Here is a 144,179-nt window from a genome sequence, read left to right on the forward strand (position 1 = left end):
CAGAATAATTTTATTATGCCTGATCATACGATGATAGTTAATAAGTAGGTAGTAAAGCTGCGCTTGCTCTACATTTACTGTTTTTTTTTTTACATATATTACGATTATGTATAAGTACATATTTGTAAGCTTTAATATAGGTACCATTTTTATGATCATTAAGATAATAAATTGACATTTAGAAATCCTTTTTCTTTTTAATAATAAAAGTAATTCCAGACATGATTCAAAATTAAAATTGTAATGGGACTTAAGTACCTAATCACTTAGGTATAACTTAGTTACCTAGATATAATTAAAAATGTGTAGGTACATTCTATGTGGGTAACATAGGTAATGTATGTGCGGGTTTTAGGGAAGGGGACCGAAAAAAAATAAAAGATAGGTACCAACCTATATTTGCGCAAACTATCGGGATCACTCTCAGTCCGTTTTCACATTATCCGATCCGATATCGGATATAGGAAGGATTAAAAAAAAATCCAAGATGGCGCCTGTAATGGCGGTATCGTTCCGACATCCGATATCGAATCAGATAATGTGAAAACGCACTCAAACTTAGGTCGTTTTCACATTATCCGATCCGATATCGGATGTCGGAAAAAATTCAAATATTTCAATAGAAAACATCCAAGATGGCGCCTGTAATGTATGGGATACCGGTCCTACATCCGATATCGGATCGGATAATGTGAAAACGCACTTACATTAAGTGAGAGCAGTGAGAGTGAGAAAAGACCCCAAACTTACAGAGCCTTAAGAACGCTGACCTAATGGTAACGCCTAGGGATATTGCGAAAAGGCAGCTGGGGCCATATCCAGTTACTAGACGGAGAATGTACGAATACAGATATGTTTCACCTAGTTAGGAATATTACATTTATTTCTACAAATATTTAATCTTGAAGCTAAAGTTAAAATTTACGTGACTCAGCAATTCCCGAAAAGTTTGTACATTTGGATCACATCTCCGATTTGGATAAAAATTGGTAGGCTGATAGAGTCCATGATGATGTATATTCATAATTACTAGTATGTACAGTTGCATACATAACTTTATCTACATCCATATAACAAGTTTTTTACACTATGTACAGATGTAGCCTAAGGCACTGGTCCCACCGCGAGCTAGTAAACTATGAGCTATCGGCTATAAAAACTAACAAAAGATAATCCTTCCGTGTAGATAAAAACCGCCTTCAAAAATAAGCGCGTTACAAAACACGGAGAAACTAAAAAGCAAAAAATAATAAACCTTTGAATTCAGATTTCTTATCGTATTGCAATAATCTAAACATCCAAATTATAAACAAATCAATTATTTTTGTAGTCGGTACCAGACCTGTTCGTCGCCTTGCTATTGCCTGTTTGCCCCACCCAACCATACACAAGCTGGTACCCGGGGCTGAGGAGAAACTGCTACCGGGCGCGTCTCCACCAGCGGATAGGAGAATGCTCGCTGCTCTTCGGAGTAGAGGGTAGGGGCGAAATAAAATAGCTCCCGCGGACAAAACTCCCCAAGTTAAGGTGTTTACCGTGCCGAGAACTGCATGGCGCCGGGGTACGGCGTCGCTAACGGTTCCCCTGGGGCACCAGGTCCCACCCCAGGTGTATTTAGTGGCCTTACTCTAGCAACCGGGGCTCTGCTGGAGTGGACATCCTTTCCCTAGGTACTCGTGGGAACAGAATGGTAGATACAAAAACAAAAACACAACAAAACGATGCAGAAAAGGAGGTGAACAGTGGACAGCCTGTCCAACAAGCAGCATTAGACTCGACTGCTGAAACGAAGAGGTCGCAAGCGCTGAAACACTTGGAAACGCTCATCAATGAACTTCAAGAGTTTGTCCAGCCAAAGATAAACGTACACAAGGCTATTAAGACCAAAGTGGCCAGTATTGGCAGTGTTTTCAGAAAGCTTAAGGCACTGGAAGAAGCGCGCCCTATTAATGTGGCGGTAAACGTTGTGGCAACACCCACAACAATACATAGACGAACACTCACGGAGACCACAACCACAGTGGACACTGAAATAGAAGCTGACTGTGAATCAGTAAGTGGAGATAACCGGGAAATCCGCAGAGCAAAGCGTAGACAACGAACGTCACCAGAAACAGGGACCAATGAAAAAAAGAAAATGAAGGAGACACGGCCAACTCCACCCGCTAACGAAGTAATAAAGCCCGCCGAAAATAAAGAAGCAGACTGGCAGACAATAAAATCTAAGAAAGCCAAGAAACTGCACCACAAGAAGCAACCGAGATCAGTGACTAGGCCAAATGCACTTATCGTTCGTCCAAAGGAAAAAGAAAAATACTCTGAAATACTTAGTCGAGTTAAGAAAGATGTTCCTGATGAACAAGTCCGGGCCTCAGTCGATAAAATCCGCAGGACCGCCACCGGCGACTTACTAATAATTCTTACAAAAGAAAATGCAGACAAAGGTCATAGCCTGCAAAAGACCATTAGTAGTATCCTGGGAGATGATGCGCAAGTGATTGGCAAGGGGCCGCAGGAAGATATCGAAATCCGCGACCTTGACGAGATGACGACTAAAGAGGAAATCATCGCAGCCCTGCAGAACGCATCTGAAGACGAAGGAGAAATCATGCTGACTGCCATAAAGTCACTGCGTAAAGCCTACGGTGGTACTCAGACCGCATTAGTTACATTGGCTGCACCTATTGCGGAGAAAATACTGAAAAGGCAAAGCAAAATCAGGATTGGCTGGGTTAACTGCCGGATAAGAAGACTGGAAAGATTAACGAAGTGTTTCAGGTGTTGGCACTACGGCCATCTTGCCACCAAATGCAAAAGCGAAGTGGATCGATCCAATTGCTGCATGAAGTGCGGAAAAACTGGCCACAAAGCTGTTGCCTGCAAGAATGACGCTCGATGCTCTCTCTGCGTCGAAAAAGGCGACCCAAAAAATTTGGATCACATCGCCGGAAGTAGCAGATGCCCTGTCCTAAAGGCAGCACTCCAGAAGGTAAAGAAAAAACCAGTATGAAAATATTGCAGATAAACCTCAATCACTGTGAAGCGGCACACGATTTGCTCCTTCAAACCGTGCGTGACCTAAAGCCAGATCTTGCATTGATCTCAGAGCCATATAGACACCTTGCTAGTAAACCTTGGGAAACGGACAGCACCACTAAGGCTGCCATTTGGTCATGTGGCAAGCACCCGTTCCAGGACGCTGTCAATGGTACTGAAGCTGGTTTTGTGGCTGCGAAACTGGGCGGAATAAACTTCTATAGCTGCTATGCCCCACCCAGCCTCTCACTGGACCAATTTGTGGAATTCTTAGATCGACTCACCAAAGACGCGGAACAGCACTCGCGACTGGCAATAGCAGGAGACTTCAACTCTTGGGCAACTGACTGGGGCAGTAGAGAAACGAATGCGCGAGGAATAGCGCTACTGGAAGCTATGTCAACATTGGATATGGTCTTACTGAATACGGGCGATAAACCTACATTTATTAAGGGAGAAGCCACTTCCATCGTAGATCTCACTTTTGTTAGCAGCAATCTAGTCAGAAATAGCTCATGGGAGGTAATGGATATTTACACTGCTAGTGATCACTGTGCGATCGTATGGGAAGTATCAACTGGTGGGAGACCAAAAAAGAGCACAAAAAAAACAAATACAGTTGGATGGAAAGCGAATGCCTTTGATCGTGAGACGTTTAAGATAGCACTGGACATCAACCCTATCAGTGTTGGTAAAGCTGAAAAGAAAGCGGAAGATGTAATGAGGAAAGTCACACGAGCCTGTGATGCCTGTATGCCCCGAAAGCGTGGACTCAATCAGCTACCACCGGTTCACTGGTGGAATGACCAGATTGCTGCTCTTCGTGTAGAGTGCTTCAGCAAGAGAAGGGCATCACAGCGAGGTCGAAACAAACCAAACTCTGAGGATCTTGTGACGGAGTATAAGAATGCACGCCGAAGGCTGAACAAAGCCATTAAGGTCAGTAAGAGACAATGCTGGAGAGAACTGATCGATGAAGTAGAGGATGACCCGTGGGGCAGGCCGTACAAAGTGGTTATGACACACCTGAAAACTCAGCCAACGCCATCGCCCACGTGTCCCAAGCTCCTTGGAAAGATCGTAACAGCCTTGTTTCCTCAGCAAAGGGAACTCCAATACAAGCCAGAAGAGTGCAATATTGAAGAAATTCCACCTATCACAGGACAACATTTAATGGAAGCATGTTCCAGAATGGGAAACACAAAAGCCCCGGGACTAGATGGAATCCCAAACATTGCCTTAAAAGAAGCCATCAAATTAGACCTGTCACCATTCTTGGAGGTCTACGACGAGTGTCTCAAGGAAGGAGTTTTCCCTATGAAGTGGAAACAACAGAGACTAGTGCTTTTGCCTAAGGGGAAAAAACCTCCTGACGAACCATCATCTTACCGTCCGCTTTGCATGCTTGATACCGCAGGAAAAATACTGGAACGGATTATTCACTGTAGGATTGAAAGGGTTGTCGAACCGCTGCTCTCACATAACCAATATGGCTTTCGAAAAAACCGCTCTACTTTGGATGCTATTAACTACGTCGTCAACACTGCTAAGGATGCCATTGCAGGAAGTAGATGGAAAGGAGGGACCAAGAAGTACTGCTTGGTGGCAACCCTTGATATCAAGAACGCCTTTAATTCCGCTAAATGGGATTGTATCTTGAGAGCCCTCAGCGACATGAACGTACCGAGATACCTGCTAAAAATAGTGGCAAGCTACTTCTCTGGTAGGATCCTGAAATATGACACCGAGGCCGGTCCAAAAGAGTACAGGATCACCGGAGGGGTACCTCAAGGTTCCGTTCTAGGTCCGCTACTGTGGAATGTTATGTATGACGGACTACTCAGGCTGGAAATGCCGAAGGACGTCAAGCTGGTGGCGTACGCCGACGATGTTGCCGTGGTAATCGTAGCGAAACACCTAGAAGAGATTAACTTGGCATTTGATATTACCTTCGAGAGGATCAGCCAATGGATGGACACGGTTGGCTTAAAATTAGCTGAACACAAGACTGAGGCAGTGCTCATTACTAGTAGGAAACAGTTGGAAACGATCACACTGCAAGTCGGGGCACATGAAATAACATCTAAGCCCTATATTCGCTACCTAGGTGTAATGATTGACGCTCGGCTTAGCTTCAAACAACAGGCGCAACACTTGAGCGATAAAGCGGCGATAGTCAGAACAGCCTTGGCACGGCTAATGCCCAACATAGGAGGACCAAAGCAGAAGAAGAGGAAACTACTATCATCTGTAGTGACCTCTGTACTCACCTATGGCATCCCGATATGGGCTGATGCATTAAAAACACAGGAAGCACGGAGGAAGGTGATGCCAGTATATCGATTGAGTGCCTTGAGAGTGGCATGCGCTTTCCGCACGGTGTCCCAAGACGCAGTGTGCGTTATAGCCGGTATGCTGCCTATAAGCTTACTTGCTGAAGAGAGAAGGCCCTCTACCGGAGAAAACGTTCTACCGAATTAAGCCAAGCTGAACTCACGGATGAAGAAAGGAAAATCAGCCTACAACGATGGCAAAAAGAGTGGAATTCCTCGGAAAATGGCCGATGGACTTACCGTCTTATTCCACGAATAGACACCTGGGTGAACCGTGAGCATGGAGAAGTTAATTACTACCTGACGCAGATGATATCAGGTCATGGGTGCTTCCGGGAGTATCTGTATCGTTTTAAGCACGACACGTCTCCGGAGTGCCCATCCTGCGCCGGCGTAAACGAAGATGCGGAACATGTATTTTTTGTGTGCCCTCGTTTTGAGTCCTCCCGCAGTACTTGGGAAGATGCGTTAAATCAGAAGCTTCGTCCAGAGACCTTGGTGAGCATCATGCTGTCATCGGAGACCGCCTGGGAAGAGACAAGCTCTTTTGCGACTGAAGTCCTCAAGAAACTCCGCTGCTTAGAAAGAGATCGAGCAGCTAGTAGAACAGGCACTTAAGAATAAACTCGAAGGAAGAGTATCATTACTAGATCCTCCCCCCGCGAAGTAATACCTAACGGCAGTGCCGCGGGGGAAACAGAGGCCGAAGACAGAGGAGGTTTTTTAGTCGGTATTGAACATCTGAGTCCGACATACCGGGCGCAAGCCTGATGATACGCAAATGTATTTTTCTACCTGTATAAAAAAAAAAAACAAAAAAAAAACACACACACACACACACACACACACACACACACACACACACACACACACACACACACACACACACACACACACACACACACACACACACACACACACACACACACACACACACACACACACACACACACAAACACACACACACACACACACACACACACACACACACACACACACACACACACACACATTTGCTAGCTTTGTAAATAGGAAAATCTTATAATCCACCTTATAGGCAATCTCATTTCCTTGCAACATAACAAATGAAAAAGGTTTCCTTTCATCTTTTATATTAAAATTATTATACTCTTTATTTATTTTCTTTCTTAGGCTAGGCTGTTTATAATATGAATATAAAAGTAAAATACAAAAACACATACAAAACAATATAAAACACATATAAACACATTATAAAAAACCTAACCTAGGGTGCCGCCAGCAGCGGGGCAGGGCCCAAGCTGCCGGTGGTTAGGGCTGCAGAGAGAGGAACCGTCGAACTATCCGTGCTGTGTCCAAGATCACCGCCTTCTGCATCTGGCCCTTGATCCAGCCACCTAGCGAGAGTCTCTTAAGATGTTGGTCGAGACTCTTCGCTATGAGACCGTTCGCTGAAACGACTATCGGAACAATGATCGTTGATTCAACATCCCACATGGCGGTTATCTCGTGAGCCAAGTCTAGGTACTTACTGGACTTGTCCTTCTCGGCTTTCACGAGATTCTCATCATGGGGGATGGTGATGTCAACGAGCACTGCCCGGCGTTGCAGTCGATCTATTATCACAATGTCAGGTTTATTGGCTACAATAGTCCTGTCAGTGATAATAGATCGATCCCAATAGAGCGTGGCACGACCATTTTCGAGAACTGGCGCAGGTAAGTACTTGTAGTACGGTACTTCGCGGTCCACAAGGCCGTATTGAAGAGCAAGTTGCTGGTGAATAATCCTGGCTACGAGATTATGTCTGTGCAAGTACTCGCCGTTAGCAAGATGAGAACAACCGGAAATAATATGCCTGAGTGACTCTCCGGGACGGCGGCATGCCCGACAAATGTCGACCGTACCGTCCTTCAGGATATATTTCCGGTAGTTGTTCGTCATCATAACTTCGTCCGCAATTGCACAGGCAAAACCCTCGGTTTCTCCGAAGAGGTCCCCGAATCGTAACCAGTTCACCGATGCGAGCAGATCTACATCGGGTCCCGTGAGGGCCTTGTAGAACCGCCCGTGTAGCTGCTTGCTCTCCCACACCGCCTTGCGGTCCGCAGCACTTAGTACCACAGGTTTGCGCCAGTTCTGTTTCGCCAAGGAGAGCGGCGTGAGGTTTCCGTCCACTGCCACCACATCACGATGCATCCCGCACTCGTTGTTAAGGAAGTAATTCCTGAGATTGTACACCTCACGGTTGTGGAGATCTTTGGCGTTTAGGAAGCCTCGACCTCCGCACTTCCGTGGGATGTACAATCTCATAACAGACGAGCGCGGGTGTAACATACGGTGTGTGGTAAGCAGTGAGCGGACCCTCCGATCCAGGGCGTCCAGCTCAGTCTGGGTCCACCGTAGTATGCCAAAGGAGTATATGAGTAGAGGCATTACCCAGGCGTTAAAGGCGCGCACTTTGTTGCCTCCTGACAAAAGACTGTTAAGGACTTTTGTCAGCCGACTGAAAAAGCGCTCCTTCACCGACCGTCTAATGCCAACATCTTCAATACCCAACGACTGTGACATACCAAGGTACTTATAGGTTTCTGATTCAGAGATAGATCTGAACGACATCGTCTCAGAAAGTTGTAAATTTTCTGAATTTACAACCTCCCCCCGCTGCACATGCATGACCGCACACTTATCGACACCAAACTCCATTCTGATGGCGGTACTGAAAACTTCTGTGGTTTTCAATAGCACCATCAGGTCTTGGGTGTTCGGTGCAAATAGTTTGAGATCGTCCATGTACAGAAGGTGAGAGATGACTTCACCCTCTCTCCGAAGCCGGCAACCTAGCCCAGAATCCTTCAGCAGCGTGCTGAGGGGATTCAGAGCTAGGCAGAACCATAATGGACTCAAACTGTCACCCTGGAATATTCCTCGCTCAATCCTTATGAAGTCCTGCGGGCCAGGGGGCCATCCCTGCCTCCTGGTTGACGAAGGACTGTGGTCCACTGCCTCATACATGCAGCCAGGAAGGATATTAAAGCTGCATCAAGTTTATACAGCTCCAATACCCTTCTCAGCCATGAATGAGGCACCGAATCATAGGCCTTCTTATAGTCAATCCAAGCGGCCGAAATGGCCCCCTTGTTCCGCCGAACTTGTTGGCAGATGGTCATGTCTATGAGGAGGAGCTCTTTAGTACCACGGGACCCAACCCTACATCCATTTTGAGCGGGAGCCAGAATGTTGTTAGCGACAATATGCGCGTTAATTTTTGCTCTCAAAATGGATGTAAGGAGCTTGTAAAGTGTAGGCAAGCACGTGATGGGTCTGTAGTTTTTTGCTTCCGTGGTACTACCGGACTTATAGAGCAGGAAAGTAACACCAGTTGTTAGGGAAGGTGGGAGAGAACCAAGATCGAGGGCTTGTTGAAATTGCGTTGCCAAATGCGAGTGCGAGCATCGAAACCATTTTAGCCAGAAGTTGTGCAATCCGTCCGGTCCAGGACTTTTCCAGTTCTGGGCCGTACGGGTAGCACAACTTACGTCGTCGGGGCTGATGGTGATAGCCCCCATAGGCTCGATGCTCTCGCACTCGCGTTCGACAACGGTCATCCACTCACCCTCCGTGTGTTCGACGGGCACCGACCAGATGCTACGCCAGAAATCAGACATGGCAGTAGCATCCGGCAGCCGCACGTCAGACACACGAGGGTCGGTTTCCTCCCACCTTCGGTATACTTTCCTTTGGTCACTTTGAAAAAGACGATTCTGCTGGAATCGGTTCACACGCTTTCTGTAGCGGCGAATACGGCTTGCCCATGCATAGACTTTCTGCTTCAGGAAGTCGATGCGCTCTGTGACATTGGCCAAATAGTCGCGGGGCCTGATGTCCGTCCCCGCGAACGCCTGGTTCACAAAGCGCATTACTCGGGGGCGATTATTACCCCCTCTGAAGCAGATCAGCTTTGCAATGAGAGTCCTAAACGAGTTGATACGACGCTCGATCCGTACTTGCCATGCAGGGACACCTTCGGCGGTCCTAGTTGCACGGTCAGCGTCCGGAAACTTGACTCGAGCAACACGGCACGCCGCGATGGCCCCGCAGTACATGATCGAGTGTGTATCATCTAGATCTTTACTAGTCCGCATATATGGATCTAGTAAAGCATTTAAGGCTCCTATTAGCGCTAGATTGCGTCTATTCATGGGCAGACGTGGTAATCGTGGCCTAGGATTGCTTGTGGAGCGATACTGCGTAATCGCCTCTTCCAAAGACCTCCTCAGTTGCTCATTGGCAGGCTCACTCTCGCTCTGACTCGCGAAGTCCCCGCCGTCGTTACCGGAATCAACCCGCGGCGCCTCCGGTGCCAGGTCGGGTTCGGGCACCGGGTCCGGCGACATGGCGGGCAAATCCCGCCCCGAGGCAGGGTCCGCGCGAGTAGCGAGAGCCTCCTGGCGGAGCCGATCAAGTGTGGCGTCATCCAACCGCTTTGACCGCTGAATGACGCGCACCTGATCCGATAGCCGCTGCTCCGATACGGTGGTGGATGGCTCGAGTGCCTGAAACAGAGGCAGCATTCTCGAACGGTACGCGGATAGCCGGGTTCCCCCCTCTGTGGCCCCGTAATAGGCGCGCATGACATTCTCGTTTATTTCTCGAGTCCATGTCATGCGACGCACTACACCACCGGCAGCGGGAGCCGTGGGCGGGGCAGGATGTCCCGCAGGCCCCAAGCGTGCCGGCAGCGGTGGCCGCCCTCGTCGCGCAGGTGGTGGCGGCGGCGGCGGCGGCGGCCCGCTCTCGTCGCTGGACCCGTCGGTGTCGGGCGCCGTGGCGAACTCGTCGCCCGACGACGATGCGGACGGGGAGCTGGACGAGGCGGGCGGGGATGGTGGGCGTGCGTTTCTTTGTGCCGCTTTGGTGCGTGACCTCGTTAACATTTTCACAAATTTCACAATGCACTTATCGCCGTTTGACAGTTCATGCTGATATCCGTGTATTTAGATAGTATAGTAATTCGTTGGATGTTCTTCATTGTACATGATTTTAATGTAGCGTAAGAAATACACATAAACTGAACCACAAAAACCAAGAACGGCGATAAAAATACTATAAAAATAAATAAAATTGTGAAAATTTATCCAAAGACACGTCCGTCAGTGTCAGCGGTTTTTTTTTTTTTTTTTTTTTTTTTTTTTTTTTTTTTAAATTATTGTTAGCTTGGAGATGGATTCCAATATTACTAATTAATTACTAATATCTGGGCGACCGAGCTTCGCTCGGTTCTATTTTAATATATCACGTCTTTAGATAAAAAAAAAACTCTTATAAATACAAAAACAAAAAAAAGACAAAAAACAAAAACTTAATTTCTGACCGGGATTCGAAACCCTGACACCTACGATCTATCTGCGTACATTAGACCGACCTCGTGCGACTGAGCTAAGCGGAATCGATGCGCGCGCGGCGAAATTAAGGATCATATTTTACGTTTACAAATGCGAAAGAAAAACTCATGAAAACTCGAAAATTCGCGTTTTCCGGGATCTAAGGCTACGCTAGATCGATTTTTCACCCCCGAAAACCCCCACAAAACAAATTTCAGCGAAATCGTTAGAGCAGTTTCCGAGATCGTCGGTATATATAAATAAATATATAAATAAATAAATAAATAAATAAATAAATATACAAGAATTGCTCGTTTAATAGTATAAGATTTGGAGTCATGTGGACATCACGATACCAGTGTATGGTATGAATAATGACAAAAAACCTTCGAGGTGTTTTTTCTCCAATTATGGACGGCAGTTCTCCAATAATGGATCCCCCATTATGGACAGTGAAATAAGTTTAAAATTTTACTTTTAAAGCCAACTGATACTCAATGAGTCAATATTATATACCATAAATGCAATTAGTTTGAGTTATTTTAACATAGGATTGTTTCTTGTAAATTTTGGTTTTGTAAATTGTTCCTTGTCCATCATAGGAGGTAGGCAGTTTTTCGGTTCCAGTAATGGACACTCGCAAAATAACGCCATTTCTTTATATCTTTGGAGCAACAAACTAGTATGTTTTATACCTTATCTCATGCCTAATGCAGTAAGTAAAACGCATTCAAGTTTACACCGAGTATTATTTTTTTATTATTTTTTACATGAACTCTACTCTCTTAGCAACATTACTAAGAATTCGTCTTGATATTTTTTTCAGTAAACTGATGAATTTTATCTTGTCGCGAAATCCTTCAGAAATAACCGAATTAATTGAAACTTCAAAATGAAACAGCTCTACAACTCTAGTTTATGGTACATAGCCGTCAGTTTATAGAAACTAATTTTAGATACTTATTTTTAAGGATTTGTGTTTTTTTGTCCATAATGGCATCACCGTCCATTATGGGGTATTTCACCTTAAATGCATGTAGGTATGTTTCTTAAAAATAAACAGTTTTTTTTAATAATGGAAACATTGTAAAACATGGAAGAAATTGACCAGTTACATTTGCCCCCCACTCGAGATTTGCCCCGCTGTACCTTACTTATCCCTATTTTTTTCATGCTTAATAAGTGAGACAGTATAAAATTAAATACTCAAAATCGAGCGCTCGAAATTGGAAAATCAGCCCCTGATTGATCCAATCACTTGCTCCATACAGTTAGTAAGTATGGCAATTCATTTTAGGATAATTAAAGTTATACGAAATAATAGTATGCAAATTTCAATTATGCAGATTCATTGTTATGCGAAATAAGAATTATGCATTTTTAATATTATGCTTATTCAATGTTATGAACAATAATGTTATGCCAAATCTGTTATGCGAATTCAAATTATGCGAATTAATGATAGGCGAAATAGAGGGCACCCGGTCTATTTGTATGGCCAACCTAGGCTCCAGGATCTGCGCATGGTGTGTCAAAGCGGACCCCAGGCTCCCATGAGCCGTGGCAAGGCTAGGTATGTGCCTAGGTATCTACTACTTACGATGACTGCAAAATTTATAGTGCATAACGATAACATAACAATAGGAAGAGTTTCCTTAAACAATAGCCAATTTTATTTATGTAATGTTTAACTGACTACATTATATCACGCTGATCACGCACTAGATACATACATGAACGGTAGATACATACAATTTTTTTTTTGTAAATAGTAAGCATAAAGGAGGTACTAAATAGTACGAAGTAGGTCTTAAAACGTGGTAGGTATGCTTTCTATTCAAATCTATTTATGTACACCGCCATTCTGATTTTCACCCCATAGTGTATCACCCACATACTTATATTTTGTATTGATTAATAGGTTTTTTCTGGCATGTCAAAAAACCTTGATAAAAATATAGTAGATAAATTAAAAAATATAGGTCAAACTGCCAAAGCTGTTTTTCGAAAGACAGCAGTCAAGCCAATGCAACTTGACTAATTTTACTTTGAAAAAAAAAAATGTTCTAATAAGTATATCCATTCTCTCCTTTCCTTAAAGATACGGACGAGCCAATAAGCCCTTTGACTTTGTGTGCAACACGGAGCGTAAATGACTACTTTGCATACCATGAATATTCTAGCTTGCTCGTTATTTTGAACTTTATTGCTTGGTAGAGCTACTGGTAAGGTACGTCATTGTCGCCAATGCTTTTATCGACTTCGTCGGTTTAATTGTGACGTTTTAGGTAAAAAGGTACCGCATTGCAAATTACCATAAAGACGGAATTTTCTTGTGTATTTTTACACGAATGACTTGTTGAGCATTGACACGAAGAGTCAGACTACATTTCTGCGGCGGCGTTTCGGTGGCGTTTCGCGTCGTCGTAGAAAGGCCATTTGGTTCACTATTATCTTGGAGAAACTTTTTAACCGACTTCAAAAAAGGAGGAGGTTCTCAATTCGACTGAATGTTTTTTTTTTTTATTATTTTTTTTTTTATTTTTTTTTTGTATGTATGTTACTCGATATCTCCGAGAATCGTGGACCGATTTTCAAAATTTTTTTTTTGATCGAACCGGTATAACCCCGAGATGGTCCCATTGGCACCAAGTCAGGGTCTGATGATGGGATCCTGGAGAAATCGAGGGAACTCTTCAAATGTTATAGGCACATGTAATGTTTTTAGTCTATTTTTCAAAGGTACACCAGTATTTACGTCTGATGGTAATAATTTTATGTGGCTGAGCTGATGATGGAAGGTCAACTCCTCAATGGTTAGGAGTTAAAGGATAATTCTTTCACTACTGTACATGTATTCGGACTGATACATATAATATCACTAGGAACCACTAAAAATCAACTGAGCTGATGATGGAAGGTCAACTCCTCAATGGTTAGGAGTTAAAGGATAATTCTTTCACTACTGTACATGTATTCGGACTGATACATATAATATCACTAGGAACCACTAAAAATCAACAAATAAATAAACTTTTTAACAAAAAATAAAACCGCCTTCAAAAATAAGCGCGTTACAAAACACGGAGAAACTAAAAAGCCAAAAATAATAAACCTTTCAATTCAGATTTCTTATCGTATTGCAATAAGCTAAACATCCAAATTATAAACAAATCAATTATTTTTGGAGTCGGTACCAGCCTGTGTATGGTTGGGTGGGGCAAACAGGCAATAGCAAGGCGACAAACAGGTCTGGTACCGACTACAAAAATAATGATTTGTTTATAATTTGGATGTTTAGCTTATTGCAATACGATAAGAAATCTGAATTGAAAGGTTTATTATTTTTGGCTTTTTAGTTTCTCCGTGTTTTGTAACGCGCTTATTTTTGAAGGCGGTTTTATTTTTTGTTAAAAAGTTTATTTATTTCGCATAATATTTGATTTGCATAATTGTTCTTGGCAGCGTTTGGCAGAAATACCTTACGCAGAATATGCTTTGGCATAAATCATTTCGCAGATTTTTATAGTACCGAATCGTACCTACGCCGGCACAAGTGATAATAATAGAAAAAAGATAGTGAACTTGAAAATAATTAAATCGGTGTCGAAATAAGCTTGCAAAGGGAAGTAAATGTAGAGATAAATAATTTAAGATTGTCTATATTTTATAACATTTATTTATAAAAGAAATTCTTACCAAAGTGCGTTGTTAGCTTGGTTCTTAATTTAATTACTGCGCTTACTGTGTGAAAACTGACTTGTGATTCTCTTGTTCGACACCAATGAAATGTACAGAGCTCAGTGGAAAGCTAGGTCGCTTAAAAGGGTTCAAAGTAAATCTTTACACAAGTTATCTTAATTTATGCATAAAGTTTATACCAATAAATACCTAGGTACCAGTTCTCGAAAATATTTGCTTGCTCTAAATTACTGACTCTATGAATTTAATCTAGCTAAATTGCAGCTGGCGCAGATGCCCTGACCATTAGAAGGATAAATTGGACCGACCTCTAAGATGGTGAACTTTCGGGAAAGCTGTGGAAGGTGGCTCGGGACCTCTCGGGGAATGTTGGCAGCTCTGCGGAGACTTTTCAACCCGGAACGCGTGCCACGTGGACACCGAGACAAATGCGGCAGAGGCAGGACGTCTTCCAACGAACGGGACTCAGAACTTGCGCCGGTCACAAGGATTTCAAAGAATGATTTCCAGAGTTGCATAAGATTTGATGTTCAACTAAATTATAATCTTATTTATAATCTTATACAACGTGTTTCCGGTAACACTCAAAACCTCAGACACCCCAACTGATTTTTATTTTTTTTCCCCTCACTAGCTCGGAAACACGTGTTTTGTCCTTTAATACCAGCGGGTAAAAACGCATTTTATCCACTAGTGGGTAAAGTCATTTGACCTTGAATAAAGTCAAATTAACTGCTTTAAAATTGATAAAAGTAGGTGAATCTAGTAATAAAGATGATTTACCACCTGTGAAACTACTGGAAGCAATGATAAACGCATTTTTTGCGATGTAGTTTCCTCGCTATAGTAAGGGGAAAAGTTTTGTGTTACACTCGGGTGCAAATGTATTTTACTTCTCGTGTGTTAAAAAACTCGCAAGTTCAGGATTCTATTCTCGAACCACTCGCTTCGCTCGTGGTTCAACTATAGAATCCTTTCACTTGCTCGTTTTTCAATTCCACACTCGGCGTTAAAATACAACTTTGCCCCCTTGTATAACAAATAACTATTAAACTCATCTAGAGTATTCATCTTTTAATCTGATGGTTACTTTTTTTAAATTGATTTTTTTATTTTTAGCTCTACACTCAATAAAATAATTGCTAACTTCCACTAAAAACCATAAAACTATTTATTTGTGAACGTTACTGCAACGACATAAGGTTTACCAATAGACAGCTAAGATGTCACTGTAAAACACTTTAAATCTTTGTCACATTAAACTTCAAATTGGACAGGTAATCGCAGTAAGCAAATTTAAACCCAATATTCAAAATGACAAGGTTGTAATTAGGTACGAGTTCAATTTGTTATGACTTATGATAAACATTAAGATTAAACTGACAAACAACGTCAAACTCGTAGCTGAAAAAATAATCGTCCAAGTAACCAGCCAGTATTAATACCCCTAAATACTGAAAGAGGTAAACAACCTCTAGCAATGCGATATACACAATGTTGTCTTACGAGTACAATAGAATAGGCACGTAAAAAATAACTAATAATACAATTTTAAATGAAAATATTACCCCCATCAAGATATAGCTCAATCGATTCTACTCTCGATTCTGAACAAACTGTTTTCAGGTTTTTAGTGTTAAGTGAAACACGGTGTATATAATCGTATATATAATATCCCGGCTCCTGAAAGCGACATAAAAATACATTAGTCTAATGCTCTCAAGACCAGCATGACAAAATAGAAGACAATCTGATGAATTAGCTCACCGCTTAAGGTCAAAGATATTTCCTAGCGGAGCACTCCCAATCCCACAGCAGAAGACAGATCATCCCTGTGAATAACCAAGCACATGGTTAGGAACAAACCCATAACGTTTCACGCCATTATGGAGTTGATCTGAACAATTCAAATACTCACTCAATTTGAGGATTATTGCAGGCCTTCTGCTTCCACCGTTTTGACCACCATGCGGTATGGTCTTGTGGAGAAAGTGCGTGTGCACCCAAAAGGGTCAAAAAAGGAAATGCACCAAGATCATTAACCTATTTGCATATGACATAGGGTGACAAACCCAGGAAGACATAATATATCGAATTAATTTATTATATTTATTTGAGACTCCATCAGAGTCATGAAAGATTTACTATGATATACATAGCAAGATTGTCACTCCAGACAGGCCTTTTATGTAGAGTATTAATATTACAGTATTTTGTTATGTATTTAAGATAATTTTCTGCATTATTTCTATATAATTATATTAATTTAATTTATCAAAATGTACTGGAGTAACAATTAAAAATCTCATACAACGCGTTATTTTTAGCTATCTGGCAACCCGTGCACAGATTATGCAGAAAAGTGCATACATGTGTGGATGCAAGTATTTTTCACCAAGACAGGATTGCAACTTTTGAAAGAAAATAAAATTAATGAAATTTCGATTTTTGAATTATAAAAAAAATATTAATTACGACCAAGAAAATGTACTACGTTACAACGTTGGCATAATGTTGATGAGCATAATAGTCTTCTAATCGAATAGTACTTTCGCAGATAATATTTGTGCATAATATTTAGGCGGCGTAAAGTTGCAATTTGGATTTTGATAGCGTGTCAGATGTATTGGGGATGCAAGATACCTAACACAAGCTCCGCGCTTCGCTCGTCGTCGTACCTAACGGGGGCTCTGAGACAGTATTTCCTTTTTGATAGCGTGTCATAATTCTGAGTAAAAAAAAGATGGCGCCTAGCGATAGCTATCGGTTAGCGATCTTATATCCGATATGGGATCGGATAATGTTAAAACGCATTCACACGTGGGAGGAACTTGCATCGAACCGCAATGAATGGAGAAGAATCGTCTCGAAGGTAGAGAAACCCACGACAACGCCTGGATTCAAGACTTAGCCGTAAAGCGTGCAAAAAGACACAATCGCGATACTGTCTCCTCGGCGGTTGGGTTTCAATTTAAATGTAAGAAATACGGACGTGCATGTCTCCCGGATAGGTCTATTAGAGTCACGAGAGAAGTTGTCTCTCGCATTCAGACGCTGTTTAAATCATCTGTCAAGATGTACGAGGCCTTATCATGATGAAATTCTGCAGTAAAAATGTCATTTAAATCATTGTTTAACCATGAAAACTCTTGATGACTTTTGTAAGGATTTTCCTCACTGTAAGAGTTTTCCTTACTGTGTGCTGATTGAGTCAGTAAAGCTATAGGCGTAATCTGGTAGGTACCTACTTAATTAGATCTGGATTACATTGCTATAATTATCTTAGATTAAAACGACATTAAAACCAATATTTCCGCACTAGTTAAAAATAATTAGAGGTATATAATTTAAATGGACTTCAATTTAATTTTGCCTAATTTTAAAACAGATACCTTACATGTTCGGTTTATAAACAATTATTACAAAATCTTGATCACATTCACTTAAACTTGAAACGATTTAACTTTGCCGTTTTCCCACCAACTTTTCCAATCAAAATACAACCTTTACTCCCCATTTTAAGATTGAATTTTCAACCAGTTGTATCACTCAGCCAGCCATTCCGCTTTCAGTAGACAGACAGTTGAAAATCGGCAGTCGCGCTTCGGAGCTAGTGGACGGTGAACGCGCGACTGAACCACGCTCGCTTTGTTTACAAATATGTTCACGTGAATGAAATACCAGATAATGGTTTAGAGTTGGTTACTTGTTGTGGATGTTTTCTTATTGGTCGTGTTTCGGAGTAGGTACCTACATGGTTCTTTGAAGTGTGAAAGTGTTTGTGTAAAAGTGTTGTGTTCTGAAATATTTCAGGAAATAATTTATGGGCGTGTTTTAAAATTTTGAATGGGTAAGTTCTAAGAAAATTAAACAAAAATGCATGCCTACTAAAAAAAGTTAGATAACAGTATGATAAGATAAACTTTCAAAAATACTCAATTTAAGCCGAAGCATGACTTAATTAAACAATTTTTTTACGAATTTTTGTTTTGTTTTTGTTTGTTTGTACATCATAATCTTAGTAATATAATTGGGCATGTATGTAAAAATGATTACTTATAATTTTTTTTATAAAATTTAGTTGATTTGCGGATACTTACGTACGTGTACCTACCTGTAATTAAAAATGTATATAAAGTTAGAAATAACACTCCCACGCTCTGTGTTATTAAAATCTACGCTAAAAAGGAAGCTATTTTAAATAAAAACGTGACTATTATCGATCCATATTGTATCTAGATTTAAAATTGTATGTATCATAAAGCATGACCATATAAAAATATTTCAGAAAGCTCGCGAATAATGCGATTTGCAATTTTGACATAACCAATAATGACAATATCATGCAATCACAACATTACATATAAAATATGGTGACCTATTTATGTGACTGGATTATGTATAGTTGCATACATAACTTTGTCTAAGTACATATATCCAAATAATGTTTTTTACAATATGTACACCATACCTTTATAGTAAAGTCTACAATCCAGTAAGAGGTATCTAATATCAACTAGAAATGAAAATGAAAATGAAAATGAAATATTTATTTTTCAAGTAGGCATATTACAATGCGCATATGAACGTCAAATAAAGCTACGCCGGCTCTAACCCTAACGCCTCAGCCTCGAGAAGATTTCAGTCCCCCCTCAGTTGGGAGGGGGGTATCCACTATGGGACCGGCAAGAAACTCGGCGGGCAACTTCTTTTCAAAACATTACATCTTATAACTAACATGCATTAAATAACAAGATACAATTTTAACATGCAAAAGTATTCATCAAAGAATATGAACAGACTAGGTACTCTATGGAAATTAATTTCAATAAATTATATTATTGCTTAATAATACGTCGTTCTTCTTCAGAGAAAACATATCAAATTGTCACAGAAGAAAAAGATAATATGAATCTCAATATCATTTAATATGTAATTTACCTACACAACATAAAATATAAAATATTTGATGTGCTTTCTTATCTGAACTGTGTCCTCTATACATAATACAATTATTTTAATTGCTATTCGTTTTTTGTAGTTTCTGGTTCGGGCCATGCATGTTTGTCTGTCAAATAGTCCTCGACTCTGTAATAAGCCTTTATCATCAATGATTTTTTTAAGTAGTTCTTAAGAGCTGGGAGGGGTAATCTCAAAGCAGTGTCAGGTAACTTATTATAAAAATGAATGCATTGCCCAACAAATGACTTATGTACTTTACGGATACGAAACTTCTTTATGGCAATTTTATTTTTGTTTCTAGTGTTATAATTATGGATATCAGAATTCTTAGTGAAACAGTCTAAATTCAGTGAAAAAGGTACGAACCATACTTAATATTGTAAACGGGACTCAATCGCGTATAACTAAGGTTTTAAATAACCTCAGACGTTTCAAGGACAGCCTCAAATCGCTCCCAACTAGTACGATCTCCGAAGTGTACTAGTTCGTTCTTTTAGGACATTTAGGACAGTAGTACACCGAGAGAGCGAAAGACAAATTGTGCATATGACGTACAGTAACGCTCGCTCGTACTAGCCGAGAGCTGATCGGCCGTTTTCGCGCGCTCTCGGTCGGTTTCGGTCGGATCGCACGGATCGCTTTGCTGTCATTGTCACTCCTCGGCTCTTCGCTCCTTTCGCTCCCATTCTGTTGCGCGTGTGTGAGTGTACTAAATGTACTAGAGAGCAGAATCATTTGGGAGTAGTTCGGTCTAGTCCTACACAAGCCTAGTAATGAGACGAAAAATAACATGATTCCAAAAATTTTGTTTACACAAAACTCATACAGTATAGCATCCGGTAATAAAATGTTATCACTTAGGCACTGGTCCCACCGCGAGCTAGTAAACTATGAGCTATCGGCTATAAAAACGAACAAAAGATAATCACTCCCGTGCAAATAAAAGAGACACGGCGATGTTTATAGTTACTCGCCCAGCGGTGAGCTATAAACATCGCCGTGTCTCTTTTATTTGCACGGCAGTGTTTATCTTTTGTTCGTTTTTATAGCCGATAGCTCATAGCTTACTAGCTCGCGGTGGGACCAGTGCCTTTATCAATAGAAAAGCTTGCTTTTCTTACCAGCCGCTTAATCGTGCTAAAAGTGGTGGCAAAAAATGTACTTTAGTGTTCCACTTTTACTCCCAAGTCATCATAATGATGACACAAGTTTACAATAGATCATTACGATACAAGTGCGGAAATGAAGATATTCGAAACGAGATCAGTTAAATTATAACCTAACCACAAAATTAAAATTTTGAAAAAACCCCCGACCGCGACATAGTAGACCGATTTTCATGAAACATGGCTAAGAACACTCCCGACTAACTTAGTGTCGCAGTCGGGGGTTTTTTCAAAATTTTAATATTGTGGTTAGGTTATTAGGTTATTACGCGCGTGTATTGAACGACGTTTTTCAGTACATAATATAACTAGCCACACGTACGGATTTGCCCGGCGGGCACATCCGTCCGTGTGTGGCGAGAAATAGACACGGATCTGCCTGCCGGGTACCCGTCCGCTGCCCGTGCTCAGAACCAAAGGATCGGGCGCGCGTGTGTGTATGTTGTATCGGATGTGCCCGCCGGATCGTACCTCAGTTGCGCTTACAAACTGATGCACGTCGCCGAAGTCGCGGATCAGATCCAAGGCTTGCCTAGCGGACAAATCCCTAGCTTATGGCTCTTGAAAGTTTCGTTATGAAAAGTACCTAATGAACCACTGCGCGTAGTGCGAGACTGCGAGAAAAAAGCATCATATATTATTTACTGAAAAAAATTATTCTATAACTCGTGGTTACCTTTATTGTTATTATTTAGTTCATATTTTAAAAACATATTCTTAAACTTTGACTTTAATTAATTAAACAGCTAGCTAGCTCACACTAACATATTCTGCTCTAAAGTTATATTAATAACATGAGTTTGTAACTATAATTACGTAAGTTTAATTACAAGTATCAAGATGTACCTTGTAATGGTTATTTAAGGGTCCGTAGAAATCGTAGCTAGTTTCACCTTTCATACAAACTTTAGTTCTTATTTTGAAACTACGTATTTGATTAAATAACGTTATAAAACGTTGCACATACAAATACATAAGGTACTCGTGTCGTGGGTTCGAATCCCGGTAAGGGCATTTATTTGTTTGATGAGGACATTTGTTCCTGAGCCATGGATGTTTTCTATGTATCTAAGTATTTGTATATTATGTATATCGTTGTCTGAGTACATATCTGCAACACACGCCATCTTGAGCTTACCGTGGGTTTCAGTCAATCTGTGTAAGAATGTCCTATAATATTTATTTATTTATTTTATTTACAGAGAAGGAAGGAAGGAAGGTAAATATTATTCGTAAAACTGACACTTAAAATGAATTCTGACGTAATCGATGGAATCAGGCGTTACTTTGCGGAAATTCATGTTAGTTAAAATCTAGAACATTCTTTTGCTAATACGCGAATAAGTCTAACGTGCTAGTCAAAAATAAAAAACTTGACACGTATCACTCTTCTACACTCAACTACAGTGGGCCAGTTGCAGGATTTTGCGCTGTCGTCTCTTGAAGATGCCTCGTAGACTCCCTTCGGTCATGTATAAATTTTTCGCCACTCCCTTTTCCGTACCTGTATCGTACTTTTTCAGTACAAATGGGGTTCTTTATACGCACTAGTGCGAGAAGTGGTTCATTAATTTCTTATCAGGTCGAAACTTTGGAGGGCCATCTGTACTGAAAAACGTCGTACGATGATAGTTCGTGCGAAAAGGAAATTCGAAATTAATTACTTCCTTTTTTTCCGCACCTGTATCGTAATGTACTTTTGCATGAACATGAAACTGCGGACTCTTAAGTCTTAACAACCTGGGATTTATATAATTGGCCACCTTGAAGTCGCTGTGAAGATAATTATCCTACTTACGATGGGGTATTGTATTTGTTAGGCAAAGAGGTTGCCTACAAGACATAAAAAATAAGATCGCTTCAATTGACAGTCTTTACTTGACTGCTGGATATCTAAAGAAAAACCACACCAAAGAACACAGTATAATAAAGAGGATACCGTACCGTACAAAATACTCCCGCTCCCCGCTGAAAGTGCCGCCCACCCGCTCTCGGCTACCTCACAGTTACCGCCTGTCGAAAATGTGAACAGTCGACCTGTCATATTTCACTCATACAAGCATGGTACGCGTTCGCCTACACGAGCTTAGAATGTGTGCTAGGAACGCGCCTCTTTGACATATTTGATCGCCAGTGTCCGAGGTGTGCCAAGACCTTAACTATACCGGGTGTCCTTAAAACGCCTAAAACCAAAAAAAGATGATATGGGGAGATAGGGCATATCGTTAGCTATCACTAGAGAGAACGAGACCTTAATGAAAATGGTTTTTCAGATATTGGCCATTTAATAAAACTCGTGGTTAATAAAACGTAACGAAAAAAATTAAAAACGTGTATAAATTGTCGAGCGTCCGTATCAGGGCTATTTGTTTCAAAGTTAGTTATATCTTTCTCTTCCTTTTACGTCTTTCCTACTATCCTGAATGCAAACCAGATCCTACACTCCCACCCTATCTACTGGGTACTCTGGTGTCTTGGACAGGCTGCGGGGGCCTACGGCGGGGCGGCAGGGGTTGCTGCGCAATGAGCCGGTTTGCAAACGTACTTATTCTGATTCAGCGTTCGAGTCTTAGCCGGTGAGATGTGACGCAGACATATCCAACGACTCGCTGCCTCTTAGGCTGCACCATCAGATTCAAGAGCTTACAGTGCTACTTTGTATCAACTTCTACTGTCCCTTGTAATTCTAGTTTCCCCTTTTTAGTCCTTGCAGCAGGAAATGCTAGCTTGAATCTGAATCTATTGCTTTTCCATATTGGCGCGAAAGAGCCAATTGCGTATAGTTTGCCATAGGCATGCTGATTTAGGCCTGTTTCTTTTTACACAGATTGACTAAGGCCCACAGTAAGCTCAAGAAGGCTTGCGTTGTGGGTACTCAGACAACGATATATATAATATATAAATACTTATATACATAGAAGACATCCATGACTCAGGAACGAATAACTGTGCTCAATGCTCATCACACAAATAAATGCCCTTACCGGGATTCGAACCCGGGACCGCGGCTGATTAAATAGGCGGCGTGCAAACTCGCATGCGATTTTAGTTACATTGCGGTCTGTTGAGGTTACATACAATTTTTCACAGCCATCAAATACCGCAATGTAATAAAACTCGTAGGCGAGTTCTCGTACGGGCCCTTAATCGGCGCACTTTTGCCCTGCCTGAGTCTGTGTTATCGCATGAGTACAATCCCTCTGGGTCTTGGGGTCCGGGTGGGTCTCTTTAAAGCAAAAGTAAATAGGTATCTCATAGGTAAGCGTGCTCCACAGTAGCACACCTCGGACACTGGCGATCAAATATATGATAGAGCCTATAATGTTCTTCAATAAAACAATTGATGAGGTCTTCAATGATGTGTTTATTAATTGGAAAACTAACTTATTTTAATTATAATTAATACATTTCGTGAGGAGTGACATGTTATCTGTATGACGGTCTAGATCCAAGAGGCGGGGTAAGATGTCATGATTGACAGCTAGAGATTCTTAAGGGCGCGTTACACACCACGTCTTAAGGCGGATACACACTCTGCTACACCTTCCCCTTTTAAATTGAAATTTCTTTATCTTACAATGAAACAGAATGATTACTTATAATTCGTTATACAAAATTGCTGTTATACTTTCTAAATGAATAAAGTTAGCTCTATCTTATTAATACTACAGTTAAACATCTCTACACAAATCAGTCTTCAAACAATTAAACAGAATTACTTTATTTCTATATATTTGTACTTTCACTATTTTCAGTCTCTATGGTAATATTTATAAATTGTTTCACAACATTGTAATATACTTTCTAAAATTAATAACGTTAACTATATTTTCTTAATACTACTAGTACATATGAATCACTTTTCTCCCCTTTTACATTAAAAATAAAAATAACCATGAATGTTGCGCCTTCAGCCAACAGTACAGACTCCGGTGGAACACAAAGCTGCGCTACGCGACACGAGGTCGAATATGAAATGATGTTCGTGTGTATTCCACATTGTTCATATCTAAAATATTGTAAGACCTAAAGCCGTTACATTTACAAATCTTCCCTTTTAACCATATATTAGTATTAGGCTCTTTTTTAAACCACACATCTTTTCCCATATAAAAACTCTTTTAAATTTACTCGTACTATTGTAATACTTAATGTTTCTATTAAGTGACTTTTGGAATTGATAGTCTACATTACTATTCAGCGTTGGCTCTAAATATTTATGATTAACAATAGCTTTAGTTTTAATATTCCTATTCATCATCAGCTGACTCGGGGAGAAACTTGTTCCCGAGACGGGTGATGCCCTGTACTGTAACAACGCTAACCTAAAGTCAGACTTATCTTCGTGACATTTTAATAACATTCTCTTGGCAATCTGTACCCCCATCTCTGCGAACCCGTTTGACTGAGCGTATCTAGGGCTAGAATATGTGAATGTGAAGCCCCACTCTCGAGCAAATTGCAGGCATTCTCTGGAGTCAAATGGCACATGGTCTGACACTACTTCGCTAGGGATGCCCCAATTACAAAAAACATCTGTCAGGCTATTGATTATACATTTGGCACTTTTATTCGATAATAATTTAATATCTAACCATTTAGAATAGTAATCATAAATTATTAAATAACTTTTACTCTTGAATTCCATTATATCAGTAGCTATTTTTTTTAAAGGGTAATTTAGGTACTTCATGAGGCAATAAGGGCTCTTTCACATTATTTTTTTGATATGTCTGACATATAAAGCATCTTCTTACAAATGTATCCAAGTGTTCATCAATTTTTGGCCAATAGTACATATTCCTGGCAATTTGTTTCATTTTAGTTGTGCCGAGGTGCCCTTCATGTAATATTTTCATAAATTTTAAACGCAATGTGTTAGGTATTATTATTCTATGATTTAAAAACACTATGCCTTCGTCTACTGTTATTTCAGATCTTAATTTAAAGTAATATTGCAAATTATCTGACACATGCTTTTTGTCGGGCCATCCATTCTTAGTATATTCAATTAATTTGGATAATTCAATATCATTATTCGTTTCAGTAATTAATTCTTGTTTTTGCTCCGTAGTACACTGCAAGTGACTCGCGAGCCCTACGCAGTGAACCATTTCATTAATATATGGATCGTCTGAGTTATCACACTTAATATATGCACGAGATAATAAATCTGCTATGTACATGTATTTACCTTTCAAATATTTATATTCTATGTTGTATCTTAGTAATCTTAACTTCATTCGTTGGAGCCTAGGGGACGGTACTTCATGAATATGTTTTTTAAGCAAGGACTCTAGTGGTTTATGGTCATTTAATATTGTACATTTTTGTCCATATATGTAGTAGTGATATTTTTGAGTGGACCAGCACACACTAAGCAATTCTTTTTCGATTTGAGAAAAATTTTGTTCAGACGGAGTTAAGCTCCTTGATGCATAAGCCACTGGCTTTCCCTCTTGCATAAGGCAACATCCCAAACCATCCTTAGACGCATCACACTGTATTACTATAGGTATTTTATGATTAAAATTTTGTAAAGTAGGAGCTTCTGTTAATTTATTTTTAATATTTTTGAAAACATCTTCATGAATGTCCGTCCATAACCAGGTCACATCTTTTTTTAACAATAACTGGAGCGGTGATGCAATACTAGCCAAATTCGAAATAAACTTTCTTAGATAATTAACCATTCCGAGGAATATTTGCAACTCTTTTTTATTGGAGGGGCTCTTCATATTAGTAATGGCAAGAATCCTTTCCGGATCAATTTTCATGCCTTCCTCGGAAAAAATGTGTCCAAAGTATCTTACTTCTTTTAATTTGTACTGAAATTTCTTTTTATTGAAACGAACATTGTGTTCCTTGGCCCTTTCAAACACTTTGTTCAGTATTGCATCATGCTCTTCCTCTGTGACACCACATATTAATAAATCGTCACAGTACACAATTACACCTGGGATGTCACCAAAGGCAGTTTCACTGTACCTTTGAAAGACCTCCGGGGCTACCGAGATGCCAAAAGGACACCTTAGAAATTTATAACAACCAAATGGGCTGTTAAAAGTGCACAAATCGCTGGAATTTTCAGATAATTTAATATTATAGAACCCATCTGATAAGTCTAAAACTGAAAAGTATTTTTTGTTACACAATTTTGAAACTATTTCATCTAATGTTGGTATCAAGCGATGTTCTCTTATTAAAACTTTATTTAGATCTTTGGGGTCGAGACAAATCCTAAGCGAGCCATCTTTCTTTTCAACAATAACAAGGTTGCTTACGAAACTCCTAGGGTGTGCGACTTCAGCTATTACTTTGTGTTCCACCAGCGTCTTCAGTTTCTCAGCAAGGCGGCCCATCAATGCCTGCGGCACTCGTCGCGGGGGCCGAACTACTGGCTGGACTCCTGGCTGAATTCGCAACTCCAATGGCTCCTTAAACTCCCCGACACCCTGGAATAATTCACCATTCAAATTAACAATATTATCTTTGTTTGAGCACACGGCTCCATTCGTCACAGTATTAATTTCTTGTATTTTTAATAATCCTACTGTTACCAGGGACTTGAAACCCAAGATAGGACGGAAATTTTCTTTAATAATTACAAATTCAACATCAAAACTTTTTTCATCATTTTTAGAATATGTCTTTAAAGTAATGGTGCCCAGTGGGAAGATTTTGCCACCATTGTAGACCTCAATAACTGACCTTGTCTCAGACAACCTGTTTTGAATATCATCATTGACAATTAATTTGAGATCCCTTAATGACAGGACATTAATGCCTGCACCTGTATCACATTTAAATGATACCCTTTTATTTTCAACTCTTAATTTCTCCGTCCACTCATTCTTGGAAAAATCAATGGAATATACTAGTCATAATTCATGTATTTTATTATTAGTATTTGTGTCATTTGTGTTCATTTCATGAACTTGTTTGTTAGGCCTACACTGAAATGGTTAAATTTCTTACATTTTGAGCACATTTTTCCGAAAGCTGGGCAATTCCTAGGTCCATGCTCAGTCTTACATTTTCTACATAGGTAAAAATTTTTGCTGTACTGATTAGTATTATTGAAAGTCCTATTATTGTTAGTATCAGAATACTTATCTTTGTTATCCGAAGACCGGTGCACTGTGTACTTCGCCTGTACTGCATGCACCTCCGGGTTCTTCAGTGTCTTCATGTGTTCTCTGGAGAGTTCAGCAGAGCGGCATATGTCTACCGCCTTTTCCATGGTCAGTTCTTTTACTTCGAGCAGCTTCTGCTGAGTCCGTTGGTCCCTGATTCCGATGACTATTCTGTCTCGCAGCATCCTGTCCTTTTCTTTGTAGTTACAATTTTCAGCAATTTTCCTGATGGCTGTGTAAAATGCATCAAACGTTTCTCCGTCTTCTTGGTCCCGTTTGTTGAAATTGTAGCTATTAATAACTTCGTTTTGTTTTGGCTTAAAATGTTCGTCAAATAATAGTATTATTTCTTCTAGCTTCGTTTTCTCTTCTGTTTGCAATACATTAAAATACAGTTCTTGCGCTTGTTGCCCGATGCAATTGAGGAGTATAGCCGCTTTTCTCGTTTCTGTCAGTCTTTCGAAGCCCGCAGCGAGTAGAAATATGCGGAAAGATTGTTTAAACCTTAACCAATGTGTTGCTGTCTACCTCGGCTGCGTCCATTTTCGTAGTTTTCTTTTCGTTATCTTCGTCGTCTGACATTTTTAGTTTCGTACCTTAATATTTTCGTATTCGTACAGGCCGGTGTCCGCCATGTGACTTCGATCTTAATCGAATTTAATCTTCGTAATTGTTCTTCTCCGACTGCGCCATGTAATGTTCTTCAATAAAACAATTGATGAGGTCTTCAATGATGTGTTTATTAATTGGAAAACTAACTTATTTTAATTATAATTAATACATTTCGTGAGGAGTGACATGTTATCTGTATGACGGTCTAGATCCAAGAGGCGGGGTAAGATGTCATGATTGACAGCTAGAGATTCTTAAGGGCGCGTTACACACCACGTCTTAAGGCGGATACACACTCTGCTACAGAGCCGCGTTCCTAGCACACAGTCTAAGCTCGTGTAGGTGAACGCGTACTATGCTTGTATCAGTAAAATATGACAAGTCGACTGTTCGCGTTTCTGACAGGTGGTAACTGTGAGGTAACCGAGAGGGGGTGGGCGTCACTTTCAGCGGGGAGCGGGAGTGGCCATACTGTACGATAGTACTCTTTAATATACTATGACCGTAGACCGCCATCATCACTTACCATCAGGTGTGATCATGGTCAAACGTCTACCTATTCAAACTAAAAAAAAAATTGGCCTGAATGTGGTTGTTGTTTACAAATCCTCAGCGCTGTGCAAACATCGTAGGTATGTGGTTTCCCAAAAGGATCCTTATGATTGTAGTGCGGTAAGGAAACTAACTCAAGGATGTTTTGGATGGATAGTAAATTGAGGATAGTTTAAAAAAATCTTAATTTATTGTGTAGGTCACAGAGTAATAAAATAGTGGTTCGGAGTTGGTAGAGTCAGACCAAGTTAACTCTACATAGAAGTTTCTTTACACCACACGATGGTAAACATACTTGCATGTTTAAATTACATACTTTTTATCATTGTATGAAATACAAAATAAGTGGTTCAACATAAATGGTGGAGGGTAGAATAATTTTCTGCCAACAAACTGCTGTGCAGTTTGGCAGATAAGTACAAACTTTATTGTAAGTTTTCTTTTCTTATAACCAGAGATCGGAAAAATTTGCGTCATTGCTCGCAATAATGTGGACATGTCTTCAAAATTAATCAAATAATTAATCATTCTGAGGCTAAAGCCTTTGTTAGGGAACTTGGTCGCCGACTTAGGGATAGGGGCTGCGATCCGCGTTCCGGGTCGTATCTGGTGCAGAGGATTTCATTGGCTATACAGCGTGGAAATGCTGCTAGTGTGATGGGAACCTTTGGGCCCGGTACGACTCGGGCGGGTCCTAGTCAGTTTGCGCGTATGTTGTTGTTGCAATAACCCACATATGGGTAAATGACGAAGCCTGTTGCGGATAGCTTTATTGTTTGTGTGTAAGGACGACGCCTGTTGCTGATTTATGGCTGTAACCTCATGACGAAGCCTGCGTTGCGGATAATTGGTTGTAAAATATTTAGTGTTATTAATTCTATTTTTTTTTTATTAACCTGAAGTGATTAGTCAAGTTTTAATGGTCTTATACATGAGCAATGGATTAATCATTTAATTAATTTCTTACTTGACATATAATTTGATTCCTAGTCAATACTTAAATACAAAAGTTTGTTGTAAATTGGAATTATATTAGTGTAAGAATGTATAGAGATTTCTAGGGCAATCATTCACTTGCGTTATTGTTAAGGTTCACCAGTGCCTTCCAAGGGCATCAACAGACATTTGAGAGTACTTGTACTCGCCTGAGACAAAACAGTACCCACTCGACTTACAAGTACTCAGTAAGTGGAACATTCTTTAGCCTTACCACGAGTTTCACATTGACAAACATTATCGTTTAGATTATACGTAAAATGGTAACAGACCGACAGCAACAGACATACAAACATTCTTAATGAAATAATATTGTAAACAGTACTTAATTGTGTATAACTACTAAGTTTTCAACTATCCTCCGACGGTCTCGGAGCAGATTGGCTAAAGTTCAATATCTTACAGCTGTAGGTACGAGTTTTTAGGGTTCCGTAGTCAACTAGTTAGGGTTCCGTAGTCAACTAGGAACCCTTATAGTTTCGCCATGTCTGTCTGTCCGTCCGTCCGTCCGTCCGTCCGTCCGCGGATAATCTCAGTAACCGTTAGCACTAGAAAGCTGAAATTTGGTACAAATATGTATATCAATCACGCCAACAAAGTGCAAAAATAAAAAATGGAAAAAAATGTTTTATTGGGGTACCCCCCCTACATGTAAAGTGGGGGCTGATATTTTTTTTCATTCCAACCCCAACGTGTGATATATTGTTGGATAGGTATTTAAAAATGAATAAGGGTTTACTAAGATCGTTTTTTGATAATATTAATATTCTCGGAAATAATCACTCCTAAAAGAAAATAAAGTGCGTCCCCCCCCCCTCTAACTTTTGAACCATAAGTTTAAAAAATATGAAAAAAATCACAAAAGTAGAACTTTATAAAGACTTTCTAGGAAAATTGTTTTGAACTTGATAGGTTCAGTACTTTTTGAGAAAAATACGGAAAACTACGGAACCCTACACTGAGCGTGGCCCGACACGCTCTTGGCCGGTTTTTGTAACTACCCGCACTTCGTCCTGACTACACATTTACAATATTAGGTATCTGTAAAAATCGTGAAAGTTTAAATCAGTGTTACATACTTATTATGTAGATTCTCTCCTATTTATATTAATATCTTATTTTGTATGGATTTAGGAATTTATAGAGATATCTAGAGTCAGCCAAGCTGTTGGCAACAATTTTGACAGCCTCAAATTTTGATGAAATTATGACGTTTACTGAAGAGGCGTGGCTGACAAATGAGGAGTGTCTTTTCAAAAGGATTTATTTCTATAAGTCAACAAGGTTTATTTCTCTAGGAAGACATAGATAAAAATAACCTCTGTTGACTTATAGAAATAAGTCCTTTTGAAAAGACACTCCTCAAATGATAACAAAATCGTTGCCATTTAATTTTGACATGGCTAGGGCACCCTATACTTTCTTGCGTAATTGTTTAGTGTAAGAATTTATAGAGAATTCTAGGGCAATCATTCACTTGCGTTATTGTTAAGTTTCACCAGTGCCTTCCAAGGACATCAACAGACATTTGAGAGTACTTGTTCTCGTTTGATACAAAACAACTTGCTTACTCGATTTGCAAAAGTTAGAAGTAAGTACCACTCAGTGGTACTTACTGGTACTGTACCAGTGTCGTAAGTGGAACATTGTCATGGAAGAGGTTACATGATTTTATAAATTGTTTTGTATTTAAGTGAAAAAATAAAATCGTAGTAGTTTAAGTAAGTAGGGGAAAGGGGTATGAGTTCTTAACTAACCCTATTATGAGTTGTAATTACTTTTCGTGCTTTTTTTGTAGCGACACCGAAATCGGGCATCTGTCATTGATGAACGAAGTTAAATTGAATTCTTAACTGTTTATTTCATTTATTTCTATTTTTGCAGCAAAATATTATTTCGTTTAATTCTAAATGCACGTAAAAATCGTGATGCTTTAAACAATAAAGCATGTTATCGCAAAGATAACAAAATATTCATATTGTTTTATCCAGTACGTGTTTATTTACTGTCCAAATGAAATCATTGTTTTCTCATAGTACCTACTAAGTAAATGACAAAATTGAAACCTGTCTATTTACATTTATTTGGTTACTTCTAACTGGATTATTCAAATGAGTAAATATTTTTAGTAAAACTGTGGGCGAATAGAGTTTTTGACCGCCAATTTTGAGTTTTTTCTTCGTTACACACAATATCTCTGGAGGTAAGTACTAAGAAATCGAACTTCTAATGAACAAAGCTTCAGTTTCTTGGGTTTAACAGTTGGGGCCTTAAATGTTCAAGCATAGTTATTAGTTACCTAAGTACATCATAAAGTGAAAAGTATAAAATCCATTATTTATGGTTGAAAATTTACAACGAAATTAGGCCGAATAGGTCTATCCTCTTGGGCTCTGCTGCCCTCGTACGAGTACCTACATAAGATTTGAACTTTTACAAGAATAAATGCACAAAAATTTGCCAGGGATCCACGAGGCTATATATCTCTCTTTTCTCCATTTGATAATATTTCTACGATAGTGTAATATCGGCCCTAAAATCTGAGGACAGATTTGAGTAGATCAAGAAGTTGATTCACCCAGGTAACAGAAGGGAATCGAATAAAATGTATAGGTACCATAACATTTTTTATTGCAAATTATGCATAATATCAATTAGGTACCTAACTCATAATGGCTTGCTTGTGAAGAACAAGACACAAGTTTCTGGTAAGAGTGAAATAGTAATCAATAACCATCTCTACACATTGAAAATTTAAAACCACATTCTCAACCACTTTAAGTATTCACTAAAGTAGCTACGAAGTTCCACTTGAGAAATTCGCATACGATGCATCTTTAATATGGGACTGAGTGCCGAAGCCCGTTGAGAATAGACTGAGAGGTCTGTTCGAAAGTGCACCTAACGTCAAAATCACACATTACTCCTGTGTTCCCAAAGAGAGTAGGCTGGGAACATGAAACTAAAGCTTAACAATTAAAGCTTTGAAAGTAAAAGAAAATTTGTTATTGCAGTGACAGGTTGCTAGCTCATCGCCTATATCCACTTTTATCCCTATATGGGCATTATCAGAATTTGGGTCCCAAAATTAGCGTAAGGCGTTAACAAAAATTAAGTCGCTGTCAGTTTTGTGACGACAATGAAGCATGAAATTTCAATAAAAATATTGTTTTTGTAACATTGTCTTCGGTTACCGCGATAGTTACTCATGAAATAAAACTATGGAAACGGACTAAATCGCGTATAATGAATTTACAATTCATCCCGACGTAAATATTGTTTTTGTGTTAATTACATAAACTTTAAGCGATGATCTACATTCAGAAATGAAAAAAGTTAATTTTCAGACAAATTTTGCCGTCACAAAACTGACAGCGAGTTAATTTTTGTTAACAACTTAAGCTCATTTTGGGTCCCAAATTCTGAAAATACCCATATCCCACAATCGACTTCTACAGACACCGACAGGCAGAATATAGGTACCTATAGGAAATGACTTGCAACCACAGGGTATCGAATTCAATTTATAAACTGCAATACTAAGGTAGCCCTCTCTTAACAGTGTTTTTCCTTGTTTGTCGAACGAATTGTTCTTCCGTGCCCACATCCCATCAAATATCAGTTAATAATGTACGTAATATTGGAACACAAACAAATCGGGGAGGACAGTCAAAGGAATAATACATTAAGCGGAAAAATAAATATTACATATATAATATATGTAGTATCTATTCAAAGTCATAATCAATAAAATGTTTACACATTGTTGACTGTGTCGTTGAATTTTTCTATCTGAAATAAAATTTTCGTGAAAAAGTTGCTCTGTAGGGCTAGCACATAATTGTCGCGAGAGTATGTCGCCGCGAGATAGATGACACGTCTTTGTCTGATTGTATTAATGACATAAGGACGGGTAGTCTATCTCGCCGCGACGTACTCTCGCGACAATCATGTGCTAAATAGCCTACAGTAGGTACATACATTGGATCGAGTATAATATGCATACCTAGCATATACCGGGTGTGCCTAAATCGACGCCAAAATTGAAAGAGGTGATGACATCTCATTGGCTATCACGTTAAGTGAATTAGACCATAGTGAAGATGTCATGGTTCTTGAGTTAGTTATTATGGGACTAATGATGAAATCGCGAAAAACAATTTGGTAGTTTCATACATTTCGGTTGCCGTGATGTCGCTCATATCTATCTATGGAATAGCCATTTTTTGTCGCGTAATCTACATTTGTCCCATACAAATAGCGGCTCACTCCGCGATTCTATCGCCGCGCTACAATTACATGCTGGGGACGCGAGTTCGCAGCCCATTCAGTGGTGATGACTTTTGCGCGGCGCAATAGAATTCAATGTCGGCTGCTCGCGTGCGTCCGTTTGTTAATGTGGGTAAGAATTTAAAATGGCGGCATTTTGTGAATATCAAACGAGCGAGCCTTCTGTACTTGTACCTGCTATTATATATTCTGTGCCCAAACTAAAATTAGTTAATCATCACCTCAAAAGTCCCCGTGCAAAGTATGACTGGCCCTTTTTATTTCGCCAAGCATTGTTATTGGTCAATGGCCACATTGCATTCAGATTTATATCAGGTGTAGTCCCCAAGGTGATCTTCATTGGCCTAACGAGAGTACAAAAGATCACCCGGGCTAACAAGTGACCTTAAAGATGCAGTTGCTAGAGTTATTGCAACTATTTTGGTGCAGATGACGTAAATTGGGAGCCCGAATCGGGACCTTTAAATAGCTTGCTGAGAATTTCCTACCATATACCTATTTAGATCTTACGAGTATGTTACTGTCATAGAGCTTGTTGAACATGGTTCGCAAGCATTCTATAAGATAGTCTATCGTTGTCCCGTACAGACGCGAATTTTCTGCAAAATGGCTAGCGTAAAGCGAATATTTTTCTGAGGCAATGTGCAGAATTAACACAGAAAGATGATCGCCTGTAAACGCAAAAAAATCGCAAAACACAAAATATACCTACCAAATGCGTTTATACAGCACAGCCCAAGGAACTCCTGTATATTGGTTCAATTTTATTCTAGCATGGGTACCGGGCTAGCAATCTTTTGATTTCTTTCAATCCCTTAATTCTGACTCTAAAACTTGAGCAGTTTCATGCGATCTGCCTATCCCTTTTGGAAATTCAGGAGTCCATGTACCTATAACGGTTTGAATACATGCATTTTGTAAAAAATATGTAGGCACTGTTCATGGTCAGATTTTATCGGATTGTCTATTCCATTTCAATTTAAACAGGTGTAATTAAATTATGACGAGGTGTTGTGACTTTGAATGAACGTCTGCATAATAAATGGCCCTGTCAAACTGCTGATTAAATACTTAATATTTTATTTTTATTATTGTACGGAACGGAGTTTTTGACGCTTCGTTTTTTCATTGACAGGATCACGTGATCATCTGTCAGAAATAGGTGATCACGTGATGCTTTCCATAGAAATGAGGCGCAAAACTCAGAAATTTAATATGCGCCTCACGCTCCGGCCCGAAACAGGCCTAGTCTAAAACGATCACCTAGTTTAAGTTAAGACCTCGTCCTCTAATTTTAATCCTATATTGAAATTCATCCAGAGCGCAGTCGGATCAGCGGTAAGAGCGTGCGACTTTCAATTCGGAGGTTGCGGATTCGAACCCCCCCTCGTACCAATGAGTTTTTCGGAACTTATGTGCGAAATGTCATTTGATATTTGCCAGTCGCTTTTCGGTGAAGGAAAACATCGTGAGGAAACCGGACTAATTCCAGTAAGGCCTAGCTACCTTTCGGGTTGGAAGGTCAGATGGCAGTCGCTTTCGTAAAACTAGTGTCTATGCCAATTCATGGGATTAGTTGTCAAAGTGGTTCCCAGGCTCCCATGAGCCGCGGCGAATGCCGGGATAACGCAAGGACGATGATGATTCGTCAAAAAGCCAGGCGGCAACTGGGTGTAATAAAAACGCCTCGATTTTTTCTAATTAATTACGACGATAGGGTTATATCGTCGTAATTTGGAAGATAGGTACGTAGAAAGATAGTGTTTCATTGCAGTAACGCAAATTGTTATTAAAAATATTAAGTAGCTTTTAACTAGGTTCCCAAAATGATAATAAAAGAGTGGCATTCAGATGTTCGTCTAAGTATGTATAGGTATGTAACTGAACGCGACTTTAGTAACATTTTATGTCCCCATGTCCATTTCTTTCCATTAGGTATTGTAGTACCAAGTATTTTATTTAAGCACCACTTCTACGTTATAATATAATATTACACTGCAACCCGAAGAGTCCATTAGAAGACCCTCAAAGGTAATTAAGGTATATTAATTAGGTTAATTACTTTTCAGGTATAATGACAGCCCATCAAAAACTTTATTTTGAAATATGAGCCAAGTTCAAACTATTTCACCGTAAAAACGAACGACTCAAATTTTAATTATTTTGTTTGCCAAGTATTTTCTTTACAATTCGTAATATTGAAGATTTTTACTAGATCTAAGGGGGTCTTGTTTATGTGGATGAGATGTTTTTCCAACCGATCACTCTCGATACCTCTATTTTACTTATCTTTTTTCACTTATAATTGTATGGAATTAATAAAGCATTTTATTTAATTATAATATACTTTACTGATGTCATTACGACTATTACGAATAGTGCGCACTGTAAATCTAATAAATACTCTACGTCCTCATTCACAGTTACACTTAACGAACTTACCTCACAGCGGAGTGACAGTCAAATTGAATTTCGCTTCATCACTAATTTCATAGCCATCGCAAACCGTGGCCTCCACGAGCTTGGCATCGACTTGTCATGGACATTCTCAGTTTGTGCTTAACTTTGTATGCATTTCCTTTGTCCTGGCATATTAGTGCGAGCGAAATGAACAAAAGGTAAGTTACGCAGCCGTTATTATTTATGTCAATTGTCATCGTCAAGCTCGAGTTAAGTTCTAAGCTTAGATTAAAGTTCAGTGTGAACTTAAAATTTAGTAAGTGTCTATACGCCCTGAAGTACTTAATGAACTTACCTTACTGTTTTGTAATTGGTTGCTCAACTAATTAATGTTGTAACTACCAGTAAATGTACAAAATATTTCTTTACGTCGTTTTAAACACCTAAAAGTATCGTGTATATGTATTGTATCCGTATGTTTTATGTGTGCTACTAGATTATAGTTCAGTGTGAACTTAAAATCTAATAAGTCCCTCAGCGTCGAACAAGGACGTTCGAAGTTAGACTAATGAACTTACCTCACACCGGAGAGAGTCAAACTCGATTTATCCCCATCACTAATTTCATATCCATTGCAGACAGAGCTTCTGAGATCTTATTACTAGCTTTTGCCCGCGGCTTCGCTCGCGTTAGAAAGAGACAAAAAGTAGCCTATGATACTCTCCATCCCTTCAAATATCTCTACTTAAAAAATCACGTCAATTGGTAGCTCCGTTTTGCCTTGAAAGACGGACAAACAAACAGACACACACACTTTCCCATTTATGATATTAGTATGGATAGACTGATCGGCGATTGACCCTAGTTACACTTGATGGAAAGTAAAGACAGTCTAGTGGGGACGTTTATCGACAAAAAGAGGCCAAACCTTTTTTTTCTTGACCAAAGCATGAAACTTGGCACAGTTGTTCCTTATATCAAAATAAGCCGATTAAGATCGGGAGCCTTCGGGAGCCTCCCCCCTGGGGCTCGGGAGGGGGGGTCAAAGTACCGCTTCATCCGGCTTGCTTTGAAAAATTCTAACATAGCCCGTTTAGTTCATAGGTCATGTTTGGTATCGTTTTCGAGTAAATCAATAACGTAGAATTCATTTTTGGTACTAAAATTATAATTTAATGGTAAATAAAATAAAATAAAATTAAAAGTTTGAAATTTTCATCTATGATTTACAAATTAAAGTCATCATAAATGTCAAACTGTTTGCTTTTTCTACAAATGAAAAATATGATATGAAAGCCTATTTAATATAGATTATTAATAATATAACTTTTACCCACCTTTACTAACGTTAAGTTTCATAAAAAAAACTTTAAGCCGCGCGGCGTCGGGACGCCGCGAGCGTAATTTTAAAATACCTTTATTTTAAAAAACTCTATTAGAACCCGTTTAGCTATTAGGTCATGTTTAGTATCGTTTTCGAGTAAATTAATAACGTAGAATTTAGTTTTGGTACTAAAATGACCATTTAATGTTAAATGTAATTAAAAAAAAATTTAATTTTCTGTGAGTTGCAAATTCAAGTCACGATAAATGTCAAACGGTTTGCTTTTTCTATAAATATAAAAATATGATATTAAAGCCTATTCACAAAGGATAGTACGCGTTCACCTACGCGAGCTTAGACTGTGTGCGGGGAACGCGCCTCTTTCATATATTTGATCGCCAGTGTCAGAGGTGTGTGCATAAATAGAAAAAGATTCATTATTATTGACTCTGGTGTCGACAACGGCAACACTCGGGTCGGACCACACGATCTAAAGACCGACTGTACCTGTTATTTATTCATTGTAGTGAATCCTGAAAGAAATTTATATAATAGTATTTTATACAATCGTGATATAATACAAAACTTTTCAGTCGAGTACCATGTGTAGTACGGTACGAGAGTGAAAAGCTTAATTATATCACTATTGTATACAATACTTTTTCTACGAGTCATCATCTTCATCATCAATGGATGGAAATATGTATCACCATTCTTGCAAGTTAAAATTAATGTCAATAGAGTCGTTCACCGTTGTATCAACATCGAATTACCTAGCAACCAATTGTTTGTAATAACCGTCTCTGATTGGCCGATAACGCGACAGATAAAAAAAATGTGTTTCAGATGCAGGAAAATTTGCTAGGTATCGCAAATTAGTATAGAAATTGTATGAAGTTCTATTTTTGAAATTATTATAGTTAACTAAAGTCAATTATAATGAGCTTATTATAATTGAGTCGGAACTGCCATAGAGTATCCAACACTGAAAAGTTAGCACTTATAGTTTAGTCTGTGGTGTCCTAATTGACAGATTACTCATACTCATACTATACATTCCCTTCACAGAAACATAGCTGGGTACATATGGAACTGCATAAAGAAGGCTCTACCCTCTTTATGCAGTTGCATCGGTTTTTGCAACCTGATTTACATTTACATCTTGTAACTTCTAAGCATATACTGGCCACTTCAGTGTTGTCTGACCAGTGTGGTACCCATTCGTCTCCTTCTTCCTTCCATCCCCAAGAAGACGGACTTGGCAAATTTTGGTGTGGCACCAACGCCTGACTCCAAACAAGAACGCCCTGAGTCCCATTTCTCAAACTGAAAGTTACAAGTTACAAGCGGAAGTCTCTTTCCAACTTGTCATATTAGACATTGACAACCAGTTGAAAATTGTAACTTGTAGCTTCGAGAAATGGGCCCCTGGTACACTGTGCGCAGTATATGCTGATCCAAGGCAGCCTCTGAAGGAGGTATGTTCTCCAATTGTCGATCTTTTCTGGTACCTAAAGAGGTAGGTACTTCGACCACTCATTCACCGTTGCGCAACGACTTGGTCTGAAACAATATGTGCATTATCATTTTAGAGTCTACAACTATCAAATTACAACTTTTTGGTGGAACACGTAACCTTCAGTTTTACCCACTTACGATACGTACCATAGAAAATTATTACAAACTTTAGTAGAATCTGATTTGCCTCTGAATTTGCTCCATCTTGTAATAGTTTGACACCTTGAGTGGCCTGGCTAAGCTTCAAAGCCAAAAGAAAACGTTTCTAGATTAGACATAGTATGGGATAGGTACGATAAACGCAGCTTGAAACGATCAACAAGGGAGAAACATGGCCACCCAAGGCTTCAAACTATTACGAGATGGAGCAATATCATAAGATAGGCTAATCAGATTCTACTAAAGTTTGTAATTATTTTGTATGATAGGTAAATGTGTAATAGTGAAGGTGATCCACCAAAATGTTGTAATTTGATAGTTGCAGAATCTGTTTAAATAAAATGACAATGCACATATTGTTTCAGATCAAGGGTCCTTACGCAACAGTGAATGAGTGCCGGAAGAACCTCTTTACTAAAAAAGATCGACACTTGGAGAACATACCTCCTTCCGAGGCTGCCTTACTTCATAATATACTGCCATTTGTCTAAGACTGGGGCTAAAGACATGCCAACCACACCCTTGCTGCCGACGCATTAGGACACCACGGACTCCACTGCCAGTCTATTGCTGGCCGAATTTTGTGACACACTGCACTTAACGATTTAATCCGCAAGGCTCTCGGCACAGCGAACATACCGACAACCCTCGAACCTGTCGGCTTGTCAGCAGCAGACGGAAAGCCGCCTGATGGTTGCTCGCTTTTGCCTTGGTTTCTGGGACGACCCTTGGCGTGGGGCGTGACCTGTGTGGATACCTTGGCTCCGTCCAACGTCTAACGCTCGGCCCAGAAACCAGGGACTGCTGCTGCAAAACGCCCAGTTTAAACGCGCAAATATGCATTTTTAAAAATTAACTACATATTTGCGGCAATTGCATTTGAAATATTTGGACCATGGTCATCAGACACCAAGCATTTCGTGAAGGAGGTTTCCACCAAACTTGTCTGGGTGTTTGGTGACATACGCATAGGCTTTTACATCATATTTTTTATTTAAAGAAAAAGCAAACGGTTGACATTTTTGCTGACTTGAATTTGCAAATTATAGATGAATTTTTGTTTTAATTTATTTCCCATTAAATTATAATTTTAGTACCAAAAATAAATTCTTTGTTATTAATTTACTCGAAAACTATATCAAACATGACCTAATAGCTAAACCGGGTCTAATAGAGTTTTTAAAATAGAGGTATTTTAAATTTACGCTCGCGGCGTCCCGACGCCGCGCGTCTTAAAGTAATTTTTTTGTGGAACTTAACGTTTGTGAAAGTGGATAAAAGTTATATTTTTTATAATCTATATTAAATAGGCTTTCATATTATATTTTTTATTTATAGAAAAAGCAAACAGTTTGTCATTTATGATGACTTGAATTTGTAAATCATGGATGAAAATTTCAAATTTTTTAATTTTTTTTAATTTTACTTACCATTAAATTATAATTTTAGTACCAAAAATGAATTCTACGTTATTGATTTACTCGAAAACGATATCAAACATGACCTAATAGCTAAACGGGGTCTAATAGAGTTTCTAAAATAAAGGCATTTTAAAATTACGCACGCGGCGTACCGACGCCGCGCGTCTTAAAGTAATTTTTTTGTGGAACTTAACGTTAGTAAAGGTGGATAAAAATTATATTTTTTATAATCTATATTAAATAGGCTATCATGTCATATTTTTTATTTATAGAAAAAGCAAACAGTTTGTCATTTATGATGACTTCAATTTGTAAATCATGGATGAAAATTTCAAATTTTTTAATTTATTTTATTTTATTTACCATTAAATGATAATTTTAGTACTGAAAACGAATTCTACGTTATTGATTTACTCGAAAACGATACCAAACATGACCTATTAACTAAACGGGGTAAGTTAGAATTTTTCAAACCAAGCCGGGTGAAGCGGTACTTTGACCCCCCCCCGGGCCCCAGGGGAGGCTCCCGAAGGCTCCCGATCTTAATCGGCTTATTTTGATATAAGGAACAACTGTGCCAAGTTTCATGCTTTGGTCAAAAAATTTAAGGTTTTTCAATAAACTCCCCAACTAGTCGTAGTCCGTTTTCACATTATCCGATCCTATATCGGATCGGATGTCGGAAGGATTTCAATAGAAAAAAACAAGATGGCGCCTGTAATGTGTGTGATTCAAAAAATCCTTACGAGCTCTCTTTGCTAGCAGAATGAAAAACTCTTAGTTTCACATGTTTCGTATATATATATTTGGTATGTATAGTTATATGTATGTATATGTATTTGTAAATTATATGTGTACTTATGTTTAGTTTATTTAGTATTCTTTCTTTTATTTCCTTTGTTTTGATTCTACTGTTGAAATTGTAGCACCGCTCACAGTCTCTCTGCTTAGCCTTGAGGTTGACTGGTAGAGAATGCCTTAAAGCATTAAGTCCGCCTTTTGTACTGCAAGATTTTCTTTTGTGCAATAAAGATTAAATAAATAAATAAATAAGAAAAATTGTTTAGAGAGCATGAAACAAATTACAACTATAAACAATATTATATACAATTTAATTATAATATTTTGAAGTAAATATTAGAACACGTTACACCACAGCTTAATTATGGGTCGTAACTGAAATATCTGTAAATATTTTTTCCTCCGTGTTTTTTAAACCCCGACGCAAAAACGACGGGGTGTAATAAGTTTGACGTGTCTGTCTGTGTGTGTCTGTCTGTCTGTCTATCTGTCTGTCTGTCTGTTTGTCTGTCTGTCTGTCTGTGTGTGTCTGTCTGTGGCATCGTAGCTCCTGAACGGATAAACCGATTTGGATTTAGTTTTTTTTGTCTGAAAGCTGAGTTAGTCGGGAGTGTTCTTAGCCATGTTTTATGAAAATCGGTCTACTATGTCGTGGTCGGGGTTTTTTTCAAAATTTTAATTTTGTGGTTAGGTTATTTAATACTACGTCGGGGGCAAACAAGCATACGGTCCGCCGGTCACCGTCACCTATAGACGCCTGCAACTCAAAGAGTGTCACGTTCGTGTTGCCAACTAATAAATATTATTTTCCCCTCACTAGCTCGGAAACACGTGTTTTATCCTTTAATACCAGCGGGTAAAAACGCATTTTATCCACTAGTGGGTAAAGTAATTTGACCTTGAATAAAGTCAAATTAATTGATTTAATATTGATAAAAAACCGGCCAAGAGCGTGTCGGGCCACGCTCAGTGTAGGGTTCCGTAGTTTTTCGTATTTTTCTCAAAAACTACTGAACCTATCAAGTTCAAAACAATTTTCCTAGAAAGTCTTTATAAAGTTCTACTTTTGTGATTTTTTTCATATTTTTTAAACATATGGTTCAAAAGTTAGAGGGGGGGGACGCACTTTTTTTTCCTTTAGGAGCGATTATTTCCGAAAATATTAATATTATCAAAAAACGATTTTAGTAAACCCTTATTAATTTTTAAATACCTATCCAACAATATATCACACGTTGGGGTTGGAATGAAAAAAAATATCAGCCCCCACTTTACATGTAGGGGGGGTACCCTAATAAAACATTTTTTTCCATTTTTTATTTTTGCACTTTGTTGGCGTGATTGATATACATATTGGTACCAAATTTCAGATTTCTAGTGCTTACGGTTACTGAGATTATCCGCGGACGGACGGACGGACGGACGGACGGACGGGCGGACGGACAGACAGACATGGCGAAACTATAAGGGTTCCTAGTTGACTACGGAACCCTAAAAGTAGGTGAATCTAGTAATAAAGATGATTTACCACCTGTGGAACTACTGGAATCAGTGATAAACGCATTTTTTGCGTTTTAGTTTCCTCGCTATAGTGAGGGGAAAAGTTTTGACACACTCGGGTGCAAATGTATTTTACTTCTCGTGTGTTAAAAAACTCGCAAGTTCAGGATTCTATTCTCGAACCACTCGCTTCACTCGTGGTTCAAATACAACTTTGCCCCCTTGTATAACAAATAACTATTTATTTGTACTTATTACGAACAAGAAATATGCTAGCAATAGTAGCAATAAGTAGTGATAAAAACCAGACATGCAACATGACAGCATCTGTTCCTTATACATTGAATTAGGTTCTAATGAAAGGAGGCGCTATCAGCATTGCGATACAGCGAGGAAATGTCGCCAGTGTCCGTGGTACAATGCCTGAAGGGCCCATTTTAGACATTAGCTAGCTTTTAAGTTTAGTCTTAGTTTCTTATACATATATTTATGTAAATGTAATTAAAGAGTAAAAATGAAAGGAGTAGATGTATTTACAGGATGAACAGTTCCCAAAAACTTTGTACATAGCCACGTCAGCAAATTTTAATTGATCCTATTTTGTTATCAACATTTAGTAATATAAGTCGACTTTCATAAAATACTTATATACAGGATAATTGTTATAATTAAGAAAATATAGATACTAGAGAAGCTTAATGACGAAATACAACTTACAAAAAATTTCAATTAATCAAAAAATATAATATTTATACATGTCAAAAAAAACCTTAACTAAAAATAATTACAAACAGTAATTAGTCAATACCGCTCCGCACCGCCTCCGGTGCAAAAGTGCCCATAACGCTTGTGGCATTACCCCGTTGGATCAAATAAATCTTGGTAACAAAATAGGAATAAAAACAAATGATTTAACTTTTGCCTTAATTTTTGTACAAACTTTTTGAGAACTGATGTTATACCTATACAATAGTACCTATAAGTAGATAATAACATTTTCATACCGCACTCGCAATGAAAAATGTAAGTACTTATCACTAAGTATATTGGTATGTAAAAGAAAACTTTCTTTTTTGCATTACTTTTATGCTTTAGGTATAATTTGTTCGGAAAAAAGAAGATTCATGGAATATATTTTTCCCCTCACTAGCTCGGAAACACGTGTTTTGTCCTTTAATACCAGCGGGTAAAAACGCATTTTATCCACTAGTGGGTAAAGTAATTTGACCTTGAATAAAGTCAAATTAACTGCTTTAAAATTGATAAAAGTAGGTGAATGTAGTAATAAAGATGATTTACCACCTGTGGAACTATTGGAAGCAGTGATAAACGCATTTTTTGCGTTGTAGTTTCCTCGCTATAGTGAGGGGAAAAGTTTTGTGTTACACTCGGGTGCAAATGTATTTTACTTCTCGTGTGTTAAAAAACTCGCAAGTTCAGGATTCTATTCTCGAACCACTCGCTTCGCTCGTGGTTCAACTATAGAATCCTTTCACTTGCTCGTTTTTCAATTCCACACTCGGCGTTAAAATACAACTTTGCCCCCTTGTATAACAAATAACTATTGTACATTCTGTGATTCATTTTTTTCCACACATACCCGACATAAGTTATTATTATATGATTGGTACAATTTTGAAGGTAATTTGTATACCATTCATTTTATAGGCTAAATTATTATTTGCATTTTTTTAGGATTAAAAAGTGACGCTAAAGTAAAATAACCAAAGAGCAATCTTATTACTTTTGAATGGTTTTATATAATAACATTTTGCCATATAAAGCCTCTTATCATAAATAAATAAACATAGACGCGTGTAAAGTTTATGAACCGCGAATGCTAATCTATTGACACGTGGTGAGATAATGGCATGTAAATATATATTACTTGAATACCTATATAATACCTAGCACATACAGATACTTGGGCATTTTTCTTATTATGTGGTAGATTTCACTTTTTTTTATTTCTGGATTTTTTTTGTACTTTTTCTACTCAGAATCATGAGGTCTTTCGATTCTACTCGGAGACAAAAAATGTCCCAAAATTTCCGTAAATTTTTTGCCTTCCTCTGAGTTACGATCAAACAAGTTGTATAAGAAATTGTAACCCAGTGGAAAAAAAAATATGAGACATTTTTTTTCTCCTGCGGAATCGAAATATCTCATAATTCTGAGTAGAAAAAGTACAAAAATTCCCACATTTGGAAGAAATAGTAAAACAGACAAGAACCTTTTAATGATAAATATGCAAAAAAAGTAAAATTAATGAGACTTAGGAGGTAGATATCTATACATACTATACACGCCTGTTATCCCTAAACGAGGTATGTAGAGCACAATGCTACTGCTCAAGTTTCGGTCCCACTTAACGGGTGAAAAGAAATCGAAATTGTGATATCGCAGTGGCAGGTTGCGGGCCCATCGCCCAATATCATCACTATTGAACCCACCCACAGAAGACTTCTACGATACCCATCGAAGGAAAATGTCGGAAAATTGAGCATGCTTTATAAAATAAACCAAAGAAAGTATTAGGTAGCCACATAAACCGCACTTAGAACATAATTTAAATGTTTGAATAAAAAGTCAGATGAATGTTGTGGTGCGTTGGGGATTCATTCTATTTTCGATCCTACTACTATAAACATCTCCTAAATTAGTGTCAGTACCCGTTCTCCGTTCTAGTAATAAACCATCTTCATAACATAACCAAGTCATCGTTTCCTTGTATCAGGTTATGGGCCCAACCACAGAACTTAATTTAGATAGAAGAAACAAATTCATATATTTGTATAGGGTCCGAGCGTGTCAAATTTTGTACTGAAGTTGATTCTTGCCTGTAATTTTAAATATGTCTCAGGCTCTTGATTGTTCATAATTTTTGTGTTGTTGCAATTGAATATCACGTAACGAGGCATTTTTTATGTTTTGGTTGACTTCAACTTACAAAAATTGACGCCCGAAAGCTGCAAGCTGCGATTAAAGACGGACAACTCAGTGGATTTCACTGAGTTAATTTGACACGCTACGTAGATACGTTTGCTTGATCTATGGTATATATGACATCTGTGGGCCCAACACACTTCCGCTGTGGTGGAACCCGCCCTGAAATAAGGAACTTTATTTAAATTATCTGTATTATTTAGATTTAAGTAACTGGACCTACTACTGAATACTACTAATACATCTACTGACTGCCTATGAAATGAGTCTGCATTTTCGAGTTAGCAGCTTTAATACCAAAATCGAAATTTTGTTTCCTGGGTCTCTTCAAGTTATAAATATAAGTCTCGACCTTTAATACTCGTAGTGGCAGAACGCGATAACGTATTTTCGATTCTCGCGGTTAGAAATAGGATGGCAGCAAACCCCCAGAGAACAGAGGAAATGTAACTTGAATCTGAACCGAAGAACAATTTAACTCGCCAGATCTCGACATTCTCACGTGGCTCAAGATCAATATAGAATTGTAACGAAAATCTGATGAACGATTTATCAATCAATCAATCAATCAATTATTTATTCGTGATAACTACAAAATACACAAGTAAGAAAACAGAAACAGCAAATAAAAGAAATTAAACATATAAGTTACCACGAAATGGTCCCGACTCAGCATAAAATGCTAACCCAAGGGTCAGCGCTGGTCTTCCGTTTTTTAGACTTTACATAGTATTCATAATATATCCTGATTTATGATATGTGTTATGATTTTAATCTCATTCTAACATCGGTAATGATACAAAATTGCACGTTCAAACTAGTGTACAAAGTGTCACTATTAGTTGTCATTATTTTCGGTATATCGACACACGTTCGTTTTTCGTCACGTTCCTAAATTTGTCTGATTCTGCTTTCGTCAGCCATTCTTTATTCGTCACGAGTCGTCAGTCTTTCTAATTTCGTTGTTCATCTTTATTTTAATCCGTCTCGTTCTCTACTCGTCTTTATATGGCTGACAAAAGCAGAATCGGACAAAATTTAGGAACGTGACGAAAAACGAACGTGTCGACCCAAGAGTATACCATATTTTTATAGAAATCTAGCTCACACAATCTCACCAAAAAGTGTATTTATAATACACGCAATTATAATGAAAGCAATTTCAATTTGGAATGAGATGTATTAACATTTCAAATCCGAGTTAGATAGCCTTTATGTATTATTGGGTTTCTATTAGACTGAACTAATTCCACTGTCAATTTTATTATTATTATTGTATTTTATTTATTAACGCACAAATAAACAGTTTACATTAGAACAGTGTCCCACAAAACAGTTTTCACGGTTTGACTGTGGGATCGATTTGAATCAATATCGTCCATAATTCAGAATTCATTGAAAATTAAGTATTTGTTTACAAACAGTACCTATATATGTAAATATTTAACCTATAAATAATTAAGTTTTCCGCGCACAGTCCAAAGAACGCGACATAATCCTCATTTAGTTTATTCAGTAATGTCATCAGCCAGCGTATTATGCTTCCAATTTTATCACTTATCCACGTGGACAAGACATCTGTCACTCTCACACTGACATACTTGCCAAAGCGTGACAGATGTCTAATCCACGTGGATAAGTGATAAAATTGGAAGCATGATACGCCGGCAGCTCACCGACGGTCCATGACATAACACTCGCTAAGCGAAAGTGTTGCAGATATGCGTAGCATGCCAAGCTGCCAACTAGTGCTTATTAATTCTGGTCAACGCCCCATTGTCGGTCAGATCGCGTGTGAAATACGTAATCACTAGTTGACAGTGCGTTTGTTTTTGCAACGAAACGTGCTTGCTGAGATAATTACAGTGCCGTGTCTGAACGCGGCCAATTCAAACGGGTACCAGGTATCTGGGTAACAATAGGCTACTTGCCTTCTAGTCAAATCAGCTTCTTTCTAAGAACTGTCAAAACGAATTTGAACGACTTGCTAATATGGATTTTATATGAAATCGAATTGAGTGACGTCACGGTCAACTCGGTTACTTTATATATTTTTACCTGACTTATTAAATAGAAATTGGATTTCAAAATAACTTCTATTCATGTTTTTCTTATAATTACCTGATGTTTTATTTCGTGCACGGTATAAAATATTTTATTTTAACTACAGTCAAGTTCCCAATTTTATTGTAACATCTACAGGTACCTATTGAGATCAAACCAATATAATATTATAAAAATATTGTAACCATATCAGTTACCTGTCTCTTTTATACCCCTTTGTTTAGGGTGCTAACGCTCCGTCTTGCGTGAGCGACGGGCGACGCGACGCGACGCGACGCGATGCGACGCGATGCGACGGCGATGGCTCAAGGTCATCGCGTATCCATCGCGCGAAACTTCGGCACTAGCAATTTGGTGATTAGAATCACAAGATTCGCCGTCTTTCACAATGTGCAAATGGTCTAGCGGGTTTGACTTCTAAGTGGAAACGTTTGCGCCATGAGTGTCGTGAGTTCGAATCTCGGCTCACGCAATCTTTTTGCATTTTTATTTACTTTTTTTCTTTTATGTTCTACTAGCTTTTGCCCGCGGCTTCTCTTGAAAGACGGACAAACAAACAGACACACACACACTTTCCAGTTTAATCAGTATGGATTTTTTGATTTTGTTTACCTGCTTATTTCTTTCTCTAAGATTCTACTTTCTTATTTTTTTAAGACTTTCTACTTTCTTATTTCCGGGTTTTATACTAACAAGGAAAGTTTTAAGTAGCACACAATAATACTGCATTTTGTTTTTATTAACTTAATGTTTATTTTAATCCATACTAATATTATAAACGGGAAAGTGTGTGTGTGTCTATTTATTTGTCCGCCCTTCACGGCAAAACTGAGCGACGAATTAACGTATACTATTTACTTATAACGAATGCTATTTACTTAATGTTGAAATGAAAAAATGTCATACAGTGTAATCCAGTGTTTTTTAATGCTGCCATCTAGTGTCGACTGGCATAACCACTACACTAAGAGCCCTTATTCCTTAGAGCGTTCATCAATTTCGTGAAATAGCCATTGATAGATGGCGTTGGCGCTAGGTACGCGAGCCACCGGTAACGCAACACACAGGCAAGAATGATCTTGATAGTTTTGAATTTAATTGCTAGTAACAATTCTTTTGGTTTCATTTGTTAACTTTTTTGTAAAGTTTACAAGAGATAAGAATATATTATTATTATATGGTACCTACTAATTGTAAGTAACTTAAAATAAACAGTTTCAAAGAGCTGAGCTGTGTGCAAAAAAATACATGTGTTATTGGCCCGGCTAATGAGATCAAACATGGTCGAGTTACGATAAATAGAATAGCAGTTCTGTTATTCATTTCCTGACTCGATCATGTGACCTTGGACATCATCGAGATCGACGCTGCTCATCAGCCCAAATGTAATAAGCCCAAACATAGTGGAGTTATTATGAGTAAAATAGCAGTTTTGTTGACCATATCCTGACTCCACCATGAAAACCAGAACCTCATCCTGGGGGCCGGTTTTTGAATCTCACATATGGGATTTGTCACTAAAATACCGGTTGAAAACAGTGAATTGCTTAGTATTTTCAGTGACAATTTTCTGAATTCGAACGCCTGAGACTCAAAAATCGGTCCCCTGGTCCCGAAATATAAAAATAATTCAAACTCTCATCAGATTTCAAGTAAAATTTCTTGGATAAAATTGCATGTGTAAAAATCAGGCGGACCGTATGCCTGTTTGCCACCAACAGGATCAAGATTTGTTTAGTCGCAGTACCTATACAGCACTTCTCAGAACTATCTAGCTGCTTACGCTTACGAGAGCACGGTGCGCTGGACTATCGAACGTAGGTCCACTGTCTATGAGCGCTGGGCGCAGACTGAACTGGGTGGCTAGCCGAATGGCACAATCGCTCACGAAACGAAGCGCTAGTAGATATCTATCTCTATCGCGCTTGCGTATTGGCGCGACAGAGCCAGCGGCGTATCGCTTTCGTTTGGCGTCGGAGAAATGCCATTCGGCTACGGGGCCTGAGCAGTGAGCGGGCCCGTGTCAGCAGTGTATTTGATTCGAATTTTATGTGCTTTAAAATAGTACATTACGATACAAGTGCGTAAAAAAAACGAGTGGCGATAAATTAAAACTGTTTTAAATCGACACGAGTTACTTCCTTTTCGCACGTGTATCGTACGATGTTTTTCAGTACAGATGAGCCTCCGAAGTTTCGACCTGGCATATAATGAACCACTTATTATATAAATGCAGGAATCGCAGGAATTACAATGAACGCCCCTTAAAGAGTAGTCTAATTATATTTTTTTTGTATGGGTACCTTTCCTTGTTAGTATAAAAGCCGGAGTTATTAAAAATAAAATTAAAATAAGAATGAAGATTCTTACAGAAAGAAAAAAGTAAACAATCAAATAATAGAAAATAAAAGAAACAAAAATAAAACTGCAAAAGCACGCCTCAGCCGAGGTTCGAACTCACACCGCTGGCGCGGCGTCCAGACGTCGAAACCGCTAGGCTACGAGCCCGTTGTAATAACTAGTTAATTTTGTGATCCTTTTTTTTATACTACGTCGGTGGCAAACAAGTATACGGCCCGCCTGATGTAAAGCGGTCACCGTAACCTATGGACGCCTGCAACTCAAACAGTGTCACATGCGCGTTGCCACCCCATTAGAAACTTGTACATTCCCTTTTGCTGTATTAAGTACACAGCAAAAGGAGTGTACAAGTTCCAAGGAGGGTTCGGGTTGCCGACGACTCAAAGGACAATAAACGGAACATGTTAGTTCCGTAAGTCCTCCCGTCATCAGCACACCGCACCCTCGTTGAGCTCTGGCAACCTTACTCACCGACAGGAACACAACACTATGAGTAGGGTCTAGTGCTATTTGGCTGCGGTCTTCTGTAAGGCGGAGGTACTACCCCAGTTGGGCTCTGCTCTAGATTCGAACGAGACGATATCCGCTGTGCTGTGCCCTACCACACAAAGCGGAATATCATTCGCTATGCCCTACCTCCTCCTATTCACCAAAGTCAAGTGCTAGTACATATATCGTAAGGTCATCGCACTAGTGTTTCATATTTTTAGTTCACACTTAAATTTTAATATTTTACGCAGACAATCTCGTATCACCGTGCACATAATCAAAGGCTGTCAATACAAGTTACAAAAGTTGTAATTTCCTTACTTTTTAGGCACATTACTCCTTTGGTCAACTTATGTTAATTTGAATATTTTGAATTTTTATTATAAGAAAATATAAAGAATGAAATGTGAGACTAGTAATCAATCGTTATTTCTCTAGTCCGACCTCTCTACGTATTGAATTTGCTTCTAAAAATCAAATAGCTTGATCGCGCGCCCGTCGCCATCGCATCGCGTCGCATCGCCGTCGCGGGCCGTCGTGGGCCGTCGCTTACGCAAGACACTCCCATATGAACACAGCGGTTTGATCGCATCGCGTCGCATCGCGTCGCTTAACATTCGCATGTTCATCGCTAGTTCGTCGCGTCGCATCGCCGTCGCGTTCCGTCGCCCACCTAAGACAAGTCCATAGAGATAGAAGGTTTGATTTCGTCGCATCGCATCGCATCGCGTCGCCGTCGCGGGTTCGTCGCTCACGCAAGACGCGGCGTATCTCATATGCGTCGCATCGCCGTCGCGCGACCATCGCGCGACCGTCGCCCACGCAGGTTACGGCGTTAGAAAGATGGTTAGCAGGCCTCAACTGCCGACCTATTAGCACAAAAGACAATCGTTGACGCTAGATGCCGATCGGCACGCAATCTGGCTCTGTCGCGCCAATATGGAAGAACGACAGAGATAGCTACGATTAACGATTTATTATCGTAAGCATTTGTGCATTTCACTACATACATACTTACCAAAACTGTGGAATTCAGATCTCTCTGACCCTTTAGCACAAACTTGCCTTGTGGCGCGCGAGTCCATACATCAAGCGCGACTTCAAGTATGGACTCGCACGCGACAAGGGAAATTGTGCTAGAGGGGCTGGTTCGATATTGATTGTAATTCAGAGAAAAAAGTGGAGATGACGTTTGTAAATAGAAAATGGTGTCGTCGAAAACTTTCGCCTTAAAAAATTATATAAGTAAGTAAGTAAGTAATCATTTATTGTCAGATTGTGCAAATCAGTTTACAGATGTTACAATATTAATAAACAATTATAGCTTGTGTCACAATCAACACATAATACATAATTCGTTTGGCTTTATTTTGAATTTTGATAGCAACAGCAGTAAGGCTGCAACTGTAGGAAGACCGGGGCTAGTTAACTATAGGGGTAGGTTGACTAACTATTAAAAATTTAGTCAAAAATAAAACTTGAGCGAACCAGTGAGGTACGAAAGTCCGTCACCTCCCCCCGCTCAGCCACCGGTGAGCCTCTCGTACCTCAATCGTCTCACTGGTTGGCTCAAGTTTGACTTTTGGCTCAATTTTTAATAGTTAGTCAACCTACCCCTATAGCTAACTAGCCCCGGTCTCCCCTAACGTTACTGCCATGTAAAAGCAACCTTTACACTGTGTAATGTTACTATGAAAGAAGCCGCAGGCGCAGATAAAATTACCAATAGCTGCACGGGTAGCGTGGTCGCGCGATAGACGATAAAATATCAGGCCGTCCCTATCGCACTATCAGTAAGTGCGATAGGGACGGCCAGATGTTTTATCATTTATCGCGCGACCATAATTGCCTGCCTGGCCTTATTACAAATTGTTGTCATACCACGAGTGACGAGATGTCAGTCGAGGTTTACGTTAACAATTCGATTGCATTCCGTCTCGTCAGCGCTCATGTATAGTTACCAATTCTGACCGTACCACGGGCACAGTACGGTTCCTGAGGGCCTAACCAAAATAAAATACTACGTTTTTAAATGTACGAACATAATGACGGGATTATTTGTATGATTTACGTGTTTAGCGTCAACAGGGTGCGTACTGCGTAGCCGAATGGCGCAAACACTCACGAATCGAAACGCTCGTAGATATGTAGGTATCTATCTCTATCGCTCGTGCGTATTGGCGCGACACAGTCAGACTACCTTTCGCGGCGTTTTCGTTTCGCGTCGCAGAAATGCTATTCGACTACGGCACCTGATTTTATATTTCCCGAGTTTGACCTTAAATAGATTTTCATACGACAACTTAGATTCAAATAAGGGACATAAATAGCCATAGACTGCCGAAAATAGATAACGCTTTGAACTTTGTCGTTTATAGTTAATTAGGAGTCTTAAAATAAACTGTGAATGGAAAACCGGTCAGTAGGTCATTTGGTCACGAAGAGTATCTCATACAGTAAGAAATGAAAAACGTCTTTTATGTAGGGTTTTAAAGATATATGCACGACCATTTAAATGACGAATTTAGTAGTACGGGAGTAGGAAAAGGTTGTACTGGTATAACTTACTTGTATTCAAATGGCGTACACTGAGAGAAATTTGCATTGTGAATTTAACAAGTTCGACTTATTGCGATTTATCCGTTTGAATCAGCCAAACGTATGTTTAAAACAATATGTGTCAGGTTGTTTTTGTAAAATCGACTTGTTGATTCAAATATATTGCCGATTCAAATGACAAGTAGCTTGTTGTTTGAACCAAAGAGCACGTAGGCGCTATTTTAACCAAAAAACTTGTTGAACGAACATAGCTGGGCATTAACTCGTTAATCCCTTAATCGTTAATTAACGAAGTTAACATTTCGATTAACGGATTAACTTTTAAGTTAACTTGAAAAAATGTTAACGGACTCGTTAACTTCCGTTAAATTTCTCCGAGTCCGTTAATCGTTAATCTAGTAGGGCACAGGCGCCATCTGCGTTGCGAAAAACACGTTCTGAACGCTACTATAAAAGCCCGAAGTACGGCAAATCCTATGATTTGCCGGTAAATCCTAGGTTTTACCGATGTCGATTGCTAAAAGTCCGAAATATTACCTAAAAAAGTATTCTAATGAACACAAGTCAAATTATAATCTATTGAAAATATTTCAACTTGTGCTGTCTTAAAGTAGTCACACTACTATGTATATAAATTAAAACCGAAATAAATTACACATATGAAAGAAAAAGTGACCAAGTCCTCTGGTGCCTGAGGCACCAGAGGACTTGGTCACTTTTTCTTTCATATGTGTAATTTATTCCGGTTTTAAAAAAGTATTCTTCACGTGGATTTGCTTTTACTAACTTTGATTCGGTGAATCCTAAGCTTTACCATGGCGACTGTTGTAGTGATAGGGCAGCAAATTCGAGCCTTATTTACGACCACATTCGCTTCCCTAGCCTCTACCGCCCAAAGTGCCACAACAGTCACCGCCAGCATCTCTCCTGACACAGCTCTTGGCAGTAGCTCAGGCGCGATCACTGGCTTCTAGGGCTTGCATTCCGGAATTCCGGAATCTCGAAATTCCGGAATTTCGGACAATTTTTCCGATATTACAGTTCCGGAATTGAAACATAATCTCGAAAATTCCGGAATTGAAAAAAGATATATTTTTGGACGAAAACGTGTAATATCAGCCTGGTTATTTTACAAAACTACCACCGCGTCTATAAAAGATATGTAAATTCATTAAGTTAGACACTGCTCGGATTCAGGTAGTGCCTATTTTATGACCAAAGGATTGCATCCAGGGCTAGTTAGAGCGAGATAGTGTAGTTTTAACCCGCTAATATTATACCATTGTCACTTTCTGGTTTTGCTCTCAATTGTTTTAGCTAATAGGTAAGTGAAATATATAATCAGTTCAAAGTAAATATTTGTTGTAGAAAGTTGTGTCTTGTGATAATTTAAAATTACTAGTCGGGAGTTGAGTGTTATGCTCGAATACTGAAGGACAATTAAATATAAATAAATAACATTAGGTACAATATTATTTTATCAGCGTTATTTATGCTCAATTTATTAGATCGAACCTAAAATTTCCGTAATAATCTAAGTTAATCGGTATTAAAGCGGCATAAACTCAAAATTTTACTTCTTTTCTCATAGCAGTCATAGCACTGAATATTTTAGGCATAAAGTCTTAAGTTCAGACGCAAATCGTAGTATTTGGTATTACATTCATTCACTAGCATAACGTTGTAGTTACTTTATACACTTTTCACAAAGACGTGTGCATATTTTACTAAACTCTATCTAAGTCTATTACCATTTACCACAAAATCAAAAGATTTGAGAAGCGAATGTATGGAAAATGATGAATATGAAAAGAATGATTTATTTTTTTACAAAAAATTAAGGTGTACATGTAGTTGTAGGTACCTAAGAATAAATCATAAAATCTGTCTTTTTGGGCTAACTTAGATATCTTTTGTCCCTACTCAAGTCGAAGGTAATTCAAAATTTCTTTTATTACAGTTATGTGAACAAGAAGTTATATGCCATTCTTATAAATTATTACTTTTATATTATTCCGATGGTCAATGGATAAAAAAATAACTTTAACGTTGACCACTATCAGAAAACTGGCACTAAAACCTCGTTTGTATCGTTAACTGTAGTTCGAAATACCTTGCAAGACCGATGACACAAAATGGGCTTTCCTGTAAAATTACTAAAATGAAAATTTCAGTGTTATATGCCTTTCAGGTACGGAGTTATTGTCTTAAACGTCAATTTATAATAAATTTCAATTTAAAATTGTACTATTTCATCAAAAACCCACCAGAAAACCAAACCAAAAAAAATTGTTCAATTCCGGAACTAGTTCCGGAATTCCGGAATTGAAGTCCAATCTCGAAAACCAGTTCCGGAATTAAAAATCGTCCGATATTGCAAGCCCTACTGCCTTCCACGTGCAACCTAGAGTTCAATAGGCTAGCTGTACTTCGGCCTTTTACAGAAATATAATACGTTATAGTGGATACTGATGCAACTAAATATTTAAAGAAAAGTTATTTTTTTTTCACGTGTTAACGGATTATCGATTAACTTTAACTTACGTTAAATTTGTCGAAATGTATCGCTTTAACGATTAACGAAGTTAACTTTTTTAGTAACGGATTAGCGATTAACGAAGTTAACTATTTGATTAACGGTGCCCAGCTATGTGAACGAACATGAAAACTGGTTGTAATTTCTCTCAGTGTAGAATGAAAACAAGTAAAGTGGAAATTAACCCAGGGGAAATTAACAAACGTACAAACAGGGATAATCAAGGAGCACTATGTTACCAACTGTGATAAAATACTAGATTACATATTTGGGCGAATAAATTAAGAATGTCTCAGATCACTTACACTAGTCGTCTGACGCAAATGGATGAAAATACTCGGACTAAACCAAAAGGACCATTGGCAATACTTATTTGTTTATTTCTTTTTTTTAATAAATAAGTACTTAAATTCTTTTTGAACTTGTGGACCATAAAGTTGAGGTAGGGCCATTTTTTCAAAGCTGTCCACCCCACTTTTTTAGGGTTCCGTATAAAATACATGTGATCTAAGGATTTCTTATTTGCTGGCTAAAGTGTGTAAGTATAGGTACTATTTTTCTATTCGACGGAGCCGGTAGGCGGTAACTTCGTTTAGCGCAGAGGCTTTACACTGACGATTTTCGGAGTTTCGAACTTATGCATATTACAAAAAGTGTAAAACTAAAAAACGAAGAAATAAATTAATTTTTATTAAGCAGAAACGTCTGCTAACGATTCTAAACATTTTTTATATTAAAGGAAAAAATGGAAAAATTTACGCTTCCGGCGGGACTTGAACCCGCACCATTTTTGCAATCCGTGCAATGCTCTTACCAATTGAGCTACGGAAGCCACGCCGGACTTCGCAAATCTTTCCATGCCTATCCTTTTGTACACACGTCTTGGGGTGACGTCTAGCGCCATCTACCGACAGACTATTACATCTTGTAACGGCACTGGAGTCTCAAGTTATATTGAGAATTCACCAGTAACAATGTGCTAACCCATACTAAATTAATTTTTATTAAGCAGAAACGTCTGCTAACGATTCTAAACATTTTTTATATTAAAGGAAAAAATGGAAAAATTTACGCTTCCGGCGGGACTTGAACCCGCACCATTTTTGCAATCCGTGCAATGCTCTTACCAATTGAGCTACGGAAGCCACGCCGGACTTCGCAAATCTTTCCATGCCTTCCTTTTGTACACACGTCTTGGGGTGACGTCTAGCGCCATCTACCGACAGACTATTACATCTTGTAACGGCACTGGAGTCTCAAGTTATATTGAGAATTCACCAGTAACAATGTGCTAACCCATACTAAATTAATTTTTATTAAGCAGAAACGTCTGATAACGATTCTAAACATTTTTTATATTAAAGGAAAAAATTGAAAAATTTACGCTTTTAGCTCAATTGGTAAGAGCATTGCACGGATTGCAAAAATGGTGCGGGTTCAAGTCCCGCCGGAAGCGTAAATTTTTCCATTTTTTCCTTTAATATAAAAAATGTTTAGAATCGTTAGCAGACGTTTCTGCTTAATAAAAATTAATTTAGTATGGGTTAGCACATTGTTACTGGTGAATTCTCAATATAACTTGAGACTCCAGTGCCGTTACAAGATGTAATAGTCTGTCGGTAGATGGCGCTAGACGTCACCCCAAGACGTGTGTACAAAAGGATAGGCATGGAAAGATTTGCGAAGTCCGGCGTGGCTTCCGTAGCTCAATTGGTAAGAGCATTGCACGGATTGCAAAAATGGTGCGGGTTCAAGTCCCGCCGGAAGCGTAAATTTTTCCATTTTTTCCTTTAATATAAAAATGTTTAGAATCGTTAGCAGACGTTTCTGCTTAATAAAAATTAATTTAGTATGGGTTAGCACATTGTTACTGGTGAATTCTCAATATAACTTGAGACTCCAGTGCCGTTACAAGATGTAATAGTCTGTCGGTAGATGGCGCTAGACGTCACCCCAAGACGTGTGTACAAAAGGATAGGCATGGAAAGATTTGCGAAGTCCGGCGTGGCTTCCGTAGCTCAATTGGTAAGAGCATTGCACGGATTGCAAAAATGGTGCGGGTTCAAGTCCCGCCGGAAGCGTAAATTTTTCCATTTTTTCCTTTAATATAAAAAATGTTTAGAATCGTTAGCAGACGTTTCTGCTTAATAAAAATTAATTTAGTATGGGTTAGCACATTGTTACTGGTGAATTCTCAATATAACTTGAGATTCCAGTGCCGTTACAAGATGTAATAGTCTGTCGGTAGATGGCGCTAGACGTCACCCCAAGACGTGTGTACAAAAGGATAGGCATGGAAAGATTTGCGAAGTCCGGCGTGGCTTCCGTAGCTCAATTGGTAAGAGCATTGCACGGATTGCAAAAATGGTGCGGGTTCAAGTCCCGCCGGAAGCGTAAATTTTTCCATTTTTTCCTTTAATATAAAAAATGTTTAGAATCGTTAGCAGACGTTTCTGCTTAATAAAAATTAATTTAGTATGGGTTAGCACATTGTTACTGGTGAATTCTCAATATAACTTGAGACTCCAGTGCCGTTACAAGATGTAATAGTCTGTCGGTAGATGGCGCTAGACGTCACCCCAAGACGTGTGTACAAAAGGATAGGCATGGAAAGATTTGCGAAGTCCGGCGTGGCTTCCGTAGCAGCTCAATTGGTAAGAGCATTGCACGGATTGCAAAAATGGTGCGGGTTCAAGTCCCGCCGGAAGCGTAAATTTTTCCATTTTTTCCTTTAATATAAAAAATCATTTATCTAATTATTACTATAGATTACATGACGAAGACTTAATTATCTGATAATGCAATCTTAATCTTAGTTTATCCAATATTTAGTGTGGCGGGGCATCGGCCACGGCGGGTGTATTTTTATATATTTGGCTTGGTGAGTTATATAAGTTAATATTTGCTTAATATTTTGAAGACAAAGAAGGAAAAAAAGATGAGACTTTCTTGAATGGGGTATAACCTACCAGACAACTAGGTATACAACTTTAGTAGGGTATAAAATAAATAAATAAGTAATTGAAAAAAACCCCCGACCGCGACGTAGTATACCGATTTTCATGAAACATGGCTAAGAACACTCCCGACTAACTCCGCTTTCAGACAAAAGAAACTAAATCTAAATCGGTTCATCCGTTCGGGAGCTACGATGCCACAGACAGACACACACACAGACAGACAAACAGACAGACAGAGAGACAGACACGTCAAAATTATAACACCCCATCGTTTTTGCGCCGGGGGTTAATAATTGGTGATTACTTAGATTCCGGTTTTTTGCGGTATTTCATCCTGTATACCCTACAAAAGTAGTCCCTGAAATAATAAAGATTGGCCATAAAAACAAACCAGACAAAAAGGTGTCATCTTTTTTCACTTTACCTACAGTACAGTCGAGTTAAAAAATGTTTTTCGGTTCGAAATTATTCTATTTTAAACCTCGAAGAACATTACTCAGTATAATTCTAAATATTGGCTTCTAAAAACGTTTTTTACTCGACTGTACTTATACACTACTAAACTTATAGTATAGAGATTTGAATGCAATTTAAACGAATCTAACTATGTTTTTTTTGTTGTTTTACCACGTCTGTTAAAATTTATACAGTTTAGTTTGTTAAAGTTGTGATGGTGATGGCATGTGCAATTTTTTATGGTTTTATTATTTTGACATTTGAATTGACTTTTAAATTGTATTTTTATTATTTCTTTTATGACATTTTTATCATAGTTCACACTGACTTCGGCTTTTATTTCATTTGTTAATTTTATTGTGCTTTGTGAGATGTGAGTGTGCTCATTGAGAGACACTATTCATTTTATTATTTTTAATTTATAATGTAATTTTTGAAGATCATGATGAGAAATAAAACTATGGAAACGGATTAAATCGCGTATAATGAATTTAAAATACATCCCGACGTTTCGAACTCATAAATAAAATAAAATTAAATTCATTATACGCGATTTAATCCGTTTCCATAGTTTTATTTCATGAGTAACTATCGCGGTAACCGAAGACAATATTATCATGATGAGAAGATAAACATAAGTTTGACATGTAACAAATTTATAGCAGCAACTTTTATCATGAAATAAGGAAATATAATATAATCTAATCTATAGATGATACAAAGTGGTTTAACCGCTTTATTTGGAATTTATCCCAAAATATGATTTCTCATGCATTTGGGTCATAGAACATGGATATGGCTCAGCAGGTTGGACTCTGTAACATATGACTAAATATTTATCTACACATCCCATAAAGAATACTTATAGGTATTAATTATAGATATTTGATCTTAATTGTGTTGTAACTCCTTCCCCTTCGCATTGTTTCCCCAGTTCTTAAGTATACCTACTTCGTTATTAACCGCCGCCGCGCAGATTGGTCCCATTTTCATCAGAACCTAGTTCAGGTGACGGGATCCTGGAGAAATCGAGGGAACTCCTCAAATGTGAAAGGCATACATATGGTGATTTTTGTGTTTTTATAAGGACAGCATACAGTTACGTACGGAACTGTGACATTTGGTGCAGTGGAACTGCTGATGAAGATCAGAATGGAACTTCTCAAATCTGAACGGCACACTTATAGTGACTTTGGTATTTTTATAAGAACAGCATGCATTTACGTACGGAACAGTTAAATTTGGTGCAGTGGAACTGCTGATGAAGATCAGAACGGAACTCCTTAAATCTGAACGGCACGCTTATAAATGACTTTGGTATTTTTATAAGAACAGCTTGTGTTTACATTCAGAACAGTGACATTTGGTGCAGTCATGCAGTAGAACTTCTGATGATAATCAGAACAGAACTCCTTAAATCTGAACGGCACACTTATAGTGACTTTGGTATTTTTATAAGAACAGCATGAATTTACGTACGGAACAGTTACATTTGGTGCAGTGGAACTGCTGATGAAGATCAGAACGGAACTCCTTAAATCTGAACGGCACGCTTATAAATGACTTTGGTATTTTTATAAGAACAGCTTGTGTTTACGTTCAGAACAGTGACATTTGGTGCAGTCATGCAGTGGAACTTCTGATGATAATCAGAACAGAACTCCTTAAATCTGAACGGCACACTTATAGTGACTTTCGTATTTTTATAAGAACAGCATGCATTTAAGTTCAAAACAGTGACATTTTTTTGTTCTCTTTGTTATGCTTACATATTGAGTTTTCAAGTCAAATATTGCCACGGTCGATTTATTATAATCGGATTATGGATTCATGAGGAATTGAGGAAACTCCTCAATCCTTAACGGGTATACGTATATTCACTTATGTTTCCATCAAATAATCAAAGATTTACATTAAACACAGTTTTAAAAAATACCTACACAGTTCTACATAAATTAATTCAACATTCGCAAGTACCTTTCACCAGAACCACAGAATATTTAATAGTACAACCAGAACCACAAAAGCGGCGGTTTTTTTTTAAATAATTTTTGTAAATGGTTTGTTATTATTGTAGAAAAAATACGTCTTGTTACTTTGAATTTCGTTAATAATTTCATTTACTAAGTACTTAAATGATCACTCAGAATTGGTAAATACTATTATTTTATCAAATAATTGTATCAAAAATCTGTTGAGATAAATTTATATCTGCAAACTCAAAGGAAATTGCGAATCACTCTGACGTCTCCTCTTTGAAGAGACTTTTGATAGCTTTTAATATTAAAACTAAATCAACATGTGTAAAATGGATTTCAAACAAACATACAATCACGCCCATAATGTATCCCAAAAAGGGGTAGGCAGAACACATGAAACTACTAAAGCTTCAGTGCCACTCTTGGCAAATAAGGGGTTGAAAGAAAACGAAACTGTGACATTGCAGTGACAGGTTGCCAGCCTCTCGCCTACGCCACAATTTAACCCATATCCCATAGTCGCCTTCTACGACACCCACGGGAAGAAAGGGGGTGGTGAAATTCTTAACCCGTCACCACACAGGCTATAGATATGATATGGGTTATGGATTTCAAAGTCATCTAAAAATACCAATATTTTATTTAAAACTAGCTTTTGCCCGCGGCTTCGCTCGCGTTAGAAAGAGACAAAAAGTAGCCTATGTCACTCTCCATCCCTTTAACTATCTCCACTTCAAAAATCACAAGTCGTCGCTCCGTTTTGCAGTGAAAGACGGACAAACAAACGGACACACATACTTTCCCATTTATAATATTTGTATGGATTATTTCTTCTAATCTAAAAAAAAATGGAGTTGGAAAGACTGCGCCCTCCGCTCTCAAAATTAAGTAAGTACCTAAGTACCTAATTTTGTGATAAAAAAACTAATTAGTACGACAGTTAGATTATCAAAGAATTTTAGACACGTAGGTAGTTTTTAGTTTTTCTCGTAAGCGAAAAATGACGAAGGTAGGTACAGTGCGTTGAAGTTTCGCGTGACGTCACGCCTAGGTACAATTTTTACTTAGAAGTGACATCACAAGCCCCCACTCCGGCTTTGGTGCTCTATATCTTTGTATTTTTTCATTAATTAGAAAAAGCGAAAAATATGTGTTCAGTATTTTTTGACGATCTAACTGACGGACTAAACAGAATGCCATTTTATCATTTAGCCTTATTAAACAAAAATATCTGATTCAGCCTAGGTAAGATAACTAAAAAAGTATATTCGTTAAAAATCATAATTGTTACCTAGATTATTAATGGAATAAAATACTTATTGTAAGTATAAGGATTTCCTTATTCATACAAAGTATCAATATTATTGAACTTCGGCAATCTTACATTACAATACGATACACATGTACGTAAGTTACGTAAATATACGGAGAAAAACTAGTAATTCATTAAATTTTTTATATTAAAAAGTGAACTTTATTACTTCAAAAATGAGGTCTTTTATAAGGTAAAATGTTTAAAAACGTGGCATTCAAACATGGATACAATATTCGCCTTTCCCGGCCACCCTACATAATTGATTAAGTAAATCTTGAAAAGGGTTAGCTTCTGTTACCTTTTTGCCTATTTTTTTGCTGATGATGAATTGCCAATATTGACGTTCAAGAAGTTTGTTCCTAAAGTACAAGGTGTAATTTAGGAACAAATTGAATTGTTTTAGGATAATATTTAACTGTGTATTTTTATGTAATTACTCTATTACTTACTCATTTATACTACTATGTCCCACTGCTGGGCAAAGACCTCTCCCCTCATTTTACATTCTTCTTTGTGTAGTGCTATTTATGGCCAACCAATCAAAAATGAGTCCAGGTTGTCCCGCCATCGCCGATGTCGTCTGCCGGATCGCCGGTTTGACTCGTGGGACTCCCACTTCGTGGTTATTTTGGCCCACAAGTCGTCCGGCATTCGGCAGACATGACCGGCCCAGTCCCATCCTTGTTATATTAAACTTGAATAACTTAGCTGTCCGTGTCACGATTGAGGGTCTTAGGGGGAGAGCCCAAAAACTCGAATCGGGGATCTGGCAGACCCTGTCAGTGATGGCGGAACCGACTGGACTGCTTTTTTAAGGAGTGACCAGACGCTTAGAATAGAGATCAGTGGACACATTGGGGGGAGGCCCTTGCCCAGCAGTGGGTTACAGCAGGCTCCAAATAATAACTTAGATTATGTAAGGGACCCTCTGCCAACAAACTGTCCTGCAGTTTGGCAGAAGATTTAATGTTGTTAAAAAAGGGTTTATTTTGAGAATAAACGATTTTTTTTTCTATAATAATAACTTAGGAATAAAATCTGAAATAATACTTGCATTCCGTAACAAAATAATTGTAGGTAAGTACTATAAATTCATAATACTCGCAATTACATTCACCAATCAATATGTATAGGCATTGTAGGCCCTGAGGAAAGTATAAGTGCGTTTTCACATTATCCGATCCGATATCGGATGTAGGACTGATATTCCATACATTACAGGCGCCATCTTGGATTTTTTTCCATTAAAACTTCCGACATCCGATATCGGATGTAGGAAGGATGTAAAATGTAAGATTTATGCGCTTCCAGGTCTTCATGTATTTAATAGATCATTAAATGATTACTAAAAAAACGATATAAAACGCAAAAATTGCGGATTTAATGCCGATGGCACTCTCCTACAACAGTTTTTGTCCGAGGCACCATGGAACTGCCGATATCAGCAGGACGCTTCCGACATTTTTTGGCATGCCGGACCCCCCGCCAGCTGCGGCCGATAATATTTGTTTGTGTGCGTATATAATGTATGTATACGTTTGTAGTAGTGTGCGTGACAAAAATGGCGTCTATTAAACAGCTGCTAATGATCGAAATTCAAATTAATTGACAATTTCCATTGAAAAAAAAAGGTTGTAATGCATCGGTCCGAATTGCGGATACTAGTTTTTTCATCTTTTTGTAGATATAGTTGAATGTAAAATTATTTATTTTGCCTGACACCCTGAGTATTTTTTATGCTCGTTATTTTAATTTTACAATATAATATTTAGGATATAGTGCTTATATTTAATTATTAAATATAAAACATTTTTTAAATATTTTTTGACACAAAATCATAATTCATTGATTTGGAACAATGCGTTTATCGGATGTAGGATGTCGGTCCGACATCCGATATCGGATCGGATAATGTGAAAACGGCCTAAGGCAAAAGGGAGTGTACTAATGGGTTGGCAACGCGAATGTGATACTCCTTGAGTTGCAGGCATCTATAGGTTACGGTGACCGCTTTCCATCAAGCGGCCCGTAGGCTTGTTTAGCACCGACGTAATATAAAAATAAAACTAAGAAATTTAGCCATGCAAAAAGATCTCGACTGTAATCCCATTGGGGTTAACAGGAAAGGCGGAAGCTACCGTTGAAATGACAGCGCTGTTTCCGGTCTCCGTTCATTCTTACTGAAACTGAAAGGAATAAGACGTATTTTTCATTTTAAAAATGAATCTTTTTTTTATTAATGAGGAAAGGAACTGACTATGCGAGTAATGTAAAAAAACAAACGGCTTTAGGTATTTTCATTTCAGGCATGAGTGAGTACTGCTTGCTAATTTTGCGATTAACTACTGTAGTACGAAAATCAAGTTAATTATGAGTCAAACATAACTTATATGGTTTAGCGCTTGATTTTAAGGGGACAGGGGAAGATTTATTCTTTGTACGAACCTCTTCATTTTCCTCCCTCGATATTCACTTTATAGAAATATTTTATTCACTATTAATAATTACTTTATTCACTATTCTATTATACATGTGATATTTCCAAGCTTTATATTTTCCACGGTGTAATAAGTAATTACAGACAGTCTGGAGCGTACTGGCAACGTAAGAATTTTCTTATGAAAATTTCCAGTAGGTACTTTACGGAATTTATCAATTGATTTTGTTAAAAAATTGTATGAAAAAAGGATGCAAAATGATTTTTCGACTATTTTTTTTGAATTTAAACGTAGAAACGTAGCTATGATTTATATTTAAAGATTTATATACCAAATGGTTTAAAAATGTTTTCCATAAAGGCAATATTAAGGGAAAAATGAGAATAGATAAATATACATAATTATAAATATAATCCTTTATCCTCTTAAAGCTACACGTTTTAGCGTAATTAACGATATCTCACGTAATTAGGCAAATGTGTGTAATTTTAGCATTTATCTCATTTGATGCATTACCAATTGCAATGGCTTCGTAAATGGGTAAACGAACATGACACATTGACTCTGACTCTGATATATTCGCGTGTTGCTTTATTTACATCACAGGTAGCGCTTTAAGACGCTACAGGAGCGAAAATGCTAAAATGCAAAGGAGCCGCCCTTTCAATTTGGGAATTTTAGTTAAATATACTAGTGTTATTAACTAGATTTATCGCAAAAAACCGGCTAAGAGCGTGTCGGGCCACGCTCAGTGTATGGTTCCGTAGTTTCCCGTAGTTTTCTCAAAAACTACTCAACCTATCAAGTTCAAAACAATTTTCCTAGAAAGTCTTTATAAAGTTCTACTTTTGTGATTTTTTATATATTTTTTAAACATATGGTTTAGTTATGGTTTAGTTAGAGAGGGGGGACACACTTTTTTTTCCTTTATTTCGAAGCGAATATTTCCGAAAATATTAGTTGTATCAAAAATGATTTTAGTAAATCCCTATTCATTTTTAAATAGGTAATACCTATCCAACAATATATCGCACATTGGAGATGGAATGAAAAAAAAACAGTCCCCACTTTACATGTAGGGGGGGTACCCTAACAAAATATTTTTTTCCACTTTTTATTTTTGCACTTTATCGGCGTGATTGATATTCATATTGGTACCAAATTTCAGCTTTCTAGTGCTAACGGTCACTGAGATTATCCGCGGACGGTCGGACGGACGGACAGACATGGCGAAACTATAAGGGTTCCTAGTTGACTACGGAACCCTAAAAATTGTCCATTCAGAACGACTCAGTTAAAAGATATTGCGAAAAGAATCTTTAAAATCGAGGTTCCGCTCTCGACTGTTTCCTCCTTCAAAACTTAATCTGCAATCGTAACGAAATTTGAGAATCTGAATAAAAATTAAATAATCTGTGTCGGGCCGTTTAAGAACTTGCGACATGAGAATTCAGTTACAAATCGCCTGGCATATGATATTCGCTCTCCTTCTTTCCTTCATATCTGTGGTCAAACCAAAAAAACACAAAATTTTGTGTCCCAGAGTACTAAAACGATTATATTTATAATGTAAATTATTTTATGATACCGATTGATTCTTCTGATACCCGGTTGATACGAAAAGATAAAAGAGAATAATTATTCCACGATAAAGATAAAATATTATACCTACATATTTATGATAACGTTTGCGATTTAATATAGGTCCTGTACGCCACTTACTGAAGTAAGATACACCATTTTTGTTTCAGTGGTAAGCTGTAGTTGCAAAAAAAGACTTTCCCAAGAAAAATCATTTTTGGCACAATCTTTTATCGCCGACTACACTTTTCTTTCAACAATCATCTCCTGCTCTCCGAAGATTTTCTAAAAACCCCTGATTCGAGGGTAATACGACATTTCACTTTAGAGTTCCTATAGCCACGTTTCTGCTCCATCAATAATATTATTATTGTATAAAATAAGGAAATATCTTAAAATTCCATGTTATATCCATGACACTTCCGGCTGTTATTCTCTCTGAAGCATTTTTCTAATCTTTCTTCTTTAAGGCCGATTCTCATAATATTTGTATTAAAATGCAAGAATAGAGTAATTTCGATTTTTGTGTAGGCTACCGATACAGGCACCACAGAATAATAAAGAATACTATCATGCAATCAAACTTTTGGTTCATTCCATTCGTAATAGCTTAATAGTTAGTAAAGTGATCTGTAGATCTCTAACTTCACGTGATCTGTAGATATAGACAAAAGTCTCTCTCGCACTTCATTATTTGCGGGAGTAAGAAATAACTCAACATGTGATCAGTATCAAATCATTAAATCATAATTGGCCTCCGCCTCGCAGAAATATAGGGCAGATTTTGCGGCAAATATTATTTTCCTTAAGCACTCGATTGGGTTTCTTATTTCTCTGGGGACGGATTTTTGCAATAAAAGCTTAAGATTACGCTGAAGAGGAATCGCTTGCGTTGAACCAAACACGGAAATTGAAAAGAAATACCTAACCACAAATCGGTGAACAATGTTGTTGGTCTCACACCTTACTATTGTTAACATTGTAAATCTCTATTATAACCTTGTGTGTTACTGTTTGTTGTTCCAAATAAATAAAAAAAAAAAAACCCTAGTAGTGGCGGTTGTTGAAAATTTCTGCTAGGCAAAACGGAGCAAAAATAAACCTACCTTTACATTATTAGGTACTTTACTATTAAGGGGCTGACAACACCCAATTGCGTAAAATTGATGTTACTTGCGCAGTTTTTTAAGACAAACGAGTTCGTCATTAAACGGTTCTGTGTCGTTCAATTATGATTAATTGATTACTTAGTTGTCTTTAATTAATATTACAACAGCAAAAATATACATATCTAAAACACTAACGAAACATTTTGCACAAATAATGCATCTTTCTGTAATGTATAATGACTGTATTTATAATCAAGTTTAGATTATTAAGGAATTGAATGGCTTAAATAAAAAATAAATAAAAAAAATCCGCACTTTTCGTCCTTAGCCGCCCGCCCTCTTTTAGTGACATCGCGCTCTCACTTACTCCCATACGATTAGACAGTGTATGCTAGCGTCAAGGCCATTGGGTGCTGTCAGCGTCTTAATCAATTTTAGGCAAGCCTGTGTGAATTGGCTTGTATGGATCAGCCGCTGCTGTAACATAGTGGACCGATTTTCATGAAACATGACTAAAAACTATGCCGAATAATTCATCTTTCAAACAAAAAAAAAACTAAATCTAAATCGGTTCAACCGTTCGGGACTACGACGCCACAAACAGACACACACACAGACAGACAGACAAACAGACAAAGAGATAGACAGACATGTCAAACTTATAACACCCCTTAAATACTTATTAGGAAAGTGTATTATTAATACCTTGACTAATAATACCTAATAGATAGATATTTTCTTTTTAAATTCCGTGGTATTATTATACACGGTGCTCATGAAGGAACAGAATTATTTTAACCACGCATTTCTGATGCCAAAATAAATAAGAAAATGTTATACATCCACAGATGAGGAAATTTTGAGAAAAAAAATGTTCGGATTCTTTTTACTATTTTTTAATGTATGTTTACATAAAAAAGTAAACGACTAAACGTTACTTTTAAACTGGCACTTAAAACAAGTTATAACGTTTTTTTTTCTAAAAACCTCAATTTGAAAAGTTTCACTTTTTGACATATCTATGAATGAGGATATGAGGATAATGCGATTATTCTCCACAATGGCATCAACGCCGTTAAAATTGCCTTTTGTACTGAGTAGGTGAAATCCAGAAAAGTATATACATGACATTTTAGTCTGAAAATGGGATCAGGAATACGCTGCTAAGAGCGCTATGACAAAAAAGGCGATATATTGTAAAATGCACAATATTCATCGATAAAATTGTACACTTTACCCGTATTAAAAGACAGTAAAAGTACTTGTTTCAGTTAGAACATCTTATTAACTTAAAATTAAACAAAAAACATATCTGGAAGAAAAAGCTTATTCAATTAGTAATGATTTTTTGAAATGTATTCCGTTTCCTCATGAACTCATCTATTGTAGAATTCATGTTGTATCCGGCGTGTTATGTACGTGACGTTTTACAAACGAGCAGCTGTCAAACTTGCAGAAATGTCACGTGTCAGGTGCCAGAACCACGAGTTCACCTGTAAACTATTCATGGTTATCGGGCTGCAGTAGTCGAGCAGAGACAGTTATGTGCAACAAACTGCCAGTCTTAATACTTAGGGAAGAGTTGTAACTCCATGCATCAGTAAATGCAAGTTATTTGTAGTGACATCTTGCGTCATTTACGCATCAATCACGCGTCAACTAGCGTAAATTATCTCTGGTCTATTTCAAGAACTGCCTTCTTTAAAAGTCACCAGTCCTTATTCTTAGCTGTCTCTGTTCCGACCTAGATCCATCGGAACCTCAAAACTAGCATGAACTGTTATAATATTTAAAGCTACATCACACCAATGATGCAGTTCCAAGTGCTTACCAAACACATGCAGCTAAATGGAGCCTAAAGCGAGGATAAAACATCGGGCCGTCCCTAAGGGCCCAGCCACGACATTGGTCTAAGCGCGACAGCGGTGAGCGGCGGCCATACATTGAAGCGAGACACAGCGATGGGACTTTTCATTCGCACGTATGGCTGCCGCTCACCGCTGTCGCGCTTAGACCAATGTCGTGGCTGGGCCGTAAGGGACAGCCTGATGTTTTATCATTTATCGCGCGACCATGTTTGCCAGTCTGGACATTTGTATGGGATTTAATTGTTTGACATGCATGCCGCACGCCCCGCTTCGCTGAACGCTCAATAATTATGAGCGTGCACTGAGGCCTTACGGCTCAGCCACGACATTGATATAAACGCGACAGCGGTGAGCGGCAGCCATACATTGGAGTGAGACATAGCGATGGGAGTTTTCATTTGCACGTATGGCTGCCGCTCACCGCTGTCGCGCTTAGACCAATGTCGTGGCTGAGCCGTTACACCTAGACTCGCCCGCTATGAAAAGAGTCAGAATCGCTCGCTATGAGAACACTCACTTCTCAACGTCGTGGCGTTGAATGGCTAATAGAAAATACATGAAACAGTTGAGCTGTCATTGCGGTTTTGAGGCTTTTACTCAATGTTCCGGTTATAATCACTTAGAATAATTTTGTAATGTGAGAAACATACTCATACTTATATATTTATTCATAATAATTCATATTATAATATTATATTTAAAATGTATGTGACATATTATGTCACATACATTTTAAATATAATAATTTTCAAAGTTCATGCGTAACATCTAAAATATCGATTGGCATCAGAAAGACACCATGTGAAAAAAAAATTATACAAATTATATGGGAAAAGTTTTTTGCGATTTGTGACTTTTCTAGCCGGATAGTTTTTTTTGCTCCCATACAAGCTTTTGATCCTGCATAGGAATGGGATCGATTGGCGTCAAAAAAACTTCTCGCACCCTGTATGTTTTTTTCTAAAATATGTAAATGCCATTTTTGATCAATTTGAAATCTAGGGAAGGTCTCCTTAGACCATTTTCGCGTAGGAGCACGGAATCTCATAGCTGCCCACAGATGTCATATATACCATAGATCAAGCAAACGTATCTACTTAGCGTGTCAAATGAACTCAGTGAAATCCACTGAGTTGTCCGTCTTTACTCGCAGCTTGCAGCTTTCGGGCGTCAATTTTTGTAAGTTGATGTCAACCAAAACATAAAAAATGCCTCGTTACGTGATATTCAATTGCAACAACACAAAAATTATGAACAATCAAGAGCCTGAGACATATTTAAAATTACAGGCAAGAATCAACTTCAGTACAAAATTTGACACGCTCGGCCCCTATACAAATATATGAATTTGTTTCTTCTATCTAAATTAAGTTCTGTGTAGCTGCCCTTACTGACCCGCTATCAAAATACAACCTGTATTACACTTCGAAGGTTTCAAATTTCATCGTATCAGACATGTTTGCGGCGTTCGAAGATATATAATTTTTGAAGGTAAATGCAAAACGGTACCTATTATGTACAGTCATCTTCAAAAATATGGTACAAAATGAGTGCCGTAACTGCAAAATATTGTGTCAAATTAATTTTGCAACCTTGGGATAAATGATTGCCGGTATTACTTAGTCTGACTATACCTGCAGTCTGACCAAAATAGTAGAAATTAAAAAGTGGCAACATTGTGGTGTCATCCCTTTCAAATCAATATGTGTGAGAAAACGGGACGTTATAAAGATATAGGTGTTAAAGATTATTTAAATACTTTGGTGTTTACAGATTTATATACATGTATATTATGTTTAGAAATTAGTTTGCAGCTTCTAAATCTGACAGTCAAAATGATCTCTTTTCTAAAAACGTATAGAAATCTATAAATAACAGTGCTGAATTCGGTTTTAAAAATTGTAGATCGGAGTACAACAGTAAAATTATAGAGATAAAAAAAAATAAGACGTCTTTTAGTACCTTAAGGGTTTTTTATATAATAGTTTCCATAATTGTAAATAACTTTATTTTTAATTTCAGGTGACGAAAACATCTCACCATGACTCAAGAAAACAGCAACTCCACGATGGAGATGGGCACCAGTGACCAGGTAAAAACGTTTTATATTTATAATCGTGGCCTTATAACTGCTTTTTAATAAAGTCCACCAAGACTTACGCTGGCTTGTTCCTCGCTTAACGCAATGGCAATCTGGGTCGTGTTTAAGCTCCAACTTCCCGGGTACGTGGCCAAATGCACAAACGCTCACGATAATAATCTCTTTCATAGCTATCTGTCTCTAACGCTCTTGTGTATTGGCGCGACAGAGCCAAACTGCATTTCTGTCGGCGTCTGGTGTCGACGATTGCCATTCGGCTACGCGCCTCTCAGGGACGCTCCGGGCCTTCGGTTCTACGCGGAGCTCGGCCTTCGGCCTTCGCAATATAGTTACTGTAGAGGTGGAAGCGAAGTTGGGGCTTAAACACGACCCAATAGTAATAGTGTCTTGGAAACTCACGTCGCTTACGGCCTCCGGCGGCCATTTATTTATTTCTTTATTTATAAATTCCTTAAAATTAAAACTAACAGACAGGCTTATTAAGTTATTATCAGTTGCAAAAGTGCATGGCGAATTTATAAATGAATTAATTCATAATTTCTCCATGCAATTTTGCAGCTGCTAGTACCTACTGTACTTTGTTTACGCTAATACAGATCTTATCATTTACTCTTATATCTCATCTTATCTTCCATATACTTTGACAGCATTCAAAATAATCGCAATTACAATCAAGGGCAACATCTGTCACAAAGGGACAACGATATATCAGTTCAGATAAGCACACCTTGACACTATACGTGGTCCATGTTTTATTATATTGTGAGATGATATTTCTTATTTTGAGTGCACTCTTTGGTTCGGTAAGAAACGGATCTAATAAAACAAAACTTATAAAATCCATGTTATAGTCATACTGTGTGAAGTCTTATAAGGGTGATATTAAATCAAACATAACATTATTAGTGTTATCATTATAATTAAAACTTCATTATTTCAAAATTTTTAAAATTTCATTATTGTAAAAATATTGAAACCCCATAACAACTAGGATCATTGTATGATTTGCAACAATAAGAAGTTTTTGTACCTATTTATGAACATTTTTTTCCTTACGCGGAACTATATACACTGGGTACTTTTTGCACTACATGTCACACGAATGTCACTTCTATCTCAAGGCAATAAGCGTGATATAGTTTGTTGATCTCATTAAAACTGGTTTGGCGTATTGTCATAGACAACTAAAATAAAGAGGGGTGTTTGTACTCCACACAGTGTTACATACAACTAGTTTTATTATTGTTGTAGGTAGATGGTGCTGTTTATATTTTTCATACTATTAGAAAAAAGCTCGCAAACAGGTTGATTCCGTTACGGGGCGGATATTGTATTAAAAAAACCGAGTGTTATTCTTAAGTTCTACACATTTTGACGAACATTAACTATATGTACCTAACAGGTAACTCTTGAGGAATCTTTTCGCTTAATCATAATAGCAATATTGTAAATTATCTACATACCAGTAGCTTAGTAATATTAGCTTTAGAATTTAATATACCTATTTTTTTATTTTATGATCTCGTTCCTAGATTCATACTCCTTAATTGTCATTTTGTATCAGAATGATAATATTATATATTAAAACAATTGTTTAAGATGTAATACATAAATGTGATGGAAAACTCGGCTCATTGAACTTTTGGTGAATGTCTTGTCGTTATGTGAGTTTTCAAAGGTGGGATAACTTGTGTAGGTAGAGTTATGTCCTTGAAAAATTAAAATTTTGAAGAACTCCCCCACATAGAGGACCGATTTTTTCATGAAACATTGCTACTCACACCGACTAACTCAGCTTTCAAACAAAAAATAAAACTAAATCTAAATCGGTTCATCCGTTCGGGAGCTACAATGCCACAGACAGACACACACACACAGATAGACAGACAGACAGACAGACAGACAGACAGACAAGACAAACTTATAACACCCCGTCGTTTTTGCGTCGGGGGTTAAAAATCCAAGAAAATTAGAATAGAAAACATTCTCGCAAGGGCCACACACTTAAAACTCTACACTCACTTGTCTCTGCTACTACACAGAAGATAACCTTTCACAGATAACCCTGAAACTACTACTTGTGCGAACTGATTTGTAAGATACCAGTCATTGAGTCGCGTGAGACCATTTTAAGTGGTCGAGTGTAGTGCGTGTTGTTCTTATTATGTGTGGAGGAAAATGAAGTAGTGATTTAGTGTGTGGAAATTCGTGTGCGTCAAAAAGAGTATGTGTATAGACCCTTAGAGTATAATTCGCTTAATGATTTTTTAGGTTATTATACTTAATGATAATTACTGGGAAATAATTTTCATCTCGCGGGTGTCGGAGAAATCGATTGTGGGAAATGGGTTCGATTGTGGTTCCAAAAACTATAGTGGTATGAAATAAATATTTTTCTTCTCAGATCTTCGGTGCTAACATTTCATTATGTTAAAATATCTTAAAGTAAATAGTCACTAAATGTTACTACCTACAAGTTCATAGCCATTGTGAAACGAAGTATTGTTAAAACTAGGTTGGTTGTTTAATATTTTTGTTGTAATTAATGACTTTTGCTTGCCTACTGAAAATAAATACTAACATTGACACAGCCCCAGTTAGCCGTTAAAAAAAACTTTTTAAGTTAATTTTAAAAAGTTAGGGTCGTTTGTGTCACAAAAAGCGAATATTTGGAATGAATTGACGCCAGCGGTATTTCTGGACCGATACGACCCTCAAACCTTCAAGAAAAGAGCGTACACCCATCTTAAAGGCCGGCAACGCACCTCCAACACTTCTGGTGTTTCGGGTGTCAATGAGCGGCAGTGATCGCTTACCATCGGGCGACCTGTCTGCTCGTTTGCCTCCTATCCCAAATAAAAAATATGTCTACACTTTGAAGGAAATGAACATTTATAGGGACACCCCAACCACCTAGAACTATGACTTTTTTACACTTAACCAGGAAAAAATCTAAAAACCAAAATATTAAAATATCTCAATTATTAACGGAACCATCCGTAGATGAGTCCGTCTCGCACTTGGCCGGTTTCATTCTTAGGTTACTCAACTATCTTAGGTTATTAATTATATTATTTACCCATAAACTGTGACTGCAAGATCTCCTGCAAGGTTCCTGGCAACCTGTCACTTCCGTTTCCTTCCAACCCTGTAGGTAAATTATTGCCAAGAGTGGCTCTGAATCTTTAACAGTTTCATGTACTCTGCCTAACCCGTTTGCGACTGTAGTACGAAAAACTAATTGTACTCCATTTTCACAATTTCAGTTATTTTGTCCTTGTTTGTTATTTTAGTTTATTAACAGCAATATGAATCAATTAGAAAGATAGTAAACATAGTTATCATTGAATAGCGTGAGATCATTATTACCTAGCGTACTATTGTTCTGAAACTATTTGTAAGTAGTGAAAAAAAAACAACATTGAAGTTGTGATTATCGCGAAAAATGAAAGCGGTTTACAATGCATCCATTTTTAATCGCTGAAAAAAAAAACTAAATTGTTTCTTTTTTTTTAAACTCACCTAAGTAGGTAATTTTTATTAAACAAAACTTACGCGAGATAAAAAAAAATTGATTAAATAAAGCTTTCTTTTATTTTAATTACTTACGGGACGTAATGTCGAGCAATCGACGAAGCAAAAGCGTAAAATTAAAATTTAAAGCTAGCCGCAAACTTTTAGGTACAGTCTTCGTTTCTATAATGTAAATGTATTTAAATGTAAATAACCGTAATTACGATTTAAGATTTATGTTTAGTCTTGTCCGAGTAGGTACCTGGGCCATTTTTTTTTTCAAACTTGTCCACCCCACTTTTTTTTGGATTTGGAAATTTTTATGTGATTTCTTCTCAGAATCGCGAGGTCTTTCAAACCTATTAAGAGAAGAAAAAAAGTGTCTCAAGTTTTTTTCCCATTCCGTTACAATTATTTCATACATTTTGTATGACGGTAACGGATCGGAAGGTTTGAAAGATGTATGGAAACTTGGGAAAGTAGGGTGGACAACTTTGGAAAAAAAAAATGGCCCACGGTCCGCAACACAAGCCTTCTCGGGCTTACCGTGGGACTCAGTTAATCTGTATAAGAATCAAATCTTGGCACTAAAAAAGGCGCTAAATTTAAATTTTCTATTGCAATTAAGCCCTCGCATCTACTTTTTATTCGCCCTACATTTTTAATCAATTTTTAAGTAAGATTTGTAAGCAAGAGGGCGCTACTAGTCCTTGTATAGATTACTCATATGAGAGATAATTTCGACCTCAGCAACTGTGACCTGGGTGGCCGAGCGGATAAACAGGCATCTGCCGCGATTGCAGAGTACGCTGGTTCGATTCCAGCCTCAGGCACCAGAGGCCTTGGTCACTTTTTCTTTCATATGTGTAATTTATTTCGGTTTTAATTTATAAGGCCTGTTGGCTCACCGATGATCCCGTTAACGTAAAAGGTTTACAAAAAGCGCTTTATGAAGGCAACTGGCCGCTGAGCCCTACATTTTTAAAATTTGTCGCATTATTTCAGTGCGAAGATTTGGTTGACCGTCTATATAATACTAGCTTTTGCCCGCGGCTTCGCGTTAGAAAGAGACAAAAAGTATCCTATGTCACTCTCCATCCCCTCAACTATCTCCACTTAAAAAATCACGACAATTCGTCGCTCCGTTTTGCCGTGCAGGACGAACAAACTGTAATAACCCCTCCTGATCCTGGCAGGGTCGCCATGTAATAACAAAATATGATGTGACTGATGTGGATGGGCAGCGCCACGGGATGAGGTGTAGTCAATGATACCTACACACGAGTAGTAGGTAAAGCGTAAAATAATGAATCTCATTTATTGTATAAAGGTATGCCTATATATACATGTTTGGGTTGTCGCTGACCAAGCAATATGCGTTATGTCGCAGTAAACTATTGTGTTACTGCTAAACACGGAAAGTGGCTAATATGCCATTACAAAACAAACAGACACACACACTTTCCCATTTATAATATTAGTATGGATTTATATGTTTATTTAATTGCTACTTCTCCCAGGTCCTGGTAGCGTCAGCGAAAAAGAAGACAGTAACGTACATCGTCGGCTTCGTAGTCATGGCAGCCGTGGTTGCTGTGGTGGTTACGCTAGTAGTCGTGCTGTCGGGAAATGAGGGGGGGACGTCCCCTGTGACTACGGAAAGTCCCACTACGGTGTCGCCACCGACTACTATAGCGCCTACGGTATTATACCTATTTCACTTCAGTTGAATAAGCTTCGCTTACTAAACCCAATTTTCTCAAACATACAATAAAATATTGTCTTTACGTTACTTATAATGGGAGTATCGCTTTTTTGAGTGCGAGAGGCCTGAAAAGGCACTTCATACTACTTAACAGGTCTAGCAAAGTTATTTTAATTTTTGTCCACATTGTCATTCATACAGTTGGCCCTTGACAAAAAGCAGGTTTTGCATCACGCAGGTCACGTCATACTATACAACTGACAATAAGTCCGTTTTCACATTATACGATCCGATATCGGATGTCGGAAGGATTCCATGGAAAAAATCCAAGATCTACTTCTTCTTTACATCATGTTACCCTCTGCTGGGGTGTAGGGCTCGAATCATAATTATTTATTTCTCCATTTCGTTTGGTGTTTCGGGTGTCCATGGGCGGCGGTGATCGCTTACCATCAGGCGACCTGTCTGCTCGTTTGCCTCCTATCCCATAAAAAAAAAAAAAAAAAATTACTCCGAGCTCCGGTCTTGGGCAGTTTGGGTAACCTCCTCCCACCCCATGCCTGCCACCCTGAGCTCCTGCTGAACCGAACGTATGGGATATCGGACCTACATCCGATATCGGATCGGATAATGTGAAAACGCACTAAGACCGCTAGGAGAACATAAGGAAGCGAAAGTCTATATTGAAACTTGGTTTTCAGGTACAACCGCCAACAGTGGAGCCAACAGAGCCTCCGACGCCGGCGCCGGAGCCCGAGCCGGAGCCCGAAGCAACGCCCATAGACTTGGAAGACGTCATCAGCGGCATGTTCACTGCACCTTCCTTTAATGGCTCTTGGGCTTCAGGTGACCATTTTAAATATACGTCGCATGAGGAAACTGAATAATTTTAACAGCGTACACTGAGAGAAATTTGCATTGTGAATTTAACAAGTTCGACTTGTTGCGGTTTATCCGTTTGAATCAGCCAAACGTATGTTTAAAACAATATGTGTCAGGTTGTTTTTATAAAATCGACTTGTTGATTCAAATATATTGCCGATTCAAATGACAAGTAGCTTGTTGTTTGAACCAAAGAGCACGTAGGCGCTATTTTAACCAAAAAACTTGTTGAACGAACATGAAAACTGGTTGTATTTTCTCTCAGTGTATTCTTCATCATATTAGAAGAGTAAAATGTCATATAAACTTATCTGGATTTCGCCTACTTACAGAGTTATAAGCATTTAAAAAAATAACAATTACTTATTATTTCTCAGAACAAAACGCTATTTTGATGGCGATGATGTCGTTATCGGACATAATCTAACTATCTTCGTTGATAGATGTCAAAAATTAACTAGTAACTCATTCTTATTTCATTAGTAACTCGTTGCCAAAAAAAAAATTAAGAAAAAATTCTAAATTTTTACTTTAAGTGCCAGTTTTACGAAGAACATTTACTTTTTACGTGAAAATACATCCAAAAAAAGAAAAAAAAAATGCAAAAATACATACTTAATAAAGATCAATTCATAGAAACAGTCATGACTTTTAAACGAAAACTTATGTTCGTCACACATATAAATGCCAACATTGATAATAAATGCCAAAAATGAGAAACAAAACAAAATCATCTTAAATATACATAATAAAAAACCTCTATCTAGCTTTATAATTATTTTAGGTTTAGTCATTTTATACGTTTGTTTTATGCTGTTGTTAATAAATAAAAAATTAATACCAATGAAAAAAAAGAAAAACAAAATAAAATCATCTTATTATAATTGTTGTCTAAATATGTGACACCGTTTTTATTTTACCCCGGGAATTACCTAGCATGTGAGGTAATCCATCCATATAAAGTCACAAACACTGATAATTGAGATGAATCACAATGTTTGTAGACAACAGACGACGCGTTAGGAAGGGGATCCCCCTAAAATTACAGTTTTCATTTTTATTTTAATCACAATATCTACACAACTGGCATTCATTTGGCAAGTGGTAGTCAATGTCTAGTATGACAAGTTGGAAAGAGATTTCCGCTTGTAACTTGTAACCACAGATGTCATATATACCATAGATCAAGCAAACGTATCTACTTAGCGTGTCAAATGAACTCAGTGAAATCCACTGAGTTGTCCGTCTTTACTCGCAGCTTGCAGCTTTCGGGCGTCAATTTTTGTAAGTTGAAGTCAACCAAAACATAAAAAATGCCTCGTTACGTGATATTCAATTGCAACAACACAAAAATTATGAACAATCAAGAGCCTGGGACATATTTAAAATTACAGACAAGAATCAACTTCAGTACAAAATTTGACACGCTCGGCCCCTATACAAATATATGAATTTGTTTCTTCTATCTAAATTAAGTTCTGTGCTTGTAACTTTCAGTATTACAAGTTACAATAAAATTTACAAGTGGTAGTCAAAGTATATGACAAATTGGAAAGAGACTTCCGCTTGTAACTTGTAACTTCCATATTACAAGTAACAATTTACAATTGGTAGTCAATGTTTGTCAATGACAGGTTGGGAAGAGACTAAACTTTTCCGCTTGTAACTTTCAGTTTTGACAGATGGACCCCAGGGGCCCGTTTCTCGAAAGGTACAAGCCTTGTATTACAAGTGTGTTTCCATGACAACCCATACGATTTGACAGTTCGCGCACTTGTAATACAAGGCTTGTACCTTTCGAGAAACGGGCCCCAGGTAATTCATGTGAATGCTTTACTGTGGTGTATTTTATTTATTTATTGTTTTTATTTACAGGAAGCGACATAATGTACCGCAACGATAACGGCGACCTAGTACTTTTCGACTTGGACACAGACAGTACTACCATCTTGATCTCAAATACTTCCGAGGTATGTAATAATGTTTGTAAGCTAAATCTGCAGAACTTCGCTCGAAAAATAGACTCAAGCACAGTCATAATCTTAAAGAATGGTCTTTTTAAATATAATAAAGTATTTAATTCGTGACATGACATAATCAAAATTTTTTTTTAATTTCTTAACAAATCAAACATTTATTTTTTAAAATTTCTAAAACTTCTTTCAACCGGGTCGCGAAACGAAAATGTACGAACAACGTAAGTCCTTAATGTCTCTTACCGTTGCCAAGGCAACCAAGACCCCGGATCCCTCGGAAACAGATTAACTGTTCTGTTTAATTAATGAAGTGGTCTATAAGAAATCACGTTTCCTTTCTGTTTGTAATGAAATTGGACTTTAATATAGATAAAAAGGCAATACGATTTTCATGGATTTTCGGACATCGACTCTTCTGTCGCTATTAGAGCTTATTAGGTAAAATGAAAATGAAAAATTATTTTTCAAGTAGGCATATTACGATGCGCATATTATGAACGTCAAATAAAGCTACGCCGGCTCTAACCTCAGCCTCGAGAAGATTTCAGTCCCCCCTCAGTTAGGAGGGGGGTATCCACTATGGAACCTGCAAGAAACTCGGCGGGACACTTCTTTTCAAAACATTACATCTTATAATTAACATGTATTAAATAACAAGATAAAATGCAAAAGTATTCATCAAAAAAAAAATATTAACAGACTAGGTACTTACTCTATGGAAATTAATTACACACCGGTACACTTCATTCATGTACGAAGGCCCCATCGCAAATGAGGTTAGATTATTGAAACAAAAGATAACTAGCCAGACCCGTTTTCGTGGTATTGTGCAGATGTACCTACCTACTTTCGCTGTATTTTAGCTTTATTTGTGGGCAGTTTGCACTGGCACCAATGGATGTCATTTGAAGTGCTCCTAATTAGATAATAAAAACCGGCCAAGAGCGTGTCGGGCCACGCTCAGTGTAGGGTTCCGTAGTTTTCCGTATTTTTCTCAAAAACTACTGAACCTATCAAGTTCAAAACAATTTTCCTAGAAAGTCTTTATAAAATTCTACTTTTGTGATTTTTTTCATATTTTTTAAACATATGGTTCAAAAGTTAGAGGGAACGCACTTTTTTTCCTTTAGGAGCGATTATTTCCGAAAATATTCATATTATCAAAAAACGATCTTGATAAACCTTTATTCATTTTAAAATACCTATCCAACAATATATCACACGTTGGGATTGGAATGAAAAAAAATATCCGCCTCCACTTTACATGTAGGTTTTACCCTAATAAAACATTTTTTTCCATTTTTTATTTTTGCACTTTGTTGGCGTGATTGATATACATATTGGTACCAAATTTCAGCTTTGTAGTGCTAACGGTTACTGAGATTATCCGTGGACGGACGGACAGACAGACAGACAGACAAAGCGAAACTATGAAGGTTCCTAGTTGACCACGGAACCCTAAAAAAGGCAAAACTTATAAGCCTTTTTGTTAAGTTTCAAGTACGCTCGGACCTTCGTATTTGAAATGGAATACTTACTCCATTGTAGTTCCATAGTAATTTTTCGCTAATGATATTACCGTAAGTGTTACGTACCGCGTATACGCTGCAATAGATGACGGCCAATGATGACGGTACTCATTTTTTTTACAATAGTGATTTTATAATAATGTTTTTATATTAAAGGAAAAAATGGAAAAATTTACGCTTCCGGCGGGACTTGAACCCGCATCATTTGCAATCCGTGCAAGGCTCTTAACCAATTGAGCTACGGAAGCCACGCCGGACATCGCAAATCTTTCCATGCCTTTCCTTATGTACACACGTCTTGGGGTGACGTCTAGCGCCATCTACCGACAGACTATTACATCTTGTAACGGCACTGGAGTCTCAAGTTATATTGAGAATTCACCAGTAACAATGTGCTAACCCATACTAAATTTATTTTTAACAAGCAGAAACGTCTGCTAACGATTCTAAACATTTTTATATTAAAGGAAAAAATGGAAAAATTTTTAGAATCGTTAGCAGACGTTTCTGCTTGTTAAAAATAAATTTATAATAATGTATTGTAAATCAGCAATTCCCGTCTTGTACATTTGGATCACGTCTCCGATTTGGATAAAAATTGGTAGGCTGATAGAGTCCACGATGCTGAGCAAGATCCACTAGGTTTCCCAAAATGTCGTAGGTTCATTGTATGAAACTTTCCTTTTTTGTTACCGAATATGTATAGAAATCTGGTAACAAAAAACGAAGGTTTTATACAAACTACATAGGAAAGTTTCATACAATGAACCTACGACATTTTGGGAAACCTAGTGGATGTTGCTCAGCATCATGGACTCTATCAGCCTACCAATTTTTATCCAAATATAACAAACTTAACGGGAATTGCACAAATATTGTTGCAGGTGTTACAGCAGTCGACCCGTTTCACCGAGCTGTCACCAGATGGCTCGCAAGTGGTGTTAGCGCACAGCGTAGTGCCCGTAAGTATTTGTATTGTACCGAGTTGTGTAGAGTTGTACATACTGGCGGAACGCATGTGGGTACTCAGACAGCGATAAATTTAATATACAATTACAAACACTTTCCTATGTAAAGTACATAGAAAACGTCCGCGACTCAGGAAACAATATCTGTGGTCATCACACAAATAAATGCTCTTACCGGGATTCGAACCCAGGAGCGTCAGCTTAGGCAGGGTCATATTATACAAATATACAGGATACAGGTGTGGAAAGATAAGTCGGGTCCTGGAAAGAAACTACTTTAAATCCTTAATCTGGCTCATTTTACTTAAGGGGGACAATCCTTTTTTGTTTATCAAAATAAAATAAAAAAATCTAAAACAGACTTCCTAGGCACATGTCTGTGTCCAAACATAAGGGTTAAAGGTATAGCATATTTGACCCAAACCTCACGTCTTGAGTTCACATTGCAACCTCAAGTCTGGTGTCCTTATTTTTTTATTTTTTTTACAAATAACAACCCTGACACTGAGTGAATAATCAATATAACAAAAACCAATTAATATCTAGGTCGCGCCTTAAGTGCACTTTATTTTCTGACGGCCTAGCCAAAATGACAATCGTTGACGCCAGACGCCGATCGAAACGCAGTGTGGTTCACTTTTATGAAATGTGATATTTTTGAAAAAAAAAAAAGTCATTTCTACTCAGAATTACCAGCTTTTTAAATTCAAGTAGTTAAAAAAATTGTCCCATACGATTTTTTCTTATTTTGTTACCATTTTCCGTATGTGTTGTATTGGGTAACAAAAGACGAAAGTAACAAAAATGTATGGAAATTCTGGGACACTTTTTGTCTCCCAGTGAAATTGAAAGTACTCGTGATTCTGAGTACAATTGACCCAAAATTCCCTAAAACAATCAAAATAAAAAAATGGCAAAAAAAAAATGCTCAGCGTTACGATAACGATATTTTCGTAAGCGTTTGTGCATTTGGCTACGTACCCTGAAACTCTATTAGTTACGAGGCACGGCTTCGCTAGCAATTATTGAGAAAACGAAATTGAATAGAGTTAGAGACATTATGTTAATAAGGACTGACAAGACACTTTAAGCACAGCTGCGTATCATGCTGCCAATTTTATCACTTATCCACGTGGATAGGACATCTGTCACTCTCACACTGACATACTTGCTAAAGCGTGATGGATGCTTTATCCACGTGGATAAGTGATAAAATTGGCAGCATGATACGCCGGCAGATTAATAATAACCCCCTTACCTATTCATAAACGTACGTAAGTTCGTTTGTCCCTTTCTATCACACCAATACGTCGGAGAAAGGGACAAACGAACTTTATCGGCTTGATAACTTTAGAGTACTTACGCACGTTGTGACTTATAACCATCAAAATATATTTTTTTACCATTTTTACCTTACTCGTACTAGTATGAAACGAATGCAAGCATGCGCGGATCTACCTTCGTGCCCAGGGGGGGGGGGGAGGGGCACGTGGTCTATGTGTATGGCCATTATTACCCCCATGACCCCTCCCCTAGATCCCCGCATGAATGCAAGTGAATAATAAAATGACGGAAGAGGAAGATACGCTTAGCTGACCCCAAATGACTGAGATCGCTTTAAAATATTTAAATATCAACTTCAAATATCTCGTCCTTTTCTCTTATTCCTGTTTCTGTTCTTGTCTCATCTGATGGTACAAGTTTTACATGCAGGGTGGCCCAAAATTACGGTGATAAAGAATAGTGAAAGGTTGAAACAAACCAAACTATCGAAGTTATACCGAAAATATTTTTGGGACCTATATATATTCTATATTTCTACATTCATCATGGATATTGGATGTTTCGACAGCATTCTTGTCCATTTCGCAAGGTTTGCAATGTAGACCAATTGTGTAACATTTTTTTCCAGATTAATAACTTTCACACAACACAAGACCCACAGCACAACCTTCTGAGTATCCACAACACAAGCCTTCTTGAGCTTACCGTGGGCCTCAGTCAATCTGTGTAAGATCTTGTGTCTTATAATATTTATATACTGACGACCGGTCTGGCGCAGTCGGTAGTGACCCTGCCTGCTACGCCGCGGTCCCGGGTTCGAATCCCAGTAAGGGCATTTATTTGTGTGTTGAGCACAGATATTTGTTCCTGAGTCATGGATGTTTTCTATGTATATAAGTATTTATATATTATATATATCGTTGTCTGAGTACCCACAACACAAGCCTTCTTGAGCTTACCGTGGGCCTCAGTCAATCTGTGTAAGAATGTCCTATAATATTTATTTATTTATTTATTATTTATTTATTATTTATTTATTATTTATTTATTATTTATTTATTATTTATTTATTATTTATTTATTATTTATTTATTATTTATTTATTATTTATTTATTATTTATTTATTATTTATTTATTTATTTATTTCATAACCTTGATACGTTTCAGCCAGTAGTAACGTAAATTTACCTAACTCAAAACTATAAACTATAGTTTGTAATCGATCTTAAAACCCTGTCCCGTTTATTGATTACTAAAATTAGGACTTTTTTTAAAAGCTATACGTGCAATAAGTTAGATGAAAGTCATACTAGAGGTGCAGCGGCGTATCGTTAATTTTTTGTTCTAAAATTTGCGTAAGTAAATTGGCCATATGTCTGAAAAAATGACTCGTCTTTGACGAAATTGAGCTAGTTGGTATGAATACAATGTTTGTATTGTGTAATTATTTGGTGTTTGTTCAAGAGGAATTCAAGGTTTCGTGAACAAGTAAAATGTGTATTTATGAATAAATTGGATGTTTTGTTTAATACCTAAATGAAAAAAGTTATATAATATATTTTGTTATTATAGACTCCATAGCTACATAATCTAACCACAATATTAAAATTAAACTTACTCAAAGGTTAACTGGAAGAAATCCCTCAAAGGGTTAAGTTCGCCTTAGTACTGTTCTTTACTGTAATTACTGTGTTTTTTGTTAATTGTACAATAAAGAGTTTACTACTAGGTCATCATCATCAATCATTTAAGAGTTGGACTCTTGTCGGTGGAGCAACTTCCATGCGTGCCGGTCTTCTGCCTTCCTTTTGACTTCCTGATACGACACAACGTTGATTTTTTCCTTTATTTGGGTCATATACGCTCTCCTTGGTCTCCCCCTTTGCCTTCTTGCCTCAATTCTTCCTTCTATTATGTTTTTAATGAATTCGTCGTGTCGTATCAGGTGCCAGAGCATTTTCCCTCTTCTGTTATCTATAGTTCTCAGCAAACTTCTTTTTTCTCCTATTATATTTAAAACCTCTTCGTTAGTTTTCATTTGAGTCCAACTGATCTTTACTACTAGGTACTACTACCTACTAAAATTTTGAAAAACCCCCGACCGCGACATGATGGACCGATTTTCATGAAACATGGCTAAGAACACTCCCGACTAACTCAGCTTTCAAACAAAAAAAAACTAAATCAAAATCGGTTCATTCTGTTCGGGAGCTACGATGCCACAGACAGACACACACACACACACAGACAGACAGACAAACAAACAAACAGACAAACAGACAGACAGACAGACAGACAGACACACAGACAGACAGACATTATGTCTGTCTAGACACGTCAAACCTATAACACCCCGTCGTTTTTGCGTCGGCGGTTAAAAATACGTGCCTACTTTACTTTCGTCAATCTCTTCGGGTTATGAAAATTCCCAGTCCAATGTGCGTAGCCGAATGCTGTGCATAAACGCTCACGATAATATCTCTTTTCATTAGACTTATATTGACCGGGATATAGACCGTGATTACCTTTTTCACTGTGAGTGTAGTGTGTTTGGACAGACCATCGAGTGTGAACGCGACCAGTGGTAACGTAGAAAGTGAACGTAGCCGACGCGCGCGAAGGAGGGTAGATCGCGCGCTGTCTATACAACTTTAACATCCACCCGCCTTCGTCAGTTTTCCGTGATCATGATGCATGCAACTGCGTCGAAATATCGGGAGCTCGACAAAAATCAAAAAGGTAATCACGGTCTATATCCCGGTCAATATAAGTTTAATGAAAATAACCGTGAATCATTCAAAACTCTTAATATCTCTTTTGTCGCTATCTGTCTCTATCGCTCTTGCGTATTGGCGCGACAGAGCCAGACTACATATCTGCGGCAATAAGAAATCTCTCAAATATCTAATTTTAAATTCAAGGTGTACCGCTACAGTTACCTCGCTCGCTACTCCGCCTTCGACGTCAACACCGGAGAGACGAAAGACATCCTTCCCCCCACCGTCGCTCGCAGCACCGACGGTTTCCTCCAGAACTTCGTCTGGGGACCTTCTGGGACGTCCTTAGCCTTCGTGTATACGAACAATATATACTATCAGGCTTCTCTGAGCCAGGAGCCAGTGCAGATCACCACGACTGGCCAGTTGTATGTCATTTATAATGGCATTCCGGATTGGGTTTATGAAGGTAAGTCTCTGAATGTGTCCTCCATCTCGTTTCCTCCAAAGGCCTGTGATGATCGTGCGTCCCTGACAATTTATAACAAAACAACTGATTGTTTATGATCAGAGACTGGCATTCTCACTTTACGAGACTGGCATACTTGTCATAATAACTTCTCATTCATCGACTCCCGATAAACATATACATGTTTATCGGGCCCATTTTGATGGTGAACTCTCATGAGTTGCAATGTACTGTGGTATTCGATAGGTGTGCTAAAATGCGTTAATTGCATGTAACCTCAACAGTCTGAATAAAAATAAAATAATTTGGTGTGAAACATCTACTTCATCAATTTCAGAGGAAGTGTTCGGCTCCAACAACGCAATGTGGTTCTCAGCCGATGGCGAACACCTGGCGTACGTCACATTCGACGACACGAATGTTCGCGTCATGCGTGTACCCCACTACGGTGTACCCGGGTCTGTGGACTATCAGTACACGCAGCATCATGAGATTAGGTACCCTAAGGTAAGATTTTTGACTACCAGTACCGACAAGTAAATATAGAATTGAGATCCGGTATGCCGCTTTTTTAGGATTGATGCAGAACGCTAGTGAAGAATGAGGGCTCACTTGGTGTACCAAGTGAGACGTAGGTGTGGTCTTTCAAAATCCAAATATACCTACCAATGAACTATCACGTGAACATGACAGATAGATAAATAAGTAATTTTATTAGGTAAACAAAGCTCTATTAAAGTTTTAAAAGTTCTAAAAAAAAATCCACAGCACAGGCTTCGTCAAATATAGTATCTATGTCAATTTTATTTGTATCTCCAACACAACAACATACACGTAGTTATTACGGATGAATGTGGAATGCCGAAGAAAAGCTATCCACCAGGTGTCGGACTGCGTGACGAATGATGAGATGACATCCGATAGAGAGATGGAAGATTAACCTAACCACAAAATTAAAATTTTGAAAAAACCCCCGACCGCGACATAGTAGGCCGATTTTCATGAATCATGGCTAAGAACACTCCCGACTGACTCAGCTTTCAGGCAAAAAAGAACTAAATCTAAATTGATTCATCCGTTCGGGAGCTACGATGCCACATACAGACACACACATAGACAGACAAACAGACAGACACGTCAAACTTATAGCACCCCGTTGTTTTTGCGTCGGGATGCTGCGCCGACTCCAAGTAATAATAATAACAGACTGACAAAAGGCCATGGCGAACGCTTTAAAGTGACCATTAATCTACCCACGAGCTTGTAGTAAAGTCTTAAATTCTAAATGCCTGTCCTCAGCAAGTTCCGTTCACATCAGCCGTATAATGTACAGTATGTGTATAATGTGGACCAGTCGCGACCCAGTAAACTTCGCGACAGGATTGCGACAGCCATTCACAGGTGTTTTAAGGAGAAGTTTCTTATTATTTAAATAACCTTGTAAAAGTAATTGCCTAAAAAACTAGACTATTCGAAAAAATTACCCCGCCACCCTTTATATGAAAAGAAGTCCGTGATGTTCATCGCGTTTTTATAATGAAAGATCACCACGGATAATTCAGAACGGTGGGTTACAGGATAAAACAAATTGGTTTAAAGTAATCAACTCGCAGACTTCATAATTATGTTTTTTGTAATTTAGATCGATATATTTGAAATATATTACGAATCCATACCATACTAATATTATAAATGGGAAAGTGCGTGTGTCTGTTTGTGTGTCCGTCTTTCACGGCAAAATGGAGCGACGAATTCACGTGATTTTTTAAGTGGAGATAGTTGATGGGATGGAGAGTGACATAGGCTATTACTTTTTTTTTTTACTTTTTACGGACCAACAATCCCTAATAATGTTCTCTTTGTACGTAAACTGTTAAATTTATTTAGTTAAAATTTGGTATAGATAGATAGTCTGTTGTCAGTCTGTCTTGATAGTGAAGAGTCGTGAAATGTATGGGGTCCAATACATTCCACGACTCTTCACTTTCCGAAGATACTCTATAATTTTAGTACGGAAAGAGCATAGAATAGTTTTTATAAGCGTATGCAGAAAAGTCACTGGTAGGAATTAAACTACTCAAAATTTTAATATACACCGAGACAAAATCACACTTTACGAAGTACTTAAGTAACTAATGGTCGCACAACATTGCGCACTGCAGTGTTATTAAACTCAACAAAAACAACTATTGCATAAAAAGATAAAATAAATGGTCTGAGATGAACCTGGGTCCATTGGCACAGTTCGTTATGATAATGAAACGTTCACCTTAATTCGAGCCAGAGACCAGAATATAATAAAGATTGCAAAGCTATACTTAAGAATCACAAGATGAATACGTAAAACACCTCACTAGATAAAATTAAAAAAGAAAATACTACCTTTTTATTGTGAATAATCAAAATTTTAACATTGACAAAAATATGTGATCGCGACAAAAAATCCCTAACAAATATTTTGTTTTTGTGTTGTGATAATAATTCATTAATCGTTAGGAATGATTTGGACAACTTCCCAAAACGAAACGAAAACGGGTTGTGAAATCAAGGGAAAAAGAATTTGGCAAGCAGTGAAACACTGTACTTTAAGGTACCGTACCTACTTAAAAAAAAGTAAACAATAAATTTGTCATTTTCGGGTAGTTACAATTTTAGCCGGTTAACTAAGTACAAAACTAAGTGGATCTGTCCCTGATCTTAACCTTCTTATTTGGTTATTTCTTATTTTTTCATTTACCTACACGTACCTTCTTATTCGGTCGTGTAATCTTTTCATTTACTCTTAAAACAAGTGGCTTAAGAAGACTTTTAAGGGTAAATTTGGTTTACATTTAAATACGAGAAGGGATTAAGAAAAATATATTTGGGATTATGATAAGAATACCATATATCTACTTGTATGTGATGGAGACATCATTGGTACGGCGATTAACAGTCTAGGTGTTCTATTAACTAGTCTGTATCTCGAGCATGGCGCTAACTGCCAGTGAAAGTGGTCCGCTAACCGGTTTGTTTGGCACGGTTCCCGTGTACGGAATTAATTTAATTTGAGAACAAAATACTTACGGATAATTTGGTCGTAATTCGTAATGATACAAATTATAATACAAGCTACCTACCTATAGTATGTATCTTTAGATATTTAAATAAATGTAAGCAAAACAGTTGTCGAGGATAAATTAAAACTTACACAAACAAATATAACCTAACCGCAAAATTTAAAATTAAAAAAAAACTCCGACCGCGACATAATAGACCGATTTTCATGAAACATGGCTAAGAACACTCCCACTCAGCTTTCAGACAAAGAAAACTAAATCCAAATCGGTTTATCCGTTCGGGAGCTACGATGCCACAGACACAGACAGCCAGACAAACAGACAGAGACAGATAGACAATACCCCGTCGTTTATGCGTCGGGGGTTAAAAAGGTTGGCCAGGTCGCTCAGTGACAGATTCGCATGGTTTTTGTATTGGGTTGAATCTTGTAACTACCCGAAAATGTACAAATATGTTGTTTGCGTTTTTTTAATAGATACTTAAAAGTACAGAGTATACTCTCTGAGCTCTGCTTCGTAAACGTGCTAAAATATCTCTAGAAGACAACATTCGAACGAAAGCACTTTTGGCAAAGCTGACACACCTTCGTTAACGCTCGGTCAATCAATATAGTGCCACAAATTTCTCGAACCTAAGATGGCAAAAAAACTGCAAATAAAAGATGTATGACAAGCTAGTTTGTCAGCGACACTTGTGTTGACACTGACAGATTTCACAGCTATTTCAGATCGAAACCATGTCTTTTGGCGTTTTTAACACGTTATTCAAGACGAAAGAATGCCAGGGAAAATTACATTAATTGCACAGAGCCAGTGAAAATAGTGAAATGCACCCAAAGGTTACTTATAATAGAACCATAAATTACAATAATAATATTGTTTCTGACTTTCTGCTATCTAATAACATATTTTAAATCGTCAAACCCTCATGGTAACAGCTCTATTGTTAATATCAAATAAACGCCTCCAAGTCTCATTACCTGCCTTGTAACTTATGGAATAATGTCACGGTCTGTGCGTTGGCAATTGTTTCTGACGTCACTGTTAACGTTCCCACTGATAATAATGCTAATAATTATCGTCACGCCATCTGCCGGCCTAGCCGAAGTGACAATCGTTGACGAACGCATTCTGGCTCCGTCGCGCTGCTACATAAGAATGATAAGGAAGCTAGCTACATAACGATTACGAAGCGAAGTGATTGTCACGGTAGCTAGTTACCCAGTACACGGATCTACAACGTTTAATCCTACTTCGAACAAAAAGTGGATCTGGAGTAAAAACAAGTGACGACGCGACATATCGAGAATTTAAATTTAGAATAATCATTACGAAGTATTCATATAATATTGAATGAACTCCTGCGTCTAAAACGCCTTATGAATTGAATCGTTAGCCCCATGAACTCTCCGGAGGGCGCCGTGGTGAATGACATGATGAACATGGCCAGAAATCTCGGAATTATGATGGATTCAAATTTGCAGTTCCAAAATCATGTAACAGAACTTGCACGTAATTGCTTTTATAGGCTGAATCTTCTATACAAGATCCGCCAATATCTAGATGACCTACGTATTCGCCTATGTGACTCACTGATTCTCTCCAAGTTAAACTATTGTTTCACTTCATTTGGCTCTTGTCTATTAGTTAAGACGCATAAAATTTTACAGAGAGTACAAAACGCTTGTGTAAGATTTTGTTTCCTGTACCTCCACGTTCACATATAACGCCTTACTTAAATTTAGGTAACATGTTAAACCTGGCTAATCGCAGAGATTATTTGTTTGCTGGTTTACTCTTCAACACAATTAAGACTGGTTGTCCCAATTATTTGTCTGATAAAATAAAATGGTCGTCCATGGCAATTAAGTATCGGTCATCTAGAGCAAGTGTCCTGGTTCCATATAAACACAAAACAGCTGCTTTCCGAGGGAGCTTTAAGTATTTAGCCTCAAGGTGTTGGAACAACATTCCCCCACCAATTCGCGACACGACCTCGATATACTCGTTTAAGCGTAAATACAAACAACACTTACTAACAGTCCAAAAGCAGGCAAATACTTAAAGCTCTCAATCACTCGCAATAAAGTTTTTATCTATCTATCTATCTAACATACATCGATCCCAGAGCGCCCTCACGAACGGCAAAGAGGATGAAACGCCGGAGTTTAGTGGGTAGGGCCAAGTTTCCCCCCCTCTCGCTAGGGGAGGGGAAAGAAACGGCGAGTCCCACACATCGTGCGTAACAGCATTCCCACTCCGTCAAAAAAAAAGCCCCATGAACTCTATCTAAGGCATCGTATCTTTGGAGACCAGCCGGGCTATTATGATTCCAATTTCATCACTTATCGACGTGGATAAGACATCTGTCACTCTCACACTGACATGCTTGCCAGAACGAGACGGATGCTTGATCCACGTAGATGAGTGATAAAATTGCAAGCATGATAGGCCTGCAGAGCACATCCATATCGCTAAAGCTCACGTGGCTTGTGTGGACGACGATCGGGCGACCGTCGCGTCGCATCGCATCACCTGTCATCTCTATTTCATCGAGGGTCGCCCACCTAAGAGAGCGCGCACACGGGCAACTTTTGGCAGCGACTTTTTTGTCGCGACCATGGCCTAGTATGAACGCTCACGAAGCGACACAACTTTTCATACAAATACGAAAGTTGCTGAGCAACTTTGTCACCCGTGGGGGCGCACCCTAACTTCCATTGAGATCGAAGGTTTGATTTCATCGAGCGACCGTCGTCCACGTAAACCACTGCCACATCTCGGACACTGGCTGGGGACATAAAATATATGGAAGAGGCGCGTTCCTAACCCACATTCTAAGCTCGTGTAGGTGAACGCGTACCATGCTTGTATGAGTGAGATATGACAGATCAACTGTTCGCGTTTTTGACAGGCGGTAACTGTGAGGTAACCGGGGGTAAGCGGCACTTTCAGCGGGGAGCGGGAGTGGCCATACCGTACGATAGTACTCTTTGTTATACTGTGCCACGGCGTTATTGTCAGTCAGAGCGAAAGACAAACTTGAACCTACGACTCAATTTCGATTAACATAAATGTTTTCTTATTCTCATATTGATCTTATGTTTGACCTTGAATCATTTATTATTCCAGCCTGGTACCACCAACCCGACGGTGACGGTGACACTAAGGAACCTGGAGTCTGGCGCTAACACGGTGTATGCTGCGCCTACTGACTTGAATGAGTAAGTACTTTTTTTTTTAATCCTGACTTCTGATTCCAGTCCCCGCGAATGGTACGGGCGGCTGAATTCAAATAATCGTTTTTTTTCCTGTATGCACATATAAAATCTGTGTGTAATAATGAAATATGTGAAATAATGTAATGATGTATAAATGAATGATAATGAGTTATGTACCATTAATTTTTTTGAGTTTGTAATGAGTAAGTACTAACTTTCCATTATTATACCGAATATGAAATTAATTTTTTTGAGTTTGTAATGAGTAAGTACTAACTTTCCATTATTATACCGAATATGAAACCTGGATAAGTGAGACTTCAAGGGACGAGAAAATTTATCTCACTTAAAGAGGTATTCCACTTATTCAGGGTCTCAGTTAGACAGGTATAATAAAATGTTTGTCTCATTTATAGAGGGTATCACTAATAGAGGCCAGACTAGGGGACATGTCAGTTATAGAGGTGATAAATGAGGTGTTTTGCTTATAGTTATGTTAGTTTTAGTTGCATATTTAAAAGAAAGGGTAAAACAGCCTAGTTAGATTATATTGTAACGTCATTGGGTCTTAGAACTTTTACATATGTATATTATGAAAGATATATTTCTTATATTTTTTTATGTTTCTTATCGAGATTTTGGTTTTAATTACTTAAAATAAACAAGAGAACCCTTTAACTCACCTAAACACAAAAGATCTATCGCGTAATTTAAAGATGGGTTAAGAATTATTAAAAATATGGGAATTGATTTTCAATAAAGTCCAAGTTACAGAGGTCGTAGATTGACTGTATCTCAGATACAGAGGTAAATTCCTATGAAATTCTCAACAAACAATTAAGTGAATATACATTTCAAATATAGTCTCAGTAACAGAGGTAAAATACAGCCTCTGTCTCACTAATAGAGGGAATAGTGACAATAAAATCGAAAAGGCTAATCTCAGTTATAGAGGTCTGTTTTGTCTCACTAACAGAGGTAAATCGGTGCGAAAGTGTCGGGACCGCACCCTGGGTCCCAGCTAAAGAGGTTTCTCACTTATCCAGGGTGGCTAGCCGAATGGCACAATCGCTCACGAAACGCTCACGAAACGAAGCGCTAGTAGATATCTATCTCTATCGCGCTTGCGTATTGGCGCGACAGAGCCAGCGGCGTATCGCTTTCGTTTGGCGTCGGAGAAATGCCATTCGGCTACGGGGCCAGGTCCCACTTAACCAGGTTTCACTGTAATAGCTCATCCCTGAAATATAATAGGGATGACGACTACATAAAAAATGACATTCTGTTTAGTCCGTCAGTTAGATCGTCCAAAAATACCGAACACATATTTTTCGCTTTTTCTAATTATGGAAAAAATACAAAGATATAGAGCATCAAAGTTCCAGAGTGGGGGCTTGTGACGTCATTTCTGATGTGACACGAAACTTCAACAAAAAAATAAAAAAATACGTGTAATTCTTTGATAATCTAACTGGTGGACTACTTAATTAGTTTTTTAGTCGTCTCGACTATTATAAATGGTGACACGTTTCGTCAAAATTAGCAACTTCCAACAACTTAGTAATGTTCTCTCGCTATACAGAAATCCAGAATTTTGAATACACCAATTAGATGGAGCTGCAAGCTCTTATTAATTAAAAATGCCTCGAGGTCAGTGATTTAGCATAAGTAAATAAATCACCCAATCACCAAATAGACTTCATGCAAAGCACACGATTGTGTCTATGTCTCCCCCTCAAAATATTTTGCACTAGCTATTGCCTGCGGCTTCGCTCGCGTTAGAAAGAGACAAAAATTAGCCTATGTCACTCTCCATCCCTTCAACTATCTCCACTTACAAAATCACGTCAATCCGTCGCTCCGTTTTGCCGTGAAAGACAGACAAACAAATAGACACACACACTTTCCCATTTATAATATTAGTATGGATTAAACCCAACAACGTTTGTTGACCAGCCACAATTAGGGCTAGTTGCATCAAACCGTCTGTCGCCGTTAAAGCGTTCGTTAAATTTTATTGTATGGGAAGTTCCATAGACATCTGCTGCGTGACGATGATGTGTCTGTCAAATGTGGACAATGTGGTTGATGCAACTGGCCCTTAGTGTAAGGGGCAAACGAGCAGACTGGTCGTCTGATGGTCTTTGCCACCCGGGGACACCTGAAACACCAGGCAGGCAATTATGCACTATTTGTAAGTGCGATAGGGACGGCCCGATGTTTTATCATTTAATATCGCGCGACCATGATTGCCCTGCTGAAGGGGCGGAAATGCGTTGAAGGCCTTACGCTCTATTCTTGTTTGAATTTCGTTCCACAGTTGACCTTTGCGAGGCAGGAACTTCTGGAGAAACGTAAAATTTAGGACAGTCAACCGTCTAAGTGAAAAAATTCAATTGGATATGATTTTTAGTAACTCGGCTTTTTTAAATCTAACCATTTAATTTTCCAGGCCAATACTGAAAGCCGTGAAGTTCGTCACTAGCAACACCATCGCTCTGATGTGGACCAACCGCGTTCAGACCACCATGAGAGTGGTCACATGTACCCTTGGAACTGCCACCTGCACCCAGGTAGCTCCCCTTTTGAATCTCTCAGCGGCCGATTCAAAAATCCGTCCGATAGGACAAAACCGCAGTTTGTTTTGAGACAAGCTATGAGTTTAGGGACTCACGGGACTCTTTTTGGGACAATTTACCATTCGGGCATCTGAAGTAACCTAATGAACAGAATTATCACGTATTTAGAAACACGTTAGATGGTCGTAACAAACGATGTTATCACTAAAATATACCTTTTGTTGTCAAATATACATTTTGTTGTCAAATATACATTTTGTTGTCAAATATACATTTTGTTGTCAAATATACATTTTGTTGTCAAATATACATTTTGTTAATCTAATTATTAGACATAATAAAATAGCTGCAATTAATTTTAAATGACTGAGTGATCATAATATCACTGACATCCTGTTTTCACACGTCTACCTAGACTGAATAGAATATATTAAGGGACACACTATTGTAATCCAAGATCTTTTGTAACCATATGTTCATTGTGAATAAACGATTTCAATCATTCATTCATTCAAAAGATGGAATACACTATGTAACAAATCGTATAAAATGTTTCAGATTTACTCATACACCGAGACGAACGGCTGGATCGACAACATTCCTCTCATCTTCAACTCGCAAGGAACCGCTTTCATCACCATCCTGCCCCAAGTAAGTAATATCTAAAATGAATTACATTCACGCCTGTGTTCCCAAATGGGGTAGGCACAGCGCATGAATATGCTCAAGTTTCAGTTCCACTCCTAGAAAATTAAGGGTTTGAAAGAAAACTAAATCATGATCTTGCAGTGACAGATTGCTAGCCCATCGCCCACGCTACAATTTTACAAGGTCTTCAAGATACTATGTGCCTTTGTTTGATCTCAAGTAACCTTAAAATCTATTCGTAGAAAGACCATCTATAACAAATTGTTGACTTTACTGATTAAGTAGAAAATTCTGGCTCCGTGTGGCTCGCATTGCTAATTAGCATTTATTAGGGTTGTTGACGTCCCTGTTCATGCGCTACCACAGATAAGATAATTGTTTTTTGGCAATCCTAAATAGTCAAAAAGTATAGGGCAAAGAGGATCGAGTATTATAGAGAGTTACTGTCAAAGTAAAATGTGTAATCATAGTGCATAGACTGCCATCTCTCGACACAAGCTTAAAACTTTCGAACCTCAGTTTTACAATTTGGCCCATATTGTATATGTGTTAAAATGTCAAATATTAATTAGCGCCATCTAGCCGAGCGTTCCCCAAATGTGTAACGCCATCTAGGCCACCGTACCTTTTTCTCTAGGGCTTTAAGGTACAGTCGACCAATAATGTGGTTTACCACCCTACGGTTGAGGTTCGTTTGAACGTCATGAGACAACAAGGTCGATTTCCCATTGCAATAATATTATGTCAGTGACAATTGCTCTGTCTATACATATATGATACTTACGTCATGCCATGTGTCAAGTCAACCTTAGCGATCGTTAGAGCTCACAGAAACTTTTGTCAAAACTGGCAGACCACTTTCTTGGCCCACTGTACGTTTTTTTATTAGACTTTATCCGTCTATACGGAGTTATATAAGTCTTTGGTTTAGGGTAATGCATTAAAAAGAAAGGCACAAAACGATTTGATCCTAAATCGCTATAAAACTTCCGATTAGTAGAAAGTGTACTTCATGTACTATTATTTAATACCATAATACAGGGTGTAAACCTAATACGGGCGAACCTCTTAACGGTGGTGAGTATAGGACATAAAAAATGGATTTAGATAACTTTTACTTAAAATTGAAATATTTTTTTTATCCATACAAAATAATTCGGCCCGCAACGTAATGCAAACACACTCGCGTTAACCGCTCGTTGACAGTTGTCATTGATTGTCATCGCAACCACGTTTACAGTACATTGCTGCTGGGAAATTTTTCAAAAATTCATTATGGGGTGAAAATTAAAAGTAACTCATAAACACCTCTTAATTAATGATAACAATATTGAGTTATATGCCTGGTTTCATTTATCGCCCTTATTAGGTTTACGCGCTGTATACTAATAAAGTCTCAATTTGAAGTCGAATTTTTCAAACCATTCAACAAAATTCTTAAAATTCCAGGCAGTAAACGGCACCCTCTACAAGCAAATCGTCCAAGTCTCGGCACCAGCTACGGGCAATGACTGGACTCTGCAGAACCGCGTCAACACGGCCAATACCGTCGCTGAGATCTTGAAGTGGACCGATGATGATATTATGTAAGAACTTTATACATTATTTACTGTAGGTAACTAGGTACTGAAATGAAGGTCAGCAGTTCTCGAAAAGTTTGTACATAGTCACGTCAGCAAATCTTAATTGATCCTCTTTGTTACCAACATTTAGTGATATAAGTCGACTTTCATAAGATATATACACCAGGCGGCAACATTTTATTCACAGTGAAATTTTCAATATTTATGTCGACTGATGGTAAGCGATCACCAAGGCTTATTGACACCCGAAACAGCAGAAGGGTTGAAAGCTGGAAGTACGCTCAAGTCGGTTCGAAAATACCGCAGGCGAAAGCTGTGCGAGGCAGGAACTTTCATTGTACGACTTTGGATTTTTACCACTCATTTTGGCTTCTTCGATTATGAACTTTGCAAATCTAACCTAACCATGCCTAACCTCACATTCACAAATTCCAGCTGGTACAAGGCCACAAGCGTGAGCGACTCCGCCGAGCAGCACATCTACACTATCAACTCCAGCGGCACCGTCGATTGTTTCACGTGCGAGATAGCCAAGGAAGATGGCGGACAGTGTCTGTACAACGATGGCATTATCAGTGGAGATGGAAACAGGATCACTGTCAACTGCGCTGGACCAGATCTGCCACAAATTTTCATCTACAACTCTGTAAGTACTCTCACTGTCAGTCACTGTAAAGCACATTTTTTTACAGAAACAAGAATTCGTTAAGATCGTCTGTGCCGTTTTCGAGAATCTGCGGACGTAACACACTACAGATGTAGTGTAAAAAGATATGCCTTCGTATTGTTACGGAAACGTACGAACGTGTCATGCTATTTCATTCAGTCTCAGTACAAGATGTACTGACATTGACTGAACTAGCATGACAAATACGAACGTTTCCGGAAAAATACGAAGGAAACCCTTTTCGCACTACATCTGTACTGTGATGAACCTTATCGCTGCGGTGCGTCTCTATCGCACTTACAGATAGTGCAAAGACGACAGGTGATAAACTTTATCACTTCACATGCTTGCTCGACTGGAAGACTAGAGACTACTGTTGAAGAAGATAACTTATCTATTGGAATCTAGAAAGATCAGGCAGGCAATCATGGTCGCGCGATAAGTGATATATCATAGTATAAAATCAGGCCGTCCCATTCGCACTATTTGTAAGTGCGGGGAGGCCTGATGTTTTATCGTTTTTCGCACGACCATGCTATCGGTGCTGGGAAGATAAAAAACTGAGCCCAAAAATTTTCAAAAATTATGACAGATTGAGAAAAGATATTTGAGGAAAAGAAGACCCATACCACAGTATAATAAAGAGAAATATCGTACATACATAGTTGAAAAACATAGAGTTTGTTTTCTAAAAATTTGTTTGTTCGCTGTGGTTATTGTTGCATTTTGGTTTATACAAATATTTATAGAGATAATGCTGCCGCCGAGCACAATATTATATCTGATTAGTACAAGGTTTGCCCTAAATACATACATTAAGCGATAACATATTGCTTGATAAACACAATAACAATGCAAATAGGTACTTGAATATCTTATCTTCGTTCAATATCGTTATGACCTTGAAGTATCTGAAGAATATGTATTGATTCGGGTCGGTATAGACATTAATTGGAGATTTGGGTGCCGTAACAGCCATGGAATATATTTGGCTGTTGCCAATTCATGGGAAGAAAATCCGATAAGATCCACAGAATCCATAGTTCCCGGTTAAGAATGTTGAATACCATCTGCCTAATTAAGGGGGGAAATTTTTAGATAACTCTTGTCTTACCAAGGTATAAGGTGTTCCCAAAAACGCAAATATTTTATGATTAATTCAATGACAAGTCCAAACCTTACTCGAAAGTCCAAAAGAATGTGAATCTCAAATTACTCCTGATATGGAGTTTCTATTACCCCGTATGTGGTCGGTAGCAGTATTTTTTTTGGAAAAGCGAGCAAGAAATCTCTTATTGTTGTTAGAATTAGCACAGCCTGCGAAGCCTTAGAAGGTACCCTAGAGGTGCAAAGGGTCTTCACGAGCTCGTGTCACGCCTTCCTATCTTCAACGGCCCTCAGCGCCTCTCTTCAGCTCATCCCGGCCACTCGCATCTCATTCACAATGCATTTTTATCCCCCGACGCAAAAATGACGGGGTGTTATAAGTTTGACGTGTCTGTCTGTCTGTCTGTCTGTCTATCTGTCTGTCTGTTTGTCTGTCTGTCTGTGTGTGTGTCTGTCTGTGGCATCGTAGCTCCCGAACGGATGAACCGATTTAGATTTCGTTTTTTTTTTGTCTGAAAGCTGAGTTAGTCGGGAGTGTTCTTAGCCATGTTTCATGAAAATTGGTCTACTATGTCACGGTCGGGGGTTTTTTCAAAATTTTCTATTTTGTGGATAGGTTATAAAGGATTGGAAAAGCATAATAAAAAGAATCTCATCTTTCAGAACGGTAGCCTCGAGCTAGACTGGGACGACAACAACGCCACAAGCCAGGTTGTCTCCAACCGCATCCTGCCCGTGCAGCTCCGGCTTTCCGTGCCGGTCGCCGCCGGCTTGCCCGACGCAGACGTGCAACTGCTGCTGCCGCATGATTATGAGCAGAGGACTAATGTGCCCATGCTTGTTTATGTGTAAGTATACCATACCAACTCTGCTATACTGGGTACGTAGCCGAATGGCACAAACGCTCACGAAACGCTCTCGAAATGAAACTCTCGTAGATATCTATCTCTATCACTCTTGCGTATTGGTGTGACAGAGCCAGACTACCTTTCGCGGCGTTTTCGTTTCGCGTCGCAGAAATGCCATTCGGCTACGGCGTCTGGTTAGATAGGGTGGATTTAGAGATAGGAACACTTTCTGTGTATAAACAGTGGCATTCCAAACACATCGCAGGTTTTGCAAACGTTCCAGTTTGTCGAACATCCCTAATATCCCTATAATTTGTGCAAAAATCTTAATAGACGTCACGATCACCAGCCAACACAAAACAACGAAGTAACGTCTTATAGCAAAGATAAAGGAAGAATTGAGAAGATAAAGGAGAAATTGGCAGTTTCTTTTGCCAAGTCGTGGAGCAAACATTAACTCGATAAAATGATTTCCTCAAGATAGTTTCCAGAAACACCTACGATGAATTTTATTGCAAATTACAGATTGCTATACCAGGGAGCATTTCTAGCCGTAGCCGCAATGTGTTTCTAATTTGTTATTTTTAATCCTTGTACTTCTGTCTCCAGCTACGGCGGTCCAGACACAGCCCTCGTCACGAAACAATGGAGCATCGACTGGGGAACCTCCTTAGTCAGTCGATGGAACATCGCTGTCGCTCAGATTGATGGTCGAGGGTCTGGGTTGAGAGGAGTTGCAAACATGTTCGCAGTCAACAGGGCGCTGGGAACTGTGGAGGTTGATGACCAGATCTCTGTCACCAGGTAAGGAGTACCCAAAACATTGGAACATTGCCTGGGGAACCTCCTGTCAGTCGATAGAACATCGCCGTCGCTCATATCGCTCGTGGAGCCTCTGGGCTGAGAGGAATCACTGACATTTCCATTTCGAACTGTGGAGATCTTATCTCCATTACTAGGTAAGGTTGATCATGCGAAACAATTGAACATCGACTATGGAACCTCCTTGGTCAGTTAAGGTAACATTGCTGTGGCACACATTGATGGCCGTAGCTCTGGGTTGAAAGAAGTCGCGAACATATTCGCAATCAACTAGGCGTAAGGCACTGTGGAGATTGAGGACCAGATTTCTATTACTAGGTATCGATTGTGTGGTTGAGTACACGAAATAATTACCTACATAAGCATTGACTGGGAACCTCCTTGGTCAGTCGATAGAAAATACACACATATTATTTCAGACATTAATATCACCGTCGAATACCATCATTCAAATTCGAAAAATCATCCTTCTAAATGTGCTAAGTTGTATCGTCTCATAAGTTCTCTCTATACTCATGTTCTCCTTTCTGATTTCAGATACCTCCACGAAAACCTCCCCTTCCTGGACTCCAACCGCACTTGCATCTGGGGCTGGTCTTACGGAGGTTATGCTGCTTCTCTGGCTTTGGCGAGAGGAGGGAACGTCTTCAGATGTGCGGCAGCTGTTGCCCCAGTTGTGGACTGGAGGTTCTATGGTATGCGCCTTATTGTATTGATGTGAGAGACTTCAATGTCATATTCATGCGCATTCATGGGGCTGGTCGTGCGGTGGTTATGCTGCTTCTCTGGCCTTAGCGAGAGGAGGGTGCGCGGCAGCTGTTGCTCCAGTTGTGGACTGGGGTTCTACCGTATGCGCCTTACTGTCATGGGATGAGATATTTCAATCTCATATTCATGCGTAGTATCTGCATCTGGGGCTGGTCATACGGAAGTTATGCTAATTCTTTGGCCTTGGCACGAGGACGAAACGTCTTCAGCTGATGTGCGTCAGTTGTTGCTCCCGTTGTGGACTGGAAGTTCTACGGTATGCCTAGTGACTTGGTTTTAGAAATTAAAATTGCGTGAATTTGCCTACTCTTATATTTGTGGCTAGTCTTACTGAGGCTATGCTCCTTCCTTGGCCTTGGCGAGAGGAGTGTCATATCTTCAAATATTTATGATTATCTCTGTGGAATTCCGATTCTATGGTATGCTTTATAGTAAATTGGTATCTAATGTTTTATTCTAATTGATTTCAGACACAATTTACACAGAGCGGTACATGGACACTCCGCAGCAGAACCCAGAGGCGTACACCGCATCTTCGCTTTTGACAGATGAAGTGGTGAGTTCGTTGTTAAAAATTCCAAATCCATTCCTTTCTGTAGGTAAGTGCGAAAGGGACGGACCGACGCGATAGACAATATCACATGACCTGCTGGCCCACCTGGAATGCTGTGCGTCTTTGTCAATACACCTGCAGTCACAATCAGTACCATGAAGACGATTGTCAGTTTAATTGTTTAGGTAAAATCAAGTAAAAGGTTCCAATCAAATCTAATCCATTTACCTATTTCAAAACTTTGTCACAAAATTCACGCGTCAGAAATTCATGCTTACCTATTCTTTTTGATACAAAAACGAAGTAAGATACATCTAAAATTTGTTTTCAGGTGGAAGCTTACAGAAACAAGCGCTACTTCCTAATCCACGGGACTGCAGATGACAATGTGCATTACCAGCACGCTATGCTTATCTCACGGCTGCTGCAGCGCGAAGACGTTTACTTCACGCAAATGGTTCGTATGCTTTGAATTTGCAAATCTGTAGAATGATCTGTGGAAATATGGAAAGAGTCAAAGGAGTTTTGGAGGAGTTACTAGGATAGACGAGTGTCACATTCAGACAACACCGATTGCTGACTATGGAGAAGATAAAGAGGCGAGAGAGGGAGAAAGAAAAGTCTGTTCAATCAGAAAATAAAGGAATTCACGCGAAGGAGCGGTACCCTGGAGTACCCTACAGCGGGAAGACGTTAACTTCACGCAAATGGTTCGTATCTACTTGTCAGTTCGCGCTATTCGCTAGTGAGTATTCTAGAGTCATAGCATAGCAGCCATTTCTCACTCGTCCAAAATAGACGTTCCTCATTCATGGAATGGTAAACAACGTAAATTTCCAGAAGGCTATGCTGATCTGCTACTGAAGCTGGGAGACGTTTATTTCACGCAAATAGTTTGTAAGTATATATTCTAGCAAAACATTCTACAACATTGTAGTCAAATAACTTTTGGCCATGATCGGGTATTCTGACAATGACAATGACTGTTGACTGTGGCGAAGAGGAAGAGACACTCAACGTGTGAATGGCACATCTTATACTTGGAAAAAAAGCGCTACGGAAGACGCCACTACTGCAAAGACGTTTAATTCATTAACAAGAAAACATTTATTCAGGTGAAGCTCAAACCAGACAGCACTTGAATTTGAAGTTCACCATACTTACGGTAATATAAAGTGGCCGTAGCCCGTGAGCATAATGTCAAACAGTTTAGTTCAGAGCACAGCTCAAAACAAATATTCATTACGTTTTTATTGATGATGTTTCCTGTATTTTGCACTGACAGCGCAGCTGCTCAATGCCATCCCTCGCCGGTTTACCGCGCACGCGCGCAGTATCGTTATAATAACACGTAGATAGGTACCCATGGTGACAGAGCCAAACAATGCGTTTTAAATTTTTTCGTTGCTGCGGGCGTGCGCAGAAGCCGGTTGGCGCTGGATTTGGGGATGACTTTTATGTAGGGTTTTGAAGATCTATGCACGACCCTGTAAATGACGAATGTTCGGGAGTAGAAAAATGATTAACAAAATAATTACGTTTTTTACAGAGTTACACAGACGAAGACCACGCGTTAGTCGGCGTGAGGCCCCACCTCTACCACGCTTTGGAGAAGTTCCTAACAGAAAACATGCTGTAAATAGTGATACAAACTAAATATTGCTCAGTCAAGTTATTAGACACAATAACTAATTTAGGAACTTGGTGCATTGAAGTAATACGTCTATTACTAATAGGTACTATAAGAGATGTTTTGAGGAAAATCTGTGCCAAAATATTCTATTGTGGTTGGGCATTGTCGAAAAAAAAGATTCAAAAACTTTTTTTGTCTAAAATAGGTAAATTTAATGTTTTTCCTACTCAGAATTACGAGCCCTTTTCATCCTACTAGGCGGAAAAAGCGTCCCAAATGTATTTTTCCTACTTCGTTACCAGCGGTTACAAAGTGGAAAGTATGCAAAATAATATGTATAATATTTTGGGACCATTTCTTTGTCTCTTGTTTTTTGTCCTAGATCGAAAGGGCTCTTGATTCTGAGTAGGAAAAACATAAAATTTACCTACCTTAGAAAAAATATTTTTGGTGATTGTTCTCGCGAAAATGCCCGGTCGAGCTCGACCGATTTCTGTTAGATATCATTGTCGTACCTACTATAGGTATTAAGTGTGATTGTGCACAGGGTAAGAGTCCACAAAAATATTTATTATTTACTATTCTGGGCAAGAGAAGTGGGTAACGGTTTTAATTATAATAGGCCTGTCTCTGCAAGCGTTAAATAAAAGTTATAATAACATTTGCACTGACGTGGCGCTCAAAATCTTTATCAACTTATACTCTGACTCCAAGCATCTAGTATCTGTATTAAAGTTATCTCCAACAGTTTGGAGTAGGGACATTACGATCATTAATTTATCTGTTCTTAGTATGTGACTTTCACTGTTAGTAAAATTTGGATATGATCTTTACTATTGATCGTTGTGAACTTTTTTCGGTGCCATTGTTTTGTTCTACTATAATGTTGTTTGTTTTAACAATAAAGACAAGTACACTGTTTTATTACTTCAATGTACCATCATAACAACTCTAGTCGCCTAAGGATAATTCCAAGGCTTTTTAAAAGAATAAAAATATTATATGTATTTGATAAATTATTGTCTACATTTCCGTTTGTAATGAGTATGGACCTTTTCCTGCATTTAAAATACAATTATTTTAGCCAGTCTGGACGTTTTGGATACATAATTATAGAGGAAATATAGAAAAATATACATTCCTTAAGTAGATATAAATATAAAGACAAATAATATACAGACATCACAATAGCAGTAAAATTTATTTACAATATATTTTGTTTATGTTAATAATTTTAAGGAGAGTTAAACTAAAACAGGGTATGAACTTCCAACGTCTTGATTTAGATGACCGAAAATATGAAATCTGTTAAAAAGCATGAACAAAAAATACTGTGCAATATTTTTGTCTTTTTTTATTGTTACCAGTTCAAAATACTACGAAACAGTATTCCGTTTTACACTTAATAAAAGTATTTATGTTATCATTTATGGAGTTTATATGCCGTTGAATATGTAAAAGAAAACAATGAAAAATATATCATGACATTGTAAATAATTATAAATATTTATTTGTATTTAATGATCAATTATAACATTTGATCATAATTATTGCTACAAAAAAATAGAATGGAAAATATAAACCAATATTTACAAGGAATCATAACAATTCCGAAAGAGTACCTAATAGTTGTAACTTTAATAAGTATTATAGTTTCAGTGGAATTTAAATAAGCAATACCTGTCTTGTAAATATTTTAATGTAACGAGAAGAAAAAAACCTTTTTAAATAAACAATATTTTGTATAAAAAATGTGTTTGTTGTAAAAAGCATACCCCGTATGTCATGTTTATGTTATGTAAAATACAGACTACGATGATTAGATGTATATTTCCGTCATGAAAATTACCATTATTTATTGCATTTATATTTACTGCTAATGACAAAAAAATTAATTACCTACCGAAAACGAGTTTTAAATTGGCGTGTTTACACTCTACACGTTTCCTCGTTTTTATGAATCAATGTACTTACTTATAATAAAAACCTGTTTAGATACGGACTCTGCTAAAATAGCAAATGACTATTGAGGATAGTAAGTGTGTTCTGAACCATTCAAAAAGTGAACCGTTTCAATCCTGACCGGATGAAAACTTTTTAAAAGAAAAAAAAAATGCCGTGCCTATTAAAGTGTTTTGGAGGATTACAATTGCTAATAATGTGTATAATAGTGTTCGCAGCTGCTTCGGATCCAACGGACTGCGATGTCTACAAGGGCGCTGCTTCAGAGAAACTGCCTTCTTTGACAATGGTACTAGACTACAAGGTTTTGCAGCAACAATATATCACAAAGACAATATACTGTACTACAGAGACATGGGGACCATACCAGCAAGCAACTTGGACAATAATACCAGCATACCAGTACCTGTACCACAAACTATTCCTTTTCAGTTTACCATAGATGAAGGAACTGGAGATCTGTATTATATATTCAATAACTATGACGAAGTATACAAATTATATTATCCCAAATCTGGCGAAACTAAAGGTATCCCACTCAAAGATCCAGATGAAAACGTACATTTGTTGTATACATGGGCGTTCAACGGTACATTATTTTTCACAAAACATAATCGTTATTATTCTCGATTTGTTAAAGGGTTATATTTCCTTGACGGGAATGAGATAAAAAATGTAACTGCTCTTGAAAACTTTATCGTGCATGAATTGTTGTTTGATGCTGTTGGAAATATGTTCGTCCGTGATCATAAAACACTTTACGAATTGAAAGTAAACGAAGACGAAATAGAAGAATTGGTATCAATTAATTTCAGAGCTGAGATTTCGAGGGGGATTGTCGACAATGAGCTTTTTATATTAAATACGGATAAAAACATTATTTACGTATTTAATACAGTTAATAAAGACTTAAAAGAAATTGGAGCCTTTTCAAAGCCTAAATATTCAAGTCTGCTTCTGTTCGACAGAAATCATAATTTAATTTTACGTGGTTCATCTCTTATGTATTATAAAGTGTCTTCTGATGATTGTGTTTATCGTGTGTATGAAAGCCCTGTTTTTATTTCTAAAGTAGTGAATGCAACAAAAAATTAATGACTGTGAAGAGTATTTGTGTCACTTAACTTCAAACTTGGGTAAATCCACTCTGCTATAAGGTTGACAATATTTCAGATCGTAATATATATATTTTTATATAATCAACCTTAAATCTGAATGGATTTACCCAGGTTTGAAGTTAAGGGACCCATTTTTGTTTGTACATAGGTACTACTAAATGTGAACATGCTTGATTATTTATTTCTTCAAATATTTTCGTTACCTACGTAATTCAGTTAAAAACTTACTAAGTATGCCAAAAGGTACTTACCGTACCCGTATTAGTGTAGCCGACACTTATAGCTTGGCAAAAAAAGTAGAAATTATAAAGTTTCAACATTGTCGTGTCGTATTTTTCTAAATAATAATTATGTGTGTAAAATAGGTTGACACTGCCACTTTTGGCTGTTCTTGGATAGCGAGTATAGCGACACTGACATTTAATAGTGTAAGCTCAATTACCTTAAGCAAGGACCATACAATACGGGACAGACAAGCCCACAAAAAAGCGTACCCCTGAAATGTATGGGCCTCTAAGGTTTAAAACTAGATGGCGATGTTTCGCAGCCTGGAAGTGGCCAAAATCATAATTATTTTCCCGAAACATTTTTGCGAGTTTTTATTTCTTATAAGAACAAATGACATGTTTCTTTATTTTAATATCATAATACCTATCACGTCAATACATATTTTGAAAAAAGAAATTTGTAGGCATCATCAGTGTAGTTATGATAGTATTTAATATATAGGTGGCGCTAAAAAAAATGAGGTACGATTCTTAGTATGGAGACTGTAAATCCTATTTAAATGATCCTTGTGTTGGGGATATTACCAGGTTGATGATGAAAACTATTACTTGTACCATCACATTTAATTTATTCACTTATAACAAACATATTAACAACCAATTTACAATAAATAATTCAAGACTTCTTCACTACTACTCGTCTGTACTCGAACTGGCCACCGTCACTGCTTGTCCGCCATTTTTAGAGTCTGGCTAGCCAAATATTGTTGACAGATATTTCCTTGTGGTATCACCAATTGTCTATGGTTTAAAAAAAGGCTAAAAGTCTGCTGTCAATTTATGTCACTTATTCAAATTGTTCGCGGGTTATTAAGGGTAAATCTTAAATATTATAACAATGACGATACCAAGCGAGGTCCGCAATTTGCTGTTTAAGCTAATAAATAATTACAACCAAGAGCGAAGTCGACGTGAAGCGGCATATAATGAAAAACTGCAATGTTTACAAGTCGTAAACAATATAGTAGGTTGGTGCTCTATTAATATTTTGATACTTTAAGTACTAGTTCTAACATTTGCCTATAACTTTGATTAAGTATGTGAATATAATAACACTTAAATCTCATAAACAGGAAAAGAGTGTAAAGACAAGGAGAAACTCGAAGCTCTGGAAAGTATTAATAAAATAAAAATATTGGAACGTAACGACTTACGAAAAACCAATATTTAGAAGAAATCAGTGAAGTGACTGGTCAGTAGTAATTTGATATAAAAATATAAAAAATAAAATAAATAATATAATTTAGCCTATATACGTTCCACTGCTGGGCACAGCATGACTGCCGCGGGAGTATGTCGCCGCGAGATAGATGACACGTCTTCTTCTAACTGTATTAATGACATAAGGACGGGTAGTCTATCTCGCGGCGACATACTCCCGCGGCAATCATGTGCTAACCCTGCTGGCCTCCTCTCATGTCTGAGAGGGCTCGGGCTATATAGTCTCCACGCTAGCCCAATGCGGGTTGGAGACTTCACATAAATCTTTGAATTTCTTCGCTGATGTATGCAGGTTTCCTCACGATGTTTTCCTTCACCGTAAAGCTAGTGGTACATATTAAATGATATTTCGTACGTAAGTTCCGAAAAACTCATTGGTACGAGCCAGGATTTGAACCTGCGACCTCCGGATTGAAAGTCGGGCGTCATCGTCATATCCACTCGGCCACCACTGCTTATATGGCAATAAAAATATAAAATATATAAAAATATCTTGGTGAAACATGTCTATATATGAGCGGCAAAAATGTCGATAGTGCATTTTCTTTACCTACCTACTTAACATATTAAACCGACATTTGAAATAAAACTCTTTTAAACGGATTAATATCGCGTATATTAACATCATGACCTACGTTTCGAGCCCTTTACAGCACTCGTCTTCACAGGTTCTACCCCTAAGACAGACATTTGAACCTTAAAAAATGTCAATTACCACCATTAATTGGATCAAATGCTAACAGATTTTGTCAAATTTCTGTACATATATTAGCAATTTCTATTGATTTTCAATATAAGTGTGCACAGAAAACAAAAATATTTTCTAGTATCAAAACTATATCTCCTACTATACCAAATGTGACCAGCCCTAGATTTTTTGAATTTCCCGCCAAAAGTTGGGGCAATATTTCATTAGCCACACTCTATAACATTCCAACATGGCGGAAACCCAGTGACTACTATTAGTCAATTGATATTCTTTAATACTTTCATCATAAATGACAGTAAGGTAAATCAAAATAAGGCATTAATAAATAATTACTCTAACACTTGCCATAAAGTATTTCTACTTGAGGATATCACAAATTACCTCAAAATAAAGCTATGTGTTGTTTTTCTTGTGTTATTATTTTATGCACTGCACTACCTATTTTTAAGCTGATAAAGACAAATAAAACTTTATGATCACAGTAAACACGAAATGTACCAGAAGTTACACTAAATAAAACATGTGACATACGCAGAATTTTTATTACAGTATATAAACGTCTAAGGCTCCGTAAAGATACGGGTAAACTTATAAACCTTAAGAAACGCGACGGTATCGTTTTTCGGCATAGATAACGTTTTTTATGACGATGTAAAAAGATGTCGAAATTTGAGCATCACTGCGATTTTACTTTGATATCTTTTTTTTATGAAATAGGCACTAGTGGGTAAAATCTCGTTTTATTGAAGTGAAACTTCTAACGCGACTTCTAACTGACAGCGCGTAACACTCAGTCACTGTTACGTTGCGTGAAATACCGACTCATTCAGCGCGTAACATTCTGTCAGTGTCGTTACTGGTGTCGTTGCGCTGAACGCGACTCACTCATTCCGTTCATTCACTTTCAAAATTCAAAAAAATCAAAAAATCTAAATAATTTATTCAGCAAATAGGCCACAGGGGCACTTTTACACGTGACATGTACAATTGTACATAGGTATTTAGAAAATATTTAAAATTGAATTGAAATTACAATTGATAGATAGGTACTATTATATTATTCACTCAGTCAGTGACAGAACAGAATGCCCAGAATGGTTTTAATTGGTTGTAATGTGTGGGTTTTATATTTAGATCGAGTGAGATCGAAATGGATGCCAAAACGGGATGGTCACGACAAAACATTTTTGAGGTTATGTTACGAACTTGTACTTCTTCCAGACTCCACGCACTGTTTTTTTTCATGGATTTTTCTTGAATGTTCGTAGGTCGTATCGCTATTTAATTTAGTATTTTTATCACACTTGCTCAGAACAGATTTTTTTTGATAGCGTGTACTGAAAATGTTATGACTAGAGAGCGGATCTCAGGTAGCGATTTTTAATATGGATATGACTAGTGCAATTTTTTAAATACATGTCATTTGGATTATAATAAGGTCTTACAATCTATTATTATTATACATCGCACACCGCAAGCTTCGCTGAATAATTAGATGTTATTATTATTGTATTATTAATATTATGAAATAAAACTATGGAAACGGATTAAATCGCGTATAATTAATTTAAAATACATCCCGACGTTTCGAACTCTTTACAGCGTTCATTTTTTTGACATAATAATGGTAATTTTTTTTAATATTGTATAACTAGATTTATTAATAGTGTGTGAACCTGCCTTAGAAATCTATATTATTTGTGGTCATGATTCGTTAATATTTCTTGTATGTGGGTAGTTTTTGCACATTTTAATTTTTCCTCAGTCACCCGTTGACCACGAACGCTGTAAAGAGTTCGAAACGTCGGGATGTATTTTAAATTCATTATACGCGATTTAATCCGTTTCCATAGTTTTATTTCATGAGTAACTATCGCGGTAACCGAAGACAATATTATTAATATTATTTTTGCAACTAACTACAGAAAAACGAAAGAAAAGTATTTTATTCTAAATAAAGGAGGTATTTTAATTTTTCTATTCTTTGAGTCGTAATAGAAGTGCATTTTTTTGTGTGTAGAAAAATAATAAATTATGCGAGTCATATCCATATTAATATTTAAATCGCTACCTGAAATCCGCTCTCTAGTTATGACATATACCTATGTACAATAATAATATCGCAACTAACTCCAGTCTTTAAACTAGGGTGCATTGGGGTAATTTTTAAGCATAGATAATGCTCGGGTAATTTCGAAAGGGTAATCTTGATATGATGGAAATAATGGTGATTTTTTATGTGACTTTCGAAATGAGACGACCTTCGCTATTACCCCAATGCACCCTATATTCTAGTTTGAAATAGGTACCTTTTCAACTCATTCCCAATATTGCACAGTATAGTCAATGTAGGTAGGTATTATAATTTTGATATTTTCTGATAGTATTTGAAGTGATTGGTCTATTTTAAATCACTTAGAAACTGTATTAAATTCTAAAATGGAACCTATTTCCGAAGGCGAATTATCCGATACTATTCAAGATAAGCCCCAGTATTCGACGTGATGAGAGCTTTGTGCAATTAAATTATTGGCGAAATGCAAAATCGTATTAAGTCCCAGCGACGGTCCGTTGGCAAATGGCCAAAGTAAGGCCTGGACTGAGTGGACGCCGAGAGCGGGACGTTTGCCGGCGCTCTACAACCTACAACCAAGTCAAAATGACAAGCAGTAAGAGATTTCTTACAATTTCTTATAACGTCACTATGACATAGTTCTACAGTGGCCTTGGGTTCCAATTGGTTGACTGTACACTGGCGTCTAAATTAAGAAAGTTTAACTATTGTGCATTTTCACGCCTACATGTACAGAAAATCTCGGCGTTAAATATATCAGTTAACTATACCTATTGGCGCAACCAAAACCCAAACTAAACATATTTAAACTCTATTTCGGATAGCGATATATTATCAAAACGTAAAAATAACGAAAAAAGTATTAATTTTGAATTTGTAGATCAGTACATAATTATTTACATTTTAGCAATAAAAATAGTCTAGTTTCTCCGGAATGTTATTCATTTAATCGAAAAATCTTAAATTCTCATTTTGTATAATCAAATCTAAAGCGTTTTCTACACTTTGCTGATTAAAAAACCTGCTTGAAAATAAATTATAATTTTAAAAACTCAATTAATCTAATTATTTTTAGTACCTATCACAAAATTGAGCCAATTCTAGCTTAAACAAGTTCCAAATGAACGCTCCTTCAACGAAATTGGTCAATTAATTTCATTTTATTTCTGTGCACAGTTGAGCCAATTAAACCTGCCCAGTGGTCCGCGTGACTTACCTCGAACTAACGAATGAGTTTTATTCTTTCAAGTGCAGCGATCAAAGGAGATAAAAAAATCGACGGTTTGTCCGACCATGTCAAAGAACGGATACGGAGGATTTTTGTCAAACTATAGTGAAAAATTGAGTGCCATCTCTCGACGGAGGGTTAAAATTTCTATATACATAACCTTCCTCAATAACCATTCTGTAAATAGGTGAAAATGGCATGAAAATCCGTTCATTGGTTTTGAGTTTATCGGCATAATATTTTTATTTTCTTGTCGGTTTTACTTTTTCTTCCAAATGTGGGAATGTTTGTACTTTTTCTACTCAGAATCATGAGCTCTTTCGATTACGCAGGAGAAAAATGTCTCACAATGAATCGTAACTAGGAAGATAAAAAAATGTATTGAAATTTTGGGACATTTTTTGTCTCCTAGTAGAATCGAAAGAGCTCATGATTCTGAGTAGAAAAAGTGCAAAACTTTTCCAGAAATAAAAAAAAAGTGAATCGACAATAAAATAAAAATATGGCCCTATCACGCACAGACAGGCGTGGGTGCGACTTTGTTTTATAAGGTGTACCTACTAATATTGATGTAGAGAATCGGTTTTTTGGTCATTTTCACATAAGTAACTGCGTATTTCCAAGGTTCGTGTTTATAAGTGGGTAGTGATGTATCTAAGGTCTCGTCAAATTTATGGCATATACTTGGCATATTTTTCAAAGTTACCATAATAAAAGTCAATCTTCATTAAATAATAATGGTTAACCACTAAAATAAAACTCTTGTATATAAGTTACTAGGTTATGGATGTGGACAAGCAGGTTTATATACTACCTAACTCTAAAAATCCTTCATTATGCCTACACAAAACGCAATATCTTTAATAAAATCTCGCGGCCTTTTGAGGTAAGACTGGAAATTTAATATCTGACCAGGTTTCTCCAAGTTTGCGCTTGTCAAACTAAATTTTACTTTACCCGTGTTTATGCAGCGTCGGTTGAACGTTGGGTGACAGATATTGGGGTCGAGTTTCATCCCGTTCTAGGGAGTTTTGTAAAAATAAGAAACCAAAGAAAAAGAAGAATTTTTATGCCATGTCGGTGGCAAACGGGTCCGCCTGATGCGAAGCAGTCACCGTAACCTATGGACTCCTGCAACTCAAGGGGTATCACATGTGCGTTGCCGACCCATTAGAAACTTGTACACGCCTTTTTTGTATGTAATATAATATAAGTAGGTATGTATTTATCTATTTAAGTATGTATATCGTCGCTTAGCACCCATAGTACAAGCTTTGCTTAGTTTGGGGCTAAGTTGATCTGTGTAAGGTGTCCCCAATATTTATTTATTATTATTTATTTTTGCTGAGTACTTATTTCTAAGAAGGGTTCAGGGTGCCGACGACTAGGTCCTCCCGTCATCAGCACACCGCACCCTCGTTGAGCTCTCGCAGCCTTACTCACCGGCAGGAACACAACGTTCTTTTAAAGTAAACGTTTCTTTTAAAGTAACTATATCTGCACACATTGACGCATTGGATTTATCTGTAATGTCATTGAAATATGTTTTAAAATAAATAAATAAATAAATAAATAAATATCTAAATTAAATGAAATGGAAAACGATTATTATTGGGGGTGGAATACTATTCCAGCATCGCGTGGCACCATAACGAAAGCTTGTCAAACTTGTGCAGTCAAAAATATGTATAGGTTTTTTTGCTTTAATTACCTATATTGATCTAAAACAATAAAGAATTTTGTACACGACAGTAGCCTAATAAAATATAATTTGTAATATATATTTTAAAGTTATCTAGGTCCATTATATTTCAAATTCGAAACTTATTATACAAGTTGCCTGTGTGGTGACGGGTTAAGAATTTCACCACTCCCTTTCTTCCCGTAGGTGTCGTAGAAGGCGACTGAGGGATATGGGTTAAATTGTGGCGTAGGCGAGAGGCTGCTGGCAACCTGTCACTGCAATGTCACAGTTTCGTTTTCTTTCAATCCCTTATTTGCCAAGAGTGGCACTGAAGCTTTAGTAGTTTCATGTGTTCTGCCTACCCCTGTATGGGATACAGGCGTGATTGTATGTATGTATGTGTGTATGCTATCATTTTGTATGAGCTACTGAAGTCAGACTCAGTGAATATTAACTTTGACTTTGATGGTATTCAAATAAGTTACAAGTGAAAAAGGAAGGACGGCCACTTCTTAATTTTCAAATTCACAGATAATTTAATGGATATCAACCATAGATTGTAGAAGCCCCTAGATGTGGGGTATGTGTCGATTGTGACGTCATCATTCCACCTAAGAAATCCATGCCAAGTAAGCGATCGAAATAAGCGAACTTCGACCCGATTTCACATGTTTAATATATTATTATCATTCCACCACTTTCTGTAACCGTAAAACCATTAGTCCAAATCTCTCAGTTATGGTCCAAAATTAACTGTAAATATTTAGTTTCTGTGTAAAGCACACATTATATTTTTGTAGCTGACTTATTAAATTTTAAATCTAAAAAAAAATGTTAAACTTTAGTTCAACGGGATTGTGAGACCTATTAAAACACTAATCAGTGTCATCGACAAATTCTCTAGAATCTTCTTAATTTGCTTTAAATGAAAACTCTTTTAAAAATGAAAGTTCTTCAAACGGAAAATTTGACAGCATTCCTTTCTAGCAATTTAACTCGAAATCTGCTGGAATTGCAATTTTCTCAACAATGTCTAGTTGTTTTAGCTTCCAGCGCCACTCGTGTGAGGCGACGGGTGTTTTCTGAAAGATTGCACTTTAGTTTAAAGTGCAGGATGCTTACGATGTGCCTTTACTTAAGAGCTTTTTGTAAAATTTTACTTATCTCATTGTGTTGATTTTTTGAATCAGATGCAATTCTTAACTATGAAACAAAAACCTCCTTAAATTTTTGCCCTGGCATGGCATACATCACTATTAGTATTTTATTTATTTTGTTACCTGGCCATTTGTTGTTCCTGGACATTGTTAAATAAAAAGAGGTAAATATAAAAACTACAACAGTGTTTAACTAATCCTGCTTTTTACGGTTCGTGAGTTCGTTCTTACGAAAATCGTGGGTGGAATCTAGATCACATAAATTTGTTCACGGTTAGAAACTTGTCTGTGTTAAATACAAACAAGTCGTGCTAAAGAGCGAACCTAACTTTCCGAAGAAATTACGCCTGCTCAAAGTTTATAGCAATTTTCACCTTGCGTGTTTCAGAACTGTTTAAGTAGAAAGGCACTTGAGTCACACGTGATTCTTATGAAGTATGTAGAAGGGGAAAAGTGGACAAACCTGATGGTAAGGGTTTTCTTTGCCCTCGGTGGACGGTTTGTACCCAATTACACTAAGGACACGCATACTTTCTCGAAAAGGAGTTGACCAATACAGCAACAATAGCAACATCGTTCATAAAGTTGCATAACTACCTCCAATAGTCCCTCGACCCTGATAGGGTCTGAACTCGAACAACATACTGCCCTTAACAAACATACATAGCACAAATACCGTGTAAACAAACTTTATACAAGTTGTGTAACAACGAAACGCCGAGACGTGCTCTTAGTCATCCATGGCAGCAAGTGTTCTAAATTATTGTAAGAACTTCACTACTTATGCTCACTCGTTCGATTACATAGAGTTACGAGTATGTTATTCGTCGTGATATTTCCTAGTTTGAAGTCATTTTAGTAAGAACCCGTCTCAGATAAAGAGCAAACTTTGGAACCAGTTAGTTCGCAAGTTACGCCTGCTAGGAATCGCATAGCAAATTACACCTCGCGTGATTCAGGACTATTTGAGTGAATAAGGCATTTGACTCACGGGAGTGGAAGTGATTAGGGAATTAAACAGTATTTTGCATCACAAATGCCATTAGCATGCTAAGATGACAACTGTAGTCTTCATATAACTAATAACCTCAAAACGGAGTGTTAGAGCATCTACACATTATCTGAGCCGATATCGGACGTAGGATCGTAAAATGTAAAAGACAGATGTAAATAATGGCAGCTTTAATATACCTATAGGTCAATGTGAAAACACTCTTAGGTAACGTAAACGTTAACCACCCGTTAAGGATGAACTAGTTTTATAGCCTTTGGGTCTTAAGAAGTAGGTAGGTACAGTCAAGTGTAAAAATATGGGTGCGTACAACTTATCAAAAATATGTCCCATAGCACTTTATGTCGGCGGAGTAAGGTGTCGGTACATATTTTTGAGCGGATAAAATCGATACGTATTTTTGCACTTGACTGTACCTAATTTATAGGTATAAATTATAATGTGGTACGTATCAAAGGGTATAAACATTTTCCAAGAAGAAAAAAATGTGCCACTGTAAATGCGTAAACCATTCAATTCATCTTAGAAAAAAAATGTTTGTTTACACGTACCTACTTTTTCATTTCAACATAAAGTTGTTTCCTATGGAGAATAAAGATTTTTTTTTTTTTATTATAAATGGGCTTACTCTTGACCACAGACTAGCCAAAGGCAAAGACGTGGCCTACGATGGAGTGAGCTCGCCCAGATAAGATGCCTGAAGAAGATTTGAAGGTTGGTTGTTAAGATTGCCAAGATTTTATTTATTTTATTTGTGTAAAATCCCTCTATTGAAACCTTAGCCTTATTCTTAGTGCATACTCATGCAAAAGTTAGCATTCCGTGCATGTCATCCTACCTGTCTCGAACTTAGGCAATGAACTAAACTAGGATAAACCTAATGGATATTTAAAGTCACACACAGGTCGAACGCGATTAATTAACATTATTTTTACTTTTTTACCTTTTTTCCCAACGTTTCGGCCAGGTTGCACTGGCCGTGGTCTTCCGCGACCACGGCCAGTGCAACCTGGCCGAAACGTTGGGAAAAAAGGTAAAAATAATGTTATTTAATCGCGTTCGACCTGTGTGTGACTTTAAATATGTGTACAAAGCGCGAGAACTTAAAGTGTTATAAACCTAATGGAGTTTACATGTAATACCTATGTGATGGACAGGGTCCAATTGTATGATGGCCGCTGTACACATATGGCCAACGGTTCCACCAGCCCTTTGTGAAACCCCTTGGCCAAGATAAGAGCCGCTGTTTACACATTGGCGAACCAATCACTTGGCATTGGCTCTTCATGAAAGATGGACGTGGAATGGAAAAGTCTAGGAAATTCTAGGTCATAGACGTTGTCAGAAAAATTTGATTAAAAAATAATAACCCCGTAGTAAAATTAAATTATTAGAAATATTAACAATTTTTTGAATATTCTGATAAGAACATTTATCTTTTTTAGGAAATACATTAAACATTTGCAAGGTTATTTTATTTCCTAAAATCTACACTATTATTGACATAGATAAACTTATTATTTTCGTAAATATTTCACTACCGTCCTCTCTGACGGCTGACGACCAACTGAATGAAGCGCCAACGTGTAAACGCAGTTGGCCATTGGCGCCAAGATCCTTTGATGTGTGGACAAAAAACCGACACCAGTCGGTTGGCCGGCAAGCGCAAGCGCCAACTGCCAACTTACGGCCAAGTAGCCCTCTACACGCTTGGCCAAGGGGGTTGGTGGAACCGTTGGCCAGGTGTGTACAGGGGCCATGAGATATTATGGTGTTCCCACACGGCTGTTATTTTCTAAAACAGTAGCTTTTGCCCGCGACTTCGCTCGCGTTAAATTAGAAAATTGCGGAATGCTCCATACAAACTTCCACCCCCATTTTAGAAAAGTGGGGGTTAGAAAGAGACAAAAAGTAGCCTATGTAATGCCTATTCGTGGCTCCGTTTTGCCGTGAAAGGCGAACAAACAAACAGACACACACACTTTCCCATTTATAATATTAGTATGGATTGTATGACAGGGCAGCGCGCCATCGCGTTGTCCCTGTCACACCATGTTATATACATTTATAACAGCCAGTGTGGGAGCAGCATTAGGCTTACTTGCCTATTATCATGAATAAAACCTAGAAAAATCTCTAAAATGTATTCTAAATAGGGTTCGATGTACTCCGGCTGAGGCAAAATGACAATGACATGAAGTAGAAACGTAGGCGAGATACGTTATTTTATTTCGCCGCGGCTCATGGAAGCATGGGGTCGGCTTTGACAACTAATCTCAAGATTTGGCATAGGCACTAAGTATCGCGAAAGCGACTGCCATCTGATCTTCCAACCCGAAGAGTAACTAGGTCTTATTGGAATTAGTATGTTAGTTTTATTTAACTGAGAATATATTCAAAAGTTAAAGAAAAAAAACTGTCTTGGTTGAGACTGAAACTCACAGCGTTACTATTCCATCCGAGCCACTAAGACCTAATACCACTAATACATAACGCTCTAACGGCAAAATATCGCTAGTGACTTCCTACAGGTATCTCTATAGATATACTATGTGTAATATACGAAGATTTGCTAGCTTTTATATTTATTCTCAACTTAAAAGCATTTATTTAAGTGTTATTAATAAAAGAATTTTACATTTTTATATTAAGGGAAAAAATGGAAAAATTTACGCTTCCGGCGGGACTTGAACCCGCATCATTTGCAATCCGTGCAAGGCTCTTAACCAATTGAGCTACGGAAGCCGCGCCGGACATCGCAAATCTTTCCATGCCTTTCCTTATACAACACACACTTACAAGATGTAATAGTCTGTCGGTAGATGGCGCTAGACGTCACCCCAAGACGTGTGTACATAAGGAAAGGCATGAAAAGATTTGCGATGTCCGGCGCGGCTTCCGTAGCTCAATTGGTTTCTTAACCAATGCACGCACCTTGCACGGATTGCAAATGATGCGGGTTCAAGTCCCGCCGGAAGCGTAAATTTTTCCATTTTTTCCTTTAATATAAAAATGTTTAGAATCGTTAGCAGGCGTTTCTGCTTGTTAAAAATAAAAGAATTTTAATTTTGCAAGGTGAATAACTTTGAGATCGTTGCCATGGGCGACTCGTTGTGTACCAAACATATTTTCAATTAGTAGTAGGTAGGCATTCTGCCTTGTGCTTATCCAGCGACAAACTAAGGCACTTTACGATTCCAATATTGTAGCAAACAGAATAATCCACCGCGTCCTGTGTCAACATTGCCGAGGATACATTCCACTTATAAAATCGGGCTGTTGGAGACATTGCCAATATTTGTGCCAGTTCACATCGAAAGGAACCTTATTCTCGCAACGGCACTGGCACTACGGGACATACAATATTGTACCAAACAGGTTAAACTACCGGGACCGGCCGGCGTATCATGATTCAAACTTTATCACTTATCTATGTGGATAACGATAACGTCTCCATCACGCTTTGGCAAGTATAATGTCAGTGTGAGAATAACAGATGTCTTATCCACGTGGATAAGGGATAAAATTTAAAGCATAATACCCCGGCTGGGTCAACAAGGGCAAAATGTGACCATTAAGACGCTACAGGAGCGAAAATGCTAAAATGGAAAGTAGCTCCCCTTTCAATTTGGGAATTTTAATTAAGTATAAGTACTAGTTAACTAGATTTATCGAAAAAAAAATTGTACATTCAGGACAACTCAGTCTCAGTTAAAAGATATTGAGAAAAAATCTTTAAAATCGAGGTTCCGCTCTCGACTGTTTCCTCCTTCAAAACTTAATCAATCGTAATGAAATTTGAGAATCTGAATAACAATGAAAATGTGTCGGACCGTTTAGTTTTTTTGGCTAATTGTTAGGTACTAATTTTGAATACCACACCTTTTTTAGGGTTCCGTAGTCAACTAGGAACCTTTATAGTTTCGCTATGTCTGTCTGTCCGTCCGCCCGTCCGTCAGTCCGCGGATAATCTCAGTGACCGTTAGCACTAGAAAGCTGAAATTTGGTACCAATATGTATATCAATTACGCCGACAAAGTGGTAAAATAAAAAGTGAAAAAAAAAATGTTTTGTTAGTGTACCCCCCCTACATGTAAAATGGGGACTGATGTGTGGTAATACTGGTAAGGCTAGTAATATGGACAGCTGTAGTAATGTGGAAAACGACCTCGGTATTACTCCCCCGTGTCAATAGCACATCGGGCAGCAAACATTGAGCACGGCTCAGGGAGCGCTCAGGTCTGAGTTGCGATGCGATACGTGTTCCGTGCTAATGCTCTGTCAACAAGGGTTTGCCATGTTTCGCGGTTATATGTTTTTTTCGGGTCGAAGTGGAGGATTTATTTGTACGCCTTAGAGCGTTTTCACATTATCCGATCCGATATCGGATGTCGGCCCAATATCCCATACATTACAGGCGCCATCTTGAATTTATTCTATTGAAATCCTTCCGACATCCGATAACGGATCGGATAATGTGATTAACATTCATTATGTAATTAAAACTATTTTTTTTACTACCATTTCATGCCTTTGGGCAATCGAAAGATTACATACTTATTCGGATTAAATTTATCGCTAAATGACAGTTTAATCATTTCGATACCTAAAAAATATTTGAATTTGTAATGTATTAATATTTATTACTTATGAAAATTAGTTCTGAGTAGTGCCTATTTATTTCTAATTTGCAGTTACGATTTTCTCAATTACATCTAATCAATTAGTGTCTGTTACCGAGACGAGGGCAATTTATTACTCGATATCGTGAACGCGACGAAAATGAAATTTGTTTAAAAAAATATCCGTGACTAATTTGGTAACACCTATATACCTATACCTACGCCTCAACGACGGTGTTGAAGTGTAGAGTAGACGAGGCAAGTGCTGAAATAATTAGTGTTGCCTCGCCCGACGCCATTATGCCTCGCCCGAACTGCTGAGGCTTTATTAATTTAAGATGCACTAGCTAATGACGCGTCTAGGCATCTAGGAACTAGGTTAGACTTTTTAATTAGGGATTGAATTATAACTAAGCTAACCTAGTAAAGTTTTTTACCCCTGGATTTTTCCGGATATTTTGTTATTACCCACTAGAAAAAGCAAAAAAAAAAACCGGCCAAGAGCGTGTCGGGCCACGCTCAGTGTAAACCACTGAACCTATCAAGTTCAAAACATTTTCCTAGAAAGTCTTTATAAAGTTCTACTTTTGTGATTTTTTTCATATTTTTTAAACATATGGTTCCAAAGTTAGAGGGGGGGACGCACTTTTTTTTCCTTTAGGAGCGATTATTTCCGAAAATATTAATATTATCAAAAAACGATCTTAGTAAACCCTTATTTATTTTTAAATACCTATCCAACAATATATCACACGTTGGGGTTGGAATGAAAAAAATATCAGCTCCCACTTTACATGTAGGGGGTACCCTAATTAAACATTTTTTTCCATTTTTTTTTTTTGCACTTTGTTGGTGTGATTGATATACATATTAGTACAAAATTTCAGCTTTCTAGTGCTAACGGTTACTGAGATTATCCGCGGGCGGACGGACGGACGGACAGACAGACAGACAGACATGGCGAAACTATAAGGGTTCCTAGTTGACTACGGAACCCTAAAAAGAATCGTTGTTATAACAGTAGGGTTAAATGGGCTAATTTGGCCGCGATTTTCACAGCTACCGGTGCATGACTGCGTGCATAATATGGGTCATTCATAGAAAGACGTTGAAAATAACATATTATGTTATTTTCAACGTCTTTCTATGAATGACCTATCTACGGCTTTTAATATATAAAAATTATCTTTGAAGTCGTTTAAAAGAGAGTTAATAACTAAACAGACGTAAAAACGTTTGTGACCTCTGACATTTACTGAAACTATTTAAATCTTTTTAAATTAGAGTAAATAACCGGGAATAAGACGGGATCCAATACCAAATATTATTTGGTATTGGATTAGATATTTGATATTTTAACACGTATTCTCAAGCTAAGTATAGTAGCCAAATTGTCAAAACTGAGGTTCAAAAGTTTTAAGCCTGTATCGAGAGATGGCAGTCTATGCACTGTGACTACACATTTTTCTTTGGCAGTAACTCTCTAGAAACTCCATCTTCTTTGACACGAACGAATGCAAGTGTATGAAGAATAAACTATTTGATTAAATCGCATGAAAAGTAAATAAAAACGTTATCCCATCTTATTCCCGGTTATTTACTCTAATTTAAAAAGAGTTAAAAAGTTTCAGTAAATGTCAGAGGTCACAAACGTTTTTACGTCTGTTTAGTTATTAACTCTCTTTTAAACGACTTCAAAGATAATTTTTATGTATTCTAATAAAGAGTCATGCATAGGGTTGCAAATAGAAAAAAAACCTAATGTTTTTTTTTTCAGATGGACAAATAATTCGACACAATGGTTTTTCATCAGTTGTAACGTGTTTCAATAACAATAGGTAACGTATATTTTAATTCGATTAACATTCAGTATACAAAAGTTTATTGGGGAATCACCGATGCGGCGTGCAGCGTGGAGAGGCGGTGGTGTTAGCAACAGTAAATTGTGATAACCTACCAACTACAGATTTTGTAAATGCTACTTTTATAAGACCAGAAATTAAAGCTATTTGATTAAATTCGTTTAATAGTCAACATTAAGTCTAAAAAACCATATAAAAGTATTAACTGCTTTGAAAATCTTGAGATTTCGTAGATTAGAAAAAAACATCCTCCAGGAAAAAAAACTTTTTTTTTCAAGCCAGAAAAAAACCGTTTTTGTTTGCAACCCTAGCCATGCATCGCTATTTTATTAATTCTTCTCCAATTATAATTGAAAATGTTGTTTAAAATAATCCAGTATGAATATTTCGAATTATGAACGGATGAAATGACTTGGAATTGAATTTAAAATGTTTGGCAGAAATATTTTGTTTTCGTTGTGTTAAATGCATTTTCACAAGTTTTTTTTTTTTGAACAAAAGGGAAAATAAACAGTCTGATGGGCTGATGGTAAATAATACACTCGCCCATGGCCGTTGCCGTCACTTAATAATAGAGGGGTGATTAATGTAAACACCCGAAAATGTAGGTATACTAACCTGCCGGCGTACCATGCTTCCAATTTTATCACTTATCCACGTGGATAAGACATCTGTCACTCTCACACTGACATACTTGCCAAAGCGTGACAGAAGTCTTATCCGCGTGGATAAGTGATAAAATTAAAAGCATGATACGCCGGCTGGGCGTTTTCCAAAATAAATCTTGAATATCAAATTTTACCAGATCTGGACGTGTTTGGGCTCATTCTTCTCAAAATCACGAGCTGATTCGATTCCGATGATAAAAACAATGTGATTCGATATTTGATATTTATTTTGGTAAACGCCCACCTACATATTGTTGGTAAAGTTTTTAAAAATATCTAAAAGTACAGAATATAGAATAGATGCGATAATCTTCAAAGGCACGAATCAATCACACATAGACCTCGTGAAAAGAATCCATTTTCCCCTAATAGTGCTTACTAGGCAAAATCTGATGGATTCGGGCAAATCTGATAGAGGTTCGTATTTGCTACTCTTTTATATGGCATTAGTAAAATGCGATGTAAAAGTGTCTGTGGTGACAAATAATTTGATATATTTTTGAAATAAACTCAAATACAGACAAGATATTTGTCTTATTTGAATTTACAAAAAAAATGCTAAATCTACAAGTAAAGGTTGTGTAAATTACGAGATCGCGTATCATTTAATACTACTTTCACGGTTCATACTGTATTACCTATTTCACAAAAGTCTACGGTCAATTAGTAAGGGCCAGTTGCATCAACCACTTTGACAGACACATCATCGTCACGTCTATGGAAGCTCCCATACAATAAAATTTAACGAACGCTTTAACGGTGACATACGGTTGCGGTTAGTCAAGTGAAGTTGGATTAATATGTTACCTGCATCCCCCTAGGGTACCCACCTTGCCGTGGTGGGAGGGCTTAGTAACCGTGGACTGGTCACCCACGGTGAAGCTAAGAGGTACCCAGGGCCGGCCGGTTTGGGGAGCTGGCCGGCCCGAGGTGGTCGCTCTATGTGGGCTTGTAAAGCCCACTTAAGACGCGTCTGGGAGGACTGCAGTGGGAGGGAAGATCCGGCAGTATGGGATGCCGCTCTGCGCCCTCCCACGGTAGCCGAGGTGGGATCGCAGGGGGAGAGGCGTGATGGTATAACAGTGCGCCACTCTTCCTACCCCCTGCGACCTTGGCGGGGCCGCTGGGAATTGGTGCAATAGGGCCGCAAGGGAAGAGGAGTGCCGGTATTACGGTGCGCCGTTCTCCCTATCCTTTGCGGCCGACGTGGTTAGCGGTGGAACCAAAGACCATTTCCACCGCTGGGCGCCGGAACTCTTCTGGCGATACGTGTGGACGCGTGATGGCAGGATCTATCTGCGCCAACGACCGGGAACTGACTCTCCGAGACATCGCATAAGGACTGAAAGTGACTTGGCTCGTGTTTTTGGTTCTCTTGACGTTTGCTCTCAGGCATAAATATAATTTAGGTACTTGTACTGATATAGAAATAACAGTAGCATCAACTAAGCATGTATTTCAACCGTTGTCTTATGTATTTTGTGTTCGCATTTTATATATTTTTTTTCGCTTAATAATAGTTTGTATGTTATGTAATCTCTTTTTGTGCTTTTCACTGGCGTGCATTGCAACAACAACAAATATGATAGCCCTATATACACATTCGCATGTCATTTATTTTTTGTTCAACACGTTCACAAACACTTTCCACGTCACAGAACACATATTTAACCTTAATAGTAAACATTTCACCTCACTATTTTTAATTACACACGTAAGGAAACCGGGTCGTGACACCATATTGGATATACATACAGTTTTGATTTTGTGTGCATGTAGGCACCTATTATCTAGTTTTTTCCCTAGTCACGCCTAAAACTAAATTACTTAAATTAGCTCTTTACAACCCGGGCTCGTTGTCAACAGGACAAGATGATTTTTTGGTCGCAATGAACAGGTTTGACGCCGATATAGTGGCGATTTGTGAGACTTGGATCAGACAGGGACAAGAACAACGCGCGCCGCGTGTCCCCGGATACAAATTTATAAATGCTCCGCGACCCACATCGATGCGCGGTGGCCGCGGCGGTGGGGTAGGCTTCTATATCAAAACTATCGTGCGCGCGCGGCGTTCTACCCACCCTGCTGCAAATATAGAACAACTGTGGCTATCTGTTTCCCTTAACGGTCAAAGTTACATAATAGGTACTGCTTATCGTCCAAACTGGGTCAACGTTGACATGTTTTTCGATGCCCTTACAGACTCTTTAACATACTTCTCTAAGCACGACCGTGTTGTTTTGATGGGTGACTTTAACATCAACGTGCTAGACACAGCAAACAGTAATACGTCTAAGTTTAAATGCTTTCTCAGCTCCCAAAGTTTAGAGCAAGTAGTAAAGGAACCTACTCACTTTTCTGTGGATAATGACACCCTTCTAGATGTTATCTGTACTAACGCGTCTGTTACCAATGTATGCGTCTCTAATATAACTGGTTCTCTCGGTCATGCCATGGTAACGATTACTTTGGCAATAAAACGACCCAAGGCACCGCCGAGAACTATCACTTATAGGCCAATTAAGGACATTGACTTGGCGAAGTTTGATAGGGATCTGCAGGCAATAGACTGGGAGCTGGTATTAAAAACCGATTCCGTAGATGCCATGGTGGAGACTTTCAATTTGTTACTGCTGACCTTATTTGACATACATGCTCCTAATAAATCAATTACAATCAGGCGTAACACCAATCTACCGTGGATCACTGATACTATCAAAATTATGATAGAAAAGCGTAATGAGGCTCATATTGCATATCGTAAGTCTAAATCGGAAATCCACAAACATAGCTATTGTGAATTAAAAAAACTAGTTGCTCAAAGTATATATTTTGAAAAACAAGCCTATTATAATCACCATATTAATTCAAATTGTCATAATTCAAAATCACTTTGGAAGAATCTTAAAAAAAATGTTTTAACAGACTCTAATAAACGAGATTGTCTTCCTTGCCATTTCAACGATCCAAATTTGATCAACGATAGTTTTTTGAATGTTCCTGGTGATGATAAGGTTGATATAAACACACAAATGTTCTTTGAAACTCGACGATTAGGTAGTACCTCGTTTAGCTTGAAGCCAGTCGATGAGAGTGATGTAGGTAAATATATACTCTCCATTACTACCAATTCAGTTGGTGTAGATGCAATTAGTAGGGACATGGTTCTGCTCACCCTTCCACGGACGCTGCGAGTGATAACATCAATCATTAATCGATCTTTACTGCATGGCCAGGTGCCAGCAATGTGGAAATCAGCTATGGTTACACCTTTACCTAAAGTGGACAATGCACGTGAGCTCAAGGACCTCAGGCCCATAAGTATTTTGCCTTTTCTCTCGAAGATTCTGGAAAAAGCTGTTTATGACCAATTATATAAATATGTAGAGGGTAGCAATATTTTGCCACAATTACAGTCAGGTTTTCGTAGGGGTATGGGAACTGTGACTGCCCTGATAGATGTTGTTGATAACATTATTTCGGAACAAGACTCTGGCAAAGGCACCTGTTTGGTGCTGTTGGACTTTTCTCGCGCGTTCGATTGCATAAATGTTAGCTTATTACTCTCAAAATTAAAATACTATGGCGTAGATTTAAAGTCTCTCTCGTGGTTCAGTAGTTACCTGGAAGGCCGCGCTCAGTCAGTCAAGATATGCAAAGAAGACGGCACTTTGTTAATATCTGATTCTAGACCGGTAAATCGTGGTGTCCCTCAAGGATCGATACTTGGTCCTTTACTTTTCATTTTATATAGTGCTGATATAACTAATGTTATTAAGCATTGCAAATATCATTTATATGCGGATGACGTCCAATTATATTATTCAGCTCGTTGTAATGAATTTAGTAATGCTATTTTTAAAATTAACGAAGACCTCGTAAACATCTCCAATTGGGCTGAAAGAAACTGTCTGCTGTTGAACCCTCTTAAGACCAAGTACATGATTATGGGCACCAAAACACAAATTTTCCGTATTTTAAACTGTGATCTTCATTTAAAAATCAATGGTTCCTCACTCGAACGCGTAGAAGAGGCGAGAAACTTAGGTGTAGTGGTTGATAGCCAGTTGAGGTTCGAGAAACACGTAGGTGAATTGGTCAGGTCATGTTTCTTTCGCTTAAAAATCCTGTACCAGATTCGCAATCTCTTAAATGAGAACGTTCGCATGATTTTGTGTGAATCGCTGGTTCTATCCAAATTAAATTACGGTGATATCGTCTATGGACCACGCTTGCAACAAAAGACTCGCCGCTTGATACAGAGAGTACAAAATGCTTGTTATAGATTTATTTATTCAATACCTCCAAGAAGCCATATATCTCCGTATCTGAACAAATCGTCCATTCTCAATATGTCTTCTCGGAGACATCTCCATCTTGCATGTCTACTTTTTGGCGTTTTAAATAATAAATCACCGGAATATCTCTTTTCCAAAGTATCCACATCAACTTTTCATAACCGCCATGGTACTAGGTCAACTCGACGTTGCCTTTTGGAAATGTATCCACACAGAACAGTCGCATTTACTGGTTGTTTCCGATATCTCGCGACCAAATGCTGGAATGATATCCCTCCACCTGTAAGACAACTAAAAAGTAAGAAATCTTTCAAATTGCACTTTAAAAAGATATTACTGGAGAAACAAAAAACAGGGATACCATACGGATTTTTGGTCGCGGATTTTAGGATATAATTATTTTTACGGTACATTCTTAACGGCACGTTTGCGCACTTTATAACACTTTATAACACAAGTATTACTTACACATTTTCTATATTCTTGTTGATCATTAATTGTATATGTATGTATTATTTCCACTTTAATTTGTATTTCATTTCACAGCAATGTATATAATTATATTTATAATCATAAATTGTTTTCTCACCTTACTTTAAAATTACCTTAACCTATTTCTTCATTTATACACATTTCTTTATTTATTTAACTGTAACGTGATCTGGGTGCCGGCAGAATATCAGTGCCTCACTCGAAAGGGTGAAGCGTATAGCTGAGTCGGAACCATTTTGTTTTTGCTGCAATGCACACAGTGTTGGTAAGCATTTTTTTAATGTTGTGTACGTAATTTTAAGTCAATTGTATGTTTTTTTCTTCTTCTCTTTTTGTTGTTCTGTGTTGCATTTGTAATTGTGTGTTATTGCAGCATTCAAATAAAGCTTTTATCTATCTATCTATCTATCTATCTATCTATTTGTATATTATATATATCGCTGTCTGAGTATCCGCAGCACAAGCCTTTTTGAGCTTACCGTGGGACTCGGTCAATCTGTAGTGTGTAAAAACGTCCTATAATAATATTTAAAAAAATATGTTGTATAAAATTAAATGAAATTCTTAGCCATAAAAAAAAAACAAATAACTTTTTTCAATCCATATACCTTTCTAAAATCACAAAAGGTTTAGCAAGTCTGATTGCCGCCATATATCTCCGAGCAGAACTATTTGTATTTAATTTGAAGCGGTGACCTAGTCCAATGGGTCCATTCTCACAAGAATTTCCCGTGCATTGAAATAATATTGAAGATGGATTAGTCGATTCGCCAAAGAGAATCGAGTATTATAGAGAGTTACTCTCGAAGTAAAATGTGTAATCACAGTTCATAGACTGCCATCTCTTGACACAGGCTTGAAACATTTGAACCTGAGTTTTGACAATTTCGCCCATATTCTTAGCTTGATATGTTTTAAAATATCAAATATTAATATTAGCGCCATCTAGCTGAGCGTACCCCAAAGGTGTAATGCCATCTAGGCCACCGTACCTTTTTCTGTATGGTACTGAGGTACGTTTTTTTGTTAGACTATATCTGCCTATATGGATGTCTTTGGTCGAACCCAATGTCGAGGGCCTATTGTGACGACAGAACGTGTCAAGACAGAATCGATTGCCTCTGTCACTTTAATTACATTAAGTCATTAAGGCATTAAGTCCGCCATTTGTACATGTTTCTTTGGTTGTGTAATAAAGTTTAAATAAATAAATAATTACCAATTTGCGAACTGAGTGTAATAAGAGTGCTACCTGTTCATACCTAAAATATGGAGACGCCGGGACAGGAAACAAACCATGGTCGTCGACTTACGCTGCTAACTTTCTTACTAATAGACCACTGCAGTACCTACACTACCAACTGACAAGTGTAAAAATATGGGCGTTTTGTAAATTTGCTTCTTTGAGCAAATGAGCCTGAAGCTATACCAATTATTATAACGATATTTTTGGTGTATGTTATCTTTGAAAGCCTAGGCGCCCTTAAACTCTAAGATCGAACAAGAAACCGACTAAATTTGAATGAAATTGTTAGTAGTAGTAATCTGGTCGTACTTTTAACGGACGAAGCGAAGGGGATCAAGTGTGTCAAGTCCCCCGATCGGGAGGTCCCGATAAATTAGCGGGACCGACAGCTGTTTGCGTTACCGTGGACTTCGCCTTAATTGCCTGTGTAATCTAAAATAATCCACGTTTGTAAATTCAAAATATTTTTTCACAAAGACGGTCAACCAAATCTTGGCACTATACTAAAAACTTTACAAAAAAAAAACTCCTCAACTCTTCATGGATCCCATCATCAGAGCTCCAGATTAATATGGGACCACCTTGGAGGTGGCTCCTTTCAAACAAAAAAAGAAATATTGAAATCGTACTACGGGTCTTGGAGTAATCTGTCAACATGTATTGTTTAAGAAATCATCATTTCTCTCTTTGCCTAGCCACATCCCATCTCACTTGGGGTCGGCTCTCTTCGTCAATCTTCGCCACTCTCTTCGGCTTTGGGTCGTCGTGTCATTGACTTGTGCTTTCTTTAGGTCTTTGTTGATACTGGACATCCAATTTTGAGGGGTCTGCCTCGCTTTCTCATGCCGGTGTGGACTTTACTGAGGACTTTTCTGGTCATGTGATCTTCGGGCCTTCTCATTACGTGTCCATACCACCTAAGACGGGTCGCAGTTAATTTTTCTTCAATGGGTCTGACCTTGAAACTTCCTCGGATGTATTCATTTCTAACTCTGTCTAACAAGGTGACACCTCCAGCCCATCGCAACATCTTCATCTCCGTCGTATGTAAGTACTAGTTTTTGTGGTGTGGACCTTTTTCATGGGCCTGCATTCCGCACCGTAAGTAAGGGCGGGGCGCACAGCTGTTTTATATTTTTATTTATTTAAGAAATCATCATCATTATCACCAAAACAGTCCCATCATCAGAACAGCTCCAGATTAATATAGGACCACCTAAGAGATAGCTCCTATCAAAACAAAAAAAGAATTATTGAAATCGGAGTAATCAAGTAACCATACATAAAATGAACCCGAATATACTTATAACCTCCTTCTTTATTTTCAGTAAAGAAGTCGGTTAAAAACCGGCGGTATTTTTTTTAATTACTGTCAATGGTCTTTATAAAAAGCGTGCCTTTCTAAACCTTGACGATGTCGGAATCATCGACGAACATAATAATAACACTTTATAATTTATTGAAAATGTGGGGCGAAAATTTAAATCCCATGATTTGGTTGACCGTGTATTAATTTATTGTTTGTATACACCATGTTTTTATTGAATTCCGTCAACTTTGGCACATAATTAGATCCATTATAGGACACAGAATGGCATAGTTAGTTTTCTTAAATTCGTATTTAAAAAAAAAACATGCACCTGCGATAGATGTTACTTCAATTGCTGTTGAGAAACGGGCTTTACAATTTAACTCATACTAAGTAAGTGTCAAAATTATACATGTCAATCGCTAACTATGAAATGTATCTACTGAACACACCTACCATAACCGGTGGACACTCTATTTAATAATGAAAACATGGAAAAAATGGTAGATTTGCCCCCCCAGTCGAGATTTGCCCGGCTGTACCTGACCCAGTTATTTTATTTATAACTTTAAGGGGGTATTTTAATTAAGAACAAAAAATATATTGTGTTGAAATAAAATTACGAAATTTATGGCGTTTTATATTCACATAAAAGGTGTGTCAAAATGAGAAGGCGGCCCATTGAAAAAAATATAATAAGGGATTTTCCGACCACCCTCATATCATATACTTTTTTAGCACAATACCTGCCATCTATTAGATGGGGCAACATATTTCTTCCGTGAATCGCTGAGAATGGCATACGATTAAATTCAGTGCAATGTAGGAAAATTACCAGTGATCTATGGGAGTAAAACTTTAACAGAACCTTAGAGCTGACATAAATTTAAAATAAAACCAAGATTATTATTTTCAGATAAGTGTTAAATTTGATTTTATACCTAAATCCAAAATTTCTAATACATTACTACAAGGATATTAATATTTTCATGGCTGTAAGTACTCTAAAATGTCCGCTTAGCAAGTTTTGTTAAAGTTTTGCTCCCATAGTTCCGATCACTGAAGATTACTCTTTATACGAGTATGAGATAATCTTTTGACGATCGGTCTGGCTCAGACGGTAGTGACCCTGCCTGCTAAGCTGCGGTCCTGGGTTCGAATCCCGGTAAGGGCATTTATTTGTGTGATGAGCACAGATATTTGTTCCTGAGTCATGGATGTTTTCTATGTATATAAGTATGTATTTATCTATTTAAGTATATATATCGTCGCTTAGCACCCATAGCACAAGCTTTGCTTAGTTTGGGGCTAAGTTGATCTGTGTAAGGTGTCCCCAATATATTTATATTTATTTATTTATATTTATTTAATCTAATGCAGTGGTAATTGCATTGTCATTTCGAGTGATTATCGAATATTACAATTTTGAAAAAAACCCCACATAGTGGACCGATTTTCATGAAACATGGTTAAAAACACTCCAGACTAATTCAGCTTTCAAACAAAAAAAAATCTAAATAGGTCCACCCGTTCGGGAGCTACGACTATGAGCGACGTGAGGGACTACCACAGACAGACAGACAAACACACAGACAGACCGACAAACACGTCAAACTAATAACACCCCGTCGATTTTGCGTGGCTGCAACTAGGCAAACAATATAGACGTAAGGATTGAAATAGGATCCAAATAACAATATGTCATGTGGGTCATGCCCCCCCTCCTGGAGACTAGATTGGCATGCCTGTGCACGATACACATCGACCACGTGCCCCCCCCCCCCTTGAGTACGAAACTGGATCCGCCCTTGGTTTGAATAAATAAAAAAAGGTTAAATTGGGCTAGCCAATGTACCCTCTCGACAATAAGATGTGACGTAACCGCTAGCACAAAGTTTGACATGTTTCCAATACTTTACTTATTTGCCTCCAAGTCTACTAATTAACTACAAAGTACTTTGGCCGTCTCATGTACTCTGTCTACCCCTTTTGGGATCACCTCTTATTGTGAAGTCCCTGAGCACCATAGCCACATTACTTATTTACCTCCAAGTCTACTAAGTAACTACAATGTGGCTATGGTGCTCAGGGACTTCACAATAAGAGGTTCCCAAAAGGGGTAGACAGAGCACATGAAACGGCCAAAGTTTCAGTACCACTGCTAAGGCATTTTAACCTTTCGCATGAACGAACGTCGATTCGCGCAGCACGTTTTGAATTCTCTTTTTTTAGGGTTCCGTACCGAAATGTACAGTCGGCCAAGAAAGTGGTCTACCAGTTTTTACAAAAGTTTCTGAGAGCTCTAACTATCGCTAAGGTTGACTTGACACATGGCATGACGTAAACATCATATTTAAAAAAAAAAAAAAAAAAAAACAGATAAAGACAGACCTTGTTGTCGTGACGTTTAAACGAACCTCATCCGTAAGGTGGTAAACCACATTTTTGGTCGACTGTACAAAAGGCACCCTTATTTTAAATTACAGCTCAATATCTACGAACGTGGATCTGATGTATGGAGTGGTTAAGGAATTAAAAGAAAACGAAATTGTGATATATTAATTGTTGAGATTAGAAATCGAGGAGATATTAGCCTGAAACAGAAAAACACACTTTTACTTTTTCCTCTAAGAAGGGAAGAAAAGTTACTTTGATCCGTTCTAGCCGAGACTAGTACCCTTTACGAATGAATACTGTTAATTATAGTTATACATACCTTAGAAAAGTAATAAATACTCGTAAGAAAGCTTCATCATTATGTGTCTTTATCAATCTTGATCAATACAGTTTAAATACACCACATTATATACACACACACAGAAAAAGCACAGGATATTTACGAAGAAAAGTTTATTCACAATAAATGTTCAAAATAAATAATTTCTCGCTCATTGATATGACAGAACTGAGAAAAATATGTACATAATAAACAAAAGACGCGCGCTGGCAGTGGCATCCATTTCGGCCGGGCTGCCAGCACGCGCAGAACGGAGGTTGGTAGTTCCGGTAGTTCCATCGCCTACAGCCATAAATATATGATTATTGTCAAGAGGGCGCTGTTATTCTGATGTATCGTGGATGTATCAGATGTATGGAGTGACAGTTCAGTACCTACACAGTATAATAAAGAGTACTATCGTACAGTATGGCCACTCCCGCTCCCCGCTGAAAGTGCCGCCCACCCCCTCTCGGTTACCTCACAGTTACCGCCTGTCAAAAACGCGAACAGTCGACCTGTCATATGTCACTCATATAAGCATAGTACGCGTTCACCTACATGAGCTTAGACTGTGTGCTAGGAACGCGCCTCTTTCATATATTTGACCGCCAGTGTCCGAGGTGTGCCATAGTATAAAGAAAATTTATTCAGTATAGTATTCTAATGAAATTACGCAACGTGGCACGTAGTCAATTTAGATCATAACCTAATACTATAGTTTGATACGAACCTTTTAATTACCTTACTGTCCCAGATATATTAATTAATATCTTTACTATAACGAAGTTTCATCACAAAAATGGAACGAAGCTCTAGTTTCTCCAACGAACCAATGTAGATTTTAATTAAAGAAACTCTCAGCAATCTTTTCTTCCTGACACGGCCCCTTTTCGTCCCGTGGCTGGTAATCGGCCACATCTCAAAAAAACAATTTTTCGCGAAATCGCATGTCAAAGTTGTCACACATGTTTAATAGGTTTGTACGTCAGAAAAATAGCTTTAATTGAGTTAATCATGTTCTGGGCTGGATTAAACTGTTCAAAATGCTTCTCAAAATATACTTCTCCAATGTAGTTCCACAATTCAAATATAATTGTATATAATATTGTAACGGGATATTTGGATTTGTGACCGTATTGTAGGAAAGAAGTTGACCATTTTTGTGAAGACACATCTTCCAAAAATACTTTAAAGTAGACTTATTTTATTTTTCAGAATTGAAGTAGTAATTTGATTGAATGGCCCTTGCCACCGTGACCAAATAGCCGAGTGGTTCAGTTTGCAGGCTTTAACGGATTGCTATAACGGAGGAAGCTGGTTCGAATCCAGCTTTGGACACTTGGAGGCCCTAATATTTTTTTATATGACATTTATTTTAGTTTATAGATATATAATAGTGTGACTAATACTAAAAAAATAAATTAAAATATTTTATATAAAGATACACGTAACTTAGTTTATTCTAAGAGTCATGTGAATGATTCTGAACTGAACCCGAATCTGAAAAAATCTCAAATATGAAAAAAATTGAGTTGTGGCCATTTAGTAGGCAAGGACTTTTTGTCTTAATCAAAGTTCACTTTGAGATTTGAGTATGCAAATCCTTTAGGAATTAAAGAAAAGTTCAAAAGTAATTTAAAGTTTTGTTCCCTTAACAGGTGTTGCGATGGAAGGGTATTAAAATAAATATCGGGTTTGAGGTGCTTTGGGGTGGTTACGTGATGCGCTAAAATTGTAAGATAAACGAATAAAGATTAGGCAAAGCTTTTGTCTCATATTTTATGCCACTTATAGGCAAACAAGCGGACAGGGACCCACTCCTCAAAACTGGAAGTTACAAGTTACAATCGGAAGTCTCTTTCCAACTTGTCATATTAGACATTGACAAACCTGTAAATTGTAACCTGTAGCTTCGAGAAATGGGCCCGGTCGCCTGATTGTAAGTTTATGCGTAAAAGTCAAGGAAAATATATGTTTATAATTTTTTATCCTGATTGTCACTACTTGGGTGCGCTGTTCCCTTTTGCCTTACGATGAATAACATTGAAGTATACTATCACTTTTCAGTACTTAATAATAGTAGATAAAGATATCATACCAGTCCTTACACCCTGGCGGGTGTTGCCTCTGCGTGTGTCCCATGATACGGGCAAGGGCGCAAGGGCAACATCCGCTCGGTGTCCCCCTTACATTTCATTAAAGTGTCTCTACGCGTTGGCTTCGGCCCCGTGCACGCCTCACAAAGGTCCGGAACACCATTGTTCCATGATGGGAAAGACATACTATGATATGTCTCAGATCTCAGATAAAATGTAATTATCGGCCAAGGCAGGGCAGAGGTTAAAAATATTATGATCTGAGGCCAAGGTACATACCTATTTATTTTTCTGTTCGACAAGGCCGAAGCGGTAACTCCGTTTAGCGCAGCGGCCTGAAAGATGTGTTGTTATTGTCGACATATTTATTTCACAATGATGCAAGTCACAGAGTTCTGTAGTTTCTTCAGTAAATAATTTGAATACCACTTTACCTATTCACCCCGGCACATAACAACCCCAAAGCACCTTACTCCATTTGATTAGCCAATAATTTATTCCTCAGGGTCTATTCCCGTTATTGCCCTGATATTTCTGCGCAATAAGACTGTAATCTGCCCGAATGAAGGACTTAGACTCTTTATTTGAGATTTAACCGAATGTATTACGTTAAATATTGTCGTTTGAAGAAGATCTTTTCTTTTTAGGGTTCTGTGGCATACATCTTTTGAAAAATTCTCTTCTTAGAGTTCTGTGGCAAAGTTAATTCTTTTATATTGAGTCAGTTACATTTATTATGTAGCTCCTTGAAGAGTTTTTTAGAAGAAAATTTCACTAGTAACGGTTGAGAATTGCGACCTGTAGAGAAGAACATCCGGACATACAAAAAAATCTAATCGAGTCAATATATATGTTTATGAACGGACAAGAGGGGGCAAAATAGAAATACAAAAATCTGTCAAGGTGGTCAAAGACATGCACTAACCTTCTCTCCGGGAGTCAGGAACTGCAGGCAGGATTGGCTGGGGTCCACAATTCATCACGGAAGCACAACCGTTTTCACACATGTCTTATAACAGTCTGTCATAGGTGTCAACCACTATTTAGAGAGCCGCGTGGGCGGAGCGAGGCGCGAGGGGAGGGGAAACATATCTTTTAAATATATATGGTTAGGTAGGTAGAATTATAGGTAGAATTTTGAACAATATAGAATTAGACCTACGCTATCGTATATCGTATAACAAGTATGACTGTTCCGTCGTGGTTTTGCGTGGATGACGGTCGCGCGACGGCGATGCAAAAATCAAACCTTCGATCTCTATGGAAGTATCTTAAGTGGGCGACGTCGATGTATTGTACTATTGATGATAAGCGATACGATGCGACATGCGACGCGTCGTCTACGCAAGCTACGGCGTGATATATGCAAAGTTTGCCCTTTAAAAATTATTGTCAACTTAACATTATCTCACTGTCATTGTTGATGTAGCTCGGAAAGCGGCCAAGTTAAAGTGGGTCTGGGCTGGCCACGTCTGTCGCATGCCGAATTACTTATGGGCCAAGACTACGCGCTACTAGAGCCCCTCGAGTCAAACGGAGGATCCGGCAGACCTCGTCGGCGATGGTGGGATAATTTTGACTCCTTTTTGAGAGACTGGTCAGTTGTCGCACAAAACCGAGAGGAATGGAAAAAGAGGGGAGAGGCCTTTGCCCAGCAGTAGGACACAATAGGCACATAATAATAATATTAACATTGTCTTACTCAAACATGTTATTGACTGTACATACCGTACCACATGTCAGCGTTATGTTATTTCATCAATCAGCCTAACATCATAACATTAATAGATATCTACATAGTATGACATTTGACCTTTCACCCCGAAGGAGAAATATAATATAGTGGTTTCCTCATGACGTTTCCACGGAAAGCCAAGTTAGTATCTAAATATCATATTACATTTACGTCTTAGCATAATTCCGAGAGAATTGTTTACGAACATTGAATATTACATTATCTGTAATAAAATGACTGAAGTAAACTGAACTAAACTGACTGAAGTAAACTGAACAGTTTAAAGATACATATCACTCTTTCCTTTTCGTTCACACATTTTCCGCATTTCTACTTCTAGGGTCCTACCTCTACTTTAGTAAAATCCTTACTAATATTATAAATGGGAAAATGTGTGTGTCTGTTTGTTTGTCCGTTTTTCACGACAAAACGGAGCGACGAATTGCCGTGATTTTTTAAGTGGAGATAGTTGAAGGGATGGAGAGTGACGTAGGTTACTTTTTGTCTCTTTCTAACGCGAGCGAAGCCGCGGGCAAAAGCTAGTAATAAATAATTTTAAGTACTGAACATAATGATGTCATCATTTCATGAATTTTACCATCACATTTACCTTTTCACACTGATAGTAATATCTCATTATGTCATCGCACGTCTCTGTTATCTAAAACCGAGTACAAACTTATCTCGCATCTACAATAACTCTTATTCTATTTACAAAGAGAATATTATCCTTTCAAACAATGTTTAGTTAACTTGGTACACTGAAATAAAGCCATATGTAGCAAAGTTCTTATACAACAGTTATTCAGCACATTTTAGCTTGAAACGTGGCAAAGTTAAGTTGGTTTAAATAAGGCAACATATGGATAATTTAATGTAAATGATATACGCTGAAGTGGATGTCACGCAAAAATCTTTATTTATTTAAATTTAAATGATATTTTTGATGAAAGGCGTGTTTTCATACCGTAGATGGAAAAGGGAGCGCTGGTAGCCTAGCGGTAAGAGAGCGTGCGACTTCTAATCCGGAGATCGTGGGTTCGAACCCCGGCTCGTATGTACCAATGAGAGTTCTGAACTTATGTGCGAAATGTCATTTGATATTTGCCAGTCGCTTTTCGGTGAAGGAAATCATCGTGAGGAAACCGGGCTAATCCCAATAAGGCCTAGTTACCCTTCGGGTTGGAAGGTCAGGTGGCAGTCGCTTTCGTAAAAACTAGTGCCTACGGCAAATCCTGGGATTAGTTGTCAAAGCGGACCCCAGGCCATGATGAGATGGAAGAGGGATACGTTTTTTAACATACGACTGTTTTACAAGCAATTAATTGGGATACTACTATGTGTTTTCTGTAACATCTAATTGAAACACAGATGATAAAGGTATTCCTCAAATGATGAATTGGTGATTGTTTACTAGTTTATGTTCAGCAGCTTTTAAACACCATGAAGTCTTTAGATTTCCAATTTTTCACACAGATTAAGAGGATACGGTAGCGAAAATGCTAAAATGGAAGGGAACCCCCCTTTCAACTTGGGAATTTTAGTTAAATATACAAGTGTTATTAACTAGATTTATCGAAAAAAAATTGTCCATTAAGAACAACTCAGTCAAAAGATATTACAAAAAAATCTTTTAAATCGAGGTTCCGCACTCGACTTTTTCCTCCTTCAAAACTTAATCAATCGGAACGAAATTTGAGAATCTGAATAACAATGAAATAATCTATGTCGGACCGTTTAGCTTTTTTGGTTAATTGTTACCAATCTTGAGTATCACACCTTTTTTGCGCCACAATGAAAAAGGCCGTTTTCGGAAATATTTGATTGGCTCTAGAGTCCTTAAAAAGCAGAATATCAAAAAAATCAAAACGGTCCGACACATACAAAAATAGTAACAATTTGTGTTGAAAAAATCAATGCTCTGTCTTCAAAAACCAGGGAGGAAATAGTCGAGAGCGTTTGTATGGAGAAGTGACTCCTACCGTATAGTCTTAATTCTTATTTTTTACACCAATTAAAATAATTAAGCAACTGAAAACCTAAAGAGTCACCTTTGAAATATAACTTTGAAAACAATACAATTTATGAATTAAATGTCTAACAGATACCTAACAAGAACTTATTGTGTTCAGAATCTAGTAATTTAATCCAGAAACTAACTCGAAAGGATTAATCTCGAGCCTGCCTCTAAAATTTGATAAGTTAAAATCTGATAGACAATAAATTATTCAAGAAATAATTTTGAAGGAGCAAAACCTGTTTGGATTATTAAAATACAATTATGTAAATAATGAAGTGGGTCTATAAAATATAAATTGGTATTAAAGGTCTATTGAATTAGAAAGACTTACTTATAATTGTAGTAGTAGTAGTAATCACTTTATTGTGTGCAGCAGTTTATGTTGTTATTGTTAATTTTAAGAAATTACTGACCGGGGTGTTATTGATGGGCTACGATTTTTTTAGTTAACGTGTCTTCATACATTCTCCTTTACTGGAAAATTTATTTTTAATTTTTTTCAGTAAGTAAAACCAAATGTTAATAGTGGAGAAATAATTGTTAATTTATTTAAATTAATACGCCACGCCCCACGCGTTTACGTCATCGCCCAAATCAACTGTTTAGTTGTAAACTTTTATTGTTTTTTTTGTTTTCATGTACATGGATTAATGAACATATTTACATAATTATATAAGAAACTAAGACTAAACTTAAAAGCTAGCTAATGTCTAAAATAGGCCCTTGAGGCATTGTACCAAAGATACTGGCGACATTTCCTCGCTGTAAGAAATAATTGAATAAAATACCCGAATTATTAAAAAATATTGTGAAAAAAAAACTGCCCCGGAACGCAATTCTCTACCGATTGTCGTGAAATTCTGTGACCAGATTCTACGATATTTATTTATATATTTATTTGCTAAGGTTATCAGGGCTCTCTCACATTTTGTAAGCAATTTAACGGTAAAAAAGTGTTTGTAGTGAATTTGTAGTGAATTACCTGTTGTTTCTGTTTTTAAGAACTTATCTCACGCATGTCTATTTCAGAGCTTTCTCATGTATAACTTTAAAGTGGAAACTGTTTTGGCTTGTGAGCTACCTTTAATTTGTAAGACATATGTATTATTAATGCTGTGTGTTTCCCAAATCAATAAAGAAAAGAAAAAAAAAACATGGCGTATAAACGGATCATAAGTCGTAAAATAACTTCAGGATTCCCTAAAATGCAAATTTTATTGACGCTTAATTTGAACAACTAAAATTAAACTCTGCTCGTAATCCCGAATTTTGATAATAGCAATTTGGTTTTATCTTTCACAAAGTCGGTTTAGGGATTATTCTGTATTTAATTTGGATATTTTCGGAGCTTTTGGAATAATACCCAATATTTATATAAGTACGGTCAGAATCAAGAGTAGGTAAGTATTAAGTTATTAAATATAGCTTAAAAGAGTTCGTTTATACTGCACAGTTATTAAATAAAATGCACGAAAAAGAGTGGTCGGAATTGAAAGTTCTGTCCCGGGTGCAATTCTCTCTTCATTTAAATAATTGTCGACTAGATTTGAAATTGGGGGACACCTTACACAGATCAACTTAGCCCCAAACTAAGCAAAGCGTGTACTATGGGTGATAAGCGACGATCGTACTTAAATAGATAAATATAAAACATCCATGACTCAGGAATACATATCTGTGCTCATCACACAAATAAATGCCCTCACCGGGATTCGAACCCAGGACCGCGGCTTAGCAGGCAGGGTCACTAGTCACTACCAACTGAGCCAGACCGGTCGTCAAATAGCATTCATTTCTGACACTAAGATATTCCATCCATATCCTATGTACGTCAGCGTGCTTATGCTGATGTTGTGGGTCAGCCTCGAACAGCTGACCGGTTCAAGGCACCTACTAAGGTGTGTGATGAACGGGCCCCACTCAAGAAGTCCTCCCGCGCTAGTTGTGGATAAGGAGGGATTCACACTGGTGGAAAGAAAAAACAAGACACGCAAGGCGCCTCGAAAGACTCTGTGTGGCACTGCAGAGCTGGTTAGTTCTGGTGGTCGCAACACCGAGTAGGGCGCTCTATGTGTCTCGCCTGCACTACTCTGCCGTGGCAGACGAGGTGGTGGACTACGTTCGCCGGAAGACTGGCTACACGCTGCGGGTGCAACAGCTGCAGTCGCGTCACTACGTGCACTTCAGCTCGTTTGCGCGTGCCGCGGCCGCTGCAGGACACCATCGTGAGCGCAGACTTCTGGCCGAAAGGTGTGGTTTTTCGGCGGTTCCGGGGCAACCTGCCGAATCCTACACCGGGGCAAACGACGCAACGGAGCCACCGCGTTTACGTCATCGCCCAAATCAACTGTTTAGTTGTAAACTTTTATTGTTTGTTTTTTTTTCATGTTCTTATTTACTGTTTTTTTTTAATTTAAGTTTCATGATGCATTAGATTTATCTGTAATGTCATTGAAATATATTTTCAAATAAATAAATAAATAGAAGTTTGAATGTACATTGTATACCTAGCTAATATTTAAAGTGCTTTAAGTTCGGATATATTGTACGTCTACAAGGGTGAATTTCTCAGCGTGATTTTTTTGTGGCGGAGCTGAAATTCATTGTGTGGGCTAATTGTTTCCGGGTTTTAATTTTTTTTATGAAAACCAATCCTAAAATACTACCTTCGGAAACATTGCAAATTGTTACAAGTGTTATGTATATTTATTTAAAAATAATTTTCCATCGAAATTCTAATTTTGGTGTAGCGTCCAGAGCCTGTTTTTAGCGGATTATTGCTATGGTAAATCCAGTAAATCCGCAGCTATAAAGATAACTTGCCATAACTTCATTCTTTATTACATTAAGTATATTTTAAGATGACATAAGTCAATATTATTATACAATTTGACACTTATAACTGAGCACCAAAAGTTGTCCGGGGGAAAGAACCAATTTTGGTGGTAAGTATTGAAATCATTTTTATGGTTAAACGAGACGCAGCAAGACGAACAAACGTGTCGTAACATGACCATTCAGGTTCTTTCCTGCATTTAGACATGACACAAGTGTCATACCTTGCTGGATTGGTCCGCCCCACACAAAAATATCTAATTTTGGTGGGTCGTAATACTTTTTCCACCAAAATTGCATAAATTTTGGTGGTGAACAAATTGAGGGCAGTAACGTTTTTGTTTCTATTTGAAAAGTATTTATTACATGTTAAAAGTTTATTATTTCAAGTAGAAAATCTGGTGTTTCGGGTGTCCATGGGCGGCGGTGATCGCTTACCATCAGGCGACCTGTCTGCTCGTTTGCCTCCTATCCCATAAAAAAAAAAAAGAAAATAATACAAAAATGAATAAAGGGCTTTATTTTTGATTTTATTTTTTATTTTTGTGGGTAGACCAATTTTGGTGGCGACCATGTCATTGAAATCGTAATTTCTCTAAAACTACTTATTATAATGAAAGGTCATTGATACATAGCATTGCTAATAATTAGTTATGTAACATCAGTACATAATTTCAACAAAAATTACAAAACTAAAAAAATCCACCAAAATTAGGCAAATTTCGAGTATGTTGAAATTCACCCACAAACATTATTCGGTTAACGTCAACAAATATGTGCTTAGTCAATCCAATCCCAAATTACTACAAACTCCTGAAATCTAAACCGAGAATGAGCGAACTCCAATATATATTATAAAATGTAGTTACCGCCCGCTATCAGCGCTCCCGGACGTTTGTTCAACAACCTTTGTTTAAAAAACTCATTCTTTTTATGGCTCCATTTGAATGGAAATTGAAGCGCTTGCTGCCAGTGATAAATCTGTTAATTTAATACTAACTCCGAGTGTGTGCGTGGACGCTGGCGCTGCCCACGAGGATAATATATTTGTTTTATTTTAAAATGTTTTTATTTATCATGTGGCTCAGAGTTGCGCCCTGTTTTCATTACTGGATTAAATTAAAGTATATAATAAAGCGTTTCAGATCGTGGTCTGCACAAACGTCGTCGTGTGAGGGGTCGGTCAGAACACCTGCATACATAAACGAACATCACATCTAGTCGTCGGTCGCTGGCTGGGAGCAACATAGCGTAGCTCGT

At 37.9% G+C, this 144,179-nt stretch overlaps 1 protein-coding gene across 4 annotated transcripts; it reads left to right on the plus strand.

Moving 5' to 3' along the window:
* Nucleotides 1-18,066: 18,066 nt before the first annotated feature.
* Nucleotides 18,067-106,008, plus strand: LOC125228549 (venom dipeptidyl peptidase 4-like). 4 transcript variants are annotated; one of them, XM_048133157.1, is made up of 19 exons: nucleotides 18,067-18,284; nucleotides 71,955-72,024; nucleotides 77,067-77,249; nucleotides 77,953-78,097; nucleotides 80,009-80,103; nucleotides 82,523-82,600; nucleotides 86,813-87,077; nucleotides 87,415-87,584; nucleotides 93,269-93,360; nucleotides 95,810-95,930; nucleotides 96,495-96,587; nucleotides 98,034-98,170; nucleotides 98,603-98,813; nucleotides 100,605-100,789; nucleotides 101,399-101,593; nucleotides 102,149-102,306; nucleotides 102,850-102,935; nucleotides 103,264-103,389; nucleotides 104,482-106,008. In XM_048133157.1, exons 2-19 carry the CDS (start codon nucleotides 71,974-71,976, stop codon nucleotides 104,569-104,571), a joined length of 2,481 nt encoding a protein of 826 aa, XP_047989114.1. In that variant the 5' UTR covers nucleotides 18,067-18,284; nucleotides 71,955-71,973; the 3' UTR covers nucleotides 104,572-106,008. The 4 variants fall into 4 exon arrangements, with proteins under 4 accessions (XP_047989114.1, XP_047989115.1, XP_047989116.1 ...); XM_048133158.1 differs by lacking the exon at nucleotides 18,067-18,284 and adding an exon at nucleotides 59,067-59,107; XM_048133159.1 differs by lacking the exons at nucleotides 18,067-18,284; nucleotides 71,955-72,024 and adding an exon at nucleotides 72,769-72,836.
* The last annotated feature ends 38,171 nt before the right edge of the window (nucleotides 106,009-144,179 follow it).

The sequence above is a fragment of the Leguminivora glycinivorella genome, chromosome 8, assembly GCF_023078275.1.
Source record: "Leguminivora glycinivorella isolate SPB_JAAS2020 chromosome 8, LegGlyc_1.1, whole genome shotgun sequence".
Lineage (NCBI taxonomy): Eukaryota > Metazoa > Arthropoda > Insecta > Lepidoptera > Tortricidae > Leguminivora > Leguminivora glycinivorella.

Bases quoted from the DNA above. Each gene is read 5' to 3' on its own strand.
- LOC125228549 (XM_048133157.1), top strand. From the start codon at position 71,974: ATGACTCAAGAAAACAGCAACTCCACGATGGAGATGGGCACCAGTGAC. The intron at 80,104-82,522 runs GTATGTAATAAT...ATATTGTTGCAG, and splicing joins TGATCTCAAATACTTCCGAG to GTGTTACAGCAGTCGACCCG. The intron at 102,307-102,849 runs GTATGCGCCTTA...AATTGATTTCAG, and splicing joins TGTGGACTGGAGGTTCTATG to ACACAATTTACACAGAGCGG.